Raw genomic sequence first — 139136 nt, 5'->3', positions numbered from 1 at the left:
GGCCATGCAGGAGTTATGGGGGGAGGAGTTTTTTGCAGAAGGTTTTCTGCAAAGTGCATCCCAGACAGCAGCATCACAAGCTTCTTGTGTGTCCCAGTCCTGGCCGGGAGACCCTGTTGGGGGGTTTATCCCGTCACCTTCCTGCTTCCCTGGGTCTGTCTCACGTGAGCAAAGAACAGCCAGACCCAAAGTCCAGAGATGGTTACTGGGGTTCGCTTCCAGCCAGTGTGAACCCAGTTTCCTTTCCTTTCTCCCCCTTGTTCCCATGGTTTTTTCCATCTTCCTCTTCACCCCCAGTGCAGATAGTAATTATTCAGGCACACCGTAACCAGCCATGCTCCTGAAATTTAACTAACCTCTCCTTGCCTATTGTAACACGAGTATCTAGCCAATTATACAATCTATCACCTCCCTTTAAAGGGAAGAGCCTAGAAGATTAAAGAAAACGTAGGTCAATAGCTTTCTGTCTGGGAAGGGCCCATTTCTCAATAATTGGGGTCATGAAACCCTCGTGTCTTTCTTTTATTTGGATCCCCACCCTCCCTATTGTTTTTCTGGCTGGTTCGTTCTGCTGTGGAATTCCTTTTGCGAGATGTACGCCACTTTCATTGGCGTACATCCCGCAAAAGGAATTCCACAGCAGAACGAACCAGCCAGAAAAACAATAGGGAGGGTGGGGATCCAAATAAAAGAAAGACACGAGGGTTTCATGACCCCAATTATTGAGAAATGGGCCCTTCCCAGACAGAAAGCTATTGACCTACGTTTTCTTTAATCTTCTAGGCTCTTCCCTTTAAAGGGAGGCGATAGATTGCGTGGCCTTTCACACAGCCCAGAATCGCCTTATTCCAAAGCGGCTGGTTGAGAACCTGTCCGGATGTGACTGTACGTCACCCAGCCGGTGGCTACCCCTTGGGGCCGGTGTGAGGCACGTACAGTCAGTTCCCCTGTGCTTTAGTGTTGGCCCCGCTCCGGGCTCTATTCTCATGGACTGGAGATTTAGACAATTGATTTTATTGCATATTAAAACAATAATGATTAAAAGCTCCGAGTGTATTAAAATACCTATGTACATACATGTGTTCTGTAGAAGTAAACTGTTCCTTACAAGATATACAAATAAGGTCGAAATACATACGTCTATTTTAAACCACACGCCATAACGAAGTCCGAAATGCTTGTGTTCCAGGGTAAAGTATAGACAGATGCTCCTGCATCACGCCCAGTGGGCTAATGGCCATTTTGGGTGGGTTAATGTCGTTTTACCATTGCTTTTAAAAAAGCGTCATTTTTTTTGTGCAACGTTATATACATAAAAAGACTCAGAGAATCATAAAACACTAGAACGGGAAGGGGCCTCGAGGGGTCATCGAGTCCAGTCCCCTGCCCTCATGGCAGGACCAAGCACTGTCTAGATCGGGTGGGGAAGCTAAGGTCTGGGGGCCGAGTGCGGCCCCCGGATTGCCTGGATCTGGCCCCCAGATCTGGCCCCTACACTGGTCCTCCAGCCTCCCCACTGTCTCTCCGTGGAGCTGGAGGACACAAAATCTACTAGCTGGGGGCCCCCAAGATTGTGGGGTGTGAGGGGAATGTGGGGAGCGTCTTTCTCCTTTCCAGTTGGGGGGCCATGTCAGTGACATTTCTTTATGTTTCTGTGGGTCAGTGGCCCCCTGACCCAAAAAAGGTTCCCCACCCCCGATCCAGATCATGCCTGAGAAGTATCTGTCCAAGCTGCTCTTCAATATCTCCAGTGATGGAGATTCCACAACCTCCCTGGGCAATTTATCCCAGTATTTAACCACCCTGACAGCTAGGAAGTTTTTCCTAATGTGCAACTAAACCCCCCTTGCTGCAGTTTAAGCCCCTTGCTTCCTGTCCTGTCCTCAGAGACCAAGGAAAACAATCCTCCCCCGCCCCCACCCTTCGTGTCACACCCTTTTAGATATCTGAAAACCGCTATCACGCCCCCTCTCAGTCTTCTCTTTTCCAAACTAAACACGCCCAGTTCCTTCAGCCTTGCTTCCTAGCTCATGTTCTCTAGATCCTTCATCATTCTCCTTGCCCTTCTCCGGACCTTGCCACAAGACTCCCACCGAGGCCTCCTCGGCGCAGAGCAGAGCGGAAGAACGACTCCTCGTGTCCTGTTCACCGCACTCCTGAAATGCAGCCCAGAAGGATGGTTGCTTTTTCTGCAGCCGTGTCGTGTTCAAACTACAGCCCACAAATAATCACAGCGGCCCCTGCTGCTTAGACAAGGCCTCCGATGACCCTGTTCAGACAGACTGTGGGTTTGATTCTTTGTTTTCACACCCCTGTAATTAGCAAAATGGTAAGAATACAGCTCAGTGCTCAGGGAGGACTGTACAGGCAGGTCTGAATGTCATCATCCTCCCAGACCCCCCTCCTACAGCTCAGGTGATCCTATGGGTCTCTGCTGAGGTTGCAACACCTGTGACGTGTGCTCTGCCTGCTAAGAGGTGGCTGCCCCATCTCCCTTCAGGCGGCCGCCAGTGGGGATTACCGGTGCCCTGGGCTGAACTCCCTGGAGACTTTGTCCCCAGTGACGGGGGCATGCATCGTATTTGCATTCCCAAAGGCGTGTCAGAGAGGGGTTTCTTCTGGCATTGTTCCTGTCTGAAGTGGAGTCTAGAGAGAGTATGATTATAAGCTTTGTGTCACTTTGGACAGGTCATTTCCTGCTTTCCTGCCTCAGTTTCCTCATCTGTAAAATGGGGCTGCTGCTACTGACCTCCCTCGGAAACCCCAGCAAGTTCAACTGATGGGAAGTGCTACATACGAGGCAGGAATTATTGCACCCTGGCACACACTCCAGTGCATGCCCAGCACTGGCGCCTCTCTTTTGTCCATGGGATTTATGTGTGGGTGCCACTCTGAGCTAGCAGCTGTTGGGCTGTGTTGCCACAGCGAAGGAGGGCTGTGCTGATGTCATGAAACCCTTGGCAAGGTGTGGCATCTTCTCACAAATCCAGCTCTGGGGCTGGCGGGGGGACCGTGTTCGGAGTGGGGTTGGGTGTGTTACAGCAGGTGGGGGCTGCAGTGCAAACCAGGAGCATTTCACACCTGGGCTGTACGAGTCCGGCTCTGGCTACGCTGCAGCCTTCAGTTGCATCTGACGAAGTGAGTTTTGCCCAGATAGGTGCCACAGGACTCCCTGTTGTTTCTGCAAGATACACACTGACACACCCACCCCTTTGATATCACAGGTTAAACCTCTCTCATCTGGCCCCCGCGGGACCTGACCAGTGCTAAGTGTCCTACCTCGGTGTTTTCCTACCTCGGTACCTTCGGTGGTCTGGACTGTCAGTGTCAGCGTCGTCTGGTCAGGGTTGTCCTGGCACGCTCCTGACAGGACCTCTACTCCGTCGGTGATGATAAACTCTCGGCTGCATGCGTAACAATCGGTGCTCCCTTTATCTAGAGTGTTAGACCCCGTGCACTTGGGTCAACACGAGATCTGAGAGGCCCCGGAAACGACAGATGCAGGCAAGGTTTGAAATCAATCGAGCAGGTTTATTGTCAAATGCGAAGCTCTACCAGTTGGTAACAGAGATCAGTACAATGTGACACCACTGGGCACTATGGCCTGCGTTGACAAGGTACCAACACCGGGCAGGCCTATTGCCATATATCAGATATTAACAGCAGTTAGTCAAAGTTAAGCTACTGTGCGTTCTGTAAGTTTAGGCAATGAGACCTGCTGTTCAGGCGCCTAGTGCGCCCCCCCAAGGTCGGCCGGAGAGCACCCTCTGCGGTGTCCTTTTACAGACAGGTACAAACAACTTACATCATTTCTTTACGTACCAGGTTACCACCCTCTGTTGCCTAGTTACCACCCCTCACCTTACGGAAGGGGGGCTCACTTACTATCCTTCATGCTGTCAATCTCGACCTGGTCCTGAACCTAGGTCGGTATGTGCATTAGTTTTTAGGGAGTTTTTGTACCAAGACATTTCTTATTAAGATGTTCCAATACTCCCCTTTGGCTCACAGTCTGGACCCAGTGCCTCCCTGTGTCCTTCCATGCTTGACCTAACTTACACAATCACACAGTTATCAATAGGGCCTCTTTCTTGGCTCCTGTTACTGAACCAAAGTCTTGCTCACTAGATTGCAGGCCTGTTGCTGTTTTCATGTTACAGGCTTCTATTTAGGCCTGCTGACTCCATGTTACTGACCCTCAACTTCCTACACTAAGAATTCACCAAACCACAGGAGGTCAATATAGTCTAGCAACATTACCAACACTTCTACTGAGTATTGGGCTCCGAGAAGAGATGTAGGGGTACGTTAGAGCTAACTCACAGCACAGAACACCAAGAGCCAGGACTGGTGGCTGTAAATAAACTTTATGGGACTGCGGGAAACTTGCCCACACCCATGACAGGTGGACATTGAGCTAACTACAATCATGCTGGACCGCGGATGTTGCCAGACCAGAGAGAGCAGGGACTCCCCCCCCCCCGAGAGCGATATAAGTCACAGTGGCAACACAACGCAGAGTCAGCAGGCGACGGTCTCTTGCTGCCGGACTGTCCGCGGCTGGTGAAGGGGTTGGATGATGCTGATGGGATGCTCCCTCCCATTGACACGGAGCGGTGCTGATATGGCTCAGCGCTGTACGACGTGCCCCGGTAACCCATTCAGCGCTGCGTGCGCGTCGCTGGCCACGTGACCTGGCTCCGATGGCACCCGGCTGGGCAGCTGTCCTAAAGGGGGGAGAGCAAATCCACTGGGTGAGTTTCTCACACAAACGTAGCCAGCTGGCTGCAGTGCCGAGTAACACGCGTGAGGCTTGAGTCTTCACAGACCGAGGGGGAGGCGGGGAAAGGCCCACGCGGGGCTCCGCCGTTTCGAACTCTGGGTTGCCTGCACCAGATCCTGCAGGATGTAACTCTCTGAACGCTTTCCCAGGACTATCTGCCCAGAGGGCTCCCTGGAGATGAGGGTCCCAGCGGGGAGTGGCCGAGTGGGCCAGTCACTCCCCTATGCGGGGCCTCAGTTTCCCCATCTCTAAAATGGAGCTGAAGACACAGACTTCCTTTGTAAAATGCGCTCTGACTGTAAGGCCTGCGCACCATTCTTGTGGGACTGGGGCCTGCCTGTTCACAAAGCAAGGGGCACTTTCTGCCCTCAGGACTTTACAGTTTAAATAATCAGAGCAAAGGCTGGGAGGGGAAACAGAGGCTCGGCCCGTTGCCCGAGGTCAGAGCTGAGTGAGCGCGTCAGGGGCAGACCCAGGTGCTCTGGCTTGAAAGCCGGTGCCCGTAGCCCCGCCTGCCACCTGCTCCTCTTTTGTGCCCGCTGCTCATTGTCTCCATTACATGTTTGCTTCTCCCATTGGTGCTGTGGTCTGGCAGGCTCTGAATAGCAGAGATTACAGTGACAGACACAGAAATGTCAGCGCCGACAGGCAGGAAGCCAAGGCGCGGCTCTGACGGAATTCCTCTCCAAAGGGCAAGTGTTGCAACGCCTGGGATTCACATTTCTGCGGAACCCGCTGAGGAGCGCGTGATCCCTGTGCCCGGGCCCGAGGCGCTGGCATGGGGCAGGGCCGTTCGAGCGAGTGGGAGGGAACGGCTCGCGAGGGGGCCTTGGGGCGGGCTGTGAGGCGACGTCAAGCCAGCCCGAGGGGACTGGGCCCTCCGGGGGGAGGGTCCCGGGGGCCTGGGAAAGCATTGCTGGGTTTTAAGCCACTCCCCCGCCCTGACAGTCCGTTAATATCGAAGATGGAGGGTTCCAGCCCTCGAGTTCAGGGTGAGGTGGGAGCAGGAGGTCAGAGGCCCCTGGAAATCACGGTGCTTAAATCCTTCCTCCCTTGACAGGCCTGGCCTTCGGGCAAGGCGAGTGAGGCCTTGGGCCCTTCGCCTTCAGGCCACCGCGCTGCCTGGTGCCCGGCTGCCTGCTCGCTGCCCTGGCTGGGAGCCGCCCGGCACAGCCACCCACAACGTGCCGCCTCGGGCCCCGCAGACTCCTTGGCCAGGCCTGTCCCTTGGTCTCCTTTCCTGAGAAGGCAGCATGGGAGCGAGGGGTCCGGTGCAAATTTCAGTGTAAGAATTATGCACATTGCTGACCCCGCGCACCCCCACACCACAAAACTGGCTGAAAAATCCGGAGGATCTACAAAAGTTGTCCTTCGGGGCTCTCTTATTTGCCTTCTGGATTCGTGCACCTTTCGGGAACCACCTGGGACACGTCCTTCCTGTGAACTCACAGGGCTAGAAATGTCCCCCACCCCCAGATTTTCACTTATTCCCGTGACTCCTGGCGCTGCAGCTTTGCGAATAATGCCAGCTATTACCAGTGCTCTTCCGAGAGCCATGAGCTGGCCACACTCAGTGCAGAGCGTCTGCATGGGTAGGCCCTGATCCTGCAAAGACTTGGCGTGCTTCCCTGGGGTGTGTGGATAATCCCTTCGCAGCTCACAGGGAGGCTCTGATTTCGGAGTCCCTCCGGTCCGTCGTGACTTAGGTGCCCACAAAGGGTTCACTTTTATCCTTCCTCACGCAGGGGTAAATCTGATAGTGATGTGGGCGAGCAGACCGGCTCAACAGCCTGTGCCAGCAATGTCACCCAGGGCGTCAGGCACTCCCTCGGGCCTGGCTGGGTGCTCTTTGATGGGAAGCAGCACGAGGAAGGCAAATGTCACCTCGCGGTGCCAGGGCAGGCTCCTTCGTGCCAGCGGGATCACGCTCCGCTCTGCCCTGCCCGCGGTAATGCTGACGCACTCGGCCGCTCTCCCACACTCGAAGCAGAAATAATCTGCAGTGTGTTAAGCAGCTCGGAAAGCAGAAAGCCCGGCGGGAAGTCGCTTGTCCCAGCCGGGGCTGGGGCAGGGTGTCCAGGCAGGCCGCTTTCTCGGGGAAGCATTTAACGTCTTTGCAGGATCAGGGCCTGCCCATGCAGACACCCGCACTGAGCGTGGCCAGCTCGTGATCTTCGGAAGAGCATTGGTAACAGCTGTTTTCACTAGAGCTCCCGAATCCCACCCCACGAGGCCACCCACCCTCTGGCCCTGCGAGCACAGCCTGTGTTCTGCTTAAAGAGCCTTTGCTGGGCAGGGCATCAGCGGCCAGGGGAAGGCGCCTGGAACCCTAGGAGGACGTGGGGCCAGTTTGGGTGGCCACAACGTTGCCTTCTAAAACAAGGCCTGCTGTTTTCACAAATCACCCCGTGTCCAGAGAGCTGCATGCCCTGCCTGGCACACAAGGGCATAGCTCGGAGAGGGCTGCGGGGACGGGGGCGCAGAGGGGGGGACGTGCAAAAATGAAGGAGCAGAAATCCTTCACCCAGGCGCCCCAGGACGCTGTAGTGGTGCCGGGGTCTGGCAACAAGTGTCGGTCTCACAATCTGGGGTCACATTGTGAACCCCAGGCCAGGTGGGGCGTTGCAGGCTGCTTGTCTCTGTGCAAGGCTGCTCTGAGGGGCAGATGTCCTCTGTGCAGACTTCCAGTGGTGCCAGATCAGCGTCTGGCCGGGCTGGGGGGGTCGCATCTCCCTGCCTTTTTCTTGTGGGCTATCGGCTTGGGTGGGGGCAGCACTGACACGGTTTTCTGCCCTGGGTGGCAAAACAACTGGGGCTGGTCCTGGAGCCTGTTGTCTTGTTGTAGCCAGACAGGAACCCCCCTTGTAACATCCATTTTTGCTTGCCTGGAGCATCTAGGGCACACAGAGCAGAAGGCCCAGGCTGTGTGACCGTGAATGGCTGTAAACAGAGATACGCCAATTGCTGACCAAGAGGCTGCCAAGGAGTGCCCTTGACTCAAACCCATATTGATACGAACACACATCCATCCGCGGGGGGAGGAATCTCTCGCCCAGTAAAAAAATGTCCAGTATTCACAATTTAGTTCTGTCTCTTGCAAGTGTAAATTAACTTGAAACTTGCTTGTAAGAACTGGCGCCACAAAACGGACCAGTAGAATTTGGCATCTTAGATAAGAAAGAGGATACGGGCCCCCAGGGGTATATAGATGGGTCCAGCAGCACATTTTCTCTGAGTGTCAATCTACCATCTATCTGCTGGTCGGGTTAGGTGTTTGACCTCCCGAGGTTCCAAGGGGACGCCCACCTCGTATTCGTCTTTCCTAGGAATTGAGAGACCGGCCCTGGCCTGACACGCTGGAGTCGAGAGGCACAGAAAGGGGTAAAAATTGTACCTGGATGTGGTCCTTTGTTTAAGTATATATATACATAGTGTTAGAGCTCTTTAAAGATTCAGCTGTCACTTGGTACCATTATTTCTATTTTCTATCTTTACCTTTTTCCTGTAACCATTTTTAAAATCTATATATATATTTGCTAGCATTTAAAAAAATAGAGCAATAGCCATTGTAACCATATAATTTATAAGCTTCTTTAATAAACCTGTAACTGTTTAAGCTTTAACCTGACTCCTTCAGTTGCTGTAATAGAACCAAGCACAATTTAAAAGAACTTCAGCCAGTCATAAAGGGACAGTCATAGGGAGAGCTTGGGCATTTGGATCTGTGTCACTCCCAGGTGACAAGATCCGTTGGGGCACCTTTTCAGCCTTTCCTAGGCTGCCCGCTGCGAAGGAACCCCTGTGTTCTAGCAGCTAAAATCTAAGGTGTAATAAGCTCTTCCTATATAACGGGGCGTCTGTTGGCCTGCTGGCCACCCTCTGCGACGGGACCCCGGTCCTAGCAGTAAAGACACGGACGTTAAACCTTTTCTCAGAAGCATACACACACACACTGCCCTGACCGTCGGCTGACACCTGGGGGTCACTGACCCAGAGAGAGCAGGAATCGCGGGGGGCGGGAAGGGGGAGTCTCTGTTTGATCGGGAAGAGGTCAGGTGAGGATGCGCACGACAATTTCAATTAACAGCCTCCTCGCAGGGGGTGCTCCGGGCTGAGGCTTGCCCACTGTGTAGCCAGGGCTATGGCTGTGGCTTTGGGCTAACTAGCTGGGCTGTACCTTACCGTGGGGACAACTCCACCGGTCCTGCCGGGGCGGTGCCCTCCGGCTCCGTGGGTCAGGCCCAGAGACTGACCGGTGGTCACAGGCCCAGTGGAGATGCGCTGGAGTTCTATGCGGGGCTGTTCGAGACCTCCAGGGCATTACTGCTGCATGGGGGAATCGCTAAAGAGAAACCTGGTCTTGGCAGCCAGCCCTTGGTTCCTGAGCGCTCTCACTGGAAGGCAGGGTGCCCTGCTAGCCCACTGCTCTTGGCATGTGCTGCGCTGCCCGGCAGGGACCAGGAGACGGGGACACGTGGCCGGCCAGGCACTCACGCAGCTCGGTCTATGCAGGCACAGCTCAGGAATGCTTCCCGCCCGGAGACGGCATCGCGCCTCCCACGGGGCTTGCCATGAGAAGCTGAAGGGAGGGACCCAGTCAGACGGGCAGCTCAGCAGGGTGCACACGCAGCCGTGCCCCTGGCTGAAATGTGGCCGTCGGCGCGTGAGTCACGGGGAGGAGGGGCTGGGTGACGGCATTGCGGGGTCAGTGAGCATGGAGCGGGCCCTGCGCCGCCTCTGCCGAGCAGCTGGCAGATTGCCTAGGAGCCGGTTCATGGAGGGGACATGAGCGTCCTCCGTAGAACCAGCCCCGTTCTAGAAATTCCTGCCCGGGCCAAGTTCTGCTTGGCCATCGAATGTTCCAGCGCGGAGTCCTGTGGCACCTCAGAGACTAACCAAAAGATGTACAGGTTGAACCTCTCTAGTCCGGCACGTGCTGGTCCGGCCACATCCGTGGTCCGGCAGGATTCCAGTGAGCCGGAGGTCCACTCGTCGTGGCTGTGGCCATCTCTCCCACAGTCCCAGAAAGTTTGTTTATAGCCCCCAGCCTGGCGCTCAGGGTTCTGTGCCGTTAGTTAGCACCAGTTTACCCCTGGGGCTACATCTACACTGGCAAGATTTTGCGCAAATACTTTTAATGGAAGAGTTTTTCCGTTAAAAGTATTTGTGCAAGAGAGCGTCTACACTGGCATGTGCTTTTGCACAAGAGATGTGCTTTTGCGCAAAAGCATCCGTGCCAGTGCAGACACTCTCTTGTGCATGAAAGCTCCGATGGCCATTTTAGCCATCGGGATTTCTTGCGCAAGACATTAACGTTGCCTGTCTACACTAGCCTCTTGTGCAAGAATACTTGTGCAAGGGGGCTTATCCCTGAGCAGGAGCGTCGGAGTATTTGCGCAAGAAGCACTGATTTTGTACATTACAACGTCAGTGTTCTTGCACAAATACTCGTGGCCAGTGTAGACAGGCGGCAAGATTTTGCGCTAAATCTTGCCAATGTAGACACAGCCTAAACGTCTTCTAAGAGCCCAGGAAGCAGGGACAGAGTTGGTGACGCTGCCAGACAACACTGACCTCCTGTGGTCTGGCACCGGTTAGGTCCCGAACTGGAGAGGTCCACGCTGCAGCATCATGAGCTTTGGTGGGTAAAACCCACCTTGTTAGACTAACCCACCTGCCTCTCTGCGACCTGCTCGTGCGCAGTGCGACCAGTGTTTGTGTGAGACTCCTCCAGGGGCTGGGGAGCAGCCACAGGGCAGCCCCTTGGGGTAAGTCCACGAGGGGGGCTGATCCGATAGACCGAGGGGAAAGCTCCAGTTCTCCACTCCTGGCCTGGTCACTTTCCTTCCGACCTGCCTCCCCGGCAGTGCTCCGCTTCTGGGCCTGAGCGCTGCGGCCAATCGAACCAGAGAGCTCTGTCTCATCTGGCAGTTGACTGCGCCCATCCCCGTGGTCTCTAGGCGCTTGTCGCAGGGCCTGAATGGGTGGGCTGGGGCTGCCATCAGCCAGAGCCACGCTCTAGCTCTCCCAGGGGGAGACGGCCAGGCAGGTGGGGGCGCTGGTGGGGGAACCAGACTGAGTTGGAGGTTTGGGGCAGGGTTAATTGCTAGGCAGGGGACAGGTGGAGATGGGGGGGGGGGCAGAAACCAGCTCCCCAGTCTTGGGCCTGTCTTGAGTAGAGGGTGCCTGTAGCTGCCTCGTACTGCGCCCAAACCAGGCAGCGGTTGGCCGAGGGGCCCTCCTCCAGCGTGCAGCAGCGTGTGACGCGGTGGGCATGACGGGGGTGGTGAGCTGGGAGGAGAGCGACCGGAGAGCGGACCAGGCTGAGACACACGCACAGTCGTGATGTCAGCCGGAAGAACAATGACACCGGTGACGGGGTCGGGGTGTTGCCAGGGCGTTCGTTGCAAACCTAAATTCTGCCTCTGGGCAAGAGGCAACCTAACACGCCCATCCAGCCGTGCACACGTGCTCAGCTCCCGGGGCCCTGCCCCTCCCTCTCACGTGGAATCTCCTTCCCGCCGTGGTAGGGACGGATACGTCGGCGCGGCTGTGGGGGGTTGGTTACAAGAGGCTCCCAGCAGAGCCGGGGGGCCTGGCGGTGAGGCGGCCGCGCCGTGCGTGACCGTATCGCATGGGAGGTGCCGCCACGCGGCAGCTGGCCTTGAGCTACGGCTGTGAGCCCCTGGGTTCGGGTGAACAGACTCGCGCCCGGAGCGCTGGCGCTAGGGCCCTGACCATTGCAACGCGGCAGGTGCGGCTCACCACTGCCCAAGGCCTAGGAGCCAGAGCTGGCATATCGGTGGCTATTTTCACCCAGAGGGCGAACAGGGGTGGGTGGCCCAGTCCCTGCATTTTTGGGGGCCCCGCTACAGCCACCCCAACTGTCCCATGGATGGGAGGGACTGGGGAGTTATGGGGGCCTGGCTCGGCCGCAGCAGCAGGGGTTACCCCCACCCCACCATGGGGGCTGTGCCCTCCTCAGGACGGCCCCGGCTCTAACCCACTAGCATGAAGCTGCCCCTCAGAGATCCCACGCCACCTAGTTCACTGCGTTAGCGCGCCAGAGGGGGCGACGTGAAGCGCTGCCGGGACTGGGGCGAGGAGGCAGGAGAGTCGTGGTTGGAGGGAAGGCCTAGGCGGTAGGATTCAGGGGTCTGTTCCCCGTTCTGTGGCTTGGTGGCGGGCCACTGAAAGTAAACGCTCCCTGTCCGGCGCGCCCCAGAGAGTCAGCTGCAGAGGCAGAAACTGGACCCCGAGCTACGAGACTCACTCGCCTGCCTATGGGTGTCCGGGCAGAATCCTAAAGCAGAGGCGAGAGCTTTCCCCCTCGCGGCTCCCGGGAACTGGTGCAGAGGAAGGGACACCGGGCTCTGGAGGGCTCGCTCTATGTTTCTAGGGCTATTTTCGCCGTGTGAAGGTTTTCACGAGGAGAGCACAGCTCTGGCGGATCCCAAAGCACGTTTCTCACTGTGCCACCTGGCCCTGCTGCACAGCAGTTCGGAAGCCCGTCTCCATAAGGCGGGTTAGCCAGCCATGTGGAGGGCCCAGACGGCGCCGGCCTGCCCAGCTCTTTCTAGTCTGGGTTCCCCACTGGCTCCCCGCACAGCACTGAGAGCTGGATCCGGGATTTGGCTCAGGAGAGGGAGAGGGGTTGGGTGGTCGGCGTGACGGGAGCGCTAAAGAAAAGAGAGGGCAGTGGAGGTAGCTCACAGAGCACCGCCTCCAGCACGGAGGAATAGCCAGCACGGAGTGGCTTCAAGAAAACGATGGTTCTGTGCACTGTGAATGACCCACCCTGCGTCCAAAGCCACCCAGGGCAACAGCTGAGTATTTAAACCTGGCTCCCACCCCAGTTCTGCCCCCTCCGGTCACACAATCCCTGTAGGAACAGCCCGGGTTAACCGCTCACGATCCCGTCTACAGATGTTGTTAGTCTCTAAGGAGCTGCAAGACAATTTGTTACTTTGAAGTTTTTTTGGTTACAGACTGACCCGGCTCCCCCTCTGAAATCCCGGCACGGTTAGCTGCTGCTGCACTGGACATGGAGTGAGCCGGGACCGGCAGGGTGCGTGGGGTGGTTGTAACGTCTGGCTGAATAAAACAGCCGCTTGCCCCCGGACGTGCAGGACCAGCCCTTGGCACATCCCTGGGGAACGAATGAGCATTAATTATTTACAGCAGTGCAGGATCTGGCCCTCTAATGCAGTTAATTAGGTCACCGTCTCCCCCCTTCACCTGTCCCCCCTGGCTGCAGGACAGGGGATATGTCAGTGAGCTGTGATTACACATGGAGCTCTTGAAAACTACGTGGAGGCCAGTGTCCTGTCTAATTTTTCCATCCATGTGCAGAATAAATTTTGTTATGTGCGCCAAAGCATGTGCAGATGTGCACCACCAACAGAAACACAGGCTGCTGGCTGAGGGCAGCTGTGAGTGCTCTGCTAATCAGCTGGGTGGCATGGAAGGCCCTCCCAGTACTCAGCTTACAGGGAACCCTGGCGGATGCCTCCCCTGGCTGTATTCCCCTCTCTGGTGGCCTGAAGGACCCCAGCTCTTTCCATACCAAGCTGCTATAACAGGATCTGAGGGGGTAACGTGGGAGGCAAAGGCAGGTAAAAGCCCCATTTCGAGACCCCTCCTGCACCCGGGGCCCAGCAGTCTGGCCTGGGAAGTTTGTGCACGCTGGCCTCTGCAGCAGGGGGACGGCAGAGAGCTGGCCAGCGTGGCATGGAGCGTGGGTGGAGGTTGGGACGTTACCAGCGTGGCCGGGGCACCTCTGTGCGCCTGGTGCGGCCCCAGAAACGCCCCGTAACGGCTCCGCCTTTACCGGGGAAAGGGAATCGCCCGGGGCCTGGGTGCACAGGCAGAGCCTCGCCGCCAATCACGGAGGCCAGGCTCCGAGCCGCCTGCCAAACCTGTCAGGCCGGAGCAAGGAAACATGTTTCTTTTGCCCTCTTCACCGCTCCCCCCCCCCCACTGGGGCTCTCGGCTGCAGGGGGGAGCCCCTCGATTCATACCCCAATGCCACTGGGGTCCCCCTCCTCGCTGCCAGGGGAAGCGGGCCGTTTGCTGCGGTTTCCCCCCCGGCTGGGGAGCGCGGGGGGCAGACGTGCTGTGCACTTTGCAGTCCCCCGTGGGCAGCAAGGCCCCCTCTCTGCGCTGTTGCCCTTAGTGACAGGCTGCAGCTTCGGCCTCCCCGTCCCGCCCTCCCACCGCACCAGGCCTTGCCCCCTCCCGCCCGACGGCGCAGCATGTCGCCTTCACGGCCGGGAGAACGTCCCTCCCGGCCGCGGCCCTGAAAGGGAGCAGGGTGCCTCCGGAGAGCTGTGTGCGGCGCCCCACGTAGTCACCTGAGGCAGCTGCAGGGGCCCCTGTGCGGGGAGGTCTGAGCAGAAGCAGGCAGGGGCATCCCAAGAGAATGGGCGCGAGACGGGGCCCGGCCAAGGGCAGGTCGGCGGGAGGGGCCTGGCGTCTCCAGGCACCTCCACTCGGCTGCGTGTGCCAAGTCCTTGAGCTAGGCATGTGAAATATCGGTTAATTGAATAGTTGATCAACCTCATGAATTCTCATCGGTTTGTTGGTTGTTCTACAGTCCCCGGGCAGCCACCGTCTGCAGGGGAGGGGTCTGAGCACCCAGACCCGGTGCGAGCGGCTCCTAATACACTTTCAATGCAGAGCCGCAGCGGGGGCAGGTCCAGGACCCGGTGCAAGCTGGGACTGAGCCAGGCTGCTGGCCAGCCTGCTAAAAAATTCACTGGCCATTGGTGGGGGGAGGGAAATGCATGTCGTCTATAGCAGTAACCTATAAGCTCTTGCTAATTGGTTAATCGGCTACACTGTTATATCCCTACCTTGAGGGGCCAGGCCCGGAGGTGCCGGGTTCGAGCTGCCGGGCCCGGAGCTACTAGGCTCTGAGCTGCTGGGCCTGGCATAAATTAAACACTGTCCCATCCCGTTGGCTTTTCATTCAGTCCCAGCACTGGCAGGGACCCGGAGAGGTTATCTGGCCCAGCCCCCTGCACTCACGGCAGGACTGTTATCGGAGAATCCCTGGCAGGCGTTTCCAGGCAGCGGCACGGTGCAGTGAGAGGAGCAGCCCCAGGGAGGTGAGGCAGCGAGTGGTTTGGGCGCCCAGCAAGGGAATGGGTCCAATTTGATGCCAGACTGAGGCAGCAGAGAGCTGAGGTGGGAGAGGCGGAAAGGTCCCAGTGGGAGGGAAGAGGGCGGTATTGCTGGTGTTTCAGAGAATAGGAGACAGGGACCGTGCACCCCAGCTCTGTCCTGGTATGTAACACGCCTGCCCTGGCCCCAGGGGCCATGAGTCAAGCCGCTGCTCAGAGGCCTGGATGCTTTCTGCTTTCACCCTGCCCTGTGCTGCTTGCGTCAACGGGGAAAGTGAAACCCGTTAGGAAGGACAGCGAAATAGAAACCTGCTCCCTGGTCTGTGCATGGCAGAGCTCCCCACCCTCTGGTCTGTGCACATCACACTAACGCCGACAGGCAGAACCCAGCCTGGGACCTCTAGTGCATGAGCCTGTACAGCAGGGGTGGGGAACGCAAGGCCCGGGGCGGATGCAGCCTTTGGCTTGCCTGGAGCCAAGCGTCGAGGCTTGGGGCTCCCCCTCCCCAGCATCGGGGAGCTCACGTGAGCGCTTCCAAAATGCAATGCAGGAGGGCTGTGGTGCTACACAAAGCTAGTATGTTTGGGGATGAAAACTCTTGCTAGGTTTGACTCAGAGGAAACCAGAGTTTTTCCATCTTTGTGACCAGCTCACCACACTGTGCGTGAGGGCCCAGTGGGCAAGAAGCCGTGTTCCCTGTGAGCCGGGCACTTCTGCCCTCACTCAGAAGAAATTCAAATGCCTCCCCGCTGATTAGCAGAGTGCCCACAGCGAGGTTTTTGTTTCTACAGCTGGTGCACATTCACACATGCCTCGGATAACATCAAAATTTATTCCGCACATGAATGGAAAAATCCACACATGGATGGACCCGATTAGGGGAAATATTGGTCGGAAGGACCCTTCAGTGTTTCCTTGCCTGGAAACCTTGCTTAATTTAAGTCCTGGAAGAAGCCCAGGCAAACCAAAAGGCGCTAATTACTTTGCCATGGCTCTTCTGGTTAGCTGCATGGATAGTGCCCGTGTTCGGCTTGCAGTTTTGGGGTGTGGGCCTGGCTGTGAGAGCTCCGTGTGTGAGAGAGAGTGCCCGTGGATGTTGCAACACCTTGGCCGAAAAGGCATAAGTGAAGAAAAAAATCGCTCCGGAGCCTCAACAAACCATGTCTCGATGTGGGTTAAGTTGAGTATAACTAATAACCTGCTTTTACCATGCTCACTGCCTAGTGCCTTACCTGCAAGAAGCCCCATAATCTAAGTAAGGCCACTCGGGGAAAAGGTGCGTCTCAGAGAACACAGCGGCAGACTCGAGGTCCAGTGCGTCCGAGTGCCAGACTCGCAGTTGCTTTGCGGCATGCGGTGACACTAGGATATAAGACATACCGTGGCCAATTAAAACTGCACAAGGAGACTTGAGAGAGGCACAAAGGAGTGACCCCAGCTGGCATCTGACGAGGGGAGGGAGTCCTCAGGAAAGGGATCTTCATGCCCACAAATGCTCAGGATTTGAATTTTAGATGCCCCTTCAGAAGCGTAGTGCCCCTAACACCGTGCTAGGGCACTGGCCCAAAAATGCCTCAGACAAAAGCCTCCTTCTGCATTGCAGCTTCCTGAGTCACCAATGCCTGTTACATCAGTGATGTGGGAATGAAGATGTCTCTAAGTGGCCTTGACAGATGGAGCAGTTTCAGCCTGCTGGGTCACTGAGGCGTGTCTACGCCGGCCTTGCACAACACCCTTTGCTGACCCCTGCCGTGAGGGACTGACTTTGCAATTATTATAAACCCACAGAAGCCAACCAAGAATAGGGCCCTGTCGGGCCAGGTGCTGCACTAAGGACATTCCCTGCCCAGACAGTCCCAGGGCCGGTGGAGGGGCTACCCAGCGGTGGTCTGCGCTCGCCCCTGTTGCTAGGCTCGCTCTGTCACTCGGAGGTTTGCCTTACTCTGAAATTCTAATGCTGGGTCATTCCCGGTTCCCTTTGAAACCATTTTCGGTGTTGATTCTGTGATGGTCCTGAGGTAAAGCACCACAGTGGCCCACTCTGTTGCCATCTTGGATTGCTGCCTATGCTGTCACGACTGCCAGGCCCCGCTGGCTCACCTCAGAGCTCCATCGCACCAAAATGCCATGGCCCCGGCCCAGCTGCTTTGGGAGGAACAACACCGGCAGTCCACGCCCCACCTGGGTGGCTTTGTGAGGGTGTGAGAGAAAAGGTCACTGGCAGAAAACAAGCCTTTACTTATCAGTAAATATGTGACCAAAGGGCCGTGCCCACTTACAGAGCTAGTTGGAATCTGGCCTACGCCAGTAGCGACTGCGAGCTGTGACCAGCCGCTGGCCTCTCAGAGGTCTCTCTGGGATAAGCTGCCTCTCACTACCCTTCTTGGTGGCTATGAAGATGGAGTTACCTAACTGCCCCCCACTGATGTTACTCAAGAGGCAATTCTGGCCTCGCTGTGATCTTTGCAGATGGCAGAGAGGAGCCAAGCATGGCTCCCGGGTCTCTGCTCCAGGCACACTGAGCCCGTGTGGAAGTCCATCTGGGGCTTGTTTCGCGAGTCGTTTTTAATCCTGCCTCAGCACACGGGGCTGGACTACAGGACTCCCCGCGGTCCCTTCCAGCCCTGCGAGTCTGTACTTGCTACCTCACCCACCAGCCTGGCCAGGCTTCCCAAGTCAGGCAGCTGCTGGCTCTGCAGCTCCCCAGGAGGGTCCTCGAAAGCCCATTGTAATTTCTACCCACTCCCCTTACGTCTTGCTATTCGTTTGCGAGAGCATCTTGGGGCCTGTAACCTGGGAGTGAGCCCAGAGCGTGCGTGCGTGCGTGCGTGCGTGCGTGCGTGCGTGCGTGCGCTCTGCCTGCCTGCCTTGCCCCAGGAAGCCACCAGCTTCCCCAGCAGCCAGACCCCTTCTGCTCCCCCCCCTACAGCCAGAGAGCCTCTTCTCCTCCCTCCCGGAGCCCTGATTTATACAGCCCCAGCTGGGCCCTAATTGGCTGAATCTGCCTCAGCTGCCGGCTCCGCCCTCCAGCCCTCTCCCACCGCTGGGTTTTAACTCAGACGCCTCATCACACACCCTCCCCATTAAACACTAACCCTGCAGGGCATCTCTCTCTCTCTCCACCCTCTGCAGCCGCCTGCTCCCCTTCTCCAGGGCCTGGGTCCCCACAAGGGCTCTCTCCCCCTTGGGCGAGGGAATGGAGGTGAACAAAACCAGTCCTAGAACCAATCCTTGGGGCAACCTGCTAGATTCCCTGGATGAGGGGATGGGTTAAATTAAAAATAAATTAATGGAGATTGCCTATCTCCTGAGAACTGGAAGGGACCTTGCCTATCTCCTGAGAACTGGAAGGGACCTTGAAGGTCATCAAGTCCAGTCCCTGCCTTCACAGCAGGACCAAGTACCATCCCTGACAATTTTTGCCCCAAATGGCCTGTGCAAGTATTGAACTCAGAACCCTGGGTTTAGCAAGCCAATGCTCAAACCACTGAGCTATCCCCCCCAGGGTGTACCCTCAGCAAGTTTGCAGAGGACACTGAGCTAGGGGGAGAGGTACATACACTGGAGGGCAGGGATAGGGTCCAGAGTGACCTAGCCAGATTAGAGGATTGGTCCAAAAGAAATCTGATGAGGTTCAACAAGGACAAGTGCAGAGTCCTGCACTTGGAAGAATCCCAAACACTGTTACAGGCTGGGGACCGACTGGCTAAGCAGCAGTTCTACAGAAAAGGACCTGGGGGTTACAGTGGATGAGAAGCGGGTTATGAGTCAACAGGACGCCCTGTAGCCAAGAAGGCAAATGGAATATTGGGCTGCGTTAGGAGGAGCATTGCCAGCAGATCCAGAGAAGTGATTATTCCCCTTTATTCGGCGCTGGTGAGGCCACATCTGGAATATTGTGTCCAGTTCTGGGCCCCCCACTATAGAAAGGCTGTGGATGCATTGGAGAGGGTCCAGTGGAGGGCACTCAAAATGCTGAGGGGGCTGGAGCACATGACCTGTGAGGAGAGGCTGAGGGATTTGGGCTTGTTTAGTCTGCAGAAGAGAAAAGTGAGGGGGGATTTGAGAGCAACCCTCAACCCCCTGCAGGGGGGTTCCAAAGAGGCTGGAGAGAGGCTGTTCTCAGTGGTAGCAGATGGCAGAACAAGGAGCAATGGTCTCAAGTTATAGTGGGGGAGCGCTGGGATGGGTTCCCTAGGAAGGGGGTGGAGTCTCCATCCCTAGAGGTTTTTAAGCCTCAGCTTGACAAAACCCTGGCTGGGCTGATTGAGTTGGGGTTGGTCCTGCTTTGGGCAGGGGGTTGGACTCGATGATTTCTGAGGTCTCTTCCAACCCCTAGGATTCTATGATTCTACATCATCCTCATATGATAAGTAAATCTCATCCTTTTTCTTTACAAATACCATATACAGAATAGAAAAAATTATTGAACACTTCTGCCATCTCTGAATTGTTATTAACTTTTACCATTTCCATCTAGCAATGGGCCTAAACTAGGACTTCTTTCATTCCTAATATACTTAAACTCCTCCATGTCAGCCATGAATTATTCCCTGGTCTTTAGCTTCCCTTATCATGTTTATGCACTTCATAACTTCTAATGTAACCCAATTGCTATCTTATTTCCCCCTTTTTGAATCACATTTTCCCACTAATTTTATCATCTCAATTTCATTCAGAGGTTTCCTCATCTTTGGGAAATTAGCCCTTTTGAACTCCTAAATGTGTATCAATTTCTCACACAGCCTGGTTTTATTATTACAGATAACTTTTCGTAGTAGGAAAAATCCAATGTAATGGTCTACCTGCTCTCTTTAATCTCTGCTGTGCAGAAGAGGTTGTTTAATGATCTGCAAGCTGGCCAGTGGTTTGATATCATAATATTTGATAAGGTAATATCTTTTATTGGATCTGTATTTCCTTAATGCTAGTTCTAAAAGGCTCAGGGCTGATTTTTTGTTTCCTAGGATTTTGTTCAGCCAGGGACATTGGAGAAAAGTTTGGGTGTAAAATGCTCCCCGCGCAGAATGGCAGTGTCTCACACATTGCACAGCTGTGAACGGCTGCCCTCGATACGGGGTGTGACAGCGGGTTGGGGGTCCCCCGTCTCCTGCACCCCGAAATGGCACAAACAGACTGCACCAGCCGGTGGAATAGAGGAAGTCTATTGCCTCTCCAGGATACAGCACAGCACAGATGTAATCTGGTCACAGAGCTGGGCTAGGATGCCTCAGGCCCCCTTGAGATGGGGGAGACCGGGCCCCTAAACTCCAGCCCTTTTCCCTAGGCTGTCTCCTCCATGCTCTCAGACAGCAACTGACTAACCTTCTTCCAGCCCTGCCCCCCAGCCAGGGCAGCATCCACCTTCCTTTGTTCCTCTCCATGGGGGGTGTCTGGCCATACTGGTTTGCATAGTGACTCATCCTGTTTTGCTGGGTCCTGGTACCCACGGCAGCCAGTGGGGGTTACCCCAGAGCCAGCAGCATAGAAACCAGCCAGGTACCCCCACTACGTCACACGGGGCAATGGAGAATCAGGGTCTTAAAGTTACAAGAGGGTCTGGGCTCAGCCTATTTCAAACCAGAATCCAGTAGTATGATCCAATGGCCAGCCCCGTCAATTTGAAGAGTATGAGGCGTGTGCACTAATCAGGGGGCCAACCGAATTGCCAGGCCCCTGGGCCAGGCTGGGGAAGGGCGGGATGGCTCGGTGCTCGTGGAAGGGATAGGGCCTCAGGAGGACAGGGCCTTTGGAGCTACACAGAGTGCATCATACGGCGCTCCCATGGTGATTTAAAAGGGCCGGCAGCTCCAGTTGCTATTGCTGCTGCAAGACAAGCCCAATCATTCACACGTACACCCTTTGGAATCACCAGCCCCAACGCAGATGCCCCCTACGCGCCCCCATCGGCGGGCCTGGCATTAGTCAAAAGAGCAATAGCCCTGCACTAGCCTGGAATGTGGGAGACCTGAATGAATTTATTTCACGGGTTCCTTAAGGACAAACTTTGACGCCTGTTCTGTGACCCCACCCCAAAAGCAAAGAGAACCCCACAGTGCGCATTTCAGAGGCTGAATAAAATAAACTCCCAGTGTTCTTAGAATGATTTCTGATCCTTTATTTCTGAATTGCAATCTGTGTTATAGTCTCTACCCTGAGTGACATGGCACAACTGTCTCTCAATTTCTCTGAGTTATATTTCATAATGCATATTTAACAAACACAAATCTGGCATCATTTAAAATATAAAATTATGTTTCTCATCTGTTTAAAATATAGACATATTTCATTTTGAATTATAAAGCAGAAAAAACAAGGTAGAATTAAAGTGCATTTTCTTTGTTTTGTTCATTTACAATAGTTAGTACCTAAAATACCATAAATTAACTAATTTAATTTCCCCCTTCAGAAAAAAATACATTAACACTGAGCAGCACAGTAGACTGCATTGATCTAGTGGTCACTTCATTTTCTGGTTTGGTTTTTGGAAGTATAACATTTGCTCAAAACCGCACAGTGCATACAAAAATAAATATCTTTTCCCAACACATCTGCACTGCCGGCAGTTTTCCACAATACAAAATCATGGCTGAGATCAGTGCAAAGATGTTCAGTATCAAGGCCAAAAGAAAAGAGGAGTCCAGGCTAACCATAATTTACTAAGGGAGACACAGAACATTCTTTGTTGCAGTTGTAAACATTTTTTCTCTCCTGGTGGGTGAGTGGGTCCGTAAGAAGAGGCGCTTCTGGGTGCACGGAGTTCATCTCTGCAACACGTCAGTGCATTTTTCTCATGTCCAGGTGTGGGAAATAGACCCCGTATAGGTCCTGCTGGACCTGGTACAGGCCTGCCTTTCTTCTCAGACAAAAGGCAATCTGGTGGGAAGAAAGCAGCGTTAATGAGAGAAATGGGAGCCGCTGTACCACCTTTCCTCTGAGGGCCTAAAAGTGCTTTGCAGGTTGGTAGAAATTATCGCCATTTTACAGAGGCGGACGGGTAAAATCACACCACCACATGGCAGAGCCTTTGGTTTCATCCCAGGAAGTCTCTCTCCTTTCCAAAGCTTCTTGTTCAGAATGGCCGGCTGTTTCCTTCTTGGACCCCTGAGTGCAATGAACCAATGTTCTTTTGCAGCCCTTGTTGGCCTATCGGGAAGGCAGGCTACACAGCTTGTGTTGTGAACAGAGGACATGAAAAAGGAGACGCTTTCCTCCCTACCCTCAGACCCTAATAGCAACCCTTCCAGGAGACTGGCAGAGAATCCACCCATCCAAATCCCAGCAGCAGCAATGCAGCTGGAGTCTGACCCTGGAAGGGAACCGCAGTTTTCTTCCTGTTGCTAAGAAGTTTGAACTCCCAAGGTTGAAAAGAACTTACATTTCTTACAGGTACTGTCCTATTGGAACCAGGTCCCTGCCGGCTCTTTCACTAGCTCCCTGCTGGCTTCTCCCACAGCTCAGCCAACTCTTGCTGGAGCTGCCTTACTTTCACCTCTGGTGATCCCCGATGCTGGAATTTGTCTTTTAAAAAATATATATTGAACCTCCTGCACTCAGCTCCATGTCCAGCATTCTGCAGAGATTTAGGGACGGGAGAACGTAGCCACTGGTCTGTTCTGGGCTTGACTCCACTTTCCTGGTTTTCTCCATCTCCCTCCTTTAGGCTTTTCAACCTTCTTCCTTGATAACTAGGAACCCACCAAATTCACTGCCCATTTAGTCAATATCATGGTCATAGGATGTAAAATCCCAGAAATCAATCTGAAATTGCACAGTGTTGTAATGATAGGGGCCCTGACCAAAAAAGGAGTTGTGGGTGAGTTGCAAGGTTATTGAAGGGGGGGATGTAGTACTGCCACCCTCACTTCTGGGTTGCTGCTGGCGAGGGTGCCGTCTTCAAACCTGGACAGCTGGAGAAAGACCGCTGGTAGCTGGCAGCCCAGGTCTGGAGACAGCGCAGAGGTAGGGTGTCAATATCATGATCCTCCTAAAACAACCTGGTGACCAGCGTTCCCTGTAAGCTGAGCGCTTAGGCGGCTGCTTAGGAAAAATTCCAGTGCTGCCCAGCCGATCAGCAGAGCACCCACAGCTAGGGTTTTGTTTCTCCTGGTGGTGCACATGCCTCGGTGCATATAAAATTATTCTACACATGGAGGGAACATGGATGAACAAGATCAGAGGGATCATTGCTTGTGACCCCCCTCTTCAGTTCCCTTTGGAGTCAGGACCCCCAATTTGAGAAATGCTGGTCTCTGTGGAATCTGCCGTATACTGTAAAAGCACATACAAGATCAGGTTTCATGGTCTGAGACACTTTCTTCATGGCCATGAATTTGGTGGGGCCCTATTAAAACTTATTCAAGGGTCAGATTCCTCTATGCTCCCTCTGTGAGGCATGGAGGGCTTGGCCCCAAATACTGGTTCTTTTCCCATGTGTGTTGCCCTCTCTCGTGTTCTCTTGCTTCCTAACTCATGGCTAGGATTGACTTTCAATGTGTGTAAATCAGCCAGGGTGCCCAGTTCCCTAACTCAGCCCCAGCCATTGGGCCACAAAGGTACCTGGGACTCGGAGGAAACGGGCAGCAAAGGCAGCTCTTACCAAGAAGCACAGGAGGAAGAGGATGATCAAGCCAAGCAATGCTGAGAGGCAGATGAGGATTATCGCCCAATACGGGAGCTCTGCAAGGACAAAAGGGTAAATGACAGAGCTCAACATTCACAGTCGCCGTGCTCTGACACAAGAACACACGCTCAGCGTCAAGGGGAGGTTTGACAACAGGGGAAGGGAAAAGGCTGGGTGTTAACATGCTCTCTAGGTGTGTTCAGGGTCAGGGCTCTGTGCTGCAGTCGTGGGATGGTTGAGCAGGGGCCTGCGTGCAGCATGGCAGGGGGCCCAGGAGTTTTTACAGTGAAAATGCCCACACTCCTGTGTGATGGCGCGTTGGGGTTTTCCCGTCTCCTGCACCCCCGTAGCGGCATGGACAGACTCCGCCAGCCAGTAGAATAGAGGGAGTTTATTGCTTCTCCAGGATACAGCACAGCACAGATGCCTCAGCCCCTCTTGAGATGGGGGAGACTGGGCCCCTAAATCCCAGCCTGTCTGACAGAAACTAACTCCCTCACTTCCAGCCCTGCCCCCAGCCAGGGCTCCACACCCCGTCCTCCCAGACAGAAACTAACTCCCTCACTTCCAGCCCTGCCCTCAGCCAGGGCTCCACACCCTGTCCTCCCATTGTTCCGCTCCCTGGGGAAGACCTCGTCAGACAGGTTCAGAAGCCCCCTTGCATAATGACTCATCCCCTGCCCTGCTGGGCCGTGCTGCAGCCAGCAGCCAGTGGGGGTCACCCCCAGCCCCAGCATAGCAACCAGCAAGGTACCAACACTACGTCACACCCCGGAACACCATGAGAGCAGGCATTGGGCAGCCCAGGACCGAATGGTTCATGGAAAACCAGCTCTCCTTTTAGCCACGGATCAGGTCTCTCGATGCAGCTCAGTCCTTCCTGTTCTCTACCTGCCACATGCGGTGGGTTAGCTGCCTGCAGGCTGTGACACTCGGGTCTCACTCTATAATCATCGGGGGCTTGAGGAGGAACACAAGCCTGGCCATGGCGTATCCATTGCAAACTTGGAACAGATATGCATGAGAGTTCCTTTCACCGGGGCCAGACTCATGTTTGCTGCAAATACTGACGAGGCCCAGTTTTACCAGCCCAAATGGTGACTGGAACCACTTTCAGCAATTTACTGGACTCCGGGAATCTGCCGCTCATCCCTGATTTCAACTGGCCCAGCTTGAGTGCTGCCTGCCTACCAGGAGAGCCACTTCTCGACGCCCTTGTCCCTGCATACGCCAAGTAAACTCATGGCTGAGCATGTTCGTACTAACTTTCTGAGGCTCAACCACTGGTCAGCAGCTCTCATGTGAATGGCTTCTCAGAACACTTACCAGATCTGCTGGGCTCGCCTGTCATTGTGATGAGAGGAGAATAACCTGGGAAGAAAAGGGGAACTTGTGAAGCACAGGAAAACAAGAAAGCAGACTCAGTAATGCCAGAAGAAAGTCCATCCCAGCAATGTGCCGAGGAACGCCTGATTCCAGGGCTCTGCCAGGCCACTCACCGTTCACAAGCAAGCTCTCCTTGTCTATTTGGTAGCTGGTCCCTAGCTGAGTCCCTCCGTTGGTTATTCGCTCAAACTCCGCGTACACTGCTTCTCTGTTAAAGGCCTTTGATGTGCTGTCCAGCATGAATTTGCAGACAACATTAATACCAGCGTACCTTTTCCCAGAGATGGACCTGGAAAATGTAAGCCACAAACCATTGATGGAGGAGGAGGACACAGCTCATTCTGAAATGTACTGAGTGAGATGGGGAGGGTGAAAGAAGGATGAGCATCAATGAATGATAAACAGGCCAGGGTGGTGTTCATGCTTGAGAATCGCGGAGCAAGATTTCGTTAGCACACTGGCCAGGGTTCATCTTTAAGTCACCTCTCTTATTGGAGAAGGAGGAAGGAGCTGCTATTAGGGTCTTGCAAAGTTCCCTTCACCCTGGACAAGTCCAACTCTTGCTTCCTGCAGCCTCGTTATCATCAGGGCGCGTGGAGAAGGGCGGGTTAGTGGGCATTGTGCCTGAGCTGGTCAATTCTTGTTACGTTTTTGCACAGCTCCTTAATGTTGAGTTTTGGAGGTGGGTGAAATGATCTGGTTCTGCCTAGAGAGAACTTATGCAGGAAAGAGACTTTCCTAGCCCCACCCCCAAAAACAAGCTTTTTGGATTTGCAGAAATATTTGAGATGAGGCCAAAAAAGGAGTGTGAATGTGATTTTCTTGTTTCTCTGGTACCCGCCTCCCCCCGCCCCATGCATCTAACTGGGGTTTGCCTTAGGGCAGAAAGACAAAGGCAATACCCTCACATCATGTGACCCTCCATAGGCTCCCCAGTCAGACTTTCAATAAGCATTTCACTGGCAGGTAAAGGGACAGCCCGTGAGAAGGGACGTACCTAAAACTGTCAACGGAACAGCCAGTGAAGTACTTCGCGATGCTGCTTTTTCTGAAAATGTTGTCAAGCTGGGAGGAGAAGGAAAGCAAATATTACAAGGTGGCATTAACAGGAGTGTAGCAAGTTAGCTTAGAACCAGAGAAAGGAATCTGTCTCTGCTGTTAGTGAAACCAATGACAAAGTTCCCATGGGACCAGGATTGGACCCATTTGCAGAACCACAGAACTTTACCTCTTTCTCAATATTCTGCTTGTGTTTCTGATGAAGATCTGAGGTGGGTTGGTTCAGATCTGACGTGTAATTCAGGTTAGTGATGGTGAAATTTAACTTGAAAGTCTCCTGCTGAGCACTGACAGGTGGCCGAGTCACTGGTTTGATTTCTGGCTCCAAAACTGAGATTGAAGAAAAGAAGCCAGTCAACAATACGGCGAAGAGGTGCAGGCAAAGGCCCATTGGCCTAGAGGTGCTGTTCTGGTTCAAGTTGGAAGACTGGAAGGAACCTCGAGGCATTAGCTACATTTGAATTCCCCGGGGGCTTGGGGATTTGAAAGGCCCCACTTCAAAGTGTTTAAAACCCTTCCTGTCATTGCTTTGGGATTTTGTGTGTCATTTTAAAAATTCAAACTGTCCAAACATTACGAAATCCCAGTGGACGGATTCAATTCCTCCTCCCCTTGCCTAGCAATGAAAGACTGAGCATGGAGACCTGACATGTTGGATGGAGCCAAACTCGATGAGCCACAAAACTGGCTCTTGCGCTCTGGGAATTCATGAGCTGAGACCAGGGAAGTGGCCAGTTCTCAGTGGAGGTGAAGAAAGGACTTGGAGGCAGAAGCTTTCGAATGTACCGTGGGAATGTGGATTAGCCAGAATGGAAGTTGAGCAGCGGGCTCTCCCATGCAGCATACGTACCGGTCACTGTGGCGTTCTGCAGCTGGTAACGGCCTTCCAGCCATTGTGCGCTTACATTCTTAGTTCCAGCCTGAAACGCGCTTAGAACACTCTCCTGGCTGAAGCTGGTCGCTGACGTGAAGAAGCAATGGCAGTCGACCACGACCGAGCCAATCCTGGAAGCAGAGAGGCGCAGGCTCTTACACATTCAACGATCACCTTTTTAGGGCCACACAGCTATTTGCCACAGACCAGCCACCTGCCCCCTTCCAAAGTCTCACACCAGCCTTCCTAAACCGACAGGGGCCAGCTCGGGGGAGGGGGTGTTAAAAGAGAGGGGTTTCAGCTCTGTGTCCTCTGCTGAGATTGTCATGCCCCCCCAAGCTTTATGAAAACTGGCTCATAAATATGAATATGCATAACTCAAAGACGCCTAAGACCAAATACCTCACAAAACCGATCCATTTTAATGTTACAATCTGCTGAACGTGTATATCCTGTTTTGGGGCACGTCTCATCCTATGTGAAGTTAGAAATATGCAGCGTGAGTCTGTGCACCATTCTAAATGTGCTAATGAGGTCATTAGTGGTACTTCGAGTACCTAATGACTTGGTTCTCAAACCGATGACTTGTCCTTCTTTGTCCTGAAAGCCAAACTGTGGTTGGTCCTAGAAAGACATGTGACCATGCCCTCCACCTTGAACCTGGCATTTTCCCTGGAGGTGGGGGGTGTCCTACAAAGGGACTCCCACCCTGAGGGAAAGTCTGTTTAAGCAGTGGGAAGCCATCAGTCCTTGTCTTCAGCTGGCCTTTGACCCTGCCTGGCCCACCCCAAGAGAATACTTGACAGTGAAGAGCTCCGAAAAGCCGAGGATCAACTCTGAGGAAGCTTTCTCCCTGAGATAAGAACAGCTGATTAGGGTAAGATTTGGCATCTAACACGTGTCTTAGTGGATTAGAACTAGCGATGCCTTTTTTTGTTCATTTTAATTACCTTGATCTGACTGTTTCCACGTGCAACCTCTTAAATTCTACATTTTGTAAATAATCAAAACGTGTTTGTTTATTATTAGCCCAGGGGAAGGGGGAAGCAACCACTTTGCATCCCCCTCTTTCATTGACGAAGGGGGCTGACCTTATGAGCTGTCTCTGTAAAACTTACCCAGATTAACAGGGATTTATTTGGGGGTTGGGTTCCTTTTCGGGGTTGGTTTCCTGGGGCTGAGCCCTTAGAGCTGAGCTGGTTCAGTGTCTGTGTTGCTCTGCAGGGCAGTGGTAACCCCAGCTCCGTGCCTTGTCTGGGGTACAACAGAGGATCTGGCCCAGCAGGATTTCCCCAGATAGCAAGAAAGCGGCGTTGGTGGTATGATCAACCCACCAAGGGACAACCGCAGGGGACTTCTGTGATCGAACCCAGCACAGAGATTGCCAACAAGCACTGGGATTTTCAAAGGGGCCCTAGTGGAGTTAGGTGTTCAAACCCCAAGAATGTCAGTGCTTAACTCCCCTTGAAAATCCCAGGCAAGGATCCCTGGGGAGGTAGGGTGGGGGGATTGATGTGGACACATCTTTTAGGAACTGGAGTAAGAACCACCCAGCTCATTCCCTACCAGCCACAAGCCGCTGGGACTTTTGGTGCCCACCAGCCTGGGACAGATTTGGAGGAGGGAAGGAGAGGGGAAGGGGCTCCTGTCTGGAGGAGAGAGAGCTGGGGAGTCCTGTACCTCGAGTCTCTCTGCCACCCCAGGTGTGTGAAGAAGGCGAATTGCATGAAATGCCGGTAAGGACACAGGCAGTTTGTTGGCACCAGCAGCACTTCCCAGGGCTGGCAGAGCTGCTCTGAACCCAGGCGTGTTCTTGGAGAGCCCCTGAATAGCCAGACTTGCTCCCAGAAGTAGAGTCTGACCCCTAAGGCACAGGCATGAGGCAGGGCCTCAAGCCTTTCGCTGATTTTAATCCCTGATATTTAAACCTCGGCATGTTTGGGAGAGGGAAGCGGTAAGGGGCTGGCTCCTGCACGTTATTCAGACGGGGTAGGAAATAAACTGAATGGCAAACTTGGGCACTCAGAGGAATTCTGCCCAGAGCAAGGGAGCATGGTGCCCAGAGAATGGCCTGAGCATCTATGCGGTTTCATAACCAACTGAATCGTCGCACTAACCTCAAGCCTGTGACATTGCAAAACAGGAATCTGTCTGTAAGGTTGCTCTTTGTGTACAGCTGGTTCATCTGAAACAAACACAGAATTTGTTATTACCAAGAGGCAGGGGGCCTCCTGCCAGATGCTTTCGGCTGGCTGGAGATGTGACTGAGTCTACATTTGAAACGTGCATCTTGTTGTAAGTGTTCCCACTGTTCCAACTGACTTTGAGCAGGGCAGCCCTTTGTCTCCTCTGATCCCATCACCACCCCAGGTGGATCTCTGGGCTGCCAACTTGGTTATCGCTCCAGCCGTTGAAGGGACAACCTGCAGAGCTAACGTTGCACTTTCTCTAGGGAGGGGTGTAATGGAGTGCTCTATGGGGCAGGCATGGAGGAGGACCTGTAGCTCACTCACCAGTTGGGATCAGTTTGGGCCTACTCCTGAATTTGGTCATTAAGGTTCAGGTGCCAACAGACTGGGTTTAATAGATGGCCTCTGCCTTGCCTCACACTTGTCTTTTTTACTGGTGATCAACTCTTGTGATTGCACTGAAGAGTGGGGATCCCTTCTATCATAACAAATCCTGCAGCTGCTCATGAGTCACTTTGCGCAACACCCAGCCAGTGGCAGCTGAACTGATGGAAATTTGAAACACTGACAATTTCTTAGTCACCATGTTGAATGGCAACACTTTAATCAAACTGTTTCTGGAAGTGGGTGTGAGCATCAGATGGACTGGCCAGAAAAGCTTCTGCAAGGTGGCATCTCACCTTGGTGGTGATGTCTTTCTGCAGTGCTTGGTAGAACGCAGAACTCGGATTTGTGTCGCTCAGGTTTGCATTGATTATTCTGAAGTTGAACTGATATCCCACATTCCCTGGAGTCCCCGTGGGAGAAGGGTTTGTAGTAGTAGCTACATCTGAGGGACGGAAGCCTAAATAAATACATTGGAAAAAGTGTTAAGGACGTTTTTGACAGCAGAATTAGCCACCTGACAGGCAATCAGACCGCGTCCTTGTGTAATCAAGAGGAACACAACAGTGAGCTCTTGGATGTAGCTAAAGGAAGAGTCTCCCGACAGGCTGGACTGGCTTCGTCCTGGTGCCAAAGCCAGAAACTGGAAATGGTCAACAGAAGGGGAATTTCATCGTGCGCCACTAGAGCTCGAGCCCCAGGGAAGTGACAGCATCAATTAAAGCCTCTAGGGGACCTATTAAAGCTTGATGTTCTCTCTGGAGGCTTACCGTTCACATAAAGGCTGTTCTTCTCCATGGTGTATGCTCCCAGCTTGGTGGTGCCCATGCTCATGCCGCTCAGCTCATGATAAAGCTTAACTCTGTCAAGCAGGGTGACGGGGGGGCTGGTTTTGTAGCTGCAGATGGCGTCGATTCCGGTGTCATCCTTGTTATTCACAGACCTATAGAATCACACGGGAGCTTTGAGACTTGGCTGACATGGACACAAAATCCCCGGCCGTCTTTGTTACTGCAGAAGCTGACGTTGGGAGTCAGAGATAAAATCAATCATTGCAGAGTCTCAGGGTTTGGATCCACAGAGCCAGTGCTAAATGAAATCATGAAGATTGACGGGGTGATTTTGACCGACTTTCCAAATTCAATGAGAACATTGGCATGAGAGAGACAGGGGAGGACAAATGAAGACTTAAGGCTGCACAGGCAGATCGAACATAGGGGGAACATGTGGGTTATAAAGACCTGGACCAACCAGTGTCTGAGAGAACAAGAGAAACAGCCTCACACCAGATCCCTTACCTAAAGGCCATCACTTTGCATCCCGAGAAGGCAGGGCCAATGCTGCTGTTTTTGATCAGAGGATTAATCTGTCAAAGAGAAGATCATTTCCTGAGTCGAGGGAGAGGGCACAGAGGCAGAGCACAAGAGCCAGTAAATGAAATAGCCTGGGCAGGTTGTGTCCCTGTTAGACTTACATAATAGAGCATTATTTTCTCTGTCGAATTGAATTTGGGGGATCCAGGAATCGCCAGGTCTGGAGTGTAGTGGAGGTTGGTTAAGGTGAAGTTCAGTGAGAAATGTGCATCGGTTGGATTTTGTGGGATAGTTGGACTCAGAGCTGTAAGGAACAAGATAAAGAATCATAATTGAACGACCTAAAAAGCCTTCTTCATCTTCATATGAATGCATCTGACGAAGTGGGTCTTTGCCCACGAAAGCTTATGCTCCAACACTTCAGTTAGTCTATAAGGTGCCACAGGACTCCTCGCCACTTTTGCAGATTCAGACTGACACGGCTACCCCTCTGATACTTCATCTTCACAGCCACCCTCTATCCTAATACGGCTCAACACTCATCCAGAGCTCTCAAGAATTCCTTGCCCACTAATTCTCCAGAGTTGACAAGCCCTGTGATAGCTTTCACATGAATTAATTTAATAAATCACTTACTTGGCTCAAGAAGGGCTTCGTTGTATCCTGGAAAGGAACAGAGATTATCATTCAGAAAAGGGGCCGTGGATGAGAGTGTACGAATTGAAGAGATAACTCGGGAATGTACACCCACAGGCCAAGTGCAGCAATGTGTCGCTATGAAGTATGGAACTCCGTTGATTACCAAGAGGTGCGTTTTTCCATAATCACAAGGAACTGCGAGGAGGAGATACCAGTGCACCACTGTGATAATATAATCAGAAATACCGTAGTGAGCTGGGAGACTAAATCCCACTGGGGTGTTGTCTCCCACATCCATTGGAAAATGGGACAAAACGTCGATATTTGGAAGGGCCTTTAGACCTCAGAATCCTTGGGACTCAATCTCCTAACTGAGATAGGTGTTTAGAACTTTTTACCCATTACACTAATAAGGCCACGATTCAGCAAAGCCCTTTTGCTCATAGCTATTCCATAAACATTAATGGGAAACTTCTGTGCTGAAAATTAAGGTCATGCTTCAGTGCCGGATGAATGGGAGCCTAAGGCCCAACTGAGCCCTCCAGCTCTCACTTCCCTTTGTTTTCCATGTCCTCTATCCATCTCCTTGGGAATTTATCTTGTCCTAGTATGGTGGCCATCTCTCTAATGGAAGCGTGTTTCCATGGGGTGCAAGGAAAACAGCTGTCCTCCGAGCTCACAAATACTTTACTCTGGTCTGGCCTGGCTGCTCTGCTATGAGAATGTCATTGTTGTGCTGTATATTTTTCAGGCCTTTCATCTTTGGCATTCACGTGTTCCGTGAGCATTGCCCGGAGGTGTCAGACCATCGGCCACGTACCGTTGACATAGAGGCTCTTCTTGTCCAGGTTGTAGGGTCCTAACTTGGTGATGTTCTTCATCATGCTGCTCAGCTCACGGTAAACCTTCACTCTGTCAAACCTGGGCGCTGTGGGGTCATTCCTGTAGCTGCAGACGGCATCTATTCCCGTGTCGTCCCTGTTCATCACCGACCTAGGAAGTAAGAGGTTAGGAAGGTTTGTGTCAGTGTCACTCTCTGTCTTTGTTCCTTATATATGATGGTAAAAAGAACTAACTCAAGTCCCCCTACCCAGGGGACAGATAGTTGTGTGAATGTGGAAGTAAAAGTAGCTAACTGAAATATCACAGTATGAAGTCAAGTGTATGAAACGGAGACCATCTAAGAGCACAGAGCAGCTTTCACTGTCTTCCCACGTCCTACAGAGTTGCATTATAAATGCCAGATGTTGCAGGAAGTTTGATACATGGATATTCTAAGTATTACGGTACAGGGAAAGGAACTATACAATATTAGCTATTAGCCTGGCAATCCAATGTGTATAAAGCCCTACACTGTAATGTACTTGAAGAAGAATCTGTTCCTTACCTAAAGGCCATCACTTTGCATCCTGAGAAGTCAGGGCCAATGCTGCTGTTTCTGACCAGAGGATCAATCTGTCAATGAAAAGATCATTTCCTGAGTAACACGTGGGGGGAACAGGAGGGGTGGCGAAGGGAGAGGGCACAGAGGCAGAGCACAAGAGCCAGTAAATGAAATAGGCCGGGCAGGTTGTGTCCCTGTTAGACTTACATAATAGAGCATTATTTTCTCTGTCGAATTGAATTTGGGGGATCCAGGAATCGCCAGGTCTGGAGTGTAGCGGAGGTTGGTTAAGGTGAAGTTCAGTGAGAAATGCACATCGGTTGCACTTTGTGGGATAGTTGGACTCAGAGCTGTAAGGACCGAGAGAAAGAATCGTAATTGAACGACCTAAAAAGCCTTCTTCATCTTCATGGTCACCCTCTATCCTAATACGGCTCAACACTCATCCAGTGCTCTCAAGAATTCCTTGCCCACTAATTCTCCAGAGTTGACAAGCCCTTTGATAGCTTTCACATGAATTAATTTAATAAATCACTTACTTGGCTCAAGAAGGGCTTCATTGTATCCTGGAAAGGAACAGAGATTATCATTCAGAAAAGGGGCCGTGGATGAGAGTATACGAATTGAAGAGATAACTCGGGAATGTACCCCCACAGGCCAAGTGCAGCAAAGTGTCGCTATGAAGTAAGGAACCCCGTTGATTACCAAGAGGTGCGTTTTTCCATAATCACAAGGAACTGCGAGGGGGAGATACCAGTGCACCACTGTGATAATATAATCAGAAATACCGTAGTGAGCTGGGAGACTAAATCCCACTGGGGTGTTGTCTCCCACATCCATTAGAAAATGGGACAAAATGTCGATATTTGGAAGGGCCTTTAGACCTCAGAATCCTTGGGATTCAATCTCCTAACTGAGATAGGTGTTTAGAACTTTTTACTCATTACACTAAATAAGGCCACGATTCAGCAAAGCCCTTTTGCTCATGCTTGTCTTTAAGCTCAAGCTATTCCATAAACGTTAATGGGAAACTTCTGTGCTGAAAATTAAGGTCATGCTTCAGTGCCGGATGAATGGGAGCCTAAGGCCCAACTGAGCCCTCCAGCTCTCACTTCCCTTTGTTTTCCATGTCCCCTATCCATCTCCTTGGGAATTTATCTTGTCCTAGTATGGTGGCCATCTCTCTAATGGAAGCGTGTTTCCATGGGGTGCCAGGAAATCAGCTGTCCTCCGAGCTCACAAATACTTTACTCTGGTCTGGCCTGGCTGCTCTGCTATGGGAATGTCTTTGGCATTCACGTGTTCCGTGAGCATTGCCCGGAGGTGCCAGACCATCGGCCACGTACCGTTGACAAAGAGGCTCTTCTTGTCCAGGTTGTAGGGTCCTAACGTGGTGATGTTCTTCATCATGCTGCTCAGCTCACGGTAAACCTTCACTCTGTCAAACCTGGGCGCTGTAGGGTCATTCCTGTAGCTGCAGACGGCGTCTATTCCCGTGTCGTCCCTGTTCATCACCGACCTAGGAAGTAAGAGGTTAGGAAGGTTTGTGTCAGTGTCACTCTCTGTCTTTGTTCCTTATATATGATGGTAAAAAGAACTAACTCAAGTCCCCCTACCCAGGGGACAGATAGTTGTGTGAATGTGGAAGTAAGAGGAGCTAACTGAAATATCACGGTATGAAGTCAAGTGTATGAAACGGAGACCATCTAAGAGCACAGAGCAGCTTTCACTGTCTTTCCACGTCCTACAGAGTTGCATTATAAATGCCAGATGTTGCGGGAAGTTTGATACATGGATATTCTAAGTATTACGGTACAGGGAAAGGAACTATACAATTTTGGCTATTAGCCTGGCAATCCAATGTGTATAAAGCCCTACACTGTAATGTATTTGAAGAAGAATCTGTTCCTTACCTAAAGGCCATCACTTTGCATCCTGAGAAGTCAGGGCCAATGCTGCTGTTTCTGACCAGAGGATCAATCTGTCAATGAAAAGATCATTTCCTGAGTAACACGTGGGGGGAACAGGAGGGGTGGCGAAGGGAGAGGGCACAGAGGCAGAGCACAAGAGCCAGTAAATGAAATAGCCTGGGCAGGTTGTGTCCCTGTTAGACTTACATAATAGAGCATTATTTTCTCTGTCGAATTGAATTTGGGGGATCCAGGAATCGCCAGGTCTGGAGTGTAGCGGAGGTTGGTTAAGGTGAAGTTCAGTGAGAAATGCGCATCGGTTGGATTTTGTGGGATAGTTGGACTCAGAGCTGTAAGGAACGAGATAAAGAATCGTAATTGAACGACCTAAGAAGCCTTCTTCATCTTCATATGCATGCATGTGACGAAGTGGGTCTTTGCCCACAAAAGCTTATGATCCAACACTTCAGTTAGTCTATAAGGTGCCACAGGACTCCTCGTCGCTTTTGCAGATTCAGACTGACACGGCTACCCCTCTGATACTTCATCTTCACAGCCACCCTCTATCCTAATACGGCTCTACACTCATCCAGTGCTCTCAAGAATTCCTTGCCCACTAATTCTCCAGAGTTGACGAGCCCTGTGATAGCTTTCACATGAATTAATTTAATAAATCACTTACTTGGCTCAAGAAGGGCTTCGTTGTATCCTGGAAAGGAACAGAGATTATCATTCAGAAAAGGGGCTGTGGATGAGAGTGTACGAATTGAAGAGATAACTCAGGAATGTACCCCCACAGGCCAAGTGCTGCAAAGTGTCGCTATGAAGTAAGGAACCCCGTTGATTACCAAGAGGTGTGTTTTTCCATAATCACAAGGAACTGCAAGGGGGAGATACCAGTGCACCACTGGGATAAAATGCTCAGAAATACCGTAGTGAGCTGGGAGACTAAATCCCACTGGGGTGTTGTCTCCCACGTCACCACGTCCATTGGAAAATGGGACAAAACATCGATATTTTGGAAGGGCCTTTAGGCCTCAGTAGCCTACACCCAGAAAATCCCTGGGAATCAATCTCCTAACCGAAGTAGGTGTTTGGAACATTTTACCCATGATCTTGAATAAGGCCACGATTCAGCAAAGCCCTTTAGCTCATGCTTATCTTTAAGCACAAGTTATTCCATAAATGTTAATGGGATGCTTCTGTGCTGAAAGTTAAGGTCATGTTTTAGGGCCCTGATGATTGGGAGTTTGAGGCCCAACTGAGCTGGTCAGTCCTCACTTCCCTTTATTTTCCATCCTTGTATCGTGGCCATCACTCCCATAGAGGTGTGTTTCTATGGGGTGCCAAGTACCGAGCTCACAAATATTTGACTAGATTCTGGCCTGGCTTCTCTGCTGTGGGAAGAGAACTTGTTGTACTATATATTTTTTGCTGGAGGTGTCAGACCATCATCCATTTACCATTGACATAGAGACTCTTCTTGTCTAGGTTGTAGGGTCCTAACTGGGTGATGTTCTTCGTCATGCTGCTCAGCTCACGGTAAACCTTCACTCTGTCAAACGTGGGTGCTGTGGGGTCATTCCTGTAGCTGCAGACGGCGTCTACTCCCGTGTCGTCCCTGTTCATCACCGACCTAGGAAGTAAGAGATTAGGAATGTTTCTGTTAGTGCCAATATCTGTGTTCATTGCTTAAATATGACAGTAAAAAAAACTACCTCAAGCCACCCTATCCCTAAGGACAGGATAGCTGTTTGAATATGGAGATAAAAGTAGCTCAATGAAATATCACATGATGAAATCAAGTGTATGAAACAAAGAGCATCTAAGAGCACAGAGAAATTTTTAGTGTCTTTCCAGGTGTTTCGAATCCTAGAATCCTGGAAGGGACCTCGAGAGGTCATCAAGTCTAATTCCCCTGCCCTCATGGCAGGACCAAGCACCATCTAGACCATCCCTGATAGATGTCTATCTAACCTGCTCTTAAATACCTCCAGAGGTGGAGATTACACAACCTCCCTAAAAACCTCTCCGAGGACATTGGGTGTGGTCTTCCCCCTTTTCATTGGCTGGGAAACAAACGCAGGTCAACTTCTTGGAAGGCAGCTATGCTCAATACTATTTAGGTGTTGCATGGTACATACCTGACATTGGTGGTACTTAGATACATGGCTATTATAAATAATAAGGCAAAGGGAGAGGAACTATACATCATGGCTGCATCTAGACTGACAAGTTTTTCTGCAAAAGTGGCCGCTTTTGCGAAAAACTTGTCAGCTGTCTACACTGTCCGCTTTGAATTTGCGTAAGCACAGTGGCGATCTAATGTAAGATTGTCAGTGTTCTTCCGCAAATACAATGACTCTCCTGTCTGGGAAAAAGCCCTTTTGCCCAAATGCTTTTGCGCAAGAGGGCCAGTGTAGACAGCTGAGAACCATTTTGAGCAAAAAAGCCCCGATGGCGAAAATGGCGATCGGGGCTTTCTTGCGCAAAACTGCGTCTAGATTGGCACAGATGCTTTTCTGCAAAAAGTGCTTTTGCGCAAAAGTATCCGTGCCAATCCAGACGATTTTTTCCACAAATGCTTTTAACGGAAAAACTTTTCCATTAAAAGCATTTGCGGAAAATCATACCAGTCTAGACGCAGCCCATCAGTTATTAGCCTGTCAATTCAATGTACATAAAACCATTCTTACCTAAATGCCATTATTTTGCAGTCTGTATAGGCAGGGCCAATGCTGCTGTTTGTGAGCAGAGAATCCATCTATCAGAGAAAGGGGTTTGTAAGTGACTCATTGAGAGAAAGAGAGAAGCGAGAGATCTATAAATTGGGAAGCATGGAGTGACTGAGCCAGACTTACATAATGAAGCATTATTTTCTGTGTCGAGGTGAATTTGGGAGAACCAGGATTCCCTAGATCTGGGGTGTATTGGAGGTTGGTTAATGTGAAGTTCAGTGTGAAAAGCTCCGTGGCTGGTAGTGGGCTTTGTGTGGTGGATGGTTTTGCAGCTGAAATAGGAAAGAATAAAATTCCCTTAAGACACAGCAGGAAAGACTCTGTCAGCTGAAACAGATACACTCTACATGACATGAGTTGTTTCCAGGGATGTTGGTCTCCTTAGTGATTTAATGGGCAGTGCAATAGCAGTGCTTGATTTTGTGCACAATTTGATTTTACTAAGTCCTTGAAAACATCACTCTTTCAGTGATTTTAACAAGTCTCCTCTGAAGAATACTTACATGGGAGAGTAAGTGGTTCATTGTAACCTGGAAAAGAAAGGGACAGGCATTAGGAAAGAGGGCCAGGAAGATAGTGAGTAAAGAATCGATGCTGAAATGAGAGTTTTTCCAGAATTTGAGTGGAAGTGGAATTGCTATAACCCCACTGTGACATACCAGGGGGCAATCCGAATCAGTCTTACCCCTACCGTGAACCTATGGGTGCCTTACAGTCCTTTCCTGCAGTAGCTCCAACCTGGGCTACTCACAAACAGCCTTGCATCATGCAAGTCACACCTTGCATATTTCAGTGTCAGTGTAACTGCAACACGCCAGCCACGCACAGGCATTTACCAATCTTGGTTATCCAGCAAGGTGATCCCGACACACTGCCAGGCCTGGATTCCCCCCAGCCCCACTCAAATATACACTCTGTATTATCCAGCCCTCTCTTGGACCATCCAGAGGTGTTAGGTCTATTGGACCTTTAAAGCAACAACAAAGAACAATTTGCTACCTGAAACGAAGTTACCCAGACAATTTAACTTAACTACGCTGGATTCGTTTTAATTAACAAGCAATTCAATCTTCTATCACCACAAAGAGAAAGATCTTAAATGAGCACAAGCAATGATGCCTACAAGTTAGAAATGGCTACAAGAAAAATAAAGGTAAAATACTTCCTACTGCCTAACTTAACAAACTACACTTGATTCAAAGACCCGTCCCCACCCCCCATCCTTCTCACAGCCTTATGGACCAAACGTATCAGGGCAGGACCCTTCCCCGAAAGTCTTGCGACTGTTTTCTTTTGTCTTCTGAGGTACAAAGTGGGAGATGGACAAGGAGAGACACTTGAGGTCAGTGGCTCTCCTTTTGGAAGTTTGCCTCCATTTTGAAAACCATTTCTCTCTGAGAACAAGAAGATGGTATGTCTAGTGTGGAAGGCTGCTTCCTGGTGAGTTTTTTCACATGTGTATGCTCACGTGCAGGTTCCCTCCCTGCCCCCGTTCTGCCTCATAACTCTGTTTACTGTTTACATTCAAATTAAGGCTAATGCACGTTCCTTTGTTCAGGACAGACCCGTTTGATGACTTCTGCCTCATAGGACTCTGGGTTTGGAACAGAGGCTAATAACATCATACAGAGGAATTTTATAACTTCACAGGCAGGGTTGCTACGTGTGTTGTAGCATGAGAAGATTGACCAGCAAGTTATTAGCTTTTAAATGACACCTTACCAGACATATTTTGTAACAATAGTGTGTAGGGTATGGATATAGGGGTGCATTCCATCACAACAAGACCAATACTAAACTAACAGCAATAGCACATTGATAGAGTGGTTGTCCTTCTGAAGGATTCCAAAACTCTTCATCAAAATGGAGCCAGCAGACAATAATGTTTTAACCTGCCAAAGGAAATGTAAGTACCTACACGAGAACTGCATCAAAGCCTCTAATGTTAATCATAGAATCATAGAACAATAGAACTGGAAGGGACCTTGAGAAGTCACCAGGTCCAGTCCTCTGCCCTCACGGCAGGACCAAGCACTGTCTAGATCCTCCCTGACAGGTGTCTGTCCAACCTGCTCTTGAATATCTCCAGTGATGGAGATTCCACAACCCCTCTAGGCAATTTATTCCAGTGTTTAACCACCCTGACAGGCGGGAAGTTTTTCCTCGTGTCCAACCTAAACCTCCCTTGCTACAGTTTAAGCCCATTGCTGTTTGTTCTATCCTCAGAGGCCAAGGAGAACAATTTTCTCCCTCCTCCTTATAACACCCTTTTAGATTCTTGGAAACCCCTATCATATCACATTAAGAGGCCTCCTCCTTTGAAAAGTGATGTAGGATCCCCGGGTCCTGAATTCGATTTTACCCCCATCAGCACAGAGCCCTGTAATGTCATGTTGGGGCGCTTAGGGTCTCCTTCCACATGGCCAGCACCTCTCCCGCTCCAGCTTTAGAGCCAAGATGCAGCCTCTAGCAGCCTTTTCCTATTCACCAAAGCGGTTACGCTCATGTTTATCTTCAGGCCCACACTTCATCGTGAGTTAAGTATGTGCATAAGGTTATGCAAATGCTGAAATGCTTTGCCAATAAGACTGGAACTAAGCCCATGTTGAGATATTTTGCTGATCTGAGGCCTTGTCCAATCTTGACTGGGAAGGAATACCACCTACAGAGTCACCCACAGCATTTCTTCCTCTGCTTGCATGTCCCTGGCATGTCTCCATGCACCAAGCAAACGCAGAGCTGCTAGACGAAGTCACTTATCTTTCGTTATTAAAGGCTTTAGAACTCATGGGTATTTATTGGATTATTTAACTATGTGGATTCCAATTTTGGTTGTCTATTTTTGGAGGATATTTAACTGTCAATTCCCATCTCAAGATGGTCTACATCAAAACAAGGAGCCATGCAAATATTTCCCGGTAGCGCAAGGAAAAACCAACAACACTTGATTACCATTGACATAGAGGCTCGTGTTGTCCAGAGTGTAGAGTCCTAACTGGGTGATGTTCTTTGTCATATTGCTCAGCTCATGGTAAACCTTTTCTCTGCCAAACCTGGGAGATGCGAGGTGGTTTCTGTAGCTGCAGACGGCATCCACTCCTGTGTCGTCCCTGTTCTTCAGTGACCTGGGAAATCCGATATGTGTCATGACATTTCAGTTGGTCATTAATGTTCTTAGATTCATTTCTAATATTTGATCAAACAAAGCATCCGAGGAAACCATTCTGCAGGTTCCAAAGAAGAGGAAGACGAATTTGAATGGCACCACACAGATAAAGCAAGCTTTGTTGAAACATACACAATGTAAAGCAAAAGTTCTGAAAAAGGAAATACATCGGCGCATGGAGAAGTTAATATGTTGAATATAAACACTTCAGAGAACTGAAAGTGGGAAGCCTTTCACTGAACCCCCCCCCCCCCCCCGCCATGACTCTTACCGGAATGCTATCACCCTGCAGCCAATATAGTCTGGGCCAATGCGGCTGTTTTTGAGTAGAGGATTGATCTAGAGAAGAAAAAAAGTTGCATCAACATGCCTTGTGGAGGAAGAGGCATGCGAGCTATCAAACAGCCCCACTCCGGGCAGGACATGGCTCAGGCAGACTCACATAATGAAGCATGACTTTCTCCGTCGAAGTGAATTTGGGGGACCCTGGCATCCCCAGATCTGTAGTGAATCGGAGGTTGGTTACAGTGATGTTCAGGGTAAAGTGCTCTGTTGTTAGTGGTGGCATTTGTGTAGCTGGGGTCACAACTGAAATAAACAAGGTGTCACATTATTGCCCGAAAACAGAAACTGCATCTCCTGCCTAAAGGAAACACTAAACGAGAAATCTACTGGCCCGGCAGATGTCCCAGGACACCTACGTTCCCTGGTTCCCAAACAGGACTCCTTCATCCTTTTCTTGTCACAGGTTGTGTGGACAGCAATGTCTTTAGCTTACTCCAGCCAGTCTGTCATTAGCTAGACGAAGCCCAACACCCTCTCAACTGCTTCAATGCCCATTGATATTTAAAGATACTTACTTGGCCCAGGGTATGGTTCATTGTAGCCTGAGGAGAGAAAAGGGACAATATTGAGTAAGCAGGTTGGGAAGCTTAGGGAAACCTAAAATCTCATTTGCTTGTGTAACCCTTGTGCCGGGTAGGCCTGGCAGTAACCAGGGCTGGGTTCGATATCTTGGGGTCCATCTCACATAGAACCGGCTCGAGCCCCCAGAAAATGTCAGAATGTGCCTGACACATGACAGACCCTGTATGCACATTTATTACCCAATAGTGCTCATCAGGGGACGGTCTTGCTCCATGTGTACACTACGAGGGCGCACACATGCACTGTGTTTGTTTCATGGACGTGCTCTGTTGGCTCTAAAGCGCAGCGAGTGACAGTCACTCCTGTGCCGAGGGGAGAGCATAAAACTTCTGGCTGCATCAATCCTGCTTGGACTCTGTCTTGTGTGAGTGGGCTCTATGCAATTAAGTTGAGCCCAGTCCTGGTGCAGGACCTGAGAACGGGGCCATGGGACTGTGTAAGACACCAGGGAGAGGATCACAGCTGACTTCTGCTTTATGTTCTGCCCCATTATTCAGCTGAGAAAAATGCAAAATATCTCAGTGGCCCACCAGCCTGGTGGTAGAGCTCCTTTGCCTTGTGTCACTAAGCACCTCCAGCCTTCACGGTGCTTGGCAGACTGGCTTGTTATTGCTAGTATGTCTTTAGGGACGTTTCCATGATCGAGCTATGCTCCACTAGTGACTCAACTCCTTTCATCCCTGTGCAAAGGAGAGCAGCGAGTTACCGTTAACGTAGAGGCTGGAGTTATCCAGCCTGTAGGGTCCTAGTGTGGTGGTGCCATTTGTCATGCTGCTGAGCTCATGATAAAGCTTCACTCTATCAAACGTGGGAGCTGCAGACTCGTTTCGGTAGGTGCAGATTGCATCCATGCCGGTGCCATCTTGATTCTTCAGAGGTCTAGGAAAGCGTACACTTGCTTACAGATGTGCAGGCAGGAAGGACAGCTATGTGCATTACAGTACGCAGGTCCCATTCTACCAGAGGTTTGCTGTAATTGCACTTCTCATTGAAATGCAACACAAGCCACGTGAGGACGACAAGAAAGAAAGAACGCCGGTGTCGGAGCTCAGAGCAGAGCTCATGCTGAGATGTACACCTAGGGCAATAACTCTGTGGTCCATAATGAATCTCCTCCAAAGCTAACTGCTCCCAATGACCTGGTTGTAAACTCCATTCACGTGAGCGGAGTTACACCCAAGTCACTGGAATCAGGGGCAGATGACGATTTTGCGGGGCCCAGGGCGGCACAATTTCACGGGGCCCCCCCTTTGACATGGCGCATGCACGGGGCTTCTTGAAGCGCGGGGCCCGGGGCGGCCGCCCCGCTCACCCTGCCCTATAGCCGCCCCTGACTGGAATCAGAACCTGGCCTAACGTTACGCAGGGACTGGGGAAAGCTCCAGTAGTATTTCTGTGTACCTTTACTTTCAAACACAGCGCCCTGGTTTTGATCTCACTACAGAGGGTGTAACTTAGGAGTAATTCCATTGGCATCAATGGCATTATAAGCAAGATCAGAAGCAGGCTTCTTAATAAAAAGCAACTTTAAGGGATCCCAAAGGGATTTAACTTTGTTTATGGCCTAATAAGGTTAACAGAATCCACTAACTTTGGGTATGTCTACACTACCCCGCTAGTTCGAACTAGCGGGGTAATGTAGGCATACCGCACTTGCAAATGAAGCCCGGGATTTGAATTTCCCGGGCTTCATTTGCATAAGCGGGGAGCCGCCATTTTTAAATCCCCGCTGGTTCGAACCCCGTGTAGCCAGCGGGGATTTTAAAATGGCGGCTCCCCGCTTATGCAAATGAAGCCCGGGAAATTCAAATCCCGGGCTTCATTTGCAAGTGCGGTATGCCTACATTACCCCGCTAGTTCGAACTAGGAGGGTAGTGTAGACATACCCTTTAAAAGGAACTGAAAGCAGGAAGGGATTAATTAAATACTAGGGAAACATCTATTTCTAATCCTCTTGTAGGCCAAAAAGGGAGTAAATCTCCAATGTGCTGTGTAACAAAAAGTCCCCAGCCATAGGATCCTTACCTTAATGCCATCACCTTGCAGCCAGTGTAGGCAGGGCCAATGCTGCTGTTCCTGAGCAGGCGGTCAAGCTGCCAAAAAGGATTTGAACCGATAAGTCATAAGAAAAAATAACAAAACGAAATGCTGTGGATCATGGAACAAGGGAAGGCTGTGAGGAATGGAGACTCACCAAAAGGGTCAGAACGTTGTTTGTGGCATTGACTGTTTTAGAGTTGTAAGGGAGATTGGTTATGGTGAAGTTCACTGTGAAATCCATATCTGGTGCAGCCGAAGGAGGGAGAGTTGTGGCTGGCCTCACAGCTGCAGAAAAGCACAAAGCCAGTCGTAAGTAGCGAGCTAATAAGGACACATCTGCTACTGCCAATGACGCACTAAGGGAGCCCTGTTCTGCTGGCATGGGCGCACTCTACAGCCACAGGGCTTGTTGTGTTGCAGCGCTAATTCACCATTGGTTCTCTACAGGCTGAAATGTACATGCCCACTCGAAAGGAGCATGGTGGGACCTGAACGGGGGCACGAGCCCTTGATTTCTGGGATTTCTGCCCTGCGGGGGGAGCGTTACCCCATTGTGAGTCCATGTGCAGGCTGCGAGATGCAGTTTCCATCTCGGCCAGCCCTGCACCCCGACAGACTAGATTGGCAAATTTTGAATTTGTGTTCAGCACACAGCTGGGCTGCAGCTGTGTGCTACTTGGGCCATGGGTTCCGAACCACTGGATTAAAGCATCTCTATCCAGTCCTTGTAGTTGGGCACTGTTAAAAATATGTGCCTTGCTTCTAATTCTACGTCCTTTATAATATCAGCAAAGGAAAAGGTATCGCCACAATTTCTTGCATGCTAACTTGTCAAAGCTCTACAGCTTTTCAGCTCTGAAAGATACGTACTTGGCAAAGGACGTGCTGCGTTGTAACCTGGAAAGGGAAAGAACAATTCTAGAATTAGAGAGGCTGGCGGGTGATGAATGAAGAGACATTGATTCAGAGACATCTTGATAAATGAAACGTTCCACGGCAGGACCCCAGATTTATTATCTCCCCTCACTAATGCAAAGCAGTTAGGGTCTAATGAGGGGCACATTTTGGAAAAACTGCTCAGTGCCTTCAGCAGGAAGAAAATTATTCCTACTTGGAGTTAGACCAAGTTGCAGCTTTCAATGCCGCTTCACAGCTCTTACAAGTTTCTTCTCATTTAAATATAAAGGGGGGAGGGGTGTTGATCTAAACTTAAAGCTAGTGGAGATAAATGGCTTAATTGGAGGCAGAGAGTATGCAGGGTGAATCCAAAGCACTTTCACAGAAACAATGGCACATTTAAAACACTGCTCATGCGTGCTGAAATCATTTCTTTCTGCACTATTTCTTTCATTCGTTTTCTGGGCCATGTGATTGTATCATTACAGCAATAAGGGAGCCAGCTGTGTTTACCGTTAACATAAAGGCTGTTATTGTCCAGGATGTAGGGTCCTAACTTGGTGATTCCATTAGTTTTGTTGCTCAGCTCATGGTAAACCTTCACTCTGTCAAACCTGGACATGGTCGATTCATTTCTGTAGGTGCAGAAGGCATCTACTCTGGTGTCATCTCCATTGTTCACAGGCCTAGAGAAAAGAAAACATGTCGTTGTCCTGAGCTCTCTGGTGCTCATGCTATATTGGTCTTCATTTGCTTCTACAATCCTCCTATGAGATACAGCTGAAAAAGTCAATCTACTGTTGGTGGGGCAATTCCTAATTCAGCCAGTGATGCCAAAACAGTACAACTAACTTCTGCCTAAATAAAACAAAATACTGGACTATGCAGCACTTTAAAGACTAACAAGATGGTTTATTAGATGATGAGCTTTCGTGGGCCAGACCCACTTCCTCAGATCAAATAGTGGAAGAAAATAGTCACAGCCATATATACCAAAGGGTACAATTTAAAAAAATGAACACATATGAAAAGGACAAATCACATTTCAGAACAGAAGGGGGATGGGGGGAGAGGGGGGGGGAAGGAAGGTGAATGCCAGTGAGTTAATGATATTAGAGGTGGGGAAGGGTAGATGTCTGTGAGTTAATAGTATTAGAGGTGATAATTGGGGAAGCTATCTTTGTAATGGGTAAGATAGCTGGAGTCTTTGTTAAGTCCCCTGTGGAGAGTGTCAAATTTTAGCATGAATGCCAGTTCAGAGGATTCCCTTTCAAGTACAGATTTGAATGTCTTCTGAAGTAGGATGCAGGTTAGCAGGTCGTTGAGACAGTGTCCTTTCTGGTTGAAATGACAAGCAACTGTTTTTTCTTTGTGATCCTGTCTAATGTCTGTTTTGTGGGCATTGATTCTTTGGCGAAGTGTCTGAGACATTTGTCCAATGTACATAGCAGACGGACACTTTCGGCACATGATAGCAATGGAAAATTAGACACCACTGCCTATCCCAGAGGACACCACTGCCAATCTGGTAGCAGACCTATGTAACTTCGTTCTCACCCACAATTATTTCCAGTTTGAGAACAACTTATACCTCCAGATCAGCAGCACAGCCATGGGTACACGCATGGCCCCACAGTATGCTAATATCTTTATGGCTGACCTAGAACAACGTTTCCTCAACTCCCGTCCCCTCTTACCCCTTCTCTACTTACGCTACATCGATGACATCTTTATGATCTGGACGCATGGCCATGAAACACAGAGATTTCAACAACTTACACCCCACCATTAACCTCAGCCTGGACCATTCCACATGAGAGATCCATTTCCTGGACACCACAGTACAAATCAACAATGGAAAATTAGACACCACCCTCTACAGAAAACCCACTGACTCATACAGTTACCTACATGCTTCCAGCTCCCATCCAGCACACACTATACGATCCATCATCTATAGCCAAGCCCTTTGATACAACCGCATCTGCTCTAATCCCACAGACAGAGACCAGAAACTTCAGGATCTCTACCAAGCATTTATAAACCTCAACTACCCACCCGGAGAAATAAAAAAGCAAATTGAAAGAGCCAAACGAATACCTAGAAACCATCTACTACAAGACAGACCCAAGAAAACCAACAATAGAACACCACTTGTCACCTATAACTCCCAACTTAAACCTGTCCAACACATTATCAATAAATTACAGCCTATACTGGAACAGGACACTAAACTCCAAGAAGCTCTGGGAGACAGACCCATAGTTTCCTATAGACAACCACCTAACCTCAAGATGATTCTTACCAACAACCACAGGACATACCACACTAATACCAACCCTGGTACTTTCCCTTGCAACAAACCCCGCTGCCAGCTTTGTCCACATATTCACTCTGCTGATACCATTATTGGACCTAACCAAGTGAGTTATAAGATCAAGAACACATATTCCTGCGCCTCCAGAAATATAATCTATGCTATCATGTGCCGAAAGTGTCCATCTGCTATGTACATTGGACAAACGTCTCAGACACTTCGCCAAAGAATCAATGCCCAGAAAACAGACATTAGACAGGATCACAAAGAAAAAACAGTTGCTTGTCATTTCAACCAGAAAGGACACTGTCTCAACGACCTGCACTTGAAAGGGAATCCTCTGAACTGGCATTCATGCTAAAATTCGACACTCTCCACAGGGGACTTAACAAAGACTCCAGCTATCTTACCCATTACAAAGATAGCTTCCCCAATTATCACCTCCAATACTATTAACTCACAGACATCTACCCTTCCCCACCTCTAATATCATTAACTCACTGGCATTCACCTTCCTTCCCCCACCCCCCCCTGCATCCCCCTTCTGTTCTGAAATGTGATTTGTCCTTTTCATATGTGTTCATTTTTTTAAATTGTATCCTTTGGTATACATGATTGTGACTATTTTCTTCCACTATTTGATCTGAGGAAGTGGGTCTGGCCCACCAAAGCTCATCATCTAATAAACCATCTTGTTAGTCTTTAAAGTGCTACATAGTCCTGTATTTTGTTTCAGCTACACCAGACTAACACGGCTACATTTCTATCACTGTTCTGCCTAAATAGACATTCCTGGAGATGTATGCACTGAAAATCGAAGTATCGATGCTTTCTTGTTAAAATACAAAAATAACCACAGAGAAGGGAGAGCTCTATCTCTAGCACATATCAGCATCATGTGGAAGAATGTGAAAAAAATCTCATTATTCTCACCAATAAGACACCACTTTGCATGCTATGTAGACAGGGCCAATGCTGCTGTTTTTCATCAATAGGTCAAGCTGGCAAAGAAAAAGATTTCATGAGTTCTTTGCAAGGAGATAACAATTATATCGAAAAGCCTGAAAAAGGAACGATGGGAGCAATTCAAACTTACCAGAGAGGTGAAGACAGTTTCTGTAGCATTGAATGTTTTGGAATGCTGGATTCCTAACTGGGATGAGTACTGCAGATTAGTTATGGTGAAGTTCACTGTGAAAGAGTCAAATGTTGAAGCTGGAATTGTAGGAGGCATCACAGCTGGAGAAAAGTGAATAGCAATTAGAAATTAACACAATTTTCCACTGTGCACATACTTACAAAAAAACTTATTGGCATAGATAAATATAAAGTATTTAATGAGCTTTCATTCTATCAAGGACAAAAATGGTCCAGAACATAGCTAAATCTTTACACAATAAAATCCTACAGTACATTACAAAATACACTGGTTTCTAAAGAAACTTACTTGTCACAGTGCTAGCTTCATTATAACCTGGAATGGAAACAAACAATAAAGAGACGTCAAGAGAACGAGCTAGAAAAGGAAAAAATAGAATGGGCAGCAAAAACATTTCCATGAAAATATAAGCTAAAAATTCTATGTAATATTTCAAACCATGATTATACATACTATTTGCATCCATAATTTCCAAGGGAAAACCAATGAAATGAAATACATCAAAGAATATTAAGACATAGAAATAGGCAATATACCGCTGACATAGAGGCTATTCCTGTCCAGGGTGTAGGGGCCCAGCATGGTGATGCCATTTGTCATGTTGCTGATTTCACGGTATACCCTCACTCTCTCAAACGGGGATGGGAGGAGGTCGCGCCTGTAGCTGCAGATGGCATCCACGCCCGTGTCATTCCCAGCTCTCACCGCTCTGCAAGAGAAGCAGCAATGACGGATTTAATCACCTGTTTGATTGATTTGCTGACGACTGTCCAGTACCGAAGAGAATGACAGCAAATGGACCTTGGCTACAGTGGGCATCTTGGCCATTGCATCCTTACCTAAAACCCGTCACTTCGCATGTGAGATGAGCTGGGCCGATACTGCTGTTTCCAGCGATTGGGTTGAGCTGGCAAAGAGAGGATGTCGTTAGTCTGCCGTACTGCCGAGAGACCCAGCTAACCTCAAAGGGCCGAGGGAGGCTGGGAGCCCATCACACTTACCAAAGAGACCACGGCTTTCGCAGTAGCATTGAATGTGGTAGAATGAGGAGTTCCCATGTCTGAAGCATACTTGAGGTTGGTAATGGTGAAGTTCACTGTGAAACGCTCAATGGCCGAAGTGGGGGTTTTAGATGGCAAAAGAGCTGAAAACAATGAAATAACAAAAGAAAAGGTCAATGAACTCCCCTCTATGGACCTATAGAAACACCTCTCTACTTCCACGGGTGCAGGTTTAGCAAATAGCAAAGAGATTTGTGGTTTTCCCCAAAGAGAAATGCGGACAGTTCTCCTCAGAGGACCAATTCCATTCCACTGCGCACAAAGGAACAGTTGGAGACAGGCACGATCCACCTCCCATGCCCTACTACATTTTCAAGGTAATAAGTTTCCAGTTTTTTCAGGAAGCAGCATTCTAAACTATACTCACTTGGCAGAGCCGGCGCTTCGTTGTAACCTGCAAGGAGAAGGCAAAATGATTAGAGGGCAACGGGACAGGCCGGAGGGCAAAAGGGACACACGGAAGTGAGGAGTGTTCATGAAAAGCAGCAGTGCAGAGCACAGCCAGAGACCTTCTGTGGTCCGCTTATTCCAGGCCTGGGACTCTTTGTTGCTCTATCACTCTGATCTCTAACGTCTCTAGTACAGGGTATGTCTCTCTTGTTGCTCCGGTGCAAAGAATGCCATAGAACTAGGACGGAAATCAGCGGCTTACCATTGACGTAGAGGCTGTCCTTGTCCAGGGTGTAGGGGCCCAGGATGGTGATGCCATTTGTCATGTTGCTGATTTCACGGTAAACCCTCACTCTGTCAAACTGGGACGGGAGGAGGTCGCGCCTGTAGCTGCAGATGGCATCCACGCCCGTGTCATTCCCGGCTCTCACCGCTCTGCAATAGAAGAAGCATCGCCGGATTGAATCACCTGGTTGAATGATTTGCTGAGGACTGTCCAGTGCCGAACAGAAAGAGATAAATGGACCTTGGCTACAACGGGCATCTTGGCCATTGCATCCTTACCTAAAACCCGTCACTTCGCATGTGAGATGAGCTGGGCCGATGCTGCTGTTTCCAGCGATTGGGTTGAGCTGGCAAAGAGAGGATGTCGTTAGTCTGCCGTACTGCCGAGACACCCAGGTAACCCCAAAGGACCGAGAGAGGCTGGGACCCCATCACACTTACCAAAGAGACCACGGCTTTCGCAGTAGCGTTGAATGTGGTAGAATGAGGAGTTCCCATGTCTGAAGCATACTTGAGGTTGATAATGGTGAAGTTCACTGTGAAATGCTCAATAGCTGCAGTGGGGGTTGTAGATGGCAAAAGAGCTGAAAACAATGAAATAACAAAAGAAAAGGTCAATGAACTCCCCTCTATGGACCTCTGGAAACACCTCTCTACTTCCACGGGTGCAGGTTTATCAAATAGCAAAGAGATTTGTGGTTTTCCCCAAAGGGAACTACGGACAGTTCTCCTTAGAGGGCCAATTCCATTCCAATGTGCACAGAGGAACAGTTGGAGACAGGCACGATCCACCTCCCGTCACCTACTACATTTTCAAGGGAATAAGCTTCCAGTTTTTCCAGGAAGCAGCATTCTAAACTATACTCACTTGGCAGAGCCGGCGCTTCGTTGTAACCTGCAAGGAGAAGGCAAAATGATTAGAGGGCAACGGGACCGGCCGGAGGGCAAAAGGGACACACGGAAGTGAGGGGCGTCCAAGAAAAGCAGCAGTGCAGAGCACAGCCAGAGACTTTCTGTGGCCCGCTTATTCCAGGCCTGGGACTCTTTGTTGCTCTATCACTCTGATCTCTAACGTCTCTAGCACAGGGCATGTCTCTCTTGTTGCTCCGGTGCAAAGAATGTCATAGAACTGGGACAAAAATCAGCAGCTTACCATTGACGTAGAGGCTGTCCTTGTCCAGGGTGTAGGGGCCCAAGATGGTGATGCCATTTGTCATGTTGCTGATTTCACGGTAAACCCTCACTCTGTCAAACGGGGATGGGAGGAGGTCGCGCCTGTAGCTGCAGATGGCATCCACGCCCGTGTCATTCCCGGCTCTCACAGCTCTGCAATAGAAGAAGCAACGCCGGAATTAATCACCTGTTTGAATGATTTGCTGAAGACTGTCCTCTGTCAAAGAGAATGACAGCAAACGGACCTTGGCTACAGCGGGCATCTTGGCCATTGCATCCTTACCTAAAACCAGTCACTTCGCATGTGAGATGAGCTGGGCCGATGCTGCTGTTTCCAGCGATTGGGTTGAGCTGGCAAAGAGAGGATGTCGTTAGTCTGCCGTACTGCCGAGAGACCCAGCTAACCCAAAAGGGCCGAGGGAGGCTGGGAGCCCATCACACTTACCAAAGAGACCATGGCTTTCACAGTAGCATTGAATGTGGTAGAATGAGGAGTTCCCATGTCTGAAGCATACTTGAGGTTGGTAATGGTGAAGTTCACTGTGAAACGCACAATGGCTGGAGTGGGGGTTGTAGATGGCAAAAGAGCTGAAAACAATGAAACAACAAAAGAAAAGCTCAATGAACTCCCCTCTATGGACCTACGGAAACGCCTCTCTACTTCCACGGGTGCAGGTTGAGCAAATAGCAAAGAGATTTGTGGTTTTCCCCAAAGGGAACTACGGACAGTTCTCCTTAGAGGGCCAATTCCATTCCACTGCGCTCAAAGAAACCGTTGGAAACAGGCACGATCCACCTCCCATCCCCTACTACATTTTCAAGGCAATAAGCTTCCATTTTTTTCAGGAAGCAGCATTCTAAACTATACTCACTTGGCAGAGCTGGCGCTTCATTGTAACCTGCAAGGAGAAGGCAAAATGATTAGAGGGCAACGGGACCGGCCGGAGGGCAAAAGGGACACACGGAAGTGAGGAGCGTTCATGAAAAGCAGCAGTGCAGAGCACAGCCACAGACTTTCTGTGGTCCGCTTATTCCAGGACTGGGACTCTTTGTTGCTCTATCACTCTGATCTCTATCGTCTCTAGCACAGAGCATGTCTCTCTTGTTGCTCCGGTGCAAAGAATGCCATAGAACTGGGACAGAAATCAGCGGCTTACCATTGACGTAGAGGCTGTCCTTGTCCATGGTGTAGGGGCCCAAGATGGTGATGCCATTTGTCATGTTGCTGATTTCACGGTAAACCCTCACTCTGTCAAACGGGGACGGGAGGAGGTCACGCCTGTAGCTGCAGATGGCATCCACGCCCGTGTCATTCCCGGCTCTCTCCGCTCTGCAATAGAAGAAGCAACGCCGGAATTAATCACCTGTTTGAATGATTTGCTGAAGACTATCCTCTGCCAAAGAGAATGACAGCAAACGGACCTTGGCTACAGCGGGCATGTTGGCCATTGCATCCTTACCTAAAACCCGTCACTTCGCATGTGAGATGAGCTGGGCCGATGCTGCTGTTTCCAGCGATTGGGTTGAGCTGGCAAAGAGAGGATGTCGTTAGTCTGCCGTACTGCCGAGAGACCCAGCTAACCCCAAAGGGCCGAGGGAGGCTGGGAGCCCATCACACTTACCAAAGAGACCACGGCTTTCGCAGTAGCGTTGAATGTGGTAGAATGAGGAGTTCCCATGTCTGAAGCATACTCGAGGTTGGTAATGGTGAAGTTCACTGTGAAACGCTCAATGGCTGGAGCGGGGGTTGTAGATGGCAAAAGAGCTGAAAACAATGAAACGACAAAAGAAAAGGTCAATGAACTCCCCTCTATGGACCTACCTAAAAGCCTCTCTACTTCCACGGGTGCAGGTTGAGCAAATAGCAAAGAGATTTGTGGTTTTCCCCAAAGGGAACTACGGACAGTTCTCCTTAGAGGGCCAATTCCATTCCACTGCGCTCAAAGAAACCGTTGGAAACAGGCACGATCCACCTCCCATCCCCTACTACATTTTCAAGGCAATAAGCTTCCAGTTTTTTCAGGAAGCAGCATTCTAAACTATACTCACTTGGCAGAGCCGGCGCTTCGTTGTAACCTGCAAGGAGAAGGCAAAATGATTAGAGGGCAACGGGACCGGCCGGAGGGCAAAAGGGACACACGGAAGTGAGGAGCGTCCATGAAAAGCAGCAGTGCAGAGCACAGCCAGTGACTTTCTGTGGCCGCTTATTGCAGGCCTGGGACCCTTTGTTGCTCTATCACTCTGATCTCTAACATCTCTAGTACAGGGTATGTCTCTCTTGTTGCTCCGGTGCAAAGAATGCCATAGAACTGGGACAGAAATCAGCGGCTTACCATTGACGTAGAGGCTGTCCTTGTCCAGGGTGTAGGGGCCCAGGATGGTGATGCCATTTGTCATGTTGCTGATTTCACGGTAAACCCTCACTCTGTCAAACGGGGACGGGAGGAGGTCGCGCCTGTAGCTGCAGATGGCATCCACGCCCGTGTCATTCCCGGCTCTCTCTGCTCTGCAATAGAAGAAGCAACGCCGGAATTAATCACCTGTTTGAATGATTTGCTGAAGACTATCCTCTGCCAAAGAGAATGACAGCAAACGGACCTTGGCTACAGCGGGCATCTTGGCCATTGCATCCTTACCTAAAACCCGTCACTTCGCATGTGAGATGAGCTGGGCCGATGCTGCTGTTTCCAGCGATTGGGTTGAGCTGGCAAAGAGAGGATGTCGTTAGTCTGCCGTACTGCCGAGAGACCCAGCTAACCCCAAAGGGCCGAGGGAGGCTGGGAGCCCATCACACTTACCAAAGAGACCACGGCTTTCGCAGTAGCGTTGAATGTGGTAGAATGAGGAGTTCCCATGTCTGAAGCATACTCGAGGTTGGTAATGGTGAAGTTCACTGTGAAACGGTCAATGGCTGGAGTGGGGGTTGTAGATGGCAAAAGAGCTGAAAACAATGAAACAACAAAAGAAACGGTCAATGAACTCCCCTCTATGGACCTACGGAAATGCCTCTCTACTTCCACGGGTGCAGGTTGAGCAAATAGCAAAGAAATTTGTGGTTTTCCAGAAAAGGGAACTACGGACAGTCCTCCTTAGAGGGCCAATTCCATTCCAGTGTGGACAGAGGAACAGTTGGAGACAGGCACGATCCACCTCCCGTCACCTACTACATTTTCAAGGTAATAAGTTTCCAATTTTTTCAGGAAGCAGCCTTCTAAACTATACTCACTTGGCAGAGCCGGCGCTTCGTTGTAACCTGCAAGGAGAAGGCAAAATGATTAGAGGGCAACGGGACAGGCCGGAGGGCAAAAGGGACACACGGAAGCGAGGAGCGTCCATGAAAAGCAGCAGTGCAGAGCACAGCCAGAGACCTTCTGTGGCCGCTTATTCCAGGCATGGGACTCTTTGTTGCTCTATCACTCTGATCTCTAACGTCTCTAGCACAGGGTATGTCTCTCTTGTTGCTCCGGTGCAAAGAATGCCATAGAACTGGGACAGAAATCAGCGGCTTACCATTGACGTAGAGGCTGTCCTTGTCCAGGGTGTAGGGGCCCAGGATGGTGATGCCATTTGTCATGTTGCTGATTTCACGGTAAACCCTCACTCTGTCAAACGGGGACGGGAGGAGGTCGCGCCTGTAGCTGCAGATGGCATCCACGCCCGTGTCATTCCCGGCTCTCTCCGCTCTGCAATAGAAGAAGCAACGCCGGAATTAATCACCTGTTTGAATGATTTGCTGAAGACTATCCTCTGCCAAAGAGAATGACAGCAAACGGACCTTAGCTACAGCGGGCATCTTGGCCATTGCATCCTTACCTAAAACCCGTCACTTCGCATGTGAGATGAGCTTGGCCGATGCTGCTGTTTCCAGCGATTCGGTTGAGCTGGCAAAGAGAGGATGTCGTTAGTCTGCCGTACTGCCGAGAGACCCAGCTAACCCCAAAGGGCCGAGGGAGGCTGGGAGCCCATCACACTTACCAAAGAGACCACGGCTTTCGCAGTAGCGTTGAATGTGGTAGAATGAGGAGTTCCCATGTCTGAAGCATACTTGAGGTTGGTAATGGTGAAGTTCACTGTGAAACGCTCAATGGCTGGAGTGGGGGTTGTAGATGGCAAAAGAGCTGAAAACAATGAAACGACAAAAGAAAAGGTCAATGAACTCCCCTCTATGGACCTACGGAAACGCCTCTCTACTTCCACGGGTGCAGGTTGAGCAAATAGTAAAGAGATTTGTGGTTTTCCCCAAAGGGAACTACGGACAGTTCTCCTTAGAGGGCCAATTCCATTCCACTGCGCTCAAAGAAACCGTTGGAAACAGGCACGATCCACCTCCCATCCCCTACTACATTTTCAAGGCAATAAGCTTCCAGTTTTTTCAGGAAGCAGCATTCTAAACTATACTCACTTGGCAGAGCCGGCGCTTCGTTGTAACCTGCAAGGAGAAGGCAAAATGATTAGAGGGCAACGGGACAGGCCGGAGGGCAAAAGGGACACACGGAAGTGAGGAGCGTCCATGAAAAGCAGCAGTGCAGAGCACAGCCAGAGACCTTCTGTGGCCGCTTATTGCAGGCCTGGGACTCTTTGTTGCTCGATCACTCTGATCTCTAACGTCTCTAGCACAGGGTATGTCTCTCTTGTTGCTCCGGTGCAAAGAATGCCATAGAACTGGGACAGAAATCAACGGCTTACCATTGACGTAGAGGCTGTCCTTGTCCATGGTGTAGGGGCCCAAGATGGTGATGCCATTTGTCATGTTGCTGATTTCACGGTAAACCCTCACTCTGTCAAACGGGGACGGGAGGAGGTCACGCCTGTAGCTGCAGATGGCATCCACGCCCGTGTCATTCCCGACTCTCTCCGCTCTGCAATAGAAGAAGCAACGCCGGAACTAATCACCTGTTTGAATGATTTGCTGAAGACTGTCCTCTGCCAAAGAGAATGACAGCAAACGGACCTTGGCTACAGCGGGCATCTTGGCCATTGCATCCTTACCTAAAACCCGTCACTTCGCATGTGAGATGAGCTGGGCCGATGCTGCTGTTTCCAGCGATTGGGTTGAGCTGGCAAAGAGAGGATGTCGTTAGTCTGCCGTACTGCCGAGAGACCCAGCTAACCCCAAAGGGCCGAGGGAGGCTGGGAGCCCATCACACTTACCAAAGAGACCACGGCTTTCGCAGTAGCGTTGAATGTGGTAGAATGAGGAGTTCCCATGTCTGAAGCATACTCGAGGTTGGTAATGGTGAAGTTCACTGTGAAACGCTCAATGGCTGGAGCGGGGGTTGTAGATGGCAAAAGAGCTGAAAACAATGAAACGACAAAAGAAAAGGTCAATGAACTCCCCTCTATGGACCTACCTAAAAGCCTCTCTACTTCCACGGGTGCAGGTTGAGCAAATAGCAAAGAGATTTGTGGTTTTCCCCAAAGGGAACTACGGACAGTTCTCCTTAGAGGGCCAATTCCATTCCACTGCGCTCAAAGAAACCGTTGGAAACAGGCACGATCCACCTCCCATCCCCTACTACATTTTCAAGGCAATAAGCTTCCAGTTTTTTCAGGAAGCAGCATTCTAAACTATACTCACTTGGCAGAGCCGGCGCTTCGTTGTAACCTGCAAGGAGAAGGCAAAATGATTAGAGGGCAACGGGACCGGCCGGAGGGCAAAAGGGACACACGGAAGTGAGGAGCGTCCATGAAAAGCACCAGTGCAGAGCACAGCCAGTGACTTTCTGTGGCCGCTTATTGCAGGCCTGGGACTCTTTGTTGCTCTATCACTCTGATCTCTAACGTCTCTAGTACAGGGTATGTCTCTCTTGTTGCTCAGGTGCAAAGAATGCCATAGAACTGGGACAGAAATCAGCGGCTTACCATTGACGTAGAGGCTGTCCTTGTCCAGGGTGTAGGGGCCCAGGATGGTGATGCCATTTGTCATGTTGCTGATTTCACGGTAAACCCTCACTCTGTCAAACGGGGACGGGAGGAGGTCGCGCCTGTAGCTGCAGATGGCATCCACGCCCGTGTCATTCCCGGCTCTCTCCGCTCTGCAATAGAAGAAGCAACGCCGGAACTAATCTCCTGTTTGAATGATTCGCTGAAGACTGTCCTCTGCCAAAGAGAATGACATCAAACGGACCTTGGCTACAGCGGGCATCTTGGCCATTGCATCCTTACCTAAAACCCGTCACTTCGCATGTGAGATGAGCTTGGCCGATGCTGCTGTTTCCAGCGATTGGGTTGAGCTGGCAAAGAGAGGATGTCGTTAGTCTGCCGTACTGCCGAGAGACCCAGCTAACCCAAAAGGGCCGAGGGAGGCTGGGAGCCCATCACACTTACCAAAGAGACCACGGCTTTCGCAGTAGCGTTGAATGTGGTAGAATGAGGAGTTCCCATGTCTGAAGCATACTTGAGGTTGGTAATGGTGAAGTTCACTGTGAAACGCTCAATGGCTGGAGAGGGGGTTGTAGATGGCAAAAGAGCTGAAAACAATGAAACGACAAAAGAAAAGGTCAATGAACTCCCCTCTATGGACCTACAGAAATGCCTCTCTACTTCCACGGGTGCAGGTTGAGCAAATAGCAAAGAGATTTGTGGTTTTCCCCAAAGGGAACTACGGACAGTTCTCCTTAGAAGGCCAATTCCACTCCACTACACTCAAAGAAACCGTTGGAAACAGGCACGATCCACCTCCCACCCCTACTATATTTTCAAGGCAATAAGCTTCCAGTTTTTTCAGGAAGCAGCATTCTAAACTATACTCACTTGGCAGAGCCGGCGCTTCGTTGTAACCTGCAAGGAGAAGGCAAAATGATTAGAGGGCAACGGGACAGGCCGGAGGGCAAAAGGGACACACGGAAGTGAGGAGCGTCCATGAAAAGCAGCAGTGCAGAGCACAGCCAGAGACCTTCTGTGGCAGCTTATTGCAGGCCTGGGACTCTTTGTTGCTCGATCACTCTGATCTCTAACGTCTCTAGCACAGAGCATGTCTCTCTTGTTGCTCCGGTGCAAAGAATGCCATAGAACTGGGACAGAAATCAACGGCTTACCATTGACGTAGAGGCTGTCCTTGTCCATGGTGTAGGGGCCCAAGATGGTGATGCCATTTGTCATGTTGCTGATTTCACGGTAAACCCTCACTCTGTCAAACGGGGACGGGAGGAGGTCACGCCTGTAGCTGCAGATGGCATCCACGCCCGTGTCATTCCCGACTCTCTCCGCTCTGCAATAGAAGAAGCAACGCCGGAACTAATCACCTGTTTGAATGATTTGCTGAAGACTGTCCTCTGCCAAAGAGAATGACAGCAAACGGACCTTGGCTACAGCGGGCATCTTGGCCATTGCATCCTTACCTAAAACCCGTCACTTCGCATGTGAGATGAGCTGGGCCGATGCTGCTGTTTCCAGCGATTGGGTTGAGCTGGCAAAGAGAGGATGTCGTTAGTCTGCCGTACTGCCGAGAGACCCAGCTAACCCCAAAGGGCCGAGGGAGGCTGGGAGCCCATCACACTTACCAAAGAGACCACGGCTTTCGCAGTAGCGTTGAATGTGGTAGAATGAGGAGTTCCCATGTCTGAAGCATACTCGAGGTTGGTAATGGTGAAGTTCACTGTGAAACGCTCAATGGCTGAAGCGGGGGTTGTAGATGGCAAAAGAGCTGAAAACAATGAAACGACAAAAGAAAAGGTCAATGAACTCCCCTCTATGGACCTACCTAAAAGCCTCTCTACTTCCACGGGTGCAGGTTGAGCAAATAGCAAAGAGATTTGTGGTTTTCCCCAAAGGGAACTACGGACAGTTCTCCTTAGAGGGCCAATTCCATTCCAGTGTGGACAGAGGAACAGTTGGAGACAGGCACGATCCACCTCCCGTCACCTACTACATTTTCAAGGTAATAAGTTTCCAATTTTTTCAGGAAGCAGCATTCTAAACTATACTCACTTGGCAGAGCCGGCGCTTCGTTGTAACCTGCAAGGAGAAGGCAAAATGATTAGAGGGCAACGGGACCGGCCGGAGGGCAAAAGGGGCACACGGAAGTGAGGAGCGTCCATGAAAAGCAGCAGTGCAGAGCACAGCCAGAGACCTTCTGTGGCCGCTTATTCCAGGCCTGGGACTCTTTGTTGCTCTATCACTCTGATCTCTAACGTCTCTAGCACAGGGTATGTCTCTCTTGTTGCTCCGGTGCAAAGAATGCCATAGAACTGGGACAGAAATCAGCGGCTTACCATTGACGTAGAGGCTGTCCTTGTCCAGGGTGTAGGGGCCCAGGATGGTGATGCCATTTGTCATGTTGCTGATTTCACGGTAAACCCTCACTCTGTCAAACGGGGACGGGAGGAGGTCGCGCCTGTAGCTGCAGATGGCATCCACGCCCGTGTCATTCCCGGCTCTCTCCGCTCTGCAATAGAAGAAGCAACGCCGGAATTAATCACCTGTTTGAATGATTTGCTGAAGACTATCCTCTGCCAAAGAGAATGACAGCAAACGGACCTTGGCTACAGCGGGCATCTTGGCCATTGCATCCTTACCTAAAACCCGTCACTTCGCATGTGAGATGAGCTTGGCCGATGCTGCTGTTTCCAGCGATTGGGTTGAGCTGGCAAAGAGAGGATGTCGTTAGTCTGCCGTACTGCCGAGAGACCCAGCTAACCCCAAAGGGCTGAGGGAGGCTGGGAGCCCATCACACTTACCAAAGAGACCACGGCTTTCGCAGTAGCGTTGAATGTGGTAGAATGAGGAGTTCCCATGTCTGAAGCATACTTGAGGTTGGTAATGGTGAAGTTCACTGTGAAACGCTCAATGGCTGGAGAGGGGGTTGTAGATGGCAAAAGAGCTGAAAACAATGAAACAACAAAAGGAACGGTCAATGAACTCCCCTCTATGGACCTACGGAAATGCCTCTCTACTTCCACGGGTGCAGGTTGAGCAAATAGCAAAGAGACTTGTGGTTTTCCCCAAAGGGAACTACGGACAGTTCTCCTTAGAGGGCCAATTCCATTCCAGTGTGGACAGAGGAACAGTTGGAGACAGGCACGATCCACCTCCCGTCACCTACTACATTTTCAAGGTAATAAGTTTCCAATTTTTTCAGGAAGCAGCATTCTAAACTATACTCACTTGGCAGAGCCGGCGCTTCGTTGTAACCTGCAAGGAGAAGGCAAAATGATTAGAGGGCAACGGGACCGGCCGGAGGGCAAAAGGGACACACGGAAGTGAGGAGCGTCCATGAAAAGCAGCAGTGCAGAGCACAGCCAGAGACCTTCTGTGGCCGCTTATTCCAGGCCTGGGACTCTTTGTTGCTCTATCACTCTGATCTCTAACGTCTCTAGCACAGGGTATGTCTCTCTTGTTGCTCCGGTGCAAAGAATGCCATAGAACTGGGACAGAAATCAGCGGCTTACCATTGACGTAGAGGCTGTCCTTGTCCAGGGTGTAGGGGCCCAGGATGGTGATGCCATTTGTCATGTTGCTGATTTCACGGTAAACCCTCACTCTGTCAAACGGGGACGGGAGGAGGTCGCGCCTGTAGCTGCAGATGGCATCCACGCCCGTGTCATTCCCGGCTCTCTCCGCTCTGCAATAGAAGAAGCAACGCCGGAACTAATCACCTGTTTGAATGATTTGCTGAAGACTATCCTCTGCCAAAGAGAATGACAGCAAACGGACCTTGGCTACAGCGGGCATCTTGGCCATTGCATCCTTACCTAAAACCCGTCACTTCGCATGTGAGATGAGCTGGGCCGATGCTGCTGTTTCCAGCGATTGGGTTGAGCTGGCAAAGAGAGGATGTCGTTAGTCTGCCGTACTGCCGAGAGACCCAGCTAACCCCAAAGGGCCGAGGGAGGCTGGGAGCCCATCACACTTACCAAAGAGACCACGGCTTTCGCAGTAGCGTTGAATGTGGTAGAATGAGGAGTTCCCATGTCTGAAGCATACTTGAGGTTGGTAATGGTGAAGTTCACTGTGAAACACTCAATGGCTGGAGAGGGGGTTGTAGATGGCAAAAGAGCTGAAAACAATGAAACGACAAAAGAAAAGGTCAATGAACTCCCCTCTATGGACCTACCTAAAGGCCTCTCTACTTCCACGGGTGCAGGTTGAGCAAATAGCAAAGAGATTTGTGGTTTTCCCCAAAGGGAACTACGGACAGTTCTCCTTAGAGGGCCAATTCCATTCCAGTGTGGACAGAGGAACAGTTGGAGACAGGCACGATCCACCTCCCGTCACCTACTACATTTTCAAGGTAATAAGTTTCCAATTTTTTCAGGAAGCAGCATTCTAAACTATACTCACTTGGCAGAGCCGGCGCTTCGTTGTAACCTGCAAGGAGAAGGCAAAATGATTAGAGGGCAACGGGACCGGCCGGAGGGCAAAAGGGACACACGGAAGTGAGGAGCGTCCATGAAAAGCAGCAGTGCAGAGCACAGCCAGAGACCTTCTGTGGCCGCTTATTCCAGGCCTGGGACTCTTTGTTGCTCTATCACTCTGATCTCTAACGTCTCTAGCACAGGGTATGTCTCTCTTGTTGCTCCGGTGCAAAGAATGCCATAGAACTGGGACAGAAATCAGCGGCTTACCATTGACGTAGAGGCTGTCCTTGTCCAGGGTGTAGGGGCCCAGGATGGTGATGCCATTTGTCATGTTGCTGATTTCACGGTAAACCCTCACTCTGTCAAACGGGGACGGGAGGAGGTCGCGCCTGTAGCTGCAGATGGCATCCACGCCCGTGTCATTCCCGGCTCTCTCCACTCTGCAATAGAAGAAGCAACGCCGGAATTAATCACCTGTTTGAATGATTTGCTGAAGACTATCCTCTGCCAAAGAGAATGACAGCAAACGGACCTTGGCTACAGCGGGCATCTTGGCCATTGCATCCTTACCTAAAACCCGTCACTTCGCATGTGAGATGAGCTTGGCCGATGCTGCTGTTTCCAGCGATTGGGTTGAGCTGGCAAAGAGAGGATGTCGTTAGTCTGCCGTACTGCCGAGAGACCCAGCTAACCCCAAAGGGCTGAGGGAGGCTGGGAGCCCATCACACTTACCAAAGAGACCACGGCTTTCGCAGTAGCGTTGAATGTGGTAGAATGAGGAGTTCCCATGTCTGAAGCATACTTGAGGTTGGTAATGGTGAAGTTCACTGTGAAACGCTCAATGGCTGGAGAGGGGGTTGTAGATGGCAAAAGAGCTGAAAACAATGAAACGACAAAAGAAAAGGTCAATGAACTCCCCTCTATGGACCTACCTAAAAGCCTCTCTACTTCCACGGGTGCAGGTTGAGCAAATAGCAAAGAGATTTGTGGTTTTCCCCAAAGGGAACTACGGACAGTTCTCCTTAGAGGGCCAATTCCATTCCAGTGTGGACAGAGGAACAGTTGGAGACAGGCACGATCCACCTCCCGTCACCTACTACATTTTCAAGGTAATAAGTTTCCAATTTTTTCAGGAAGCAGCATTCTAAACTATACTCACTTGGCAGAGCCGGCGCTTCGTTGTAACCTGCAAGGAGAAGGCAAAATGATTAGAGGGCAACGGGACCGGCCGGAGGGCAAAAGGGACACACGGAAGTGAGGAGCGTCCATGAAAAGCAGCAGTGCAGAGCACAGCCAGAGACCTTCTGTGGCCGCTTATTCCAGGCCTGGGACTCTTTGTTGCTCTATCACTCTGATCTCTAACGTCTCTAGCACAGGGTATGTCTCTCTTGTTGCTCCGGTGCAAAGAATGCCATAGAACTGGGACAGAAATCAGCGGCTTACCATTGACGTAGAGGCTGTCCTTGTCCAGGGTGTAGGGGCCCAGGATGGTGATGCCATTTGTCATGTTGCTGATTTCACGGTAAACCCTCACTCTGTCAAACGGGGACGGGAGGAGGTCGCGCCTGTAGCTGCAGATGGCATCCACGCCCGTGTCATTCCCGGCTCTCTCCGCTCTGCAATAGAAGAAGCAACGCCGGAACTAATCACCTGTTTGAATGATTTGCTGAAGACTATCCTCTGCCAAAGAGAATGACAGCAAACGGACCTTGGCTACAGTGGGCATCTTGGCCATTGCATCCTTACCTAAAACCCGTCACTTCGCATGTGAGATGAGCTGGGCCGATGCTGCTGTTTCCAGCGATTGGGTTGAGCTGGCAAAGAGAGGATGTCGTTAGTCTGCCGTACTGCCGAGAGACCCAGCTAACCCCAAAGGGCCGAGGGAGGCTGGGAGCCCATCACACTTACCAAAGAGACCACGGCTTTCGCAGTAGCGTTGAATGTGGTAGAATGAGGAGTTCCCATGTCTGAAGCATACTCGAGGTTGGTAATGGTGAAGTTCACTGTGAAACGCTCAATGGCTGGAGTGGGGGTTGTAGATGGCAAAAGAGCTGAAAACAATGAAACAACAAAAGGAACGGTCAATGAACTCCCCTCTATGGACCTACGGAAATGCCTCTCTACTTCCACGGGTGCAGGTTGAGCAAATAGCAAAGAGATTTGTGGTTTTCCCCAAAGGGAACTACGGACAGTTCTCCTTAGAGGGCCAATTCCATTCCAGTGTGGACAGAGGAACAGTTGGAGACAGGCACGATCCACCTCCCGTCACCTACTACATTTTCAAGGTAATAAGTTTCCAATTTTTTCAGGAAGCAGCATTCTAAACTATACTCACTTGGCAGAGCCGGCGCTTCGTTGTAACCTGCAAGGAGAAGGCAAAATGATTAGAGGGCAACGGGACCGGCCGGAGGGCAAAAGGGACACACGGAAGTGAGGAGCGTCCATGAAAAGCAGCAGTGCAGAGCACAGCCAGAGACCTTCTGTGGCCGCTTATTCCAGGCCTGGGACTCTTTGTTGCTCTATCACTCTGATCTCTAACGTCTCTAGCACAGGGTATGTCTCTCTTGTTGCTCCGGTGCAAAGAATGCCATAGAACTGGGACAGAAATCAGCGGCTTACCATTGACGTAGAGGCTGTCCTTGTCCAGGGTGTAGGGGCCCAGGATGGTGATGCCATTTGTCATGTTGCTGATTTCACGGTAAACCCTCACTCTGTCAAACGGGGACGGGAGGAGGTCGCGCCTGTAGCTGCAGATGGCATCCACGCCCGTGTCATTCCCGGCTCTCTCCGCTCTGCAATAGAAGAAGCAACGCCGGAATTAATCACCTGTTTGATTGATTTGCTGAAGACTGTCCTCTGCCAAAGAGAATGACAGCAAACGGACCTTGGCTACAGCGGGCATCTTGGCCATTGCATCCTTACCTAAAACCCGTCACTTCGCATGTGAGATGAGCTGGGCCGATGCTGCTGTTTCCAGCGATTGGGTTGAGCTGGCAAAGAGAGGATGTCGTTAGTCTGCCGTACTGCCGAGAGACCCAGCTAACCCCAAAGGGCCGAGGGAGGCTGGGAGCCCATCACACTTACCAAAGAGACCACGGCTTTCGCAGTAGCGTTGAATGTGGTAGAATGAGGAGTTCCCATGTCTGAAGCATACTCGAGGTTGGTAATGGTGAAGTTCACTGTGAAACGCTCAATGGCTGGAGTGGGGGTTGTAGATGGCAAAAGAGCTGAAAACAATGAAACAACAAAAGGAACGGTCAATGAACTCCCCTCTATGGACCTACGGAAATGCCTCTCTACTTCCACGGGTGCAGGTTGAGCAAATAGCAAAGAGATTTGTGGTTTTCCCCAAAGGGAACTACGGACAGTTCTCCTTAGAGGGCCAATTCCATTCCAGTGTGGACAGAGGAACAGTTGGAGACAGGCACGATCCACCTCCCGTCACCTACTACATTTTCAAGGTAATAAGTTTCCAATTTTTTCAGGAAGCAGCATTCTAAACTATACTCACTTGGCAGAGCCGGCGCTTCGTTGTAACCTGCAAGGAGAAGGCAAAATGATTAGAGGGCAACGGGACCGGCCGGAGGGCAAAAGGGACACACGGAAGTGAGGAGCGTCCATGAAAAGCAGCAGTGCAGAGCACAGCCAGAGACCTTCTGTGGCCGCTTATTCCAGGCCTGGGACTCTTTGTTGCTCTATCACTCTGATCTCTAACGTCTCTAGCACAGGGTATGTCTCTCTTGTTGCTCCGGTGCAAAGAATGCCATAGAACTGGGACAGAAATCAGCGGCTTACCATTGACGTAGAGGCTGTCCTTGTCCAGGGTGTAGGGGCCCAGGATGGTGATGCCATTTGTCATGTTGCTGATTTCACGGTAAACCCTCACTCTGTCAAACGGGGACGGGAGGAGGTCGCGCCTGTAGCTGCAGATGGCATCCACGCCCGTGTCATTCCCGGCTCTCTCCGCTCTGCAATAGAAGAAGCAACGCCGGAATTAATCACCTGTTTGAATGATTTGCTGAAGACTATCCTCTGCCAAAGAGAATGACAGCAAACAGACCTTGGCTACAGCGGGCATCTTGGCCATTGCATCCTTACCTAAAACCCGTCACTTCGCATGTGAGATGAGCTTGGCCGATGCTGCTGTTTCCAGCGATTGGGTTGAGCTGGCAAAGAGAGGATGTCGTTAGTCTGCCGTACTGCCGAGAGACCCAGCTAACCCCAAAGGGCTGAGGGAGGCTGGGAGCCCATCACACTTACCAAAGAGACCACGGCTTTCGCAGTAGCGTTGAATGTGGTAGAATGAGGAGTTCCCATGTCTGAAGCATACTTGAGGTTGGTAATGGTGAAGTTCACTGTGAAACGCTCAATGGCTGGAGAGGGGGTTGTAGATGGCAAAAGAGCTGAAAACAATGAAACGACAAAAGAAAAGGTCAATGAACTCCCCTCTATGGACCTACCTAAAGGCCTCTCTACTTCCACGGGTGCAGGTTGAGCAAATAGCAAAGAGATTTGTGGTTTTCCCCAAAGGGAACTACGGACAGTTCTCCTTAGAGGGCCAATTCCATTCCAGTGTGGACAGAGGAACAGTTGGAGACAGGCACGATCCACCTCCCGTCACCTACTACATTTTCAAGGTAATAAGTTTCCAATTTTTTCAGGAAGCAGCATTCTAAACTATACTCACTTGGCAGAGCCGGCGCTTCGTTGTAACCTGCAAGGAGAAGGCAAAATGATTAGAGGGCAACGGGACCGGCCGGAGGGCAAAAGGGACACACGGAAGTGAGGAGCGTCCATGAAAAGCAGCAGTGCAGAGCACAGCCAGAGACCTTCTGTGGCCGCTTATTCCAGGCCTGGGACTCTTTGTTGCTCTATCACTCTGATCTCTAACGTCTCTAGCACAGGGTATGTCTCTCTTGTTGCTCCGGTGCAAAGAATGCCATAGAACTGGGACAGAAATCAGCGGCTTACCATTGACGTAGAGGCTGTCCTTGTCCAGGGTGTAGGGGCCCAGGATGGTGATGCCATTTGTCATGTTGCTGATTTCACGGTAAACCCTCACTCTGTCAAACGGGGACGGGAGGAGGTCGCGCCTGTAGCTGCAGATGGCATCCACGCCCGTGTCATTCCCGGCTCTCTCCGCTCTGCAATAGAAGAAGCAACGCCGGAACTAATCACCTGTTTGAATGATTTGCTGAAGACTATCCTCTGCCAAAGAGAATGACAGCAAACGGACCTTGGCTACAGCGGGCATCTTGGCCATTGCATCCTTACCTAAAACCCGTCACTTCGCATGTGAGATGAGCTGGGCCGATGCTGCTGTTTCCAGCGATTGGGTTGAGCTGGCAAAGAGAGGATGTCGTTAGTCTGCCGTACTGCCGAGAGACCCAGCTAACCCCAAAGGGCCGAGGGAGGCTGGGAGCCCATCACACTTACCAAAGAGACCACGGCTTTCGCAGTAGCGTTGAATGTGGTAGAATGAGGAGTTCCCATGTCTGAAGCATACTCGAGGTTGGTAATGGTGAAGTTCACTGTGAAACGCTCAATGGCTGGAGTGGGGGTTGTAGATGGCAAAAGAGCTGAAAACAATGAAACAACAAAAGGAACGGTCAATGAACTCCCCTCTATGGACCTACGGAAATGCCTCTCTACTTCCACGGGTGCAGGTTGAGCAAATAGCAAAGAGATTTGTGGTTTTCCCCAAAGGGAACTACGGACAGTTCTCCTTAGAGGGCCAATTCCATTCCAGTGTGGACAGAGGAACAGTTGGAGACAGGCACGATCCACCTCCCGTCACCTACTACATTTTCAAGGTAATAAGTTTCCAATTTTTTCAGGAAGCAGCATTCTAAACTATACTCACTTGGCAGAGCCGGCGCTTCGTTGTAACCTGCAAGGAGAAGGCAAAATGATTAGAGGGCAACGGGACCGGCCGGAGGGCAAAAGGGACACACGGAAGTGAGGAGCGTCCATGAAAAGCAGCAGTGCAGAGCACAGCCAGAGACCTTCTGTGGCCGCTTATTCCAGGCCTGGGACTCTTTGTTGCTCTATCACTCTGATCTCTAACGTCTCTAGCACAGGGTATGTCTCTCTTGTTGCTCCGGTGCAAAGAATGCCATAGAACTGGGACAGAAATCAGCGGCTTACCATTGACGTAGAGGCTGTCCTTGTCCAGGGTGTAGGGGCCCAAGATGGTGATGCCATTTGTCATGTTGCTGATTTCACGGTAAACCCTCACTCTGTCAAACGGGGACGGGAGGAGGTCGCGCCTGTAGCTGCAGATGGCATCCACGCCCGTGTCATTCCCGGCTCTCTCCGCTCTGCAATAGAAGAAGCAACGCCGGAATTAATCACCTGTTTGAATGATTTGCTGAAGACTATCCTCTGCCAAAGAGAATGACAGCAAACGGACCTTGGCTACAGCGGGCATCTTGGCCATTGCATCCTTACCTAAAACCCGTCACTTCGCATGTGAGATGAGCTGGGCCGATGCTGCTGTTTCCAGCGATTGGGTTGAGCTGGCAAAGAGAGGATGTCGTTAGTCTGCCGTACTGCCGAGAGACCCAGCTAACCCCAAAGGGCCGAGGGAGGCTGGGAGCCCATCACACTTACCAAAGAGACCACGGCTTTCGCAGTAGCGTTGAATGTGGTAGAATGAGGAGTTCCCATGTCTGAAGCATACTCGAGGTTGGTAATGGTGAAGTTCACTGTGAAACGCTCAATGGCTGGAGTGGGGGTTGTAGATGGCAAAAGAGCTGAAAACAATGAAACAACAAAAGGAACGGTCAATGAACTCCCCTCTATGGACCTACGGAAATGCCTCTACTTCCACGGGTGCAGGTTGAGCAAATAGCAAAGAGATTTGTGGTTTTCCCCAAAGGGAACTACGGACAGTTCTCCTTAGAGGGCCAATTCCATTCCAGTGTGGACAGAGGAACAGTTGGAGACAGGCACGATCCACCTCCCGTCACCTACTACATTTTCAAGGTAATAAGTTTCCAATTTTTTCAGGAAGCAGCATTCTAAACTATACTCACTTGGCAGAGCCGGCGCTTCGTTGTAACCTGCAAGGAGAAGGCAAAATGATTAGAGGGCAACGGGACCGGCCGGAGGGCAAAAGGGACACACGGAAGTGAGGAGCGTCCATGAAAAGCAGCAGTGCAGAGCACAGCCAGAGACCTTCTGTGGCCGCTTATTCCAGGCCTGGGACTCTTTGTTGCTCTATCACTCTGATCTCTAACGTCTCTAGCACAGGGTATGTCTCTCTTGTTGCTCCGGTGCAAAGAATGCCATAGAACTGGGACAGAAATCAGCGGCTTACCATTGACGTAGAGGCTGTCCTTGTCCAGGGTGTAGGGGCCCAGGATGGTGATGCCATTTGTCATGTTGCTGATTTCACGGTAAACCCTCACTCTGTCAAACGGGGACGGGAGGAGGTCGCGCCTGTAGCTGCAGATGGCATCCACGCCCGTGTCATTCCCGGCTCTCTCCGCTCTGCAATAGAAGAAGCAACGCCGGAACTAATCACCTGTTTGAATGATTTGCTGAAGACTGTCCTCTGCCAAAGAGAATGACAGCAAACGGACCTTGGCTACAGCGGGCATCTTGGCCATTGCATCCTTACCTAAAACCCATCACTTCGCATGTGAGATGAGCTGGGCCGATGCTGCTGTTTCCAGCGATTGGGTTGAGCTGGCAAAGAGAGGATGTCGTTAGTCTGCCGTACTGCCGAGAGACCCAGCTAACCCCAAAGGGCCGAGGGAGGCTGGGAGCCCATCACACTTACCAAAGAGACCACGGCTTTCGCAGTAGCGTTGAATGTGGTAGAATGAGGAGTTCCCATGTCTGAAGCATACTCGAGGTTGGTAATGGTGAAGTTCACTGTGAAACGCTCAATGGCTGGAGTGGGGGTTGTAGATGGCAAAAGAGCTGAAAACAATGAAACAACAAAAGGAACGGTCAATGAACTCCCCTCTATGGACCTACGGAAATGCCTCTCTACTTCCACGGGTGCAGGTTGAGCAAATAGCAAAGAGATTTGTGGTTTTCCCCAAAGGGAACTACGGACAGTTCTCCTTAGAGGGCCAATTCCATTCCAGTGTGGACAGAGGAACAGTTGGAGACAGGCACGATCCACCTCCCGTCACCTACTACATTTTCAAGGTAATAAGTTTCCAATTTTTTCAGGAAGCAGCATTCTAGACTATACTCACTTGGCAGAGCCGGCGCTTCGTTGTAACCTGCAAGGAGAAGGCAAAATGATTAGAGGGCAACGGGACCGGCCGGAGGGCAAAAGGGACACACGGAAGCGAGGAGCGTCCATGAAAAGCAGCAGTGCAGAGCACAGCCGGAGACCTTCTGTGGCCGCTTATTCCAGGCCTGGGACTCTTTGTTGCTCTATCACTCTGATCTCTAACGTCTCTAGCACAGGGTATGTCTCTCTTGTTGCTCCGGTGCAAAGAATGCCATAGAACTGGGACAGAAATCAGCGGCTTACCATTGACGTAGAGGCTGTCCTTGTCCAGGGTGTAGGGGCCCAGGATGGTGATGCCATTTGTCATGTTGCTGATTTCACGGTAAACCCTCACTCTGTCAAACGGGGACGGGAGGAGGTCGCGCCTGTAGCTGCAGATGGCATCCACGCCCGTGTCATTCCCGGCTCTCTCCGCTCTGCAATAGAAGAAGCAACGCCGGAATTAATCACCTGTTTGAATGATTTGCTGAAGACTATCCTCTGCCAAAGAGAATGACAGCAAACAGACCTTGGCTACAGCGGGCATCTTGGCCATTGCATCCTTACCTAAAACCCGTCACTTCGCATGTGAGATGAGCTTGGCCGATGCTGCTGTTTCCAGCGATTGGGTTGAGCTGGCAAAGAGAGGATGTCGTTAGTCTGCCGTACTGCCGAGAGACCCAGCTAACCCCAAAGGGCTGAGGGAGGCTGGGAGCCCATCACACTTACCAAAGAGACCACGGCTTTCGCAGTAGCGTTGAATGTGGTAGAATGAGGAGTTCCCATGTCTGAAGCATACTTGAGGTTGGTAATGGTGAAGTTCACTGTGAAACGCTCAATGGCTGGAGAGGGGGTTGTAGATGGCAAAAGAGCTGAAAACAATGAAACGACAAAAGAAAAGGTCAATGAACTCCCCTCTATGGACCTACCTAAAAGCCTCTCTACTTCCACGGGTGCAGGTTGAGCAAATAGCAAAGAGATTTGTGGTTTTCCCCAAAGGGAACTACGGACAGTTCTCCTTAGAGGGCCAATTCCATTCCAGTGTGGACAGAGGAACAGTTGGAGACAGGCACGATCCACCTCCCGTCACCTACTACATTTTCAAGGTAATAAGTTTCCAATTTTTTCAGGAAGCAGCATTCTAAACTATACTCACTTGGCAGAGCCGGCGCTTCGTTGTAACCTGCAAGGAGAAGGCAAAATGATTAGAGGGCAACGGGACCGGCCGGAGGGCAAAAGGGACACACGGAAGTGAGGAGCGTCCATGAAAAGCAGCAGTGCAGAGCACAGCCAGAGACCTTCTGTGGCCGCTTATTCCAGGCCTGGGACTCTTTGTTGCTCTATCACTCTGATCTCTAACGTCTCTAGCACAGGGTATGTCTCTCTTGTTGCTCCGGTGCAAAGAATGCCATAGAACTGGGACAGAAATCAGCGGCTTACCATTGACGTAGAGGCTGTCCTTGTCCAGGGTGTAGGGGCCCAGGATGGTGATGCCATTTGTCATGTTGCTGATTTCACGGTAAACCCTCACTCTGTCAAACGGGGACGGGAGGAGGTCGCGCCTGTAGCTGCAGATGGCATCCACGCCCGTGTCATTCCCGGCTCTCTCCGCTCTGCAATAAAAGAAGCAACGCCGGAACTAATCACCTGTTTGAATGATTTGCTGAAGACTATCCTCTGCCAAAGAGAATGACAGCAAACGGACCTTGGCTACAGCGGGCATCTTGGCCATTGCATCCTTACCTAAAACCCATCACTTCGCATGTGAGATGAGCTGGGCCGATGCTGCTGTTTCCAGCGATTGGGTTGAGCTGGCAAAGAGAGGATGTCGTTAGTCTGCCGTACTGCCGAGAGACCCAGCTAACCCCAAAGGGCCGAGGGAGGCTGGGAGCCCATCACACTTACCAAAGAGACCACGGCTTTCGCAGTAGCGTTGAATGTGGTAGAATGAGGAGTTCCCATGTCTGAAGCATACTCGAGGTTGGTAATGGTGAAGTTCACTGTGAAACGCTCAATGGCTGGAGTGGGGGTTGTAGATGGCAAAAGAGCTGAAAACAATGAAACAACAAAAGGAACGGTCAATGAACTCCCCTCTATGGACCTACGGAAATGCCTCTACTTCCACGGGTGCAGGTTGAGCAAATAGCAAAGAGATTTGTGGTTTTCCCCAAAGGGAACTACGGACAGTTCTCCTTAGAGGGCCAATTCCATTCCAGTGTGGACAGAGGAACAGTTGGAGACAGGCACGATCCACCTCCCGTCACCTACTACATTTTCAAGGTAATAAGTTTCCAATTTTTTCAGGAAGCAGCATTCTAAACTATACTCACTTGGCAGAGCCGGCGCTTCGTTGTAACCTGCAAGGAGAAGGCAAAATGATTAGAGGGCAACGGGACCGGCCGGAGGGCAAAAGGGACACACGGAAGTGAGGAGCGTCCATGAAAAGCAGCAGTGCAGAGCACAGCCAGAGACCTTCTGTGGCCGCTTATTCCAGGCCTGGGACTCTTTGTTGCTCTATCACTCTGATCTCTAACGTCTCTAGCACAGGGTATGTCTCTCTTGTTGCTCCGGTGCAAAGAATGCCATAGAACTGGGACAGAAATCAGCGGCTTACCATTGACGTAGAGGCTGTCCTTGTCCAGGGTGTAGGGGCCCAGGATGGTGATGCCATTTGTCATGTTGCTGATTTCACGGTAAACCCTCACTCTGTCAAACGGGGACGGGAGGAGGTCGCGCCTGTAGCTGCAGATGGCATCCACGCCCGTGTCATTCCCGGCTCTCTCCGCTCTGCAATAGAAGAAGCAACGCCGGAACTAATCACCTGTTTGAATGATTTGCTGAAGACTATCCTCTGCCAAAGAGAATGACAGCAAACGGACCTTGGCTACAGCGGGCATCTTGGCCATTGCATCCTTACCTAAAACCCGTCACTTCGCATGTGAGATGAGCTGGGCCGATGCTGCTGTTTCCAGCGATTGGGTTGAGCTGGCAAAGAGAGGATGTCGTTAGTCTGCCGTACTGCCGAGAGACCCAGCTAACCCCAAAGGGCCGAGGGAGGCTGGGAGCCCATCACACTTACCAAAGAGACCACGGCTTTCGCAGTAGCGTTGAATGTGGTAGAATGAGGAGTTCCCATGTCTGAAGCATACTCGAGGTTGGTAATGGTGAAGTTCACTGTGAAACGCTCAATGGCTGGAGTGGGGGTTGTAGATGGCAAAAGAGCTGAAAACAATGAAACAACAAAAGGAACGGTCAATGAACTCCCCTCTATGGACCTACGGAAATGCCTCTCTACTTCCACGGGTGCAGGTTGAGCAAATAGCAAAGAGATTTGTGGTTTTCCCCAAAGGGAACTACGGACAGTTCTCCTTAGAGGGCCAATTCCATTCCAGTGTGGACAGAGGAACAGTTGGAGACAGGCACGATCCACCTCCCGTCACCTACTACATTTTCAAGGTAATAAGTTTCCAATTTTTTCAGGAAGCAGCATTCTAAACTATACTCACTTGGCAGAGCCGGCGCTTCGTTGTAACCTGCAAGGAGAAGGCAAAATGATTAGAGGGCAACGGGACCGGCCGGAGGGCAAAAGGGACACACGGAAGTGAGGAGCGTCCATGAAAAGCAGCAGTGCAGAGCACAGCCAGAGACCTTCTGTGGCCGCTTATTCCAGGCCTGGGACTCTTTGTTGCTCTATCACTCTGATCTCTAACGTCTCTAGCACAGGGTATGTCTCTCTTGTTGCTCCGGTGCAAAGAATGCCATAGAACTGGGACAGAAATCAGCGGCTTACCATTGACGTAGAGGCTGTCCTTGTCCAGGGTGTAGGGGCCCAAGATGGTGATGCCATTTGTCATGTTGCTGATTTCACGGTAAACCCTCACTCTGTCAAACGGGGACGGGAGGAGGTCGCGCCTGTAGCTGCAGATGGCATCCACGCCCGTGTCATTCCCGGCTCTCTCCGCTCTGCAATAGAAGAAGCAACGCCGGAACTAATCACCTGTTTGAATGATTTGCTGAAGACTATCCTCTGCCAAAGAGAATGACAGCAAACGGACCTTGGCTACAGCGGGCATCTTGGCCATTGCATCCTTACCTAAAACCCGTCACTTCACATGTGAGATGAGCTGGGCCGATGCTGCTGTTTCCAGCGATTGGGTTGAGCTGGCAAAGAGAGGATGTCGTTAGTCTGCCGTACTGCCGAGAGACCCAGCTAACCCCAAAGGGCCGAGGGAGGCTGGGAGCCCATCACACTTACCAAAGAGACCACGGCTTTCGCAGTAGCGTTGAATGTGGTAGAATGAGGAGTTCCCATGTCTGAAGCATACTCGAGGTTGGTAATGGTGAAGTTCACTGTGAAACGCTCAATGGCTGGAGTGGGGGTTGTAGATGGCAAAAGAGCTGAAAACAATGAAACAACAAAAGGAACGGTCAATGAACTCCCCTCTATGGACCTACGGAAATGCCTCTCTACTTCCACGGGTGCAGGTTGAGCAAATAGCAAAGAGATTTGTGGTTTTCCCCAAAGGGAACTACGGACAGTTCTCCTTAGAGGGCCAATTCCATTCCAGTGTGGACAGAGGAACAGTTGGAGACAGGCACGATCCACCTCCCGTCACCTACTACATTTTCAAGGTAATAAGTTTCCAATTTTTTCAGGAAGCAGCATTCTAAACTATACTCACTTGGCAGAGCCGGCGCTTCGTTGTAACCTGCAAGGAGAAGGCAAAATGATTAGAGGGCAACGGGACCGGCCGGAGGGCAAAAGGGACACACGGAAGTGAGGAGCGTCCATGAAAAGCAGCAGTGCAGAGCACAGCCAGAGACCTTCTGTGGCCGCTTATTCCAGGCCTGGGACTCTTTGTTGCTCTATCACTCTGATCTCTAACGTCTCTAGCACAGGGTATGTCTCTCTTGTTGCTCCGGTGCAAAGAATGCCATAGAACTGGGACAGAAATCAGCGGCTTACCATTGACGTAGAGGCTGTCCTTGTCCAGGGTGTAGGGGCCCAGGATGGTGATGCCATTTGTCATGTTGCTGATTTCACGGTAAACCCTCACTCTGTCAAACGGGGACGGGAGGAGGTCGCGCCTGTAGCTGCAGATGGCATCCACGCCCGTGTCATTCCCGGCTCTCTCCGCTCTGCAATAGAAGAAGCAACGCCGGAACTAATCACCTGTTTGAATGATTTGCTGAAGACTATCCTCTGCCAAAGAGAATGACAGCAAACGGACCTTGGCTACAGCGGGCATCTTGGCCATTGCATCCTTACCTAAAACCCGTCACTTCGCATGTGAGATGAGCTGGGCCGATGCTGCTGTTTCCAGCGATTGGGTTGAGCTGGCAAAGAGAGGATGTCGTTAGTCTGCCGTACTGCCGAGAGACCCAGCTAACCCAAAAGGTCCGAGGGAGGCTGGGAGCCCATCACACTTACCAAAGAGACCACGGCTTTCGCAGTAGCGTTGAATGTGGTAGAATGAGGAGTTCCCATGTCTGAAGCATACTTGAGGTTGGTAATGGTGAAGTTCACTGTGAAACGCTCAATGGCTGGAGTGGGGGTTGTAGATGGCAAAAGAGCTGAAAACAATGAAATAACAAACGGAAAAGTCAATGAACTCCCCTCTATGGACCTACGGAAACGCCTCTCTACTTCCACGGGTGCAGGTTTAGCAAATAGCAAAGAGATTTGTGGTTTTCCCCAAAGGGAAATGCGGACAGTTCTCCTTAGAGGGCCAATTCCATTCCAGTGTGGACAGAGGAACAGTTGGAGACAGGCACGATCCACCTCCCATCCCCTACTACATTTTCAAGGTAATAAGCTTCCAGTTTTTTCAGGAAGCAGCATTCTAAACTATACTCACTTGGCAGAGCCGGCGCTTCGTTGTAACCTGCAAGGAGAAGGCAAAATGATTAGAGGGCAACGGGACAGGCCGGAGGGCAAAAGGGACACACGGAAGTGAGGAGCGTTCATGAAAAGCGGCAGTGCAGAGCACAGCCACAGACTTTCTGTGGTCCGCTTATTCCAGGCCTGGGACTCTTTGTTGCTCTATCACTCTGATCTCTAACGTCTCTAGCACAGAGCATGTCTCTCTTGTTGCTCCGGTGCAAAGAATGCCATAGAACTGGGACAGAAATCAGCGGCTTACCATTGACGTAGAGGCTGTCCTTGTCCAGGGTGTAGGGGCCCAGGATGGTGATGCCATTTGTCATGTTGCTGATTTCACGGTAAACCCTCACTCTGTCAAACGGGGACGGGAGGAGGTCGCGCCTGTAGCTGCAGATGGCATCCACGCCCGTGTCATTCCCGGCTCTCTCCGCTCTGCAATAGAAGAAGCAACGCCGGATTTAATCACGTGTTTGAATGATTTGCTGACGACTGTCCATTGCCAAAGAGTATGACAGCAAACGGACTTTGGCTACAGTGGGCATCTTGGCCATTGCATCCTTACCTAAATCCCGTCACTTCGCATGTGAGATGAGCTGGGCCGATGCTGCTGTTTCCAGCGATTGGGTTGAGCTGGCAAAGAGAGGATGTCGTTAGTCTGCCGTACTGCCGAGAGACCCAGCTAACCTCAAAGGGCCGAGGGAGGCTGGGAGCCCATCACACTTACCAAAGAGACCACGGCTTTCGCAGTAGCATTGAATGTGGTAGAATGAGGAGTTTCCATGTCTGAAGCATACTCGAGGTTTGTAATGGTGAAGTTCACTCTGAAGTATTCAGTTCTTGAAGCCTGAGCTGTAATTGTGGAAACAACTGAGAAAGGAAGACTTCAGTCAAAATGTATAGTCAATAAATTCATGTATCATGATTTTAATGACACGTATCTATAAAAAATATATTCAAGTATATTATATTCAATAGTTGTTTTTATTTTCTTAAGGGAACTGAATTTTTTGTATGCTATTTTAAAACTTCTTATACTTTCCTCTCTTCTAGTGACATTAATACGTTTTTTCTGGCAGGTCAGTTTTAATGAAAGAACTATTCTTTGCGATATGCATTGCTAGGGTTGCCAGGATTTCATTCAATTTTTTATAATATGTGACAGAGGCTATATGGCTGTGTCTACACTGGCATCCCTTCCGGAAAAGGGATGCTAATGTAGCACATCGGAATAGCAACATCCACGGGGATTTAAATATCCCCCTCGGTATTTGCATTAACATGGCTGCCGCTTTTTTCCGGCTTGGAGATAAGCCGGAGAAAAGAGCCAGTCTAGACGTGATTCTCCGGAAAATAAGCCCTTTTCCGGAGGATCTCTTATTCCTACTTCAAATATCCCCCGCGGATTTTGCTATTCCGATGTGCTACATTAGCATCCCTTTTCTGGAAGGGATGCCAGTGTAGACACAGCCTATGTGTTTAATTTTAAATATGTTTTTTTTCTGTTTTCTTAAAGGTTAATAATCGTGTGAAAGTGAGGTTTTAACTTTGTTTTTTTTATTTATTTCAATTTTCTCATATTCTGTAAATTATGGAGGGTTTTCAATGAATGGTGGCAGGCAATGGTTATTTAATGACAGTAGATGTTCAAATTCCAGAAGTTAAAAGTATTTTCTCTCACACAAATTCTCAATGTCACATGCTCATATATACAAAATACACATCTTTTAATCAACCTCTGATACAATGGGAAGATGTATTTTTCTGACTATGCCTGTTTGTAAATTCCCCTTATTATGAATGTAAATGTTTTTCCACCATTTCTTGTGTACAGTGGATCTGATCTCTGTTTGCCTACTTTTATCAATAAAAATTTCCTCCTTCCAAACCTGTTTATGACTTAGTAATTCCCTGTGTTCAACTTCATCTAACATCATGATCCTAATATCCACAGTACCAATTCTGCCAAGTCCCGCACAATAGTCCTTATTCTAAGTATATTCCATTGACTTCAATATGACTAGTCAATGAGTAAAATACTATTCCACATGACTAAAGCCAGCTTCAAGATCTCATCACTTGTATATTTCCCAGTTATCACGGCTGTGGGAGAGTGGCATGTGACAGTGAAATTAACTCCAAGATACACCCAAAGGGGGTACAGGCTGCCATTCCCCCCAAAACCGCAGATTTTGCCGGAGCCGAGAGTGCCACACCAGAGAGCTTCAACCTGTATTACCTTCACTCTCACACAGCCAAGGCATGGAGTTAGCTTCCAGGAATCTCTGTTCTAACTCTGAGCAATGCAATCCCTGGAACAGCAGATGAAGCATGGAGAAGATCAAGTTGGGAGGAGATTGCTTAGGAAATCTCAAAAGAAATAGGCCTGAAGGAGGAAAGACAGGGAACTTGCAATGCAGGGACCCCAGAGCTACCTGAAGCTTAAGATGTGGCAGTGGAGAAGCACAAAGCAGAGTCTAGAAAAGCAACTGAAGGCACAAAAATACATTCAAATGTAAGGAAAGAGATACACTAGGGAGACTGGAGCTGAGAGGCTAAAGACAGAGAGAACAGTGAAGCAGTTTGAGCAATAGCAGCTTGAGAAACTGCACAGGTCCTGAGGACACAGTTTGGAATGAGACTCAACGTCCTACGTGTCATGAGTTCCCCCTCTCGCTCCAAGAAACAATTGCAACATTTGAACATTTGGAGCAACATTTTCAGAAGCACCTAAGTGCTCACGTCCTACTGAAAATCTCAACATGCCCCTAGGGGCTTTGGAAAATGATACTTCCGAAAGACCAAAGCCTCCCTATTAGCATTCTTTATCCTGTCTGCAGAGTCTAACCCAAGAAGGCAGGGATGTGGTGGCTGAGAAGGAAGTTTTCCTCTGAAGAGCAGGGCAGGCAGTAAGTAGAGAGGGTCGTGTGGTACTTTTGAGGATGCTATCTCTAAGCTTGGCACAAGAACTGGCTGACGTGTGTGCAGTTTTATTTCTAATAAAAATAATGGCAAAACACTACCAAATATAAATCTATTGTCAACAGTAAGGGTTACCGTTCCCTCTCCATCTGCGCTGGAGGTAGTCATTCCTGAAGAAAGCATTAGAGAAACTCATACTGGTTTTCTCTCTATGTACAGGTACTAATTACTGCTGTAGTCTCACCTGGGGAAGTGGCCTCAAGAGGAGCTGTAGACATCGTTGCTATTGTAGAGCTGGCTGCAACTGCCATAGCAGATGGTGAACTAGCAGGAGGAGTGACTGTAGCTGGCTGTGGGGCAGAAATGCTCATCATTGCTGTGAGCTCTGCTAAGGAGGAGGTTGGAAGAGCAGAAGTGGAGGTCTCTATTAATGCAGAGGTAGCTGCGGGTTTAGTCCCAGCTGCGGAAGTGGTCACTGGGGCTGTGGTGATAGATACTGCTTCTGTCGTGAGATATGTGGCTGCGGTCCCAGGTATGTTGGGGATCACAGGAACTGCTGCTTTGGTGGTACTCATTAATGTTGTACTTCTGGTGGTGGTGGTGGTGGTGGCAGTGGTGGTTTGAACAATAGGAGTTGTCTGTCTTGTTGTGACATTGTTATCTTTATTTTGTCCCATTGGGTTAACAGTCTTCTGGTTTATTACCTCTGTTATTTCACGGTCTGTGTAGAGAAATATATTTCCATTATGTTATTTTACATACGGTCTTACACCACATAATGGCTACGTCTAGACTGGCATGATTTTCCGTCAATGTTTTTAACGGAAAAGCTTTCCGTTAAAAGCATTTGCGGAAAAGAGTGTCTAGATTGGCACGGGCGCTTTTCCACAAAAGCACTTTTTGCGGAAAAGCGTCATTGGCCAATCTAGACGCGCTTTTCCGCAAAAAAGCCCCGATCGCCATTTTCACGTTCGGGGCTTTTTTGCACAAAACAAATCTCATCTGTCTACCCTGGCCCTTTTGCACAAAAGTTTTGCACAAAAGGGACTTTTGCCCGAACGGGAGCAGCATAGTATTACCACAAAAAGCCCTGATTTCTTACAGTAGGAAGTCAGGGCTTTTGTGGAAATTCAAGCGGCCAGTGTAGACAGCTGGCAAGTTTTTCTGGAAAAGCGGCTGATTTTCCGGAAAAACTGGCCAGTCTAGACACAGCCATTGTGTGCTGATCGAAGGAATACACATATCCATAATATATTATTATTGTGACTATATAGCGCTTGTTTTAGTTTAAACATTCCAACATTTCTTCTGTAGCTGTGATTTTTTTCTCACAGCTTATTATAAAGATTATGAGGAAACTCATTCTACATTTCCCTTTGGAATACTTTTTTGAATTTATATTCAGTGGGCCTCATTCCTGATTACGCTAAAGTCCCCATACACTGCTCTAACAGTGGTTGTAACTGTACTTTGCATTCTCTTCAAGTCCCACGTATTCACAGATTCCACGACTCGAGGGGACCACTGTGATCAGCAAATCCAACCTCCAGTAGACCATAGAATTTTCCCCAAAATAACCCCTTTCAAATGAATGCCTGTCTTTAAAAAAATATCTTTAAAATTACCAATGTTGGATAATGCCCACCCACTCTTGGTCAATTTTTCCAATGATTAATTATTCACACTTTTAAAAATGTACACCTTTGTCTATCTGAATTTGTCAGGCTTCCACTTTCAGTGCTTAGATCGAGTGATCCTTTTGTCAGCTGGATTAAAAAGCCTCTTTTCAAATATTTGTTCCTAAGCAGGTCCTTACAGATGGTGATCAACTCACTCCTTAGCCTGCTCTTTGTTAAGCTAAATAGATCAAGCTCCCTCAGTGTAGCACTCTGAGGGTGTGTCTAGACTACATGCCTCCGTCGATGGAGGCATTTAGATTAGACAGATCGGCAAAGGGAAATGAAGCCGCGATTAAAATAATCGTAGCTTCATTTAAATTTAAATGGCTGCCCCGCTCTGCCGACAAACAGCTGATCAGCTGTTTGTCGGCTGATCGGGGCAGTCTGGATGCACCGTGGTCACAAGGAAGCCTTTCTTGATCGGCGCAGGTATGCCTCGTGAAACCAGGTTTACCTGTGCCGATCAACAAAGGCTTCCTTGTGACCGCGGCGCGTCCAGGCTGCCCTGATCAGCCGACAAACAGCTGATCAGCTGTTTGTCGGCAGAGCAGGGCAGCCATTTAAATTTAAATGAAGTCGCGATTATTTTAATCGCGGCTTCATTTCCCTTTTTCGAATACACAAATCTACATGCCTCCGTCATGTAGTTTAGACATACCCTGAGGGTATATCTAGACTACAACGTTTTGTCTACAGAAGTTTTGTCAACAGATACTGTCGACAAAGCTACTGTTGACAAAGAGCGTCTAGACTACATCCAGTTCTGTTGACAAAGCAAGCTGCTTTGTCAACATGACAGTGTAGACGCAAAGGACTGTGTACATGAAATAATGCCTTCTGTCAACAGAACTCTGTCGACAGAAGGTCTTATTCCTCGTAGAATGAGGTTTACAGCCATCGACAAAACTGCTGAGTTCTGTCGATGTCATGTCAACAGAACTCAGTGGCAGTGTAGACGCAGGTATAGTTTTGTTGACAAAAGTCCACTTTTGTCGACAAAACTCTATAGTCTAGACACACCCTTTGGCACATTTTCTCTGAACCTTCTCCAACCTATCAATGCCCTTCTTGAATTGTGGACAGCAGAACTAGACATAATATTCCAGCAACAGCTATATCACTGCCCTATATACAGAGGTAAAATAACCTGAGCATGCCTCCCAGGGCAGGCCACCTGGGTGAGTTCCCATGTAGCAGTTCCAATGTGAGATGAGGAGAAGGTCCTCTCCTATTATCTTTAGCCCAATGTTAGGGTCTTCACCCATATGTGGAAGACAGATTGTTGCACTGTGCTTAAATAAGGAGCCATTTGGGCAGAGAACCAAGATCTTTAATCTCGAAAATCCTGGGTGAGTGCTCTAAAGACAAAGCATAGAATCACTCTTGTGTACTCACTCCCTTCCTCCCTTCTGTTTTCATTCATTGTCTAGGATTCTTGGTGACTAACTTACATTTTGTGAATCACAGTGATCTTCTCACAACTTTTAAGAGCATCATAGCCCTGCAGTGCCTAACTCCAATTGTGCATCCAGGCTTTAACATTTTACGTTTTGGTATTTAAGTACCGTTAACTTTACTGAGTATCATCAGTTGCTTCTGCGCTTTGCTGAAAAGGGATAGACTTAGTGATTTGCTTAATGCTACACATGTGCTCAAGAACTTAAGCATTTTGCTGAAATGGGGCCTTAATCCATAATATGCTCATCTCAAACTTCAAGGAAGTTGTAAATGGGAAATTGCTACAAAGGAAAATTCAGTGAATTCCCATTCCAATACTTACTGTTATCAATTTATAAACCTTTAGCCTTGTATATTTTTATGTTAAAGAACAAGTTTAAAGAAGGGTTCAGTTAAGCAGATAGCGTTATTATAAGAAGAAAATCCCATATTCTGTATTACATTTCTTCTTCCACTTATGTTCATATCTCCTTTGTCTCCTATACCTTGGGAAATGCTACGTTTTTGCAGTTTATAACCTCAATTACATCCGTCTGATCTACACTGCATGAAACATTCTGTTTTTTCTATCCTCAAAATACCTCTGTTCTAAATGGATAAATGCTCTAAAACATTTCTTTTGCATCTTCAAAAGGATGATAAACCCAGGCACCTGCTTGTTAACATGGGTTTGGATACATGGAGAAGAAAATTCTGCAACTACAAAGGCCGCACAAGAGAAAATAATGTTCTTACTTGTCAGTGTTGTGGTAGGTGAAACAGATGGGGTTGTCATAGAGACGGCTGCTGTTGTCTCTCCTCTGACAGCAGAGCCCAGAGAGGTTGTGGTCTTAGCTGGGGAAGTTATAAAAATGGTAGTTGTGATAGTTCCCTCTGCTGTAGAGGAGGTGTAAGATGTTGATGTTTTAGAGGTCGTAGCGGTGGCTGGAGCCACTGTGCTTCTCTCTGCTGCTGTAGCAAGGGGTGATGTTTTAGCAGTCTTTGCTAGAACTGTGATGACAGGGGATGCTGTGGGTGTTCCCAGTGCTGTTGTGGTGCCCAAAGCTGTTGGGATCTCAGCTGGGGAACTAGTTTCCAGGGCAGATGTGGATGTTTCAGAAGCTGCTCTGGAGGGACTCAGTGTCACTGTGCTCTCAGCTGAAGAAATCACCACAACAGCAACTGTGGTTGTCTCTGCTAATGAAGAGGTGACTGCACTTGTGATAGGGGTGGGATAAGTGACCAGAAGGGCAGCTGTGACTGTCTCAGTTTCTGTAGAGGTGCTGGGAATTCTTGAGGTTTCAGAGGGCAAAACTGTCTCGAGATGGACCGTGGATCTCATTGGAAAAACAGAAGTGAGTCCAATTGTGGTTTCATTGGGGGACGTGGTCACAGGGGTTGGTGTGGAGATAGCCAGAGTGGTCGTGGTTTCAGCTGGGGAAACAGTCGGAAGGGCAACTGTGGTAGTCTCCTCCACTGTAGTGGCAGTAGTTACTCCTGTAGTCACCACTGAGGAAGTGGGCTCCAAGGGAGAAGTGAATGTTTCTGCTACAGAAGAGGTCACAACAGGTGGACTCTTTGGTACTAAAGTGGTAGGATTAGGAACTATGGTTGTCTCTTCTACAGTTGAGGAACTAGTTATTGCTGAACTTTCAACTTCGAAAGTGGTCTCTACAGACACTGTGAAGGTCTCTAGAATAGTGGAAGTAGCTACAGCCATGCTCCCAGGTGGAGAAATGGTAGGAGGGGAAGCTGTAGTTTTCTCCTCCAGTATCATGGAACTAGTGGTTGCTGGACTCTCAGCTGCAGAAGTGATCTCTGCTGAAGAGGTAGCAGTGGTAAATATAGCTGTGCTCTCATTCACTGAAGTGGTAGGAAGGGCAAGCATGGTTGTCTCCTTTACTTTACTGGTACCAGTTATTGTTGTTGTCTGAGCTAGAGATGTGGTCTCCAGAGTAGCTGTGGAGGTCTCAAGAACAGGAGATGAAACTGCAACTGTGCTTTGAAATAGTGAAATTGTAGGAAGAACTGTGATCGTCTCCTTAACTGCTGAGGCCGTCACCATTGTGGTTGTCTCTGCCAAGGAAGTTGATTCTATTGGGACAGTGAAGGTCTCTGGAATAGCAGTTGCAACTGCAGCTGTGCGCTGAGGTAATGAAGTGGTAAGCAGAGCAACTGAAGTTGTCCCCTCTACTGCAGCAGTACTAAGTTCTGCTGTCCTCTCCGATAGGGAAGTGGTCTCTAGAGGAGATGTGGATGTCTCCAGAATAGTAGAGGTGGCTAGAGTTATTGTTTCAAGTAAGGGAGTGGAAGAAAAGGTAACTGTGGTTGTCTCTTCTACTGGAGTGGTACTAGTTATTGCTGTAGTTTCCGCTGCAGAAGGGGTCTGCATAGAAGAGATGGAAGTCTGTGGTACAGTAGAGGTGTCTATAGCTGTGCTTTCAAAGGGTGAAGCGGTAGGAAGAGCAACTGTTGTTGTCTCTGCTGCAGTCAGGGTAGTTACAGCTGTAGTCACTAGAGAAGCTAAGGATGTCTCTGGAGTACTGGAGATGGCCAGAATTGTGCTTTCAGGCACAGAAGTTGTAGGAAAGGCAACTGAGGTTGTCTCCTTTGTAGTGGTACCAGACATTGCTGTAGTCTCAACTGCAGACATGGTCTCTAGAGCAGCTGTAGAGATCTCTGGAATAGCAGAAGTGGCAAGAATTGTGCTTGCAGCTAAGAACCGTGTAGAAGGGGCAAAGGTGGTCGTCTCTTCCTGTGCGGTGATCCCAGTTGCTGCTGTAGTCACAGCTAGAGAAGTGGTGTCCAGAACGGCTGTGGTGGTTTCTGGAATACTAGGTGTAACTGAAACTGTGCTTTGCGTTTGCAAAGTGAGAGGAAGAGCAATGGTAGTTGTCCCCTTTCCTTTAGTGGTACTGATTGTTACTGTAGTCTCAGGTGTGAAACTGGTTTCTGGAGGAGATGGGGAGCTCTCTGCAATAGCAGTTGTAACTGCAGTTGTGCTCTGAGAGAGTGAAGTGGTAGGCTGGGCAACTGTGGTTGTCTCCTCCACTGTAGTGGTGCTAGTTTTTGTAGTCTCGGCTCGAGATGTGGTCTCTTGAGGAGCGGTGGAGTTCTCTGGGACAGTGGAAGTAGCTACAGCCGTGCTTCCAGGGAGTGAAGTGCTACGAAGGGAAGCTGTAGGTGTCCCCTCCACTGAGGTGGAACTAGTTATTTCTGTAGTCTCAGCTGCAGTTGTGGATTCCACAGGAGAGGTGGAGGCCTTTGATATAGTAGAGCTGGCCACAGTCATGCGCTCAGGCACTGAAGAAGTAAACTCTGTAAATGTGCTTGTGTCTTTCCCTGTAGTAGAACTAGCTATTGTTGTTGTCTCAGCTGGAGATGTGGTCTCCAGAGTAGCTGTGGAGGTCTCAAGAACAGGAGATGAAACCGCAACTGTGCTTTGAAATAGTGAAATTGTAGGAAGAACTGTGATCGTCTCCTTAACTGCTGAGGCCGTCACCATTGTGGTTGTCTCTGCCAAGGAAGTTGATTCTATTGGGACAGTGAAGGTCTCTGGAATAGCAGTTGCAACTGCAGCTGTGCGCTGAGGTAATGAAGTGGTAAGCAGAGCAACTGAAGTTGTCCCCTCTACTGCAGCAGTACTAAGTTCTGCTGTCCTCTCCGATAGGGAAGTGGTCTCTAGAGGAGATGTGGATGTCTCCAGAATAGTAGAGGTGGCTAGAGTTATTGTTTCAAGTAAGGGAGTGGAAGAAAAGGTAACTGTGGTTGTCTCTTCTACTGGAGTAGTACTAGTTATTGCTGTAGTTTCCGCTGCAGAAGGGGTCTGCATAGAAGAGATGGAAGTCTGTGGTACAGTAGAGGTGTCTATAGCTGTGCTTTCAAAGGGTGAAGCGGTAGGAAGAGCAACTGTTGTTGTCTCTGCTGCAGTCAGGGTAGTTACAGCTGTAGTCACTAGAGAAGTTAAGGATGTCTCTGGAGTACTGGAGATGGCCAGAATTGTGCTTTCAGGCACAGAAGTTGTAGGAAAGGCAACTGAGGTTGTCTCCTTTGTAGTGGTACCAGACATTGCTGTAGTCTCAACTGCAGACATGGTCTCTAGAGCAGCTGTAGAGATCTCTGGAATAGCAGAAGTGGCAAGAATTGTGCTTGCAGCTAAGAACCGTGTAGAAGGGGCAAAGGTGGTCGTCTCTTCCTGTGCGGTGATCCCAGTTGCTGCTGTAGTCACAGCTAGAGAAGTGGTGTCCAGAACGGCTGTGGTGGTTTCTGGAATACTAGGTGTAACTGAAACTGTGCTTTGCGTTTGCAAAGTGAGAGGAAGAGCAATGGTAGTTGTCCCCTTTCCTTTAGTGGTACTGATTGTTACTGTAGTCTCAGGTGTGAAACTGGTTTCTGGAGGAGATGGGGAGCTCTCTGGAATAGCAGTTGTAACTGCAGTTGTGCTCTGAGAGAGTGAAGTGGTAGGCTGGGCAACTGTGGTTGTCTCCTCCACTGTAGTGGTGCTAGTTTTTGTAGTCTCGGATCGAGATGTTGTCTCTTGAGGAGCGGTGGAGTTTTCTGGGACAGTGGAAGTAGCTACAGCCGTGCTTCCAGGGAGTGAAGTGCTACGAAGGGAAGCTGTAGGTGTCCCCTCCACTGAGGTGGAACTAGTTATTTCTGTAGTCTCAGCTGCAGTTGTGGATTCCACAGGAGAGGTAGAGGCCTTTGATATAGTAGAGCTGGCCACAGTCATGCGCTCAGGCACTGAAGAAGTAAACTCTGTAAATGTGCTTGTGTCTTTCCCTGTAGTAGAACTAGCTATTGTTGTTGTCTCAGCTGGAGATGTGGTCTCCAGAGTAGCTGTGGAGGTCTCAAGAACAGGAGATGAAACCGCAACTGTGCTTTGAAATAGTGAAATTGTAGGAAGAACTGTGATCGTCTCCTTAACTGCTGAGGCCGTCACCATTGTGGTTGTCTCTGCCAAGGAAGTTGATTCTATTGGGACAGTGAAGGTCTCTGGAATAGCAGTTGCAACTGCAGCTGTGCGCTGAGGTAATGAAGTGGTAAGCAGAGCAACTGAAGTTGTCCCCTCTACTGCAGCAGTACTAAGTTCTGCTGTCCTCTCCGATAGGGAAGTGGTCTCTAGAGGAGATGTGGATGTCTCCGGAATAGTAGAGGTGGCTAGAGTTATTGTTTCAAGTAAGGGAGTGGAAGAAAAGGTAACTGTGGTTGTCTCTTCTACTGGAGTGGTACTAGTTATTGCTGTAGTTTCCGCTGCAGAAGGGGTCTGCATAGAAGAGATGGAAGTCTGTGGTACAGTAGAGGTGTCTATAGCTGTGCTTTCAAAGGGTGAAGCGGTAGGAAGAGCAACTGTTGTTGTCTCTGCTGCAGTCAGGGTAGTTACAGCTGTAGTCACTAGAGAAGTTAAGGATGTCTCTGGAGTACTGGAGATGGCCAGAATTGTGCTTTCAGGCACAGAAGTTGTAGGAAAGGCAACTGAGGTTGTCTCCTTTGTAGTGGTACCAGACATTGCTGTAGTCTCAACTGCAGACATGGTCTCTAGAGCAGCTGTAGAGATCTCTGGAATAGCAGAAGTGGCAAGAATTGTGCTTGCAGCTAAGAACCGTGTAGAAGGGGCAAAGGTGGTCGTCTCTTCCTGTGCGGTGATCCCAGTTGCTGCTGTAGTCACAGCTAGAGAAGTGGTGTCCAGAACAGCTGTGGTGGTTTCTGGAATACTAGGTGTAACTGAAACTGTGCTTTGCGTTTGCAAAGTGAGAGGAAGAGCAATGGTAGTTGTCCCCTCTCCTTTAGTGGTACTGATTGTTACTGTAGTCTCAGGTGTGAAACTGGTTTCTGGAGGAGATGGGGAGCTCTCTGGAATAGCAGTTGTAACTGCAGTTGTGCTCTGAGAGAGTGAAGTGGTAGGCTGGGCAACTGTGGTTGTCTCTTCCACTGTAGTGGTGCTAGTTTTTGTAGACTCGGCTCGAGATGTCTCTTGAGGAGCGGTGGAGTTTTCTTGGACAGTGGAAGTAGCTACAGCCGTGCTTCCAGGGAGTGAAGTGCTACGAAGGGAAGCTGTAGGTGTCCCCTCCACTGAGGTGGAACTAGTTATTTCTGTAGTCTCAGCTGCAGTTGTGGATTCCACAGGAGAGGTGGAGGCCTTTGATATAGTAGAGCTGGCCACAGTCATGCGCTCAGGCACTGAAGAAGTAAACTCTGTAAATGTGCTTGTGTCTTTCCCTGTAGTAGAACTAGCTATTGTTGTTGTCTCAGCTGGAGATGTGGTCTCCAGAGTAGCTGTGGAGGTCTCAAGAACAGGAGATGAAACCGCAACTGTGCTTTGAAATAGTGAAATTGTAGGAAGAACTGTGATCGTCTCCTTAACTGCTGAGGCCGTCACCATTGTGGTTGTCTCTGCCAAGGAAGTTGATTCTATTGGGACAGTGAAGGTCTCTGGAATAGCAGTTGCAACTGCAGCTGTGCGCTGAGGTAATGAAGTGGTAAGCAGAGCAACTGAAGTTGTCCCCTCTACTGCAGCAGTACTAAGTTCTGCTGTCCTCTCCGATAGGGAAGTGGTCTCTAGAGGAGATGTGGATGTCTCCAGAATAGTAGAGGTGGCTAGAGTTATTGTTTCAAGTAAGGGAGTGGAAGAAAAGGTAACTGTGGTTGTCTCTTCTACTGGAGTGGTACTAGTTATTGCTATAGTTTCCGCTGCAGAAGGGGTCTGCATAGAAGAGATGGAAGTCTGTGGTACAGTAGAGGTGTCTATAGCTGTGCTTTCCAAGGGTGAAGTGGTAGGAAGAGCAACTGTTGTTGTCTCTGCTGCAGTCAGGATAGTTACTGCTGTAGTCACTAGAGAAGCTAAGGATGTCTCTGGAGTACTGGAGATGGCCAGAATTGTGCTTTCAGGCACAGAAGTTGTAGGAAAGGCAACTGAGGTTGTCTCCTTTGTAGTGGTACCAGACATTGCTGTAGTCTCAACTGCAGACATGGTCTCTAGAGCAGCTGTAGAGATCTCTGGAATAGCAGAAGTGGCAAGAATTGTGCTTGCAGCTAAGAACCGTGTAGAAGGGGCAAAGGTGGTCGTCTCTTCCTGTGCGGTGATCCCAGTTGCTGCTGTAGTCACAGCTAGAGAAGTGGCGTCCAGAACGGCTGTGGTGGTTTCTGGAATACTAGGTGTAACTGAAACTGTGCTTTGTGTTTGCAAAGTGAGAGGAAGAGCAATGGTAGTTGTCCCCTCTCCTTTAGTGGTACTGATTGTTACTGTAGTCTCAGGTGTGAAACTGGTTTCTGGAGGAGATGGGGAGCTCTCTGGAATAGCAGTTGTAACTGCAGTTGTGCTCTGAGAGAGTGAAGTGGTAGGCTGGGCAACTGTGGTTGTCTCTTCCACTGTAGTGGTGCTAGTTTTTGTAGTCTCGGCTCGAGATGTTGTCTCTTGAGGAGCGGTGGAGTTTTCTGGGACAGTGGAAGTAGCTACAGCCGTGCTTCCAGGGAGTGAAGTGCTACGAAGGGAAGCTGTAGGTGTCCCCTCCACTGAGGTGGAACTAGTTATTTCTGTAGTCTCAGCTGCAGTTGTGGATTCCACAGGAGAGGTAGAGGCCTTTGATATAGTAGAGCTGGCCACAGTCATGCGCTCAGGCACTGAAGAAGTAAACTCTGTAAATGTGCTTGTGTCTTTCCCTGTAGTAGAACTAGCTATTGTTGTTGTCTCAGCTGGAGATGTGGTCTCCAGAGTAGCTGTGGAGGTCTCAAGAACAGGAGATGAAACTGCAACTGTGCTTTGAAATAGTGAAATTGTAGGAAGAACTGTGATCGTCTCCTTAACTGCTGAGGCCGTCACCATTGTGGTTGTCTCTGCCAAGGAAGTTGATTCTATTGGGACAGTGAAGGTCTCTGGAATAGCAGTTGCAACTGCAGCTGTGCGCTGAGGTAATAAAGTGGTAATCAGAGCAACTGAAGTTGTTCCCTCTACTGCAGCTATTGTTGTTGTCTCAGCTAGTGATGTGGTTTCCAGAGTAGCTGTGGAGGTCTCAATAACAGGAGATGAAACTGCAACTGTGCTTTCAGATTGTGAAGTTGTACTCTGAGATGGTGAAGTGGTAGGAAAGGCAATTGTTGTTTTCTCTGGTACTGTCACTGTGCTAGTTATGTTTGTAGTCATAGCTGTGGATGTGGTCTCTAGAGGAGGTGAAAAAGTCACTGGGGTAGCAGAAGTGGCTGCAGTTGTGTTCTCGTATAGTGAACTGATTGGAAGGACAACAGTGGTTCTCTCCTTGATGTTAGAGGTACTAGCCATTGCTGTAGTCTCACCTGGGGAAGTAGCCTTTAGAGGAGCTGTAGACATCTCTGCTACTGTAGAGATGACTGTAATTTCCATAGCAGATGGTGAACTAGCAGCAAGAGCGACTGTAGTTGGCCGTGGGGCAGAAATGCTCATCATTGTTGTGGGCTCTGCTAGGGAGGAGGTTGGAAGAGCAGAAGAGAAGGTCTCTACTAACACAGACGTAGCTGCAGGTTTAGTTTCAGCTGCGGAAGTGGTCACTGGGGCTGTAGTGATGGATACTTCTCCTGTTGTGAGATATGTTGCTGTGGTCCCAGGTATGTTGGGGATCACAGGAACTGCTCCTTTGGTGGTACTCTTTAATGTTGTACTTCTGGTGGTGGTAGCACTGCTGGTTTGAACCATAGGCATTGTCTGTGGTGTTGTGACATTGTTATCTTTATTTTGTCCCATTGGGTTAACGGTCTTCTGGTTTATTACTTCTGTTATTTCATGGTCTGTGTAGAGAAATGCATCTCGAGTACTCTATTTTATATAGGTTCTTACATAGTATAGTGAGTGTTGTTCAAAGGAAACTTAAAAAAAATCATCTGTGTCATCATACATGGAATTTCTTTTACCTTTGAACATTGCAGCATTTTTCTCCAGTTTTGAATTTTTCCATTTATATTTTCATAACTTATACAAGGAACAGTCATCAGAAACTCAATCTATAATGTCCTCTGGAATACTTTTTCCATTTCTTAGTATCTGGGCCTCATTCTTTGTTTCACTAATGAATCTATAACATGTAATTTGCACTTCAATGTCCCTAGATTCCTAGTTTCAAAGATAGACTGGAGGGGTGGGGCTGACCACAACCTTTTCTCTGTTAAGCTCAATAGATTTTGCTCAGTGAGTCCATCACACTAACATGTTTTCTTATCTTCTAATCATTCTTTGGACTCTTCTCTATACCCCCTAGAATCAATCAGCATGCTTCCTGAATTATGGACACCCAAACTGGATGCAATATTCCAGCAACAGCTGCACCAATGCTAAATACAAAAGTAAAAGAAACTGAGCATGTCGTCCAGGCTAGGCCCTTTCGGGGCATTCATATAATGTAGGAGGCCCTCTCTCATACCTTCATAGCTCTGCCATTAGGATATTCAACTGGCATGTGGGAGACATACCATTGTGCTCCAGATAAATAACCAGGTTGCATCCTGGACCTTTCCCATCCTAATGAATCACTCCCATGTGTGCACTTCCTCTTTCTCTCTCTGTGAGTTATTTCAACCACACAGAAAACACATGATAATGAACATAGCCTGGGGGATACCATACTAAAGAACCTATCTCTCCTAATTCAGCAGATAGCAGCTCAGACTCTCTAACTCAAGCTTTGTGAATCAGAGTGACAGTTTAGCCAGTTGGGTGCTGTGATGATAAGAATAACTATGCCTAACTCCTTTTCCGCATGAAGAGCTTCTTTTTTGCATGAGTAGTCCCATTGACACCATTTCTTGAGTGAAAATGGTTGGACTTAATCCTGTGCTTAATATTAAGCACATACTAAAGGGCGTCAATTTAATCCATAATATTTCCATTTGGAGTTTCCAAGAGGTTACTGCCAATCCCTTTTTGATATCAGATTGTATCCCCTTCCCCTCCCATAGCATTGTATGTGAGCTAACAATCTGAAAAAAAGTGTTGAGCAGAGCAAAAATCTTCAATAAGATGCTCCTACCTCTTCAATTTCTTTTATGTTCAAATCTCTTATTTCCTATATTTAAGGAAATTATAAATTATGCTAAGCATATACAAAATAATATCTGACTAAAATAAGTAGCATGAAATCTTCACTTTTGATTTTTCCAAAATACCTAAATTCTAACATTCACAGACAATTTCTTTCTTTTAATCTGAGACTTCAAAAGAATGATAACCTGATTAAAATAGGTCCAGACTTATGTAAACAAAAACTCTATAAAAGGATAAACAACACAAAACATAATGGTATTACTTGTCAGTGCAGCTGTGGTAGGTGAAAGTGATGTAGTGGAAGTCACGGAGAAGGCTGCTGTTGTCTTTCTTCCGATAGCAGAGTCTAGAGAGGTTGTGGTCTCACCTAAGGAAAAAGATAAATGGACAGTTGTAATTATTCCCTCAGCTGTAGTGGAGGTATAAGTTGTTGATGTATGAGTAGACATATTGATGGAATCTCGAGAGAGACTCCATATCACTGTGCTCTCACCTGGAAAAGTCATCATGAAAGCACCTCTGGATGTTTCTCCTAGAGAGGTGACAGCACTTGTGGTCACAGCTGGGTAAGTAACAGGCAAGGCAGCTGTGGTTGTCTCTAGAGGAGATGTGGAGGTATCCGGAATAGAAGTGGAGGCTGTAGTGGTGCTCTCGGGTAGGGTAGTCGCCAGAAGAGGAATTGTAGTTGTCCTTTCTATTGCAGTAGCACTAGTTATTGCTTTAGTTTCGGCTGTAGAAGTGGTCCCTCCGGGAAAGGTTGATGGTATACCTGTGGTAGAGGTGGCTGCAGCTGTGCTCTCAGACTGTGACGTACTAAGGAGGGAAACCATGGTTGTCTCCTTGGCAGTAGGAGGACTGACAGTCGGTGTAGTCTCAGGGGAGGAAGTGGTCGCCAGTGGAGCTGTGGAGGTCTGTGGCCCACTTGAGGTTGCTTGAGCAGTGCTTGTAGGAAGTGTACTGCTAGGTAATTCTGCTGTCGTTGTCCCTTCTCTTCTACCAGCACTAGGAATTGCTGTACTTTCAGCTGCAGTAGTTGTCTCTGCACGAGAGGCGGATGTTTCTGCAGCGGTAGAGCTGGCTAAAGTTGTGCTTTCAGGTAGCGAAGTTGGAGCTACGGAAACTGTGGTGGTCTCAGCCACTGTACTCAGAGTCGCGCTTGTCGTCTTCTCTCTTGGTAATGTGCTCTCTGCGGGAGATGTGGATATCTCTGACGCAGGAGATGTCTCTGCAGCTGTGCTCCCACTGATGGTGCTGCTAGGCAGAGGAACCGTGGTTGTCAGTTCCACTGGAGCACTCGTCGATGTTACTGTGGTATCCGCTGGGGATGTGGTGTACGGAAGAGATGTGGAGGTCTCAGGAATGGAAGTGGAGCCTGTAGTGGTGCTCTCGGGTAGGGTAGTCGTCAGAAGAGGAATTGTAGTTGTCCTTTCTATTGCAGTAGCACTAGTTATTGCTGTAGTTTCGGCTGTAGAAGTGCTCCCTCCGGGAGAGGTTGATGGTATACCTGTGGTAGAGGTGGCTGCAGCTGTGCTCTCAGACTGTGACGTACTAAGGAGGGAAACCATGGTTGTCTCCTCGGCAGTAGAAGGACTGACAGTCGGTGTAGTCTCAGGGGAGGAAGTGGTCGCCAGTGGAGCTGTGGAGGTCTGTGGCCCACTTGAGGTTGCTTGAGCAGTGCTTGTAGGAAGTGTACTGCTAGGTAACTCTGCTGTCGTTGTCCCTTCTTTTATACCAGCACTAGGAATTGATGTACTTTCAGCTGCAGTAGTTGTCTCTGCACGAGAGGCGGATGTTTCTGCGGCGGTAGAGCTGGCTAAAGCTGTGCTTTCAGGTAGCGAAGTTGGAGCTACGGAAACTGTGGTGGTCTCTGCCACTGTACTCAGAGTCGCGCTTGTCGACTTCTCTCTTGGTGATGTGCTCTCTGCGGGAGATGTGGATGTCCCTGACGCAGGAGATGTCTCTGCAGCTGTGCTCCCACTGATGGTGCTGCTAGGCAGAGGAACCGTGGTTGTCAGTTCCACTGGAGCACTCGTCAATGTTACTGTGGTATCCGCTGGGGATGTGGTGTCCGGAAGAGATGTGGAGGTCTCCGGAATGGAAGCGGAGGCTGTAGTGGTGCTCTCGGGTAGGGTAGTCATCAGAAGAGGAATTGTAGTTGTCCTTTCTATTGCAGTAGCACTAGTTATTGCTGTAGTTTCGGCTGTAGAAGTGCTCCCTCCGGGAGAGGTTGATGGTATACCTGTGGTAGAGGTGGCTGCAGCTGTGCTCTCAGACTGTGACGTACTAAGGAGGGAAACCATGGTTGTCTCCTCGGCAGTAGAAGGACTGACAGTCGGTGTAGTCTCAGGGGAGGAAGTGGTCGCCAGTGGAGCTGTGGAGGTCTGTGGCCCACTTGAGGTTGCTTGAGCAGTGCTTGTAGGAAGTGTACTGCTAGGTAATTCTGCTGTCGTTGTCCCTTCTCTTGTACCAGCACTAGGAATTGCTGTACTTTCAGCTGCAGAAGTTGTATCTGCACGAGAGGCGGATGTTTCTGCGGCGGTAGAGCTCGCTAAAGGTGGGGTTTCAGGTAGCGAAGTTGGAGCTACGGAAACTGTGGTGGTCTCCGCCACTGTACTCAGAGTCGCGCTTGTCGTCTTCTCTCTTGGTGATGTGCTCTCTGCGGGAGATGTGGATGTGTCTGATGCAGGAGATATCTCTGCAGCTGTGCTCCCACTGATGGTGCTGCTAGGCAGAGGAACTGTGGTTGTCAGTTCCACTGGAGCACTCGTCGATGTTACTGTGGTATTCGCTGTGGATGTGGTGTCCGGAAGAGATGTGGCGGTCTCCGGAATGGAAGTGGAGACTCTAGTGGTGCTCTCGGGTAGGGTAGTCGTCAGAAGAGGAATTGTAGCTGTCCTTTCTATTGCAGTAGCACTAGTTATTGCTGTAGTTTCGGCTGTAGAAGTGCTCCCTCCGGGAGAGGTTGATGGTATACCTGTGGTAGAGGTGGCTGCAGCTGTGCTCTCAGACTGTGACGTACTAAGGAGGGAAACCATGGTTGTCTCCTCGGCAGTAGAAGGACTAACAGTCGGTGTAGTCTCAGGGGAGGAAGTGGTCGCCAGTGGAGCTGTGGAGGTCTGTGGCCCACTTGAGGTTGCTTGAGCAGTGCTTGTAGGAAGTGTACTGCTAGGTAACTCTGCTGTCGTTGTCCCTTCTTTTATACCAGCACTAGGAATTGCTGTACTTTCAGCTGCAGTAGTTGTCTCTGCACGAGAGGCGGATGTTTCTGCGGCGGTAGAGCTGGCTAAAGGTGGGCTTTCAGGTAGCGAAGTTGGAGCTACGGAAACTGTGGTGGTCTCCGCCACTGTACTCAGAGTCGCGCTTGTCGTCTTCTCTCTTGGTGATGTGCTCTCTGCGGGAGATGTGGATGTGTCTGATGCAGGAGATATCTCTGCAGCTGTGCTCCCACTGATGGTGCTGCTAGGCAGAGGAACTGTGGTTGTCAGTTCCACTGGAGCACTCGTCGATGTTACTGTGGTATTCGCTGGGGATGTGGTGTCCGGAAGAGATGTGGCGGTCTCCGGAATGGAAGTGGAGACTCTAGTGGTGCTCTCGGGTAGGGTAGTCGTCAGAAGAGGAATTGTAGCTGTCCTTTCTATTGCAGTAGCACTAGTTATTGCTGTAGTTTCGGCTGTAGAAGTGCTCCCTCCGGGAGAGGTTGATGGTATACCTGTGGTAGAGGTGGCTGCAGCTGTGCTCTCAGACTGTGACGTACTAAGGAGGGAAACCATGGTTGTCTCCTCGGCAGTAGAAGGACTGACAGTCGGTGTAGTCTCAGGGGAGGAAGTGGTCGCCAGTGGAGCTGTGGAGGTCTGTGGCCCACTTGAGGTTGCTTGAGCAGTGCTTGTAGGAAGTGTACTGCTAGGTAACTCTGCTGTCGTTGTCCCTTCTTTTATAGCAGCACTAGGAATTGATGTACTTTCAGCTGCAGTAGTTGTCTCTGCACGAGAGGCGGATGTTTCTGCGGCGGTAGAGCTGGCTAAAGCTGTGCTTTCAGGTAGCGAAGTTGGAGCTACGGAAACTGTGGTGGTCTCTGCCACTGTACTCAGAGTCGCGCTTGTCGACTTCTCTCTTGGTGATGTGCTCTCTGCGGGAGTTGTGGATGTCCCTGACGCAGGAGATGTCTCTGCAGCTGTGCTCCCACTGATGGTGCTGCTAGGCAGAGGAACCGTGGTTGTCAGTTCCACTGGAGCACTCGTCAATGTTACTGTGGTATCCGCTGGGGATGTGGTGTCCGGAAGAGATGTGGAGGTCTCCGGAATGGAAGCGGAGGCTGTAGTGGTGCTCTCGGGTAGGGTAGTCATCAGAAGAGGAATTGTAGTTGTCCTTTCTATTGCAGTAGCACTAGTTATTGCTGTAGTTTCGGCTGTAGAAGTGCTCCCTCCGGGAGAGGTTGATGGTATACCTGTGGTAGAGGTGGCTGCAGCTGTGCTCTCAGACTGTGACGTACTAAGGAGGGAAACCATGGTTGTCTCCTCGGCAGTAGAAGGACTGACAGTCGGTGTAGTCTCAGGGGAGGAAGTGGTCGCCAGTGGAGCTGTGGAGGTCTGTGGCCCACTTGAGGTTGCTTGAGCAGTGCTTGTAGGAAGTGTACTGCTAGGTAATTCTGCTGTCGTTGTCCCTTCTCTTGTACCAGCACTAGGAATTGCTGTACTTTCAGCTGCAGAAGTTGTATCTGCACGAGAGGCGGATGTTTCTGCGGCGGTAGAGCTCGCTAAAGGTGGGCTTTCAGGTAGCGAAGTTGGAGCTACGGAAACTGTGGTGGTCTCCGCCACTGTACTCAGAGTCGCGCTTGTCGTCTTCTCTCTTGGTGATGTGCTCTCTGCGGGAGATGTGGATGTGTCTGATGCAGGAGATATCTCTGCAGCTGTGCTCCCACTGATGGTGCTGCTAGGCAGAGGAACTGTGGTTGTCAGTTCCACTGGAGCACTCGTCGATGTTACTGTGGTATTCGCTGTGGATGTGGTGTCCGGAAGAGATGTGGCGGTCTCCGGAATGGAAGTGGAGACTCTAGTGGTGCTCTCGCGTAGGGTAGTCGTCAGAAGAGGAATTGTAGCTGTCCTTTCTATTGCAGTAGCACTAGTTATTGCTGTAGTTTCGGCTGTAGAAGTGCTCCCTCCGGGAGAGGTTGATGGTATACCTGTGGTAGAGGTGGCTGCAGCTGTGCTCTCAGACTGTGACGTACTAAGGAGGGAAACCATGGTTGTCTCCTCGGCAGTAGAAGGACTAACAGTCGGTGTAGTCTCAGGGGAGGAAGTGGTCGCCAGTGGAGCTGTGGAGGTCTGTGGCCCACTTGAGGTTGCTTGAGCAGTGCTTGTAGGAAGTGTACTGCTAGGTAACTCTGCTGTCGTTGTCCCTTCTTTTATACCAGCACTAGGAATTGCTGTACTTTCAGCTGCAGTAGTTGTCTCTGCACGAGAGGCGGATGTTTCTGCGGCGGTAGAGCTGGCTAAAGGTGGGCTTTCAGGTAGCGAAGTTGGAGCTACGGAAACTGTGGTGGTCTCCGCCACTGTACTCAGAGTCGCGCTTGTCGTCTTCTCTCTTGGTGATGTGCTCTCTGCGGGAGATGTGGATGTGTCTGATGCAGGAGATATCTCTGCAGCTGTGCTCCCACTGATGGTGCTGCTAGGCAGAGGAACTGTGGTTGTCAGTTCCACTGGAGCACTCGTCGATGTTACTGTGGTATTCGCTGGGGATGTGGTGTCGGGAAGAGATGTGGCGGTCTCCGGAATGGAAGTGGAGACTCTAGTGGTGCTCTCGGGTAGGGTAGTCGTCAGAAGAGGAATTGTAGCTGTCCTTTCTATTGCAGTAGCACTAGTTATTGCTGTAGTTTCGGCTGTAGAAGTGCTCCCTCCGGGAGAGGTTGATGGTATACCTGTGGTAGAGGTGGCTGCAGCTGTGCTCTCAGACTGTGACGTACTAAGGAGGGAAACCATGGTTGTCTCCTCGGCAGTAGAAGGACTAACAGTCGGTGTAGTCTCAGGGGAGGAAGTGGTCGCCAGTGGAGCTGTGGAGGTCTGTGGCCCACTTGAGGTTGCTTGAGCAGTGCTTGTAGGAAGTGTACTGCTAGGTAACTCTGCTGTCGTTGTCCCTTCTTTTATACCAGCACTAGGAATTGCTGTACTTTCAGCTGCAGTAGTTGTCTCTGCACGAGAGGCGGATGTTTCTGCGGCGGTAGAGCTGGCTAAAGGTGGGCTTTCAGGTAGCGAAGTTGGAGCTACGGAAACTGTGGTGGTCTCCGCCACTGTACTCAGAGTCGCGCTTGTCGTCTTCTCTCTTGGTGATGTGCTCTCTGGGGGAGATGTGGATGTGTCTGATGCAGGAGATATCTCTGCAGCTGTGCTCCCACTGATGGTGCTGCTAGGCAGAGGAACTGTGGTTGTCAGTTCCACTGGAGCACTCGTCGATGTTACTGTGGTATTCGCTGGGGAGGTGGTGTCCGGAAGAGATGTGGAGGTCTCCGGAATGGAAGCGGAGGCTGTAGTGGTGCTCTCGGGTAGGGTAGTCGTCAGAAGAGGAATTGTAGTTGTCCTTTCTATTGCAGTAGCACTAGTTATTGCTGTAGTTTCAGCTGTAGAAGTGGTCCCTCCGGGAGAGGTTGATGGTATACCTGTGGTAGAGGTGGCTGCAGCTGTGCTCTCAGACTGTGACGTACTAAGGAGGGAAACCATGGTTGTCTCCTCGGCAGTAGAAGGACTGACAGTCGGTGTAGTCTCAGGGGAGGAAGTGGTCGCCAGTGGAGCTGTGGAGGTCTGTGGCCCACTTGAGGTTGCTTGAGCAGTGCTTGTAGGAAGTGTACTGCTAGGTAATTCTGCTGTCGTTGTCCCTTCTTTTATACCAGCACTAGGAATTGCTGTACTTTCAGCTGCAGTAGTTGTCTCTGCACGAGAGGCGGATGTTTCTGCGGCGGTAGAGCTGGCTAAAGCTGTGCTTTCAGGTAGCGAAGTTGGAGCTACGGAAACTGTGGTGGTCTCCGCCACTGTACTCAGAGTCGCGCTTGTCGTCTTCTCTCTTGGTGATGTGTTCTCTGCGGGAGATGTGGATGTCTCTGACGCAGGAGATGTCTCTGCAGCTGTGCTCCCACTGATGGTGCTGCTAGGCAGAGGAACCGTGGTTGTCAGTTCCACTGGAGCACTCGTCGATGTTACTGTGGTATCCGCTGGGGATGTGGTGTCCGGAAGAGATGTGGAGGTCTCCGGAATGGAAGCGGAGGCTGTAGTGGTGCTCTCGGGTAGGGTAGTCATCAGAAGAGGAATTGTAGTTGTCCTTTCTATTGCAGTAGCACTAGTTATTGCTGTAGTTTCGGCTGTAGAAGTGCTCCCTCCGGGAGAGGTTGATGGTATACCTGTGGTAGAGGTGGCTGCAGCTGTGCTCTCAGACTGTGACGTACTAAGGAGGGAAACCATGGTTGTCTCCTCGGCAGTAGAAGGACTGACAGTCGGTGTAGTCTCAGGGGAGGAAGTGGTCGCCAGTGGAGCTGTGGAGGTCTGTGGCCCACTTAAGGTTGCTTGAGCAGTGCTTGTAGGAAGTGTACTGCTAGGTAATTCTGCTGTCGTTGTCCCTTCTCTTGTACCAGCACTAGGAATTGCTGTACTTTCAGCTGCAGAAGTTGTATCTGCACGAGAGGCGGATGTTTCTGCGGCGGTAGAGCTCGCTAAAGGTGGGCTTTCAGGTAGCGAAGTTGGAGCTACGGAAACTGTGGTGGTCTCCGCCACTGTACTCAGAGTCGCGCTTGTCGTCTTCTCTCTTGGTGATGTGCTCTCTGCGGGAGATGTGGATGTGTCTGATGCAGGAGATATCTCTGCAGCTGTGCTCCCACTGATGGTGCTGCTAGGCAGAGGAACTGTGGTTGTCAGTTCCACTGGAGCACTCGTCGATGTTACTGTGGTATTCGCTGTGGATGTGGTGTCCGGAAGAGATGTGGCGGTCTCCGGAATGGAAGTGGAGACTCTAGTGGTGCTCTCGCGTAGGGTAGTCGTCAGAAGAGGAATTGTAGCTGTCCTTTCTATTGCAGTAGCACTAGTTATTGCTGTAGTTTCGGCTGTAGAAGTGCTCCCTCCGGGAGAGGTTGATGGTATACCTGTGGTAGAGGTGGCTGCAGCTGTGCTCTCAGACTGTGACGTACTAAGGAGGGAAACCATGGTTGTCTCCTCGGCAGTAGAAGGACTAACAGTCGGTGTAGTCTCAGGGGAGGAAGTGGTCGCCAGTGGAGCTGTGGAGGTCTGTGGCCCACTTGAGGTTGCTTGAGCAGTGCTTGTAGGAAGTGTACTGCTAGGTAACTCTGCTGTCGTTGTCCCTTCTTTTATACCAGCACTAGGAATTGCTGTACTTTCAGCTGCAGTAGTTGTCTCTGCACGAGAGGCGGATGTTTCTGCGGCGGTAGAGCTGGCTAAAGGTGGGCTTTCAGGTAGCGAAGTTGGAGCTACGGAAACTGTGGTGGTCTCCGCCACTGTACTCAGAGTCGCGCTTGTCGTCTTCTCTCTTGGTGATGTGCTCTCTGCGGGAGATGTGGATGTGTCTGATGCAGGAGATATCTCTGCAGCTGTGCTCCCACTGATGGTGCTGCTAGGCAGAGGAACTGTGGTTGTCAGTTCCACTGGAGCACTCGTCGATGTTACTGTGGTATTCGCTGGGGATGTGGTGTCGGGAAGAGATGTGGCGGTCTCCGGAATGGAAGTGGAGACTCTAGTGGTGCTCTCGGGTAGGGTAGTCGTCAGAAGAGGAATTGTAGCTGTCCTTTCTATTGCAGTAGCACTAGTTATTGCTGTAGTTTCGGCTGTAGAAGTGCTCCCTCCGGGAGAGGTTGATGGTATACCTGTGGTAGAGGTGGCTGCAGCTGTGCTCTCAGACTGTGACGTACTAAGGAGGGAAACCATGGTTGTCTCCTCGGCAGTAGAAGGACTAACAGTCGGTGTAGTCTCAGGGGAGGAAGTGGTCGCCAGTGGAGCTGTGGAGGTCTGTGGCCCACTTGAGGTTGCTTGAGCAGTGCTTGTAGGAAGTGTACTGCTAGGTAACTCTGCTGTCGTTGTCCCTTCTTTTATACCAGCACTAGGAATTGCTGTACTTTCAGCTGCAGTAGTTGTCTCTGCACGAGAGGCGGATGTTTCTGCGGCGGTAGAGCTGGCTAAAGGTGGGCTTTCAGGTAGCGAAGTTGGAGCTACGGAAACTGTGGTGGTCTCCGCCACTGTACTCAGAGTCGCGCTTGTCGTCTTCTCTCTTGGTGATGTGCTCTCTGGGGGAGATGTGGATGTGTCTGATGCAGGAGATATCTCTGCAGCTGTGCTCCCACTGATGGTGCTGCTAGGCAGAGGAACTGTGGTTGTCAGTTCCACTGGAGCACTCGTCGATGTTACTGTGGTATTCGCTGGGGAGGTGGTGTCCGGAAGAGATGTGGAGGTCTCCGGAATGGAAGCGGAGGCTGTAGTGGTGCTCTCGGGTAGGGTAGTCGTCAGAAGAGGAATTGTAGTTGTCCTTTCTATTGCAGTAGCACTAGTTATTGCTGTAGTTTCAGCTGTAGAAGTGGTCCCTCCGGGAGAGGTTGATGGTATACCTGTGGTAGAGGTGGCTGCAGCTGTGCTCTCAGACTGTGACGTACTAAGGAGGGAAACCATGGTTGTCTCCTCGGCAGTAGAAGGACTGACAGTCGGTGTAGTCTCAGGGGAGGAAGTGGTCGCCAGTGGAGCTGTGGAGGTCTGTGGCCCACTTGAGGTTGCTTGAGCAGTGCTTGTAGGAAGTGTACTGCTAGGTAATTCTGCTGTCGTTGTCCCTTCTTTTATACCAGCACTAGGAATTGCTGTACTTTCAGCTGCAGTAGTTGTCTCTGCACGAGAGGCGGATGTTTCTGCGGCGGTAGAGCTGGCTAAAGCTGTGCTTTCAGGTAGCGAAGTTGGAGCTACGGAAACTGTGGTGGTCTCCGCCACTGTACTCAGAGTCGCGCTTGTCGTCTTCTCTCTTGGTGATGTGTTCTCTGCGGGAGATGTGGATGTCTCTGACGCAGGAGATGTCTCTGCAGCTGTGCTCCCACTGATGGTGCTGCTAGGCAGAGGAACCGTGGTTGTCAGTTCCACTGGAGCACTCGTCGATGTTACTGTGGTATCCGCTGGGGATGTGGTGTCCGGAAGAGATGTGGAGGTCTCCGGAATGGAAGCGGAGGCTGTAGTGGTGCTCTCGGGTAGGGTAGTCATCAGAAGAGGAATTGTAGTTGTCCTTTCTATTGCAGTAGCACTAGTTATTGCTGTAGTTTCGGCTGTAGAAGTGCTCCCTCCGGGAGAGGTTGATGGTATACCTGTGGTAGAGGTGGCTGCAGCTGTGCTCTCAGACTGTGACGTACTAAGGAGGGAAACCATGGTTGTCTCCTCGGCAGTAGAAGGACTGACAGTCGGTGTAGTCTCAGGGGAGGAAGTGGTCGCCAGTGGAGCTGTGGAGGTCTGTGGCCCACTTAAGGTTGCTTGAGCAGTGCTTGTAGGAAGTGTACTGCTAGGTACTTCTGCTGTCGTTGTCCCTTCTGTTGTACCAGCACTAGGAATTGCTGTACTTTCAGCTGCAGAAGTTGTATCTGCACGAGAGGCGGATGTTTCTGCGGCGGTAGAGCTGGCTAAAGGTGGGCTTTCAGGTAGCGAAGTTGGAGGTACGGAAACTGTGGTGGTCTCCGCCACTGTACTCAGAGTCGCGCTTGTCGTCTTCTCTTTTGGTGATGTGCTCTCTGCGGGAGATGTGGATGTGTCTGATGCAGGAGATATCTCTGCAGCTGTGCTCCCACTGATGGTGCTGCTAGGCAGAGGAACTGTGGTTGTCAGTTCCACTGGAGCACTCGTCGATGTTACTGTGGTATTCGCTGGGGATGTGGTGTCCGGAAGAGATGTGGCGGTCTCCGGAATGGAAGTGGAGACTCTAGTGGTGCTCTCGGGTAGGGTAGTCGTCAGAAGAGGAATTGTAGCTGTCCTTTCTATTGCAGTAGCACTAGTTATTGCTGTAGTTTCGGCTGTAGAAGTGCTCCCTCCGGGAGAGGTTGATGGTATACCTGTGGTGGAGGTGGCTGCAGCTGTGCTCTCAGACTGTGACGTACTAAGGAGGGAAACCGTGGTTGTCTCCTCGGCAGTAGAAGGACTGACAGTCGGTGTAGTCTCAGGGGAGGAAGTGGTCGCCAGTGGAGCTGTGGAGGTCTGTGGCCCACTTGAGGTTGCTTGAGCAGTGCTTGTAGGAAGTGTACTGCTAGGTAACTCTGCTGTCGTTGTCCCTTCTTTTATACCAGCACTAGGAATTGATGTACTTTCAGCTGCAGTAGATGTCTCTGCACGAGAGGCGGATGTTTCTACGGCGGTAGAGCTGGCTAAAGCTGTGCTTTCAGGTAGCGAAGTTGGAGCTACGGAAACTGTGGTGGTCTCTGCCACTGTACTCAGAGTCGCGCTTGTCGACTTCTCTCTTGGTGATGTGCTCTCTGCGGGAGATGTGGATGTCCCTGACGCAGAAGATGTCTCTGCAGCTGTGCTCCCACTGATGGTGCTGCTAGGCAGAGGAACCGTGGTTGTCAGTTCCACTGGAGCACTCGTCAATGTTACTGTGGTGTCCGCTCGGGATGTGGTGTCCGGAAGAGATGTGGAGGTCTCCGGAATGGAAGCGGAGGCTGTAGTGGTGCTTTCGGGTAGGGTAGTCATCAGAAGAGGAATTGTAGTTGTCCTTTCTATTGCAGTAGCACTAGTTATTGCTGTAGTTTCGGCTGTAGAAGTGGTCCCTCCGGGAGAGGTTGATGGTATACCTGTGGTAGAGGTGGCTGCAGCTGTGCTCTCAGACTGTGACGTACTAAGGAGGGAAACCATGGTTGTCTCCTCGGCAGTAGAAGGACTGACAGTCGGTGTAGTCTCAGGGGAGGAAGTGGTCGCCAGTGGAGCTGTGGAGGTCTGTGGCCCACTTGAGGTTGCTTGAGCAGTGCTTGTAGGAAGTGTACTGCTAGGTAATTCTGCTGTCGTTGTCCCTTCTCTTGTACCAGCACTAGGAATTGCTGTACTTTCAGCTCCAGAAGTTGTATCTGCACGAGAGGCGGATGTTTCTGCGGCGGTAGAGCTGGCTAAAGCTGTGCTTTCAGGTAGCGAAGTTGGAGCTACGGAAACTGTGGTGGTCTCTGCCACTGTACTCAGAGTCGCGCTGGTCGACTTCTCTCTTGGTGATGTGCTCTCTGCGGTAGATGTGGATGTCCCTGACGCAGAAGATGTCTCTGCAGCTGTGCTCCCACTGATGGTGCTGCTAGGCAGAGGAACCGTGGTTGTCAGTTCCACTGGAGCACTCGTCAATGTTACTGTGGTATCCGCTGGGGATGTGGTGTCCGGGACAGATGTGGAGGTCTCCGGAATGGAAGTGGAGGCTGTAGTGGTGCTCTCGGGTAGGGTAGTCGTCAGAAGAGGAATTGTAGTTGTCCTTTCTATTGCAGTAGCACTAGTTATTGCTGTAGTTTCGGCTGTAGAAGTGGTCCCTCCGGGAGAGGTTGATGGTATACCTGTGGTAGAGGTGGCTGCAGCTGTGCTCTCAGACTGTGACGTACTAAGGAGGGAAACCGTGGTTGTCTCCTCGGCAGTAGAAGGACTGACCGTTGGTGTAGTCTCAGGGGAGGAAGTGGTCGCCAGTGGAACTGTGGAGGTCTGTGGCCCACTTGAGGTTGCTTGAGCAGTGCTTGTAGGAAGTGTACTGCTAGGTAATTCTGCTGTCGTTGTCCCTTCTGTTGTACCAGCACTAGGAATTGCTGTACTTTCAGCTGCAGTAGTTGTCTCTGCACGAGAGGCGGATGTTTCTGCGGCGGTAGAGCTGGCTAAAGCTGTGCTTTCAGGTAGCGAAGTTGGAGCTACGGAAACTGTGGTGGTCTCTGCCACTGTACTCAGAGTCGCGCTTGTCGACTTCTCTCTTGGTGATGTGTTCTCTGCGGGAGATGTGGATGTCCCTGACGCAGAAGATGTCTCTGCAGCTGTGCTCCCACTGATGGTGCTGCTAGGCAGAGGAACCGTGGTTGTCAGTTCCACTGGAGCACTCGTCAATGTTACTGTGGTATCCGCTGGGGAGGTGGTGTCCGGAAGAGATGTGGAGGTCTCCGGAATGGAAGCGGAGGCTTTAGTGGTGCTCTCGGGTAGGGTAGTCGTCAGAAGAGGAATTGTAGTTGTCCTTTCTATTGCAGTAGCACTAGTTATTGCTGTAGTTTCGGCTGTAGAAGTGGTCCCTCCGGGAGAGGTTGATGGTATACCTGTGGTAGAGGTGGCTGCAGCTGTGCTCTCAGACTGTGACGTACTAAGGAGGGAAACCATGGTTGTCTCCTCGGCAGTAGAAGGACTGACAGTCGGTGTAGTCTCAGGGGAGGATGTGGTCGCCAGTGGAGCTGTGGAGGTCTGTGGCCCACTTGAGGTTGCTTGAGCAGTGCTTGTAGGAAGTGTACTGCTAGGTAATTCTGCTGTCGTTCTCCCTTCTGTTGTACCAGCACTAGGAATTGCTGTACTTTCAGCTGCAGTAGTTGTCTCTGCACGAGAGGCGGATGTTTCTGCGGCGGTAGAGCTGGCTAAAGCTGTGCTTTCAGGTAGCGAAGTTGGAGCTACGGAAACTGTGGTGGTCTCTGCCACTGTACTCAGAGTCGCGCTTGTCGACTTCTCTCTTGGTGATGTGTTCTCTGCGGGAGATGTGGATGTCCCTGACGCAGAAGATGTCTCTGCAGCTGTGCTCCCACTGATGGTGCTGCTAGGCAGAGGAACCGTGGTTGTCAGTTCCACTGGAGCACTCGTCAATGTTACTGTGGTATCCGCTGAGGATGTGGTGTCCGGAAGAGATGTGGAGGTCTCCGGAATGGAAGTGGAGGCTGTAGTGGTGCTCTCGGGTAGGGTAGTCGTCAGAAGAGGAATTGTAGGTGTCCTTTCTATTGCAGTAGCACTAGTTATTGCTGTAGTTTCGGCTGTAGAAGTGGTCCCTCCGGGAGAGGTTGATGGTATACCTGTGGTAGAGGTGGCTGCAGCTGTGCTCTCAGACTGTGACGTACTAAGGAGGGAAACCGGGGTTGTCTCCTCGGCAGTAGAAGGACTGACAGTCGGTGTAGTCTCAGGGGAGGAAGTGGTCGCCAGTGGAGCTGTGGAGGTCTGTGGCCCACTTGAGGTTGCTTGAGCAGTGCTTGTAGGAAGTGTACTGCTAGGTAATTCTGCTGTCGTTGTCCCTTCTGTTGTACCAGCACTAGGAATTGCTGTACTTTCAGCTGCAGTAGTTATCTCTGCACTAGAGGCGGATGTTTCTGCGGCGGTAGAGCTGGCTAAAGGTGTGCTTTCAGGTAGCGAAGTTGGAGCTACGGAAACTGTGGTGGTCTCCGCCACTGTACTCAGAGTCGCGCTTGTCGTCTTCTCTCTTGATGATGTGCTCTCTGCGGGAGATGTGGATGTCTCTGACGCAGGAGATGTCTCTGCAGCTGTGCTCCCACTGATGGTGCTGCTAGGCAGAGGAACCGTGGTTGTCAGTTCCACTGGAGCGCTCGTCGATGTTACTGTGGTATCCGCTGGGGATGTGGTGTCCGGAAGAGATGTGGAGGTCTCCGGAATGGAAGTGGAGGCTCTAGTAGTGCTCTCGGATAGGGTAGTCGTCGGAAGAGGAATTGTAGTTGTCCTTTCTATTGCAGTAGCACTAGTTATTGCTGTAGTTTCGGCTGTAGAAGTGGTCCCTCCGGGAGAGGTTGATGGTATACCTGTGGTAGAGGTGGCTGCAGCTGTGCTCTCAGACTGTGACGTACTAAGGAGGGAAACCATGGTTGTCTCCTCGGCAGTAGAAGGACTGACAGTCGGTGTAGTCTCAGGGGAGGAAGTGGTCGCCAGTGGAGCTGTGGAGGTCTGTGGCCCACTTGAGGTTGCTTGAGCAGTGCTTGTAGGAATTGTACTGCTAGGTAATTGTGCTGTCGTTGTCCCTTCTTTTATACCAGCACTAGGAATTGCTGTACTTTCAGCTGCAGTAGTTGTCTCTGCACGAGAGGCGGATGTTTCTGCGGCGGTAGAGCTGGCTAAAGCTGTGCTTTCAGGTAGCGAAGTTGGAGCTACGGAAACTGTGGTGGTCTCTGCCACTGTACTCAGAGTCGCGCTTGTCGACTTCTCTCTTGGTGATGTGCTCTCTGCAGGAGATGTGGATGTCCCTGACGCAGAAGATGTCTCTGCAGCTGTGCTCCCACTGATGGTGCTGCTAGGCAGAGGAACCGTGGTTGTCAGTTCCACTGGAGCACTCGTCGATGTTACTGTGGTATCTGCTGGAGACGTGGTGTCCGGAAGAGATGTGGAGGTCTCCGGAATGGAAGTGGAGGCTGTAGTGGTGCTCTCGGGTAGGGTAGTCGTCAGAAGAGGAATTGTAGTTGTCCTTTCTATTGCAGTAGCACTAGTTATTGCTGTAGTTTCGGCTGTAGAAGTGGTCCCTCCGGGAGAGGTTGATGGTATACCTGTGGTAGAGGTGGCTGCAGCTGTGTTCTCAGACTGTGACGTACTAAGGAGGGAAACCATGGTTGTCTCCTCGGCAGTAGAAGGACTGACAGTCGGTGTAGTCTCAGGGGAGGAAGTGGTCGCCAGTGGAGCTGTGGAGGTCTGTGGCCCACTTGAGGTTGCTTGAGCAGTGCTTGTAGGAAGTGTACTGCTAGGTAATTCTGCTGTCGTTGTCCCTTCTGTTGTACCAGCACTAGGAATTGCTGTACTTTCAGCTGCAGTAGTTGTCTCTGCACGAGAGGCGGATGTTTCTGCGGCGGTAGATCTGGATAAACCTGTGCTTTCAGGTAACCAAGTTGGAGGTACGGAAACTGTGGTGGTCTGCGCCACTGTACTCAGAGTCGCGCTTGTCGTCTTCTCTCTTGGTGATGTGCTCTCTGCGGGAGATGTGGATGTGTCTGATGCAGGAGATATCTCTGCAGCTGTGCTCCCACTGATGGTGCTGCTAGGCAGAGGAACTGTGGTTGTCAGTTCCACTGGAGCACTCGTCGATGTTACTGTGGTATTCGCTGGGGATGTGGTGTCCGGAAGAGATGTGGCGGTCTCCGGAATGGAAGTGGAGACTCTAGTGGTGCTCTCGGGTAGGGTAGTCGTCAGAAGAGGAATTGTAGCTGTCCTTTCTATTGCAGTAGCACTAGTTATTGCTGTAGTTTCGGCTGTAGAAGTGCTCCCTCCGGGAGAGGTTGATGGTATACCTGTGGTGGAGGTGGCTGCAGCTGTGCTCTCAGACTGTGACGTACTAAGGAGGGAAACCGTGGTTGTCTCCTCGGCAGTAGAAGGACTGACAGTCGGTGTAGTCTCAGGGGAGGAAGTGGTCGCCAGTGGAGCTGTGGAGGTCTGTGGCCCACTTGAGGTTGCTTGAGCAGTGCTTGTAGGAAGTGTACTGCTAGGTAACTCTGCTGTCGTTGTCCCTTCTTTTATACCAGCACTAGGAATTGATGTACTTTCAGCTGCAGTAGATGTCTCTGCACGAGAGGCGGATGTTTCTACGGCGGTAGAGCTGGCTAAAGCTGTGCTTTCAGGTAGCGAAGTTGGAGCTACGGAAACTGTGGTGGTCTCTGCCACTGTACTCAGAGTCGCGCTTGTCGACTTCTCTCTTGGTGATGTGCTCTCTGCGGGAGATGTGGATGTCCCTGACGCAGAAGATGTCTCTGCAGCTGTGCTCCCACTGATGGTGCTGCTAGGCAGAGGAACCGTGGTTGTCAGTTCCACTGGAGCACTCGTCAATGTTACTGTGGTGTCCGCTCGGGATGTGGTGTCCGGAAGAGATGTGGAGGTCTCCGGAATGGAAGCGGAGGCTGTAGTGGTGCTTTCGGGTAGGGTAGTCATCAGAAGAGGAATTGTAGTTGTCCTTTCTATTGCAGTAGCACTAGTTATTGCTGTAGTTTCGGCTGTAGAAGTGGTCCCTCCGGGAGAGGTTGATGGTATACCTGTGGTAGAGGTGGCTGCAGCTGTGCTCTCAGACTGTGACGTACTAAGGAGGGAAACCATGGTTGTCTCCTCGGCAGTAGAAGGACTGACAGTCGGTGTAGTCTCAGGGGAGGAAGTGGTCGCCAGTGGAGCTGTGGAGGTCTGTGGCCCACTTGAGGTTGCTTGAGCAGTGCTTGTAGGAAGTGTACTGCTAGGTAATTCTGCTGTCGTTGTCCCTTCTCTTGTACCAGCACTAGGAATTGCTGTACTTTCAGCTCCAGAAGTTGTATCTGCACGAGAGGCGGATGTTTCTGCGGCGGTAGAGCTGGCTAAAGCTGTGCTTTCAGGTAGCGAAGTTGGAGCTACGGAAACTGTGGTGGTCTCTGCCACTGTACTCAGAGTCGCGCTGGTCGACTTCTCTCTTGGTGATGTGCTCTCTGCGGTAGATGTGGATGTCCCTGACGCAGAAGATGTCTCTGCAGCTGTGCTCCCACTGATGGTGCTGCTAGGCAGAGGAACCGTGGTTGTCAGTTCCACTGGAGCACTCGTCAATGTTACTGTGGTATCCGCTGGGGATGTGGTGTCCGGGACAGATGTGGAGGTCTCCGGAATGGAAGTGGAGGCTGTAGTGGTGCTCTCGGGTAGGGTAGTCGTCAGAAGAGGAATTGTAGTTGTCCTTTCTATTGCAGTAGCACTAGTTATTGCTGTAGTTTCGGCTGTAGAAGTGGTCCCTCCGGGAGAGGTTGATGGTATACCTGTGGTAGAGGTGGCTGCAGCTGTGCTCTCAGACTGTGACGTACTAAGGAGGGAAACCGTGGTTGTCTCCTCGGCAGTAGAAGGACTGACCGTTGGTGTAGTCTCAGGGGAGGAAGTGGTCGCCAGTGGAACTGTGGAGGTCTGTGGCCCACTTGAGGTTGCTTGAGCAGTGCTTGTAGGAAGTGTACTGCTAGGTAATTCTGCTGTCGTTGTCCCTTCTGTTGTACCAGCACTAGGAATTGCTGTACTTTCAGCTGCAGTAGTTGTCTCTGCACGAGAGGCGGATGTTTCTGCGGCGGTAGAGCTGGCTAAAGCTGTGCTTTCAGGTAGCGAAGTTGGAGCTACGGAAACTGTGGTGGTCTCTGCCACTGTACTCAGAGTCGCGCTTGTCGACTTCTCTCTTGGTGATGTGTTCTCTGCGGGAGATGTGGATGTCCCTGACGCAGAAGATGTCTCTGCAGCTGTGCTCCCACTGATGGTGCTGCTAGGCAGAGGAACCGTGGTTGTCAGTTCCACTGGAGCACTCGTCAATGTTACTGTGGTATCCGCTGGGGAGGTGGTGTCCGGAAGAGATGTGGAGGTCTCCGGAATGGAAGCGGAGGCTTTAGTGGTGCTCTCGGGTAGGGTAGTCGTCAGAAGAGGAATTGTAGTTGTCCTTTCTATTGCAGTAGCACTAGTTATTGCTGTAGTTTCGGCTGTAGAAGTGGTCCCTCCGGGAGAGGTTGATGGTATACCTGTGGTAGAGGTGGCTGCAGCTGTGCTCTCAGACTGTGACGTACTAAGGAGGGAAACCATGGTTGTCTCCTCGGCAGTAGAAGGACTGACAGTCGGTGTAGTCTCAGGGGAGGATGTGGTCGCCAGTGGAGCTGTGGAGGTCTGTGGCCCACTTGAGGTTGCTTGAGCAGTGCTTGTAGGAAGTGTACTGCTAGGTAATTCTGCTGTCGTTCTCCCTTCTGTTGTACCAGCACTAGGAATTGCTGTACTTTCAGCTGCAGTAGTTGTCTCTGCACGAGAGGCGGATGTTTCTGCGGCGGTAGAGCTGGCTAAAGCTGTGCTTTCAGGTAGCGAAGTTGGAGCTACGGAAACTGTGGTGGTCTCTGCCACTGTACTCAGAGTCGCGCTTGTCGACTTCTCTCTTGGTGATGTGTTCTCTGCGGGAGATGTGGATGTCCCTGACGCAGAAGATGTCTCTGCAGCTGTGCTCCCACTGATGGTGCTGCTAGGCAGAGGAACCGTGGTTGTCAGTTCCACTGGAGCACTCGTCAATGTTACTGTGGTATCCGCTGAGGATGTGGTGTCCGGAAGAGATGTGGAGGTCTCCGGAATGGAAGTGGAGGCTGTAGTGGTGCTCTCGGGTAGGGTAGTCGTCAGAAGAGGAATTGTAGGTGTCCTTTCTATTGCAGTAGCACTAGTTATTGCTGTAGTTTCGGCTGTAGAAGTGGTCCCTCCGGGAGAGGTTGATGGTATACCTGTGGTAGAGGTGGCTGCAGCTGTGCTCTCAGACTGTGACGTACTAAGGAGGGAAACCGGGGTTGTCTCCTCGGCAGTAGAAGGACTGACAGTCGGTGTAGTCTCAGGGGAGGAAGTGGTCGCCAGTGGAGCTGTGGAGGTCTGTGGCCCACTTGAGGTTGCTTGAGCAGTGCTTGTAGGAAGTGTACTGCTAGGTAATTCTGCTGTCGTTGTCCCTTCTGTTGTACCAGCACTAGGAATTGCTGTACTTTCAGCTGCAGTAGTTATCTCTGCACGAGAGGCGGATGTTTCTGCGGCGGTAGAGCTGGCTAAAGGTGTGCTTTCAGGTAGCGAAGTTGGAGCTACGGAAACTGTGGTGGTCTCCGCCACTGTACTCAGAGTCGCGCTTGTCGTCTTCTCTCTTGATGATGTGCTCTCTGCGGGAGATGTGGATGTCTCTGACGCAGGAGATGTCTCTGCAGCTGTGCTCCCACTGATGGTGCTGCTAGGCAGAGGAACCGTGGTTGTCAGTTCCACTGGAGCGCTCGTCGATGTTACTGTGGTATCCGCTGGGGATGTGGTGTCCGGAAGAGATGTGGAGGTCTCCGGAATGGAAGTGGAGGCTCTAGTAGTGCTCTCGGATAGGGTAGTCGTCGGAAGAGGAATTGTAGTTGTCCTTTCTATTGCAGTAGCACTAGTTATTGCTGTAGTTTCGGCTGTAGAAGTGGTCCCTCCGGGAGAGGTTGATGGTATACCTGTGGTAGAGGTGGCTGCAGCTGTGCTCTCAGACTGTGACGTACTAAGGAGGGAAACCATGGTTGTCTCCTCGGCAGTAGAAGGACTGACAGTCGGTGTAGTCTCAGGGGAGGAAGTGGTCGCCAGTGGAGCTGTGGAGGTCTGTGGCCCACTTGAGGTTGCTTGAGCAGTGCTTGTAGGAATTGTACTGCTAGGTAATTGTGCTGTCGTTGTCCCTTCTTTTATACCAGCACTAGGAATTGCTGTACTTTCAGCTGCAGTAGTTGTCTCTGCACGAGAGGCGGATGTTTCTGCGGCGGTAGAGCTGGCTAAAGCTGTGCTTTCAGGTAGCGAAGTTGGAGCTACGGAAACTGTGGTGGTCTCTGCCACTGTACTCAGAGTCGCGCTTGTCGACTTCTCTCTTGGTGATGTGCTCTCTGCAGGAGATGTGGATGTCCCTGACGCAGAAGATGTCTCTGCAGCTGTGCTCCCACTGATGGTGCTGCTAGGCAGAGGAACCGTGGTTGTCAGTTCCACTGGAGCACTCGTCGATGTTACTGTGGTATCTGCTGGAGACGTGGTGTCCGGAAGAGATGTGGAGGTCTCCGGAATGGAAGTGGAGGCTGTAGTGGTGCTCTCGGGTAGGGTAGTCGTCAGAAGAGGAATTGTAGTTGTCCTTTCTATTGCAGTAGCACTAGTTATTGCTGTAGTTTCGGCTGTAGAAGTGGTCCCTCCGGGAGAGGTTGATGGTATACCTGTGGTAGAGGTGGCTGCAGCTGTGTTCTCAGACTGTGACGTACTAAGGAGGGAAACCATGGTTGTCTCCTCGGCAGTAGAAGGACTGACAGTCGGTGTAGTCTCAGGGGAGGAAGTGGTCGCCAGTGGAGCTGTGGAGGTCTGTGGCCCACTTGAGGTTGCTTGAGCAGTGCTTGTAGGAAGTGTACTGCTAGGTAATTCTGCTGTCGTTGTCCCTTCTGTTGTACCAGCACTAGGAATTGCTGTACTTTCAGCTGCAGTAGTTGTCTCTGCACGAGAGGCGGATGTTTCTGCGGCGGTAGATCTGGATAAACCTGTGCTTTCAGGTAACCAAGTTGGAGGTACGGAAACTGTGGTGGTCTGCGCCACTGTACTCAGAGTCGCGCTTGTCGTCTTCTCTCTTGGTGATGTGCTCTCTGCGGGAGATGTGAATATCTCTGACGCAGGAGATGTCTCTGCAGCTGTGCTCCCACTGATGGTGCTGCTAGGCAGAGGAACCGTGGTTGTCAGTTCCACTGGAGCACTCGTCGATGTTACTGTGGTATCCCCTGGGGACGTGGTGTCCGGAAGAGATGTGGAGGTCTCAGGAATGGAAGTGGAGCCTGTAGTGGTGCTCTCGGGTAGGGTAGTCGTCAGAAGAGGAATTGTAGTTGTCCTTTCTATTGCAGTAGCACTAGTTATTGCTGTAGTTTCGGCTGTAGAAGTGGTCCCTCCGGGAGAGGTTGATGGTATACCTGTGGTAGAGGTGGCTGCAGCTGTGCTCTCAGACTGTGACGTACTAAGGAGGGAAACCATGGTTGTCTCCTCGGCAGTAGAAGGACTGACAGTCGGTGTAGTCTCAGGGGAGGAAGTGGTCGCCAGTGGAGCTGTGGAGGTCTGTGGCCCACTTGAGGTTGCTTGAGCAGTGCTTGTAGGAAGTGTACTGCTAGGTAATTCTGCTGTCGTTGTCCCTTCTGTTGTACCAGCACTAGGAATTGCTGTACTTTCAGCTGCAGTAGTTGTGTCTGCACTAGAGGCGGATGTTTCTGCGGAGGTAGAGGTGGCTAAAGTTGTGCTTTCAGGTAGCGAAGTTGGAGGTACGGAAACTGTGGTGGTCTCCGCCACTGTACTCAGAGTCGCGCTGGTCGACTTCTCTCTTGGTGATGTGCTCTCTGCGGGAGATGTGGATGTCTCTGACGCAGGAGATGTCTCTGCAGCTGTGCTCCCACTGATGGTGCTGCTAGGCAGAGGAACCGTGGTTGTCAGTTCCACTGGAGCACTCGTCGATGTTACTGTGGTATCTGCTGGGGATGTGGTATCCGGAAGAGATGTGGAGGTCTCCGGAATGGAAGTGGAGGCTGTAGTGGTGCTCTCGGGTAGGGTGGTCATCAGAAGAGGAATTGTAGTTGTCCTTTCTATTGCAGTAGCACTAGTTATTGCTGTAGTTTCGGCTGTAGAAGTGGTCCCTCCGGGAGAGGTTGATGGTATACCTGTGGTAGAGGTGGCTGCAGCTGTGCTCTCAGACTGTGACGTACTAAGGAGGGAAACCATGGTTGTCTCCTCGGCAGTAGAAGGACTGACAGTCGGTGTAGTCTCAGGGGAGGAAGTGGTCGCCAGTGGAGCTGTGGAGGTCTGTGGCCCACTTGAGGTTGCTTGAGCAGTGCTTGTAGGAAGTGTACTGCTAGGTAATTCTGCTGTCGTTGTCCCTTCTGTTGTACCAGCACTAGGAATTGCTGTACTTTCAGCTGCAGTAGTTGTCTCTGCACTAGAGGCGAATGTTTCTGCGGCGGTAGAGCTGGCTAAACCTGTGCTTTCAGGTAACGAAGTTGGAGGTACGGAAACTGTGGTGGTCTCCGCCACTGTACTCAGAGTCGCGCTTGTCGTCTTCTCTCTTGGTGATGTGCTCTCTGAGGGAGATGTGGGTGTCTCTGACGCAGGAGATGTCTCTGCAGCTGTGCTCCCACTGATGGTGCTGCTAGGCAGAGGAACTGTGGTTGTCTGTTCCACTGGAGCACTCGTCGATGTTACTGTGGTATCCACTGAGGATGTGGTGTCCGGAAGAGATGTGGAAGTCTCCGGAATGGAAGTGGAGCCTGTAGTGGTGCTCTCGGGTAGGGTAGTCGTCAGAAGAGGAATTGTATTTGTCCTTTCTATTGCAGTAGCACTAGTTATTGCTGTAGTTTCGGCTGTAGAAGTGGTCCCTCCGGGAGAGGTTGATGGTATACCTGTGGTAGAGGTGGCTGCAGCTGTGCTCTCAGACTGTGACGTACTAAGGAGGGAAACCATGGTTGTCTCCTCGGCAGTAGAAGGACTGACAGTCGGTGTAGTCTCAGGGGAGGAAGTGGTCGCCAGTGGAGCTGTGGAGGTCTGTGGCCCACTTGAGGTTGCTTGAGCAGTGCTTGTAGGAAGTGTACTGCTAGGTACTTCTGCTGTCGTTGTCCCTTCTGTTGTACCAGCACTAGGAATTGCTGTACTTTCAGCTGCAGTAGTTGTCTCTGCACGAGAGGCGGATGTTTCTGCGGCGGTAGAGCTGGCTAAAGTTGTGCTTTCAGGTAGCGAAGTTGGAGGTACGGAAACTGTGGTGGTCTCCGCCACTGTACTCAGAGTCGCGCTGGTCGACTTCTCTCTTGGTGATGTGCTCACTGCGGGAGATGTGGGTGTCACTGACGCAGGAGATGTCTCTGCAGCTGTGCTCCCACTGATGGTGCTGCTAGGCAGAGGAACCGTGGTTGTCAGTTCCACTGGAGCACTCGTCGATGTTACTGTGGTATCTGCTGGGGATGTGGTATCCGGAAGAGATGTGGAGGTCTCCGGAATGGAAGTGGAGGCTGTAGTGGTGCTCTCGGGTAGGGTGGTCGTCAGAAGAGGAATTGTAGTTGTCCTTTCTATTGCAGTAGCACTAGTTATTGCTGTAGTTTCGGCTGTAGAAGTGGTCCCTCCGGGAGAGGTTGATGGTATACCTGTGGTAGAGGTGGCTGCAGCTGTGCTCTCAGACTGTGACGTACTAAGGAGGGAAACCATGGTTGTCTCCTCGGCAGTAGAAGGACTGACAGTCGGTGTAGTCTCAGGGGAGGAATTGGTCGCCAGTGGAGCTGTGGAGGTCTGTGGCCCACTTGAGGTTGCTTGAGCAGTGCTTGTAGGAAGTGTACTGCTAGGTAATTGTGCTGTCGTTGTCCCTTCTTTTATACCAGCACTAGGAATTGCTGTACTTTCAGCTGCAGTAGTTGTCTCTGCACGAGAGGCGGATGTTTCTGCGGCGGTAGAGCTGGCTAAAGCTGTGCTTTCAGGTAGCGAAGTTGGAGCTACGGAAACTGTGGTGGTCTCTGCCACTGTACTCAGAGTCGCGCTTGTCGACTTCTCTCTTGGTGATGTGCTCTCTGCAGGAGATGTGGATGTCCCTGACGCAGAAGATGTCTCTGCAGCTGTGCTCCCACTGATGGTGCTGCTAGGCAGAGGAACCGTGGTTGTCAGTTCCACTGGAGCACTCGTCGATGTTACTGTGGTATCTGCTGGGGACGTGGTGTCCGGAAGAGATGTGGAGGTCTCCGGAATGGAAGTGGAGGCTGTAGTGGTGCTCTCGGGTAGGGTAGTCGTCAGAAGAGGAATTGTAGTTGTCCTTTCTATTGCAGTAGCACTAGTTATTGCTGTAGTTTCGGCTGTAGAAGTGGTCCCTCCGGGAGAGGTTGATGGTATACCTGTGGTAGAGGTGGCTGCAGCTGTGTTCTCAGACTGTGACGTACTAAGGAGGGAAACCATGGTTGTCTCCTCGGCAGTAGAAGGACTGACAGTCGGTGTAGTCTCAGGGGAGGAAGTGGTCGCCAGTGGAGCTGTGGAGGTCTGTGGCCCACTTGAGGCTGCTTGAGCAGTGCTTGTAGGAAGTGTACTGCTAGGTAATTCTGCTGTCGTTGTCCCTTCTGTTGTACCAGCACTAGGAATTGCTGTACTTTCAGCTGCAGTAGTTGTCTCTGCACGAGAGGCGGATGTTTCTGCGGCGGTAGATCTGGATAAACCTGTGCTTTCAGGTAACGAAGTTGGAGGTACGGAAACTGTGGTGGTCTGCACCACTGTACTCAGAGTCGCGCTTGTCGTCTTCTCTCTTGGTGATGTGCTCTCTGCGGGAGATGTGAATATCTCTGACGCAGGAGATGTCTCTGCAGCTGTGCTCCCACTGATGGTGCTGCTAGGCAGAGGAACCGTGGTTGTCAGTTCCACTGGAGCACTCGTCGATGTTACTGTGGTATCCACTGGGGACGTGGTGTCCGGAAGAGATGTGGAGGTCTCAGGAATGGAAGTGGAGCCTGTAGTGGTGCTCTCGGGTAGGGTAGTCGTCAGAAGAGGAATTGTAGTTGTCCTTTCTATTGCAGTAGCACTAGTTATTGCTGTAGTTTCGGCTGTAGAAGTGGTCCCTCCGGGAGAGGTTGATGGTATACCTGTGGTAGAGGTGGCTGCAGCTGTGCTCTCAGACTGTGACGTACTAAGGAGGGAAACCATGGTTGTCTCCTCGGCAGTAGAAGGACTGACAGTCGGTGTAGTCTCAGGGGAGGAAGTGGTCGCCAGTGGAGCTGTGGAGGTCTGTGGCCCACTTGAGGTTGCTTGAGCAGTGCTTGTAGGAAGTGTACTGCTAGGTAATTCTGCTGTCGTTGTCCCTTCTGTTGTACCAGCACTAGGAATTGCTGTACTTTCAGCTGCAGTAGTTGTCTCTGCACGAGAGGCGGATGTTTCTGCGGCAGTAGATCTGGATAAACCTGTGCTTTCAGGTAACGAAGTTGGAGGTACGGAAACTGTGGTGGTCTGCGCCACTGTACTCAGAGTCGCGCTTGTCGTCTTCTCTCTTGGTGATGTGCTCTCTGCGGGAGATGTGAATATCTCTGACGCAGGAGATGTCTCTGCAGCTGTGCTCCCACTGATGGTGCTGCTAGGCAGAGGAACCGTGGTTGTCAGTTCCACTGGAGCACTCGTCGATGTTACTGTGGTATCCACTGGGGACGTGGTGTCCGGAAGAGATGTGGAGGTCTCAGGAATGGAAGTGGAGCCTGTAGTGGTGCTCTCGGGTAGGGTAGTCGTCAGAAGAGGAATTGTAGTTGTCCTTTCTATTGCAGTAGCACTAGTTATTGCTGTAGTTTCGGCTGTAGAAGTGCTCCCTCCGGGAGAGGTTGATGGTATACCTGTGGTAGAGGTGGCTGCAGCTGTGCTCTCAGACTGTGACGTACTAAGGAGGGAAACCATGGTTGTCTCCTCGGCAGTAGAAGGACTGACAGTCGGTGAGGTCTCAGGGGAGGAAGTGGTCGCCAGTGGAGCTGTGGAGGTCTGTGGCCCACTTGAGGTTGCTTGAGCAGTGCTTGTAGGAAGTGTACTGCTAGGTAATTCTGCTGTCGTTGTCCCTTCTGTTGTACCAGCACTAGGAATTGCTGTACTTTCAGCTGCAGTAGTTGTCTCTGCACGAGAGGCGGATGTTTCTGCGGCGGTAGAGCTGGCTAAAGTTGTGCTTTCAGGTAGCGAAGTTGGAGGTACGGAAACTGTGGTGGTCTCCGCCACTGTACTCAGAGTCGCGCTGGTCGACTTCTCTCTTGGTGATGTGCTCTCTGCGGGAGATGTGGATGTCTCTGACGCAGGAGATGTCTCTGCAGCTGTGCTCCCACTGATGGTGCTGCTAGGCAGAGGAACCGTGGTTGTCAGTTCCACTGGAGCACTCGTCGATGTGACTGTGGTATCCGCTGGGGATGTGGTGTCCGGAAGAGGTGTGGAGGTCTCCGGAATGGAAGTGGAGGCTGTAGTGGTGCTCTCGGGTAGGGTGGTCGTCAGAAGAGGAATTGTAGTTGTCCTTTCTATTGCAGTAGCACTAGTTATTGCTGTAGTTTCGGCTGTAGAAGTGGTCCCTCCGGGAGAGGTTGATGGTATACCTGTGGTAGAGGTGGCTGCAGCTGTGCTCTCAGACTGTGACGTACTAAGGAGGGAAACCATGGTTGTCTCCTCGGCAGTAGAAGGACTGACAGTCGGTGTAGTCTCAGGGGAGGAAGTGGTCGCCAGTGGAGCTGTGGAGGTCTGTGGCCCACTTGAGGTTGCTTGAGCAGTGCTTGTAGGAAGTGTACTGCTAGGTAATTCTGCTGTCGTTGTCCCTTCTGTTGTACCAGCACTAGGAATTGCTGTACTTTCAGCTGCAGTAGTTGTCTCTGCACGAGAGGCGGATGTTTCTGCGGCGGTAGAGCTGGCTAAAGTTGTGCTTTCAGGTAGCGAAGTTGGAGGTACGGAAACTGTGGTGGTCTCCGCCACTGTACTCAGAGTCGCGCTGGTCGACTTCTCTCTTGGTGATGTGCTCTCTGCGGGAGATGTGGATGTCTCTGACGCAGGAGATGTCTCTGCAGCTGTGCTCCCACTGATGGTGCTGCTAGGCAGAGGAACCGTGGTTGTCAGTTCCACTGGAGCACTCGTCGATGTTACTGTGGTATCTGCTGGGGACGTGGTGTCCGGAAGAGATGTGGAGGTCTCCGGAATGGAAGTGGAGGCTGTAGTGGTGCTCTCGGGTAGGGTAGTCGTCAGAAGAGGAATTGTAGTTGTCCTTTCTATTGCAGTAGCACTAGTTATTGCTGTAGTTTCGGCTGTAGAAGTGGTCCCTCCGGGAGAGGTTGATGGTATACCTGTGGTAGAGGTGGCTGCAGCTGTGTTCTCAGACTGTGACGTACTAAGGAGGGAAACCATGGTTGTCTCCTCGGCAGTAGAAGGACTGACAGTCGGTGTAGTCTCAGGGGAGGAAGTGGTCGCCAGTGGAGCTGTGGAGGTCTGTGGCCCACTTGAGGTTGCTTGAGCAGTGCTTGTAGGAAGTGTACTGCTAGGTAATTCTGCTGTCGTTGTCCCTTCTGTTGTACCAGCACTAGGAATTGCTGTACTTTCAGCTGCAGTAGTTGTCTCTGCACGAGAGGCGGATGTTTCTGCGGCGGTAGATCTGGATAAACCTGTGCTTTCAGGTAACGAAGTTGGAGGTACGGAAACTGTGGTGGTCTGCACCACTGTACTCAGAGTCGCGCTTGTCGTCTTCTCTCTTGGTGATGTGCTCTCTGCGGGAGATGTGAATATCTCTGACGCAGGAGATGTCTCTGCAGCTGTGCTCCCACTGATGGTGCTGCTAGGCAGAGGAACCGTGGTTGTCAGTTCCACTGGAGCACTCGTCGATGTTACTGTGGTATCCACTGGGGACGTGGTGTCCGGAAGAGATGTGGAGGTCTCAGGAATGGAAGTGGAGCCTGTAGTGGTGCTCTCGGGTAGGGTAGTCGTCAGAAGAGGAATTGTAGTTGTCCTTTCTATTGCAGTAGCACTAGTTATTGCTGTAGTTTCGGCTGTAGAAGTGGTCCCTCCGGGAGAGGTTGATGGTATACCTGTGGTAGAGGTGGCTGCAGCTGTGCTCTCAGACTGTGACGTACTAAGGAGGGAAACCATGGTTGTCTCCTCGGCAGTAGAAGGACTGACAGTCGGTGTAGTCTCAGGGGAGGAAGTGGTCGCCAGTGGAGCTGTGGAGGTCTGTGGCCCACTTGAGGTTGCTTGAGCAGTGCTTGTAGGAAGTGTACTGCTAGGTAATTCTGCTGTCGTTGTCCCTTCTGTTGTACCAGCACTAGGAATTGCTGTACTTTCAGCTGCAGTAGTTGTCTCTGCACGAGAGGCGGATGTTTCTGCGGCAGTAGATCTGGATAAACCTGTGCTTTCAGGTAACGAAGTTGGAGGTACGGAAACTGTGGTGGTCTGCGCCACTGTACTCAGAGTCGCGCTTGTCGTCTTCTCTCTTGGTGATGTGCTCTCTGCGGGAGATGTGAATATCTCTGACGCAGGAGATGTCTCTGCAGCTGTGCTCCCACTGATGGTGCTGCTAGGCAGAGGAACCGTGGTTGTCAGTTCCACTGGAGCACTCGTCGATGTTACTGTGGTATCCACTGGGGACGTGGTGTCCGGAAGAGATGTGGAGGTCTCAGGAATGGAAGTGGAGCCTGTAGTGGTGCTCTCGGGTAGGGTAGTCGTCAGAAGAGGAATTGTAGTTGTCCTTTCTATTGCAGTAGCACTAGTTATTGCTGTAGTTTCGGCTGTAGAAGTGGTCCCTCCGGGAGAGGTTGATGGTATACCTGTGGTAGAGGTGGCTGCAGCTGTGCTCTCAGACTGTGACGTACTAAGGAGGGAAACCATGGTTGTCTCCTCGGCAGTAGAAGGACTGACAGTCGGTGTAGTCTCAGGGGAGGAAGTGGTCGCCAGTGGAGCTGTGGAGGTCTGTGGCCCACTTGAGGTTGCTTGAGCAGTGCTTGTAGGAAGTGTACTGCTAGGTAATTCTGCTGTCGTTGTCCCTTCTGTTGTACCAGCACTAGGAATTGCTGTACTTTCAGCTGCATTAGTTGTGTCTGCACTAGAGGCGGATGTTTCTGCTGTGGTAGAGGTGGCTAAAGTTGTGCTTTCAGGTAGCGAAGTTGGAGGTACGGAAACTGTGGTGGTCTCCGCCACTGTACTCAGAGTCGCGCTGGTCGACTTCTCTCTTGGTGATGTGCTCTCTGCGGGAGATGTGGATGTCTCTGACGCAGGAGATGTCTCTGCAGCTGTGCTCCCACTGATGGTGCTGCTAGGCAGAGGAACCGTGGTTGTCAGTTCCACTGGAGCACTCGTCGATGTTACTGTGGTATCTGCTGGGGATGTGGTATCCGGAAGAGATGTGGAGGTCTCCGGAATGGAAGTGGAGGCTGTAGTGGTGCTCTCGGGTAGGGTGGTCGTCAGAAGAGGAATTGTAGTTGTCCTTTCTATTGCAGTAGCACTAGTTATTGCTGTAGTTTCGGCTGTAGAAGTGGTCCCTCCGGGAGAGGTTGACGGTATACCTGTGGTAGAGGTGGCTGCAGCTGTGCTCTCAGACTGTGACGTACTAAGGAGGGAAACCATGGTTGTCTCCTCGGCAGTAGAAGGACTGACAGTCGGTGTAGTCTCAGGGGAGGAAGTGGTCGCCAGTGGAGCTGTGGAGGTCTGTGGCCCACTTGAGGTTGCTTGAGCAGTGCTTGTAGGAAGTGTACTGCTAGGTAATTCTGCTGTCGTTGTCCCTTCTGTTGTACCAGCATTAGGAATTGCTGTACTTTCAGCTGCAGTAGTTGTCTCTGCACGAGAGGCGGATGTTTCTGCGGCGGTAGAGCTGGCTAAAGTTGTGCTTTCAGGTAGCGAAGTTGGAGGTACGGAAACTGTGGTGGTCTCCGCCACTGTACTCAGAGTCGCGCTGGTCGACTTCTCTCTTGGTGATGTGCTCTCTGCGGGAGATGTGGATGTCACTGACGCAGGAGATGTCTCTGCAGCTGTGCTCCCACTGATGGTGCTGCTAGGCAGAGGAACCGTGGTTGTCAGTTCCACTGGAGCACTCGTCGATGTTACTGTGGTATCTGCTGGGGATGTGGTATCCGGAAGAGATGTGGAGGTCTCCGGAATGGAAGTGGAGGCTGTAGTGGTGCTCTCGGGTAGGGTGGTCGTCAGAAGAGGAATTGTAGTTGTCCTTTCTATTGCAGTAGCACTAGTTATTGCTGTAGTTTCGGCTGTAGAAGTGGTCCCTCCGGGAGAGGTTGATGGTATACCTGTGGTAGAGGTGGCTGCAGCTGTGCTCTCAGACTGTGACGTACTAAGGAGGGAAACCATGGTTGTCTCCTCGGCAGTAGAAGGACTGACAGTCGGTGTAGTCTCAGGGGAGGAAGTGGTCGCCAGTGGAGCTGTGGAGGTCTGTGGCCCACTTGAGGTTGCTTGAGCAGTGCTTGTAGGAAGTGTACTGCTAGGTAATTCTGCTGTCGTTGTCCCTTCTGTTGTACCAGCACTAGGAATTGCTGTACTTTCAGCTGCAGTAGTTGTCTCTGCACGAGAGGCGGATGTTTCTGCGGCGGTAGAGCTGGCTAAAGTTGTGCTTTCAGGTAGCGAAGTTGGAGGTACGGAAACTGTGGTGGTCTCCGCCACTGTACTCAGAGTCGCGCTGGTCGACTTCTCTCTTGGTGATGTGCTCTCTGCGGGAGATGTGGATGTCTCTGACGCAGGAGATGTCTCTGCAGCTGTGCTCCCACTGATGGTGCTGCTAGGCAGAGGAACCGTGGTTGTCAGTTCCACTGGAGCACTCGTCGATGTGACTGTGGTATCCGCTGGGGATGTGGTGTCCGGAAGAGATGTGGTGGTCTCCGGAATGACAGTGGAGGCTGTAGTGGTGCTGTCGGGTAGGGTAGTCGTCAGAAGAGGAATTGTAGTTGTCCTTTCTATTGCAGTAGCACTAGTTATTGCTGTAGTTTCGGCTGTAGAAGTGGTCCCTCCGGGAGAGGTTGATGGTATACCTGTGGTAGAGGTGGCTGCAGCTGTGCTCTCAGACTGTGACGTACTAAGGAGGGAAACCATGGTTGTCTCCTCGGCAGTAGAAGGACTGACAGTCGGTGTAGTCTCAGGGGAGGAAGTGGTCGCCAGTGGAGCTGTGGAGGTCTGTGGCCCACTTGAGGTTGCTTGAGCAGTGCTTGTAGGAAGTGTACTGCTAGGTAATTCTGCTGTCGTTGTCCCTTCTGTTGTACCAGCACTAGGAATTGCTGTACTTTCACCTGCAGTAGTTGTCTCTGCACGAGAGGCGGATGTTTCTGCGGCGGTAGAGCTGGCTAAAGTTGTGCTTTCAGGTAGCGAAGTTGGAGGTACGGAAACTGTGGTGGTCTCCGCCACTGTACTCAGAGTCGCGCTGGTCGACTTCTCTCTTGGTGATGTGCTCTCTGCGGGAGATGTGGATGTCTCTGACGCAGGAGATGTCTCTGCAGCTGTGCTCCCACTGATGGTGCTGCTAGGCAGAGGAACTGTGGTTGTCAGTTCCACTGGAGCACTCGTCGATGTTACTGTGGTATCCACTGGGGACGTGGTGTCCGGAAGAGATGTGGAGGTCTCCGGAATGGAAGTGGAGCCTGTAGTGGTGCTCTCGGGTAGGGTAGTCGTCAGAAGAGGAATTGTAGTTGTCCTTTCTATTGCAGTAGCACTAGTTATTGCTGTAGTTTCGGCTGTAGAAGTGGTCCCTCCGGGAGAGGTTGATGGTATACCTGTGGTAGAGGTGGCTGCAGCTGTGCTCTCAGACTGTGACGTACTAAGGAGGGAAACCATGGTTGTCTCCTCGGCAGTAGAAGGACTGACAGTCGGTGTAGTCTCAGGGGAGGAAGTGGTCGCCAGTGGAGCTGTGGAGGTCTGTGGCCCACTTGAGGTTGCTTGAGCAGTGCTTGTAGGAAGTGTACTGCTAGGTAATTCTGCTGTCGTTGTCCCTTCTGTTGTACCAGCACTAGGAATTGCTGTACTTTCAGCTGCAGTAGTTGTCTCTGCACGAGAGGCGGATGTTTCTGCGGCGGTAGAGCTGGCTAAAGTTGTGCTTTCAGGTAGCGAAGTTGGAGGTACGGAAACTGTGGTGGTCTCCGCCACTGTACTCAGAGTCGCGCTGGTCGACTTCTCTCTTGGTGATGTGCTCTCTGCGGGAGATGTGGATGTCTCTGACGCAGGAGATGTCTCTGCAGCTGTGCTCCCACTGATGGTGCTGCTAGGCAGAGGAACCGTGGTTGTCAGTTCCACTGGAGCACTCGTCGATGTGACTGTGGTATCCGCTGGGGATGTGGTGTCCGGAAGAGATGTGGAGGTCTCCGGAATGGAAGTGGAGGCTGTAGTGGTGCTCTCGGGTAGGGTGGTCGTCAGAAGAGGAATTGTAGTTGTCCTTTCTATTGCAGTAGCACTAGTTATTGCTGTAGTTTCGGCTGTAGAAGTGGTCCCTCCGGGAGAGGTTGATGGTATACCTGTGGTAGAGGTGGCTGCAGCTGTGCTCTCAGACTGTGACGTACTAAGGAGGGAAACCATGGTTGTCTCCTCGGCAGTAGAAGGACTGACAGTCGGTGTAGTCTCAGGGGAGGAAGTGGTCGCCAGTGGAGCTGTGGAGGTCTGTGGCCCACTTGAGGTTGCTTGAGCAGTGCTTGTAGGAAGTGTACTGCTAGGTAATTCTGCTGTCGTTGTCCCTTCTGTTGTACCAGCACTAGGAATTGCTGTACTTTCAGCTGCAGTAGTTGTCTCTGCACGAGAGGCGGATGTTTCTGCGGCGGTAGAGCTGGCTAAAGTTGTGCTTTCAGGTAGCGAAGTTGGAGGTACGGAAACTGTGGTGGTCTCCGCCACTGTACTCAGAGTCGCGCTGGTCGACTTCTCTCTTGGTGATGTGCTCTCTGCGGGAGATGTGGATGTCTCTGACGCAGGAGATGTCTCTGCAGCTGTGCTCCCACTGATGGTGCTGCTAGGCAGAGGAACCGTGGTTGTCAGTTCCACTGGAGCACTCGTCGATGTGACTGTGGTATCCGCTGGGGATGTGGTGTCCGGAAGAGATGTGGTGGTCTCCGGAATGACAGTGGAGGCTGTAGTGGTGCTCTCGGGTAGGGTAGTCGTCAGAAGAGGAATTGTAGTTGTCCTTTCTATTGCAGTAGCACTAGTTATTGCTGTAGTTTCGGCTGTAGAAGTGGTCCCTCCGGGAGAGGTTGATGGTATACCTGTGGTAGAGGTGGCTGCAGCTGTGCTCTCAGACTGTGACGTACTAAGGAGGGAAACCATGGTTGTCTCCTCGGCAGTAGAAGGACTGACAGTCGGTGTAGTCTCAGGGGAGGAAGTGGTCGCCAGTGGAGCTGTGGAGGTCTGTGGCCCACTTGAGGTTGCTTGAGCAGTGCTTGTAGGAAGTGTACTGCTAGGTAATTCTGCTGTCGTTGTCCCTTCTGTTGTACCAGCACTAGGAATTGCTGTACTTTCAGCTGCAGTAGTTGTCTCTGCACGAGAGGCGGATGTTTCTGCGGCGGTAGAGCTGGCTAAAGTTGTGCTTTCAGGTAGCGAAGTTGGAGGTACGGAAACTGTGGTGGTCTCCGCCACTGTACTCAGAGTCGCGCTTGTCGTCTTCTCTCTTGGTGATGTGCTCTCTGCGGGAGATGTGGATGTCTCTGACGCAGGAGATGTCTCTGCAGCTGTGCTCCCACTGATGGTGCTGCTAGGCAGAGGAACCGTGGTTGTCAGTTCCACTGGAGCACTCGTAGATGTTACTGTTGTATCCGCTGAGGACGTGGTCTCCGGAAGAGATGTGGAGGTCTCCGGAATGGAAGTGGAGGCTGTAGTGGTGCTCTCGGGTAGGGTAGTCGTCAGAAGAGGAATTGTAGTTGTCCTTTCTATTGCAGTAGCACTAGTTATTGCTGTAGTTTCGGCTGTAGAAGTGGTCCCTCCGGGAGAGGTTGATGGTATACCTGTGGTAGAGGTGGCTGCAGCTGTGCTCTCAGACTGTGACGTACTAAGGAGGGAAACCATGGTTGTCTCCTCGGCAGTAGAAGGACTGACAGTCGGTGTAGTCTCAGGGGAGGAAGTGGTCGCCAGTGGAGCTGTGGAGGTCTGTGGCCCACTTGAGGTTGCTTGAGCAGTGCTTGTAGGAAGTGTACTGCTAGGTAATTCTGCTGTTGTTGTCCCTTCTGTTGTACCAGCACTAGGAATTGCTGTACTTTCAGCTGCAGTAGTTGTCTCTGCACGAGAGGCGGATGTTTCTGCGGCGGTAGAGCTGGCTAAAGTTGTGCTTTCAGGTAGCGAAGTTGGAGGTACGGAAACTGTGGTGGTCTCCGCCACTGTACTCAGAGTCGCGCTGGTCGACTTCTCTCTTGGTGATGTGCTCTCTGCGGGAGATGTGGATGTCTCTGACGCAGGAGATGTCTCTGCAGCTGTGCTCCCACTGATGGTGCTGCTAGGCAGAGGAACCGTGGTTGTCAGTTCCACTGGAGCACTCGTCGATGTTACTGTGGTATCTGCTGGGGATGTGGTATCCGGAAGAGATGTGGAGGTCTCCGGAATGGAAGTGGAGGCTGTAGTGGTGCTCTCGGGTAGGGTGGTCGTCAGAAGAGGAATTGTAGTTGTCCTTTCTATTGCAGTAGCACTAGTTATTGCTGTAGTTTCGGCTGTAGAAGTGGTCCCTCCGGGAGAGGTTGATGGTATACCTGTGGTAGAGGTGGCTGCAGCTGTGCTCTCAGACTGTGACGTACTAAGGAGGGAAACCATGGTTGTCTCCTCGGCAGTAGAAGGACTGACAGTCGGTGTAGTCTCAGGGGAGGAAGTGGTCGCCAGTGGAGCTGTGGAGGTCTGTGGCCCACTTGAGGTTGCTTGAGCAGTGCTTGTAGGAAGTGTACTGCTAGGTAATTCTGCTGTCGTTGTCCCTTCTGTTGTACCAGCACTAGGAATTGCTGTACTTTCAGCTGCAGTAGTTGTCTCTGCACGAGAGGCGGATGTTTCTGCGGCGGTAGAGCTGGCTAAAGTTGTGCTTTCAGGTAGCGAAGTTGGAGGTACGGAAACTGTGGTGGTCTCCGCCACTGTACTCAGAGTCGCGCTTGTCGTCTTCTCTCTTGGTGATGTGCTCTCTGCGGGAGATGTGGATGTCTCTGACGCAGGAGATGTCTCTGCAGCTGTGCTCCCACTGATGGTGCTGCTAGGCAGAGGAACCGTGGTTGTCAGTTCCACTGGAGCACTCGTCGATGTGACTGTGGTATCTGCTGGGGATGTGGTGTCCGGAAGAGATGTGGTGGTCTCCGGAATGACAGTGGAGGCTGTAGTGGTGCTGTCGGGTAGGGTAGTCGTCAGAAGAGGAATTGTAGTTGTCCTTTCTATTGCAGTAGCACTAGTTATTGCTGTAGTTTCGGCTGTAGAAGTGGTCCCTCCGGGAGAGGTTGATGGTATACCTGTGGTAGAGGTGGCTGCAGCTGTGCTCTCAGACTGTGACGTACTAAGGAGGGAAACCATGGTTGTCTCCTCGGCAGTAGAAGGACTGACAGTCGGTGTAGTCTCAGGGGAGGAAGTGGTCGCCAGTGGAGCTGTGGAGGTCTGTGGCCCACTTGAGGTTGCTTGAGCAGTGCTTGTAGGAAGTGTACTGCTAGGTAATTCTGCTGTCGTTGTCCCTTCTGTTGTACCAGCACTAGGAATTGCTGTACTTTCAGCTGCAGTAGTTGTCTCTGCACGAGAGGCGGATGTTTCTGCGGCGGTAGAGCTGGCTAAAGTTGTGCTTTCAGGTAGCGAAGTTGGAGGTACGGAAACTGTGGTGGTCTCCGCCACTGTACTCAGAGTCGCGCTTGTCGTCTTCTCTCTTGGTGATGTGCTCTCTGCGGGAGATGTGGATGTCCCTGATGCAGGAGATGTCTCTGCAGCTGTGCTCCCACTGATGGTGCTGCTAGGCAGAGGAACCGTGGTTGTCAATTCCACTGGAGCACTCGTAGATGTTACTGTGGTATCCGCTGGGGATGTGGTGTCCGGAAGAGATGTGGAGGTCTCCGGAATGGAAGTGGAGGCTGTAGTGGTGCTGTCGGGTAGGGTAGTCGTCAGAAGAGGAATTGTAGTTGTCCTTTCTATTGCAGTAGCACTAGTTATTGCTGTAGTTTCGGCTGTAGAAGTGGTCCCTCCGGGAGAGGTTGATGGTATACCTGTGGTAGAGGTGGCTGCAGCTGTGCTCTCAGACTGTGACGTACTAAGGAGGGAAACCATGGTTGTCTCCTCGGCAGTAGAAGGACTGACAGTCGGTGTAGTCTCAGGGGAGGAAGTGGTCGCCAGTGGAGCTGTGGAGGTCTGTGGCCCACTTGAGGTTGCTTGAGCAGTGCTTGTAGGAAGTGTACTGCTAGGTAATTCTGCTGTCGTTGTCCCTTCTGTTGTACCAGCACTAGGAATTGCTGTACTTTCAGCTGCAGTAGTTGTCTCTGCACGAGAGGCGGATGTTTCTGCGGCGGTAGAGCTGGCTAAAGTTGTGCTTTCAGGTAGCGAAGTTGGAGGTACGGAAACTGTGGTGGTCTCCGCCACTGTACTCAGAGTCGCGCTTGTCGTCTTCTCTCTTAGTGATGTGCTCTCTGCGGGAGATGTGGATGTCTCTGACGCAGGAGATGTCTCTGCAGCTGTGCTCCCACTGATGGTGCTGCTAGGCAGAGGAACCGTGGTTGTCAGTTCCACTGGAGCACTCGTCGATGTCACTGTGGTATCCGCTGGGGATGTGGTGTCCGGAATAGATGTGGTGGTCGCTGGAATGAAATTGGAGGCTGTAGTGGTGCTGTCGGGTAGGGTAGTCGTCAGAAGAGGAATTGTAGTTGTCCTTTCTATTGCAGTAGCACTAGTTATTGCTGTAGTTTCGGCTGTAGAAGTGGTCCCTCCGGGAGAGGTTGATGGTATACCTGTGGTAGAGGTGGCTGCAGCTGTGCTCTCAGACTGTGACGTACTAAGGAGGGAAACCATGGTTGTCTCCTCGGCAGTAGAAGGACTGACAGTCGGTGTAGTCTCAGGGGAGGAAGTGGTCGCCAGTGGAGCTGTGGAGGTCTGTGGCCCACTTGAGGTTGCTTGAGCAGTGCTTGTAGGAAGTGTACTGCTAGGTAATTCTGCTGTTGTTGTCCCTTCTGTTGTACCAGCACTAGGAATTGCTGTACTTTCAGCTGCAGTAGTTGTCTCTGCACGAGAGGCGGATGTTTCTGCGGCGGTAGAGCTGGCTAAAGTTGTGCTTTCAGGTAGCGAAGTTGGAGGTACGGAAACTGTGGTGGTCTCCGCCACTGTACTCAGAGTCGCGCTGGTCGACTTCTCTCTTGGTGATGTGCTCTCTGCGGGAGATGTGGATGTCTCTGACGCAGGAGATGTCTCTGCAGCTGTGCTCCCACTGATGGTGCTGCTAGGCAGAGGAACCGTGGTTGTCAGTTCCACTGGAGCACTCGTCGATGTTACTGTGGTATCTGCTGGGGATGTGGTATCCGGAAGAGATGTGGAGGTCTCCGGAATGGAAGTGGAGGCTGTAGTGGTGCTCTCGGGTAGGGTGGTCGTCAGAAGAGGAATTGTAGTTGTCCTTTCTATTGCAGTAGCACTAGTTATTGCTGTAGTTTCGGCTGTAGAAGTGGTCCCTCCGGGAGAGGTTGATGGTATACCTGTGGTAGAGGTGGCTGCAGCTGTGCTCTCAGACTGTGACGTACTAAGGAGGGAAACCATGGTTGTCTCCTCGGCAGTAGAAGGACTGACAGTCGGTGTAGTCTCAGGGGAGGAAGTGGTCGCCAGTGGAGCTGTGGAGGTCTGTGGCCCACTTGAGGTTGCTTGAGCAGTGCTTGTAGGAAGTGTACTGCTAGGTAATTCTGCTGTCGTTGTCCCTTCTGTTGTACCAGCACTAGGAATTGCTGTACTTTCAGCTGCAGTAGTTGTCTCTGCACGAGAGGCGGATGTTTCTGCGGCAGTAGAGCTGGCTAAAGGTGTGCTTTCAGGTAGCGAAGTTGGAGGTACGGAAACTGTGGTGGTCTCCGCCACTGTACTCAGAGTCGCGCTTGTCGTCTTCTCTCTTGGTGATGTGCTCTCTGCGGGAGATGTGGATGTCCCTGACGCAGGAGATGTCTCTGCAGCTGTGCTCCCACTGATGGTGCTGCTAGGCAGAGGAACCGTGGTTGTCAATTCCACTGGAGCACTCGTCGATGTCACTGTGGTATCCACTGGGGATGTGGTGTCCGGAATAGATGTGGTGGTCGCTGGAATGAAATTGGAGGCTGTAGTGGTGCTGTCGGGTAGGGTAGTCGTCAGAAGAGGAATTGTAGTTGTCCTTTCTATTGCAGTAGCACTAGTTATTGCTGTAGTTTCGGCTGTAGAAGTGGTCCCTCCGGGAGAGGTTGATGGTATACCTGTGGTAGAGGTGGCTGCAGCTGTGCTCTCAGACTGTGACGTACTAAGGAGGGAAACCATGGTTGTCTCCTCGGCAGTAGAAGGACTGACAGTCGGTGTAGTCTCAGGGGAGGAAGTGGTCGCCAGTGGAGCTGTGGAGGTCTGTGGCCCACTTGAGGTTGCTTGAGCAGTGCTTGTAGGAAGTGTACTGCTAGGTAATTCTGCTGTCGTTGTCCCTTCTGTTGTACCAGCACTAGGAATTGCTGTACTTTCAGCTGCAGTAGTTGTCTCTGCACGAGAGGCGGATGTTTCTGCGGCGGTAGAGCTGGCTAAAGTTGTGCTTTCAGGTAGCGAAGTTGGAGGTACGGAAACTGTGGTGGTCTCCGCCACTGTACTCAGAGTCGCGCTTGTCGTCTTCTCTCTTAGTGATGTGCTCTCTGCGGGAGATGTGGATGTCTCTGACGCAGGAGATGTCTCTGCAGCTGTGCTCCCACTGATGGTGCTGCTAGGCAGAGGAACCGTGGTTGTCAGTTCCACTGGAGCACTCGTCGATGTCACTGTGGTATCCGCTGGGGATGTGGTGTCCGGAATAGATGTGGTGGTCGCTGGAATGAAATTGGAGGCTGTAGTGGTGCTGTCGGGTAGGGTAGTCGTCAGAAGAGGAATTGTAGTTGTCCTTTCTATTGCAGTAGCACTAGTTATTGCTGTAGTTTCGGCTGTAGAAGTGGTCCCTCCGGGAGAGGTTGATGGTATACCTGTGGTAGAGGTGGCTGCAGCTGTGCTCTCAGACTGTGACGTACTAAGGAGGGAAACCATGGCTGTCTCCTCGGCAGTAGAAGGACTGACAGTCGGTGTAGTCTCAGGGGAGGAAGTGGTCGCCAGTGGAGCTGTGGAGGTCTGTGGCCCACTTGAGGTTGCTTGAGCAGTGCTTGTAGGAAGTGTACTGCTAGGTAATTCTGCTGTCGTTGTCCCTTCTGTTGTACCAGCACTAGGAATTGCTGTACTTTCAGCTGCAGTAGTTGTCTCTGCACGAGAGGCGGATGTTTCTGCGGCGGTAGAGCTGGCTAAAGTTGTGCTTTCAGGTAGCGAAGTTGGAGGTACGGAAACTGTGGTGGTCTCCGCCACTGTACTCAGAGTCGCGCTGGTCGACTTCTCTCTTGGTGATGTGCTCTCTGCGGGAGATGTGGATGTCTCTGACGCAGGAGATGTCTCTGCAGCTGTGCTCCCACTGATGGTGCTGCTAGGCAGAGGAACCGTGGTTGTCAGTTCCACTGGAGCACTCGTCGATGTTACTGTGGTATCTGCTGGGGATGTGGTATCCGGAAGAGATGTGGAGGTCTCCGGAATGGAAGTGGAGGCTGTAGTGGTGCTCTCGGGTAGGGTGGTCGTCAGAAGAGGAATTGTAGTTGTCCTTTCTATTGCAGTAGCACTAGTTATTGCTGTAGTTTCGGCTGTAGAAGTGGTCCCTCCGGGAGAGGTTGATGGTATACCTGTGGTAGAGGTGGCTGCAGCTGTGCTCTCAGACTGTGACGTACTAAGGAGGGAAACCATGGTTGTCTCCTCGGCAGTAGAAGGACTGACAGTCGGTGTAGTCTCAGGGGAGGAAGTGGTCGCCAGTGGAGCTGTGGAGGTCTGTGGCCCACTTGAGGTTGCTTGAGCAGTGCTTGTAGGAAGTGTACTGCTAGGTAATTCTGCTGTCGTTGTCCCTTCTGTTGTACCAGCACTAGGAATTGCTGTACTTTCAGCTGCAGTAGTTGTCTCTGCACGAGAGGCGGATGTTTCTGCGGCGGTAGAGCTGGCTAAAGTTGTGCTTTCAGGTAGCGAAGTTGGAGGTACGGAAACTGTGGTGGTCTCCGCCACTGTACTCAGAGTCGCGCTTGTCGTCTTCTCTCTTGGTGATGTGCTCTCTGCGGGATATGTGGATGTCTCTGACGCAGGAGATGTCTCTGCAGCTGTGCTCCCACTGATGGTGCTGCTAGGCAGAGGAACCGTGGTAGTCAGTTCCACTGGAGCACTCGTCGATGTTATTGTAGTATCCGCTGGGGATGTGGTGTCCGGAAGAGATGTGGAGGTCTCCGGAATGGAAGTGGAGGCTGTAGTGGTGCTCTCGGGTAGGGTGGTCGTCAGAAGAGGAATTGTAGTTGTCCTTTCTATTGCAGTAGCACTAGTTATTGCTGTAGTTTCGGCTGTAGAAGTGGTCCCTCCGGGAGAGGTTGATGGTATACCTGTGGTAGAGGTGGCTGCAGCTGTGCTCTCAGACTGTGACGTACTAAGGAGGGAAACCATGGTTGTCTCCTCGGCAGTAGAAGGACTGACAGTCGGTGTAGTCTCAGGGGAGGAAGTGGTCGCCAGTGGAGCTGTGGAGGTCTGTGGCCCACTTGAGGTTGCTTGAGCAGTGCTTGTAGGAAGTGTACTGCCAGGTAATTCTGCTGTCGTTGTCCCTTCTGTTGTACCAGCACTAGGAATTGCTGTACTTTCAGCTGCAGTAGTTGTCTCTGCACGAGAGGCGGATGTTTCTGCGGTGATAGAGCTGGCTAAAGCTGTGCTTTCAGGTAGCGAAGTTGGAGCTACGGAAACTGTGGTGGTCTCCGCCACTGTACTCAGAGTCGCGCTGGTCGACATCTCTCCTGGTGATGTGCTCTCTGCGGGAGATGTGGATGTCTCTGACGCAGGAGATGTCTCCGCAGCTGTGCTCCCACTGATGGTGCTGCTAGGCAGAGGAACCGTGGTTGTCAGTTCCACTGGAGCACTCGTCGATGTAACTGTGGTATCCGCTTGGGATGTGGTGTCCGGAAGAGATGTGATGGTCTCCAGAATGACAGTGGAGGCTGTAGTGGTGCTCTCGGGTAGGGTAGTCGTCAGAAGAGGAATTGTAGTTGTCCTTTCTATTGCAGTAGCACTAGTTATTGCTGTAGTTTCGGCTGTAGAAGTGGTCCCTCCGGGAGAGGTTGATGGTATACCTGTGGTAGAGGTGGCTGCAGCTGTGCTCTCAGACTGTGACGTACTAAGGAGGGAAACCATGGTTGTCTCCTCGGCAGTAGAAGGACTGACAGTCGGTGTAGTCTCAGGGGAGGAAGTGGTCGCCAGTGGAGCTGTGGAGGTCTGTGGCCCACTTGAGGTTGCTTGAGCAGTGCTTGTAGGAAGTGTACTGCTAGGTAATTCTGCTGTCGTTGTCCCTTCTGTCGTACCAGCACTAGGAATTGCTGTACTTTCAGCTGCAGTAGTTGTCTCTGCACGAGAGGCGGATGTTTCTGCGGCGATAGAGCTGGCTAAAGCTGTGCTTTCAGGTAGCGAAGTTGGAGCTACGGAAACTGTGGTGGTCTCCGCCACTGTACTCAGAGTCGCGCTGGTCGACATCTCTCCTGGTGATGTGCTCTCTGCGGGAGATGGGGATGTCCCTGATGCAGGAGATGTCTCTGCAGCTGTGCTCCCACTGATGGTGCTGCTAGGCAGAGGAACCGTGGTTGTCAGTTCCACTGGAGCACTCGTCGATGTTACTGTGGTATCTGCTGGGGATGTGGTGTCCGAAAAAGATGTGGAGGTCTCCGGAATGGAAGTGGAGGCTGTAGTGGTGCTCTCGGGTAGGGTGGTCGTCAGAAGAGGAATTGTAGTTGTCCTTTCTATTGCAGTAGCACTAGTTATTGCTGTAGTTTCGGCTGTAGAAGTGGTCCCTCCGGGAGAGGTTGATGGTATACCTGTGGTAGAGGTGGCTGCAGCTGTGCTCTCAGACTGTGACGTACTAAGGAGGGAAACCATGGTTGTCTCCTCGGCAGTAGAAGGACTGACAGTCGGTGTAGTCTCAGGGGAGGAAGTGGTCGCCAGTGGAGCTGTGGAGGTCTGTGGCCCACTTGAGGTTGCTTGAGCAGTGCTTGTAGGAAGTGTACTGCTAGGTAATTCTGCTGTCGTTGTCCCTTCTGTTGTACCAGGACTAGGAATTGCTGTACTTTCAGCTGCAGTAGTTGTCTCTGCACGAGAGGCGGATGTTTCTGCGGCGATAGAGCTGGCTAAAGCTGTGCTTTCAGGTAGCGAAGTTGGAGCTACGGAAACTGTGGTGGTCTCCGCCACTGTACTCAGAGTCGCGCTGGTCGACATCTCTCCTGGTGATGTGCTCTCTGCGGGAGATGGGGATGTCCCTGACGCAGGAGATGTCTCTGCAGCTGTGCTCCCACTGATGGTGCTGCTAGGCAGAGGAACCGTGGTTGTCAGTTCCACTGGAGCACTCGTAGATGTTACTGTGGTATCCACTGGGGATGTGGTGTCCGGAAGAGATGTGGAGGTCTCCGGAATGGAAGCGGAGGCTGTAGTGGTATTCTCGGATAGGGTAGTCGTCGGAAGAGTAATTGTAGTTGTCCTTTCTATTGCAGTAGCACTAGTTATTGCTGTAGTTTCGGCTGTAGAAGTGGTCCCTCCGGGAGAGGTTGATGGTATACCTGTGGTAGAGGTGGCTGCAGCTGTGCTCTCAGACTGCGACGTACTAAGGAGGGAAACCATGGTTGTCTCCTCGGCAGTAGAAGGACTGACAGTCGGTGTAGTCTCTGGGGAGGAAGTGGTCGCCAGTGGAGCTGTGGAGGTCTGTGGCCCACTTGAGGTTGCTTGAGCAGTGCTTGTAGGAAGTGTACTGCTAGGTAATTCTGCTGTCGTTGTCCCTTCTGTTGTACCAGCACTAGGAATTGCTGTACTTTCAGCTGCAGTAGTTGTCTCTGCACGAGAGGTGGATGTTTCTGCGGCGATAGAGCTGGCTAAAGCTGTGCTTTCAGGTAGCGAAGTTGGAGCTACGGAAACTGTGGTGGTCTCCGCCACTGTACTCAGAGTCGCGCTGGTCGACATCTCTCCTGGTGATGTGCTCTCTGCGGGAGATGGGGATGTCCCTGATGCAGGAGATGTCTCTGCAGCTGTGCTCCCACTGATGGTGCTGCTAGGCAGAGGAACCGTGGTTGTCAGTTCCACTGGAGCACTCGTCGATGTTACTGTGGTATCCGCTGGGGATGTGGTGTCCGGAAAAGATGTGGAGGTCTCCGGAATGGAAGTGGAGGCTGTAGTGGTGCTCTCGGGTAGGGTGGTCGTCAGAAGAGGAATTGTAGTTGTCCTTTCTATTGCAGTAGCACTAGTTATTGCTGTAGTTTCGGCTGTAGAAGTGGTCCCTCCGGGAGAGGTTGATGGTATACCTGTTGTAGAGGTGGCTGCAGCTGTGCTCTCAGACTGTGACGTACTAAGGAGGGAAACCATGGTTGTCTCCTCGGCAGTAGAAGGACTGACAGTCGGTGTAGTCTCAGGGGAGGAAGTGGTCGCCAGTGGAGCTGTGGAGGTCTGTGGCCCACTTGAGGTTGCTTGAGCAGTGCTTGTAGGAAGTGTACTGCTAGGTAATTCTGCTGTCGTTGTCCCTTCTGTTGTACCAGGACTAGGAATTGCTGTACTTTCAGCTGCAGTAGTTGTCTCTGCACGAGAGGCGGATGTTTCTGCGGCGATAGAGCTGGCTAAAGCTGTGCTTTCAGGTAGCGAAGTTGGAGCTACGGAAACTGTGGTGGTCTCCGCCACTGTACTCAGAGTCGCGCTGGTCGACATCTCTCCTGGTGATGTGCTCTCTGCGGGAGATGGGGATGTCCCTGACGCAGGAGATGTCTCTGCAGCTGTGCTCCCACTGATGGTGCTGCTAGGCAGAGGAACCGTGGTTGTCAGTTCCACTGGAGCACTCTTCGATGCTACTGTGGTATCCGCTGGGGACGTGGTGTCCGGAAGAGATGTGGAGGTCTCCGGAATGGAAGTGGAGGCTGTAGTGGTGCTCTCGGGTAGGGTGGTCGTCAGAAGAGGAATTGTAGTTGTCCTTTCTATTGCAGTAGCACTAGTTATTGCTGTAGTTTCGGCTGTAGAAGTGGTCCCTCCGGGAGAGGTTGATGGTATACCTGTGGTAGAGGTGGCTGCAGCTGTGCTCTCAGACTGTGACGTACTAAGGAGGGAAACCATGGTTGTCTCCTCGGCAGTAGAAGGACTGACAGTCGGTGTAGTCTCAGGGGAGGAAGTGGTCGCCAGTGGAGCTGTGGAGGTCTGTGGCCCACTTGAGGTTGCTTGAGCAGTGCTTGTAGGAAGTGTACTGCTAGGTAATTCTGCTGTCGTTGTCCCTTCTGTTGTACCAGCACTAGGAATTGCTGTACTTTCAGCTGCAGTAGTTGTCTCTGCACGAGAGGCGGATGTTTCTGCGGCGGTAGAGCTGGCTAAAGTTGTGCTTTCAGGTAGCGAAGCTGGAGGTATGGAAACTGTGGTGGTCTCCGCCACTGTACTCAGAGTCGCGCTTGTCATCTTCTCTCTTGGTGATGTGCTCTCTGCGGGAGATGTGGATGTCCCTGACGCAGGAGATGTCTCTGCAGCTGTGCTCCCACTGATGGTGCTGCTAGGCAGAGGAACCGTGGTTGTCAGTTCGACTGGAGCACTGGTAGATGTTGCTGTGGTATCCGCTGGGGATGTGGTGTCCGGAAGAGATGTGGAGGTCTCCGGAATGGAAGTGGAGCCTGTAGTGGTGCTGTCGGGTAGGGTAGTCGTCAGAAGAGGAATTGTAGTTGTCCTTTCTATTGCAGTAGCACTAGTTATTGCTGTAGTTTCGGCTCTAGAAGTGGTCCCTCCGGGAGAGGTTGATGGTATACCTGTGGTAGAGGTGGCTGCAGCTGTGCTCTCAGACTGCGACGTACTAAGGAGGGAAACCATGGTTGTCTCCTCGGCAGTAGAAGGACTGACAGTCGGTGTAGTCTCAGGGGAGGAAGTGGTCGCCAGTGGAGCTGTGGAGGTCTGTGGCCCACTTGAGGTTGCTTGAGCAGTGCTTGTAGGAAGTGTACTGCTAGGTAATTCTGCTGTCGTTGTCCCTTCTGTTGTACCAGCACTAGGAATTGCTGTACTTTCACCTGCAGTAGTTGTCTCTGCACGAGAGGCGGATGTTTCTGCGGCGGTAGAGCTGGCTAAAGCTGTGCTTTCAGGTGGCGAAGTTGGAGCTACGGAAACTGTGGTGGTCTCCGCCACTGTACTCAGAGTCGCGCTGGTCGACATCTCTCCTGGTGATGTGCTCTCTGCGGGAGATGTGGATGTCCCTGACGCAGGAGATGTCTCTGCAGCTGTGCTCCCACTGATGGTGCTGCTAGGCAGAGGAACCGTGGTTGTCAGTTCCACTGGAGTAGTAGTTCTTGTTACTGTACTCCCTAGAAGAAGGAGAAGAATATCAAAATATGGGGACTAAATAAGCTCTCAATAGACTTTATTCTCTTTATGTAGTGGGAAAAGATATTCAAGTGATTGAAAAGACATGCTTGTAATTTGATTTTAAATCGTTTTTGTACAAAAATAAAGTAAAATATTTCTATTTAAATTTTTAATTCAGGAAATAGACGGTTTTTATTTTTTTAATGCATAAATATGAGTAAACTTTTCTTCTTTCTATAGGTCCATGGGATTTTCTGCGTAACAAACAATAATAGAGAGAATTGAAAGTAGGAATGTGGAGGATCTTACTGCTATAAAAAGCTAGTTAAGAAAGGTGGGTACTTTGAGTGTATGGGACACTGTATGAAATGTTTGCTTTTTACCAGAATTGTCTGTTTTCCAGGATGTGCCTGTAATAAAAAAATGTTAGTTAATGCAAAGTTTTTTTATAGCTCATTGGTGTCTGGGATTACCACAATGATAAGAGACAGTGATTTCCACCAGTTTATAAAGGCTAGGTATTATGAATTATGATTAATTCCACTATCATTATTTATTATGTGTCTCTGTTATATAGGTTCTAGTCAAGATGATGGCTTGGTTGCTATAGATCACACTCACAGAGATAGGTATGAATCGAGGTTTAAGCGTATTGGAAGAAATTGCTCATCCCTACACTCTCATTGGTAAGGGCACTACATTGCTTAAGTGGCACATTAAGTCTCTCATGAGTCCTTCAGATAGTGACACCTAGACTTTAATTTAGGATGAGGATCTGTTTAGCAATTGTGTTTGTTTTATGGAGAAGTTATCTAATCACCCAGCACCTGTTCACTCAATTCCCCGTTCTGTTCCCCTCCCCTCTCAGAAGTGTTATGATCACATCTCTAGATGACAACAGTGACATTTGCAAAGGGTGACCATGAGTTTCACTCCTCCCTCTTGCATGACTGCTTCACTTCACTTCCCCCTTTATTGTTTGCATTATGACAGTAGTTCAAAATGCAAAGAGAGAGGTGTCACCTCAAATATTTGTGCCTGGCATCATCATAAATCTTCTGGGCCCCATAGCTATTCTAATCCAAGGGCTGAGTCCCCTCTGGAATGTGTTTGTCATAAAGGGCATCTAACAGGTGTTAACTATTTTGCACTAAGTACTCAGCTAAGTGGGGTATGTCTACACAGCAAAGTTATTGCAGGAGGAGTAACGGTAGTCTGAATTAGGGGCTTTAGTTCGAACTACCTAGCCCATGCCACGTGTAGCTCCTGGCAGGGAGTTTGAACTACCAGGCATTTAAAAATGGCAGTGCCCGGGAACATGCAAATAAAGCCTGGGATATTTTAATCCCGGGCTTCATTTGCAAGTTCAAATGACAACATTAGCCACCCTACTTCGAACTAGGGTGGCTAGTGTAGACATACCCTAAGTCTTTAAGGTGCCACAGGATTCATTGTTGTTTCTGCAGATACAGATTAACACAGTTAGGACTCTGAAGACTTATTAAGCTATGACACTCATACAGGTTTGTCATCCTACAAGAATTATTCTCTCTCCTTGTCAGAAAGCCATATGTCCAAAGTCATCTACATCAAAGGCTCTTAAGGAGGGGTTCACTGTATTAATAATCACATTTTTGGCATCTCACTCCCTGCCATCACAATCCATTCATGTTTCAGGTATGTGAGTCACTTAGCAGAGTCATTTATTGCTGACGAGAAATCATCCAGTTTATATAACACAAAGATTTCCCCAGGGTTGCTGTGGTCCTTCAGAAGAGGGGGCTGGTGATGTTGGTGTGTGTGTGTGCAGGAGTCAGAGCAGGAGCTTGGGGAGGTGAGGGCAGAGGCCTGGGGACATGGAGGGTAAAGGAGTCAGGGTTGGGATTAAGGAGGGGCTCAGGGCAGAGGGTGGGGCTGGCTGCCAACTGCCCTCCGGGGCTGGAATGCTTGCTGGCCCCCGGGGTCATTTGGAAGTGTAACTGTCCCTGCTATCACAGCCTTCCCTTTCCATTTGATGAGAAGCAATTACATTGCAGGTACATCCCATTATCCTGGCACAACCAAACCCTGACCTTGTTGTAAGTTATGACAACAGGGAGCTGCATCCTGAACTTAGTGGTCCTCACTCTTACTATTTAGGGGTTCTTAAACTAATGGACTCACAGACAAATGGACGGACACACAGACAGACACAAACTCTTTCAAACATACAGATGATTTGAGACATTAACCAGGAAAATCAAAGTTGGGTGATTTTTCATTTCAGTTTGTGTTATTGTGGATTAAGAGGGGAAACAAAGTGATAGAGGCTCTCTACTCATGATATATCGACACCGTAACTGCCCTGGTTCTCCAGCGAGACTATGGTGGAACAGGGAATTGGCCATGGATTTCACAGGCCCTAGGCTACCACCCAAACCCCAAGATCATCCTTCCTCTCAAG

The 139136-nt window shown here is 50.8% G+C and overlaps 1 protein-coding gene and 2 long non-coding RNA genes across 3 annotated transcripts; all 3 read right to left on the bottom strand.

The window, feature by feature from the left end:
* Nucleotides 1-21546: 21546 nt before the first annotated feature.
* On the bottom strand, nucleotides 21547-136543 carry MUC16 (mucin 16, cell surface associated). Its single transcript, XM_089774914.1, has 127 exons — nucleotides 136402-136543; nucleotides 134926-135336; nucleotides 122656-125046; nucleotides 120743-121128; nucleotides 96068-96206; nucleotides 94415-95403; nucleotides 93766-94366; nucleotides 91540-91644; nucleotides 82028-90028; nucleotides 78400-78876; nucleotides 75957-76103; nucleotides 74784-74926; nucleotides 74622-74689; nucleotides 74319-74491; nucleotides 74035-74061; nucleotides 73608-73750; nucleotides 73446-73513; nucleotides 73143-73315; nucleotides 72859-72885; nucleotides 72432-72574; nucleotides 72270-72337; nucleotides 71967-72139; nucleotides 71683-71709; nucleotides 71258-71400; nucleotides 71096-71163; nucleotides 70793-70965; nucleotides 70509-70535; nucleotides 70082-70440; nucleotides 69920-69987; nucleotides 69617-69789; nucleotides 69333-69359; nucleotides 68906-69048; nucleotides 68744-68811; nucleotides 68441-68613; nucleotides 68157-68183; nucleotides 67732-67874; nucleotides 67570-67637; nucleotides 67267-67439; nucleotides 66983-67009; nucleotides 66556-66698; nucleotides 66394-66461; nucleotides 66091-66263; nucleotides 65807-65833; nucleotides 65380-65522; nucleotides 65218-65285; nucleotides 64915-65087; nucleotides 64631-64657; nucleotides 64204-64346; nucleotides 64042-64109; nucleotides 63739-63911; nucleotides 63455-63481; nucleotides 63028-63170; nucleotides 62866-62933; nucleotides 62563-62735; nucleotides 62275-62305; nucleotides 61387-61559; nucleotides 61103-61129; nucleotides 60746-60818; nucleotides 60514-60630; nucleotides 60211-60383; nucleotides 59927-59953; nucleotides 59500-59642; nucleotides 59338-59405; nucleotides 59035-59207; nucleotides 58751-58777; nucleotides 57149-57291; nucleotides 56987-57054; nucleotides 56684-56856; nucleotides 56400-56426; nucleotides 55973-56115; nucleotides 55811-55878; nucleotides 55508-55680; nucleotides 55224-55250; nucleotides 54797-54939; nucleotides 54635-54702; nucleotides 54332-54504; nucleotides 53972-54074; nucleotides 53155-53327; nucleotides 52795-52897; nucleotides 51979-52151; nucleotides 51694-51720; nucleotides 51267-51409; nucleotides 51105-51172; nucleotides 50802-50974; nucleotides 50517-50543; nucleotides 50090-50232; nucleotides 49337-49367; nucleotides 48914-49056; nucleotides 48752-48819; nucleotides 48449-48621; nucleotides 48201-48227; nucleotides 47850-47992; nucleotides 47687-47754; nucleotides 44950-45122; nucleotides 44410-44436; nucleotides 43694-43824; nucleotides 43525-43592; nucleotides 42206-42378; nucleotides 41433-41459; nucleotides 41015-41160; nucleotides 40844-40911; nucleotides 40359-40531; nucleotides 37910-37936; nucleotides 37530-37678; nucleotides 37365-37432; nucleotides 36132-36304; nucleotides 35351-35377; nucleotides 34876-35018; nucleotides 34672-34739; nucleotides 34105-34277; nucleotides 33298-33324; nucleotides 32966-33108; nucleotides 32762-32829; nucleotides 32195-32367; nucleotides 31372-31398; nucleotides 30897-31039; nucleotides 30721-30788; nucleotides 30193-30365; nucleotides 29719-29882; nucleotides 28967-29034; nucleotides 26826-26980; nucleotides 26145-26305; nucleotides 25914-25981; nucleotides 25030-25205; nucleotides 24857-24901; nucleotides 23507-23586; nucleotides 21547-21783 (listed from the first exon to the last, which is right to left on the bottom strand). The coding sequence occupies exons 1-127, from the start codon at nucleotides 136541-136543 to the stop codon at nucleotides 21685-21687; spliced, it is 26175 nt and encodes an 8724-aa protein (XP_089631040.1). The 3' UTR covers nucleotides 21547-21684.
* Nucleotides 49624-49996, bottom strand: LOC149520885 (uncharacterized). Its single transcript, XR_016348195.1, has 2 exons — nucleotides 49928-49996; nucleotides 49624-49798 (listed from the first exon to the last, which is right to left on the bottom strand). It is a non-coding gene; the product is annotated as an uncharacterized LOC149520885 (long non-coding RNA).
* LOC149520884 (uncharacterized) lies at nucleotides 57575-58712 on the bottom strand. Its single transcript, XR_016348194.1, has 3 exons — nucleotides 58162-58712; nucleotides 57859-58031; nucleotides 57575-57601 (listed from the first exon to the last, which is right to left on the bottom strand). It is a non-coding gene; the product is annotated as an uncharacterized LOC149520884 (long non-coding RNA).
* Nucleotides 136544-139136: the final 2593 nt, after the last annotated feature.

Source organism: Pelodiscus sinensis, chromosome 32, assembly GCF_052426305.1.
Source record: "Pelodiscus sinensis isolate ZL-2025 chromosome 32, ASM5242630v1, whole genome shotgun sequence".
NCBI classification, from domain to species: Eukaryota; Metazoa; Chordata; order Testudines; family Trionychidae; genus Pelodiscus; species Pelodiscus sinensis.
The sequence above is the reverse complement of the archived record's forward strand: the minus strand, read 5'-3'. Positions and strand labels throughout refer to the sequence as shown.

What these genes read in the sequence shown, in the direction of transcription:
- MUC16 (XM_089774914.1), bottom strand. Translation starts at nt 136,543, where the DNA reads ATGTCGACCAGCGCGACTCTGAGTACAGTGGCGGAGACCACCACAGTT. An exon ending in CGAAGCGCCGGCTCTGCCAA is followed by an intron (nt 63,171 to 63,454) that starts GTGAGTATAGTT and finishes CATTGTTTTCAG; the next exon opens with CTCTTTTGCCATCTACAACC. An exon ending in GGACAGCCTCTACGTCAATG is followed by an intron (nt 55,251 to 55,507) that starts GTAAGCCGTTGA and finishes TTCTCCTTGCAG; the next exon opens with GTTACAACGAAGCGCCGGCT.